This window comes from Cupressus sempervirens, chromosome 6 (genome assembly GCF_028749045.1).
Source record: "Cupressus sempervirens isolate cs-2001-9-10 chromosome 6, ASM2874904v1, whole genome shotgun sequence".
Lineage (NCBI taxonomy): Eukaryota > Viridiplantae > Streptophyta > Pinopsida > Cupressales > Cupressaceae > Cupressus > Cupressus sempervirens.
In genome coordinates, this window is record NC_143123.1 from 62596228 (window position 1) to 62740406 (window position 144179).

Genomic DNA, 144179 nt, shown 5'->3' on the forward strand with positions numbered 1-144179 from the left:
AGGGATTATTTCCTTGTTCATTTATGTGGCTATCGATTGACCCTATGCAATGTGCACAAGTGGGAGATTGTTGAGATAATGAGTGTTTCATGCATTTCATAGTATTGTTATATTATTTTATTTTATTTCATTATTTAATGTTGTACCTAGGAGAACCCAAATGGACATGCAACATGTAAATGTTCGCATGGAATATACTTGATGAGTTGTATTGTAACATTATGGTAATATTTTATGTAATTATTTAAATATTGGGGAAAAGAATTAAATACCCAATATAAAATGTGGGGTCAATGGGTTAGCTAGCACATGGTTTATGTAATACAACTTGGTGGTTTTGTGGAACTTTCTATAGTATAAGCAGCAACAAGGGTAGTTGTAGAGATAAGATAGAAGGGAAAAAGGCAAAAAGGAAAGTTGAACAAGACAAGGCTTGACATGTTAGACAAGGGAGCAAGTGTGAAGGTTGAAATCATGGCATGGGATGTGTGGATTCATGCTTGTTTACATGGATTTCTTAGTTATGGCTATGGCTTTGAAGGTTTCCATGGTTGTATTGCAATGGTATTTTTGTTGAATAATACATCGTGATGGATATTTTTGGAGGTTGAGTTTTTCTCTCAATGAGGGTTTCCTAGGATATATCTTCTATCACATTTTTGTGGGTATGTTGTCTATTTTTCACATATGGATTTCAATTACATATTTATTACAGATATATTATGGATTGTGGAAATGGTTATAGCTTTGTTACAAGTTTCCTTACAAAATAGGATCTTTGTACCTTTTCTCAGAAAAACAAAAAGGTGTGACATAGCTTCAGAACCTTTCATAACATAATTGACTAATTAACTAAAATATAATATTAAATTTATAAACCCTAAAAAATCTGAACATCTATTATGAAATTTACAAAATTTTCCTCTATAACAATAATTTTACTCAATAACCTCTAGAATGAGTCAATCTAGAAGTTCTATTCTTCTAATTTTTTGACCTTTCCTTCTTCATTCTTAATGGTAGGAAAATAGGGATAATAAAAAAAAACAATGACATTCAACTTATCTTCCAACTGATGAGGCTAATTATTGCCTCTTTTTTATGATAATTTTAACACTTTGTTTTAATACCACCAAGACATTTGTGAACTTATGTTTACCTTAATTGATGATTAAAGTCTAGAATAGAACAATTAATCTATGGGTAGATAGTATGTTATATTTTTCCAATATTATATATATAATGTAGTGTTTCATATAACCATCAGAATATGTGTTTTGATATTTGGATTTAATTTGATTATGCTTATTTGTAAATATCTCTACATTAACTAACTTGTTAGCAAGGAAGCTAAAGATGGTTGGAAGTATTCAAGGGGGAACATTGAAGGTGGCCACTACCAAGGAGGAGCTATGAAGAATTGCTATATTTTCTCTACATTTACTATTGTGTCAAATTAGTTGTCTAGACTTTATTACTCATGTCATGAATTGTTATCTTTCCTTCTTTTTCTCTGGTAGATTTTTAATCAATTTGTTTGCTCTCCTATTTTAGAATAAGTGTTGATCCTCTATTTATAGGGATCAAATCAATAATGTTAAGAGGTTAGAAGAAAGTTTATGAAAAGAAACTATTGACTCTTGCAGTGAGTCATTTTTACAATTTTATGTATCTTTCTCATGTAAGAAATTTTTGGAACATAATGAAATAGCTCTTGGTTTACATTATGTGTTAGTAGATTAGCAGAAGCCAACCAAGGGGGGCCACTTGGGAGGTGGATTAGATTAGAGTAGTGTAGATTTGTTTTTAGTATTTCTAGTATTGCAGGTAGAAGTTATAAGTTCCTTCCTATAGCATCATACTTTGTGAGTGTTCCTACAACATTTGTAAGAATAGTTATAGTAGATAAGTTGAGTTGGAATATAAGTTAGATGATTCTGGTTTTCTTGGCACCTATTGCATTCTAGCTTGCTTGGCATCAACTATGACTCAGTACCTACATATCACTCGACTCATATGGTTTTATTGGCACCTAAAGTTAGTTGGCACCTATATCATGCTCAACACATGAAGTCACTCGGCACCTATTGGAACTCTAGCTCGGCACATACTATAGCTCAGCATATATAGTATACTCAACTTCTATGTGAAAATTGGTTAAGTGTGTTGACACTCAATTGTCAAAACCATTCTGAGACCAACAATCTCCCCCTTTGACATGAGTTTCAAAAACACTTAACTAAGCATTATACTTGGTCTTATGAGTACATTATCCAATATGTTTGGCATATGTACAATATTTCAAAAACTTGTTCAAATTTTTTTAAAGAACAATATACCTCAAAATTATTATAACTCCCCTTGAGCTGATTGTACCATTTCCATTTACATAACCAAAATTCTTGTGCTGAATTTTTCTCATGCTGATGTATATAATACTCTTTGCCTTTGCCTTGTTTTCTCTCTATTTTTATTTCTTGTGTTCTATATCTGGGTTACCTTCCATTTTTATTTACGACTCCCCAAAACATTATATCTCCCCCACACTATGTCTTAACTCCCCATTTATTATATCTCCCATTTTATTATATCTCCCCCATTTTGACACTAATGTCAAAGGGTGCTAAGGATTAAGACCATATTTTGCCAAAAATGTACTATTTACCTCCATAATCATCTTAAGATCTACATCCCAATTCCCCAAAGCAATTTTTGATGACTTGTGTTGGATGGAAATCTTTGCAACAAGATGCACAACTCTAGCTGAAGTAGAAAGATTAGGATTTTTCTTTAAAACATTCTATACATGGGCTTGTTCTTTATGGAGTACTTCCAATGTGGGGTTATGGAAGATTGTATTTTCATCAATTTGGCCTTGATGTTGGCCTCTTCAGCTGTCAACATAGCTAATTCTTTTTGTGTATGAAGCATTTGAGCAAAATGCTTCTCACTCTAAACTGGATCTTTTGGCAGCTGAGTGCTAAAAATATTTAAATTTCTCTCCAAGCTCAAGATTCTTTGGCTTTTCTCTTGTGTGAAGTATGAAAAGTCACACAACTTTTTGTACAATGAGAATACATTCTCAAGTACCTTTTTCACTTTGTCAATCTTCTTTGCCAATTCAACCTGTGAAAGTGTTATTTCACTTGATATTTTCTCATTTACTTTCCCTTGGAATTTCTCCTTAGATCATTCCATAAGTTTTACATTAGTTTCCTAGTCTTCATTTGTCACCTGTTCTACAATTTCTGACAATTGCTCTATCATTAGCTTGGTCTCATCGGGTGACTGCAAGCTAAAGGCATCCAAAAAGATGTCCTTGATCTCATGTAATGCTTTCTTTTTTTTATACTCCTTCCTAAGTATCTCTTTCCTTTTTCTCCTATTCAAGGCTTCCTACATCTCAATAATTTGCTTAATGCTTCTTTTTTTTGAGTCATAACTAGTTATGACTATCTCCTCATCTAACTTAGGGTCTCCATAGTGAAGTACCCTTGTCACCTTGGTTGAGCTTGAGCCTAGTGCAAAAATTTGCAATGGCATTGCATCAGTGCTTGGCTTATGGAGAACTTTTTTAGGAGTGCCAATAGTTGGTAGTTCTACTAATGTCCGTATGGAAGCCTACTCCTCTTCCTTTGATGTGCCCTTATCTTCATCTAATCTCCCCCGATCGATTACTATTATTTAGGGTGTACCTTGTGTTTGTACTATAGGATCAAATGTAGCAATCTGTCCTATTTGCCCTATTGTTGTTTCTTTTTCTGCTTCTGCACCTAGCTTCTATTGCATGGTATCACTTGTTCCAAATGTGTCAACTATTGGAAATGGTGGTGAAAGCATTAGGAGTTGACCACTAGCAATTGTAGAGATGATAGAAGGTGGTTCTTGTGGATTCACCTTGTCTCTAATTGGATCTGCTACTACTTTCTATAACTCATCCACACTCACCAATACTATATTTGTGCATAATTGTGCTTGAATTGTTGATTGGTGAAGGATCTTCTTGAGACCCTCTACAATTAAAGGGTTGATGTTCTAAGTAGAAGTGTCAGGAATATCCTTTACAGTAACTATAACTGTAGATGTGGTGATGACATGAGGAGGGCTAGGAGGTGGCAATTATGTATTGCACACTCTGATCTATTTGTTGCTCATCAACTATTTCCATTTCATCTTGTTTCTTTGTCTCCTCCTCTTCTTCCTTCTTCTCTTCTTCTTCTTTCTTCTCTTCTTCTCCTTTCTCTTCTTCTTTCTTCTTTTCTTCTCCTTTCTCTTTTTGTTTCTTCTCTTCTTCTCCTTTTTTGTTTCCTCCTCCTCCTTTTGTTTCTCTTCCTTCTCCTTCTCACTAGCCTCAGCCTTATTTGCTTTTGCATCCTTCTCTTCTTCTCCATCCTTGTCATTTTTCAAGTTATATATTAACTTCCACAATCTTGTGCACTTATTGATAACTTCTTTAATTTTATTTTGTAAATTTCTAAGGCTCTATACTTTGGTGCAAACTTTCCCCCATGTTTCTTATTTGCCTCTGCAATTTGACCTCTAGTCGATTATGCCATCACCTATGCCAATTTGGATTCTCTTATTTCTTTTTCCATATTCAAGCAATAATGCCACTTATTTTCAATAATTTCATATAAATCCTTGGGCATAGTGTTATCTAATTCAAGAGGTGTGTTCTTGAATTCTACCATCATGGCATATACTAATTCTTCTACCTTATTCTGATCTTCTCTACTTAATTTATTGAAATCAATACTTTTTCAAATTAGAGAAGCCTACACTCTTAACATTTTCACAAATTTTATCAATATTTGACTTGGGAGGATGACTTACCACTCTAAATTGGTTGATTTTCTTTGATTTTGTTCTTTCCTTGTCATCATATCCTAGTTGTGCAATGTATTTTCTTCTTGGTTTCTTTTGCACTTGACTAGTCTACTTAGTAGCCTTCTTCTTGTCTTTGACTTGTTCTTTTTCCTTTTGAGTTGAGGCTCTTGTAGTGGCTCTTGTCACTAGTACAGTTGGCTTGGCTTGAGTTGGCTTTGTAACCTTCTTGTCTTTGGGCTGGGCTATAGGATGAGCTTTGGCCTTTATCTTCTTAGGCTCAACTTGAGCTAGTGCTTCCTCGGCTTCTTCTTCCTTTGCACCTTCTTCCTTTTCTTTATCCTCACCTAAGCCTTGTGTCAATTCTAGTTGGCCTTGCCCCTATTCATCTTCTTCACTCTCATCTTCTTCTTCTTCCTCAACTACCCCCTCAATTCCTTCACCAAATTTCTTCTTTATCTTCCTCACTAACTTATCCTTCCTCTTTATTATAAAAGCTATCTTGAGCTCCATTTCCACCTTGGTCTTTAGAACATCATATGTACCAAAGGGTTTGGGAATCTTATCAATTTCCTTTGCAAGCAATGTTGTGATTGCTACTAAAGCTTCATCAACATCTAGCTCATAACCTAATGGTCTTAGCCATCTAACCCTTGGAACTGCTACTTGGATGTAAGTATAATCAATGTCAACCAAGAAACAGATATCATTGATGTGTTGTTCCACTAGGGAAACTGGTATCTTCAGTCTTTTTTTCATGGATTTCTTGAAATCCTCAAAATAACTTGTCATTTGAGCTTCAAAGTTGTCACCCATTTGCTCCATGTCCTCATTGATTTTTGTAATGGTTGACTTGTTTGATTTCCAGTTCACTTTACCAATTGAGGGAAATTCTTCCAAAACATAGAAGAATATACAAATCAGAACTTATCGAAACTTACATTGAGCACCTTTAGATCTTCTGATTGCTCCTAGATTCTCCATGATTTGCAACAACAACAATTTTGCTAGATCATATGTATGATCTTTCTTGACAAGTTTATATGCCACATCCACAACAATGCATGGTACACTATTCACTATGCTTGACTCATAGAACTTGTGATAAATCACTCTCACTAAAAAATCCAAAAGCGGATCTATGATTGTGTCAATGGCCATGCCCCTCATGTTCCATTTTGCCCCAATGTTCTTTTCAATAGCTTCTTTTGAATCACTAAGTAGGGTCTTCTATCGATCTAGGGTTGGAAAACCTTTAAACCTATGCACTATCCTTTTTGTTGTCTTGATATGTTCTCCTTACAACCATAAAAAACCATTATGTATTCTACTTAGAAAAATTCTTATCCATTCAATTTTTAAAACTATGGGGAAAACTAGGTCATGGATTAAGCCCTTCATCTCAACTATTTGAAATTCTTCCTTAAGCACTTGATTTTCACATTGTTTATCATATGCTTGAAAATTTTCCAAGTCTCCTATAGCTACTACCTTGCAATTGTAACATTTCCTAATGTCTTGCACCATTACAAATTTGGGTGGAATCATGGATAATGCATCAATAGGGTCATTTTTATAAGCAACTTCTGGAATTGTCCTAAAATTTGGTTGTTTGACCTCATTGCTAACTACTAAACCTTGAAACCTTCTTTTTCCTTAGGGTTTTTAGAACTGGAATCCATTTTGAAAATCTAGGGTTTCAAAAGATATCAAACTTTATAACTATGCAACTTGACACTTGAAGAATACCTTAGTGATGGGAACACGACCCAAGCACAGAATGGACACAATAGGAAAGGGAAAAAATTTATTAACTATGTAAATATGCTAATACATTCAGTACAAAGAAAATAGACTTCAAAACATGCCCTAAGGTCTTACAATAGCATAAATCTGGGGATAAATTCTTCTCCCAATACCTTCTCTCAAACTCCACTCTGAACGGCCTTTTACAATGCCAAAAATGTGCTTAAATAGACCCTGAAGGGTTAAGTATTAGGAATACATTGTAGAAAGTGCTAGTTGGCATCCACCAACCAAATATAAGGCTCTAGAAGTTGCATTAGAAGTCAGCACAAAATTAGAAGAATCCAGAAACGGTAATCGAACTTCTGGGAAACCGTAGCTCCGATTGACAAACCATTTACATTTTTGAAAAGCTCTCAAAGAATTCTATAGCCATATGGACCAACTTTTCTTTTCCCCCATTTTCAGCCCTATTCAATGTCATTTAATGTCCCTAACTTGATTTTGAAGCATTCTTAGGAGGTCTCCAGAAATTGAAAAACTGTGATAACTTTCAAACCGTGGGGCCTTTTGACCTGATTCTTTTTCGTGAATGCTCTAAATTACAATTACAATCATTCGACCAATTTACACCTTCTAGTTCATCAAAATGATGTCTCAATTACATACTCCTTTTTTTGACATTTACACGTATCCCAAGGTGTTCAAATACTCTATCCTAGAACATTGATAGTGGAACTGTGAGAGTTGGAACCTTTATTTGAACCAAATGGGTATCTAGAAATGAAAACACATGAAATAGAAACTAAGTCTAAGTACATTTTTTTGGTTGACATAGGATTTCCCTTATACCTCTGGATGCTCCTGCATCAAACACCCAGGGTAGATTGAAAAGTGACCCTGTCACTTTACGAATGGTAGAGGAAATTCCAAATGGGAAACCTTAGCTGTTGAAATCCAAGTTGAGTCTTCTATCGATCGTCCTTTCCACTTGACCAAATACTCCTCATACTACCTATTTCTGGTACTCTTACCCACATGGCTATCCAAAATCTTCTCCATCTCCTCCTTTTTAGAAATAGGAATTGGACATGGCTCTAACATCATCTCCTCATCTGCACCATCATCATGATACTCGGTTAAGTCTGCAATGTTGAAAATAGGAGAAATGTGAATTCCATCTGGTAACTCTACTTCATATGCATTTCCTAAGTCATGTTTCTTCAAAATTTTGTAGGGGCCAAATTTCTTCATTTTTAGCTTGTTGTAAGTACTGGTGGGAAATCTTTCTTTTCGTAAGTGTAGCATGACTAGATCCCCTACTTAGAATTTCTTATGTCTTCTCCTTTGATCAACCCTAGCTTTATACTCTTGATTCATCTCGGTAATGTGTGCCTAAACCTCCCCATGTAGATGCTTGATATGTTTAGTAAATTCTTCAACTTTAGCACTTGTCCTCTCCCCTTGCTCTATCTTCCTCAATTCTAGTGCAGTCCTTGGGCTACTTCCATATACAATTTGGAATGGTGATCTACTAGTACTCCTATTTATAGAGTTATTGTAAGCAAACTCTACTTGTGGTAGAATCAAATCCCATCCCTTAGGCTTATCCCCAACTAAACATCTCAACAAATTGCCCAGACTTTTGTTTACCACTTATGTTTGGTCGTCAATCTGCGGGTGATGTGTGGAACTGAATTTCAAGTCTATTCTCAACTTTTTCCACAATGCTCTCTAGAAATACCCCACAAATTTAGTGTCTCTATTAGAAACTATACTCCTTGGGAGACCATGTAGTCTTACCACCTCTTTGAAAAACAAGTCTGCAATATGGACAGCATCATGAGTTTTGTGGCATGGAATGAAATTTGCCATTTTGGAGAACCTATCAACCACCACAAATACTAAGTCATTACCCCTTTGTGTCCTCGGAAATCCAAGAACAAAATCCATACTTATGTCCTCCCATCTCTTTGATGGAATAGGCAATGGCTGATATAGTCTAGTATTGTGACTAAATCCCTTGGCCACTTGACAAATCTGACAATTTTGTACAAACTTCTTCACATCCTGTGAAATTTGAGGCCAAAAATAATGTTCTCTAAGAATGGCAATGGTCTTATCTCAACCAAAATGTCCTAACATCCCTCTATTGTGTTTCTCTTTAATTAGATTTTCCCTCATGGAACTCCTTGGAATGCATAATTGACTGCCCTTGAATAACATACCATCCTGAATTAGATAGTCTAACCACTTAGTTATGTCTATAGCAACAGGTTCTTTACAAGCTTTCCATGCTTCAGCAAAATTAGGATCCTCGGGGTATAGATTCTTGAGTTCATCAAACCCAACTACTTCAACCTACATTACTGTAAGCAACAACTATCTCCTACTTAGTGCATCTACAACCCTATTAGATTTTCCACTTCTATGCTTCAACACAAATGTATAGCTCTACAAGAACTCTACCCACTTCATATGCCTCTGATTCAATTTATCATGGCTATTTAGGTACTGTAATGCCTGATGATCAGTATACAAAACAAATTCCTTTGGCAATAAATAATGCCTCCATTTCTTTAAGGCTTGAACTATTGCATAGAACTCTTGATCATAAACAGAATACTTCTTTTTTGCATCATTCAATTTTTCACTAAAATATGCAATAGGCTTACCTTCTTGGCTTAATATAGCCCCAATAGCACTCCCACTAGCATCACAATCCACCTGGAACACCTTTCTAAAATTTGGAAGTGCTAACACAGGTTGTTCTATCACCTTCTTCTTTATCAATTCAAAATTTGTCGCAGTTGCTACAGTCCATTTGAACTCTTTTCTATCCCCTCTTATTGTGTCTATTAGGGGTGCACATATGCCACTAAAATTCTTAATGAACTTTCTATAAAAACTAACCAAACCATGAAATGATCTTACCTCAATAGCAGACCTTGGAGTAGGCCATTCCAAGATGGCTTTTACCTTCTCTGGATCCATTTTGAGACCTTCAGGTGATATAACAAACCCCAAGTAGACTAACTCCCTTTTTGCAAAGATACACTTCTTCAGATTAATTAACAGTTTCTCTTCCCTTAACCTTTCAAGGACACTGCGAATATGCAATAAATGTTTTTCCAAAGTCTTGCTGAAAATTAAAATATCATCCAAATAGACAATAACAAATTTTCCCAAGAACTTCTTAAGTACCTCATTCATAAGCTGCATGAAGGTGCTTGGGGCATTTGTCAATCCAAAGGGCATGACTAACCACTCATAAAGACCCTCCTTGATCTTGAAGGCTATTTTCCACTTATCTCCTTCTTGAATCCATATCTGGTGATAACCACTCTTGAGATCTATCTTTGTGAAGTATTGAGCTCCACTCAAGCAGTCCATAAGATCATCCATTCTTGGCAAAGGAAATCGATACTTGATAGTTATCCTATTTATAGCTTGAGAGTCTGTACATATCCTCTACTCTCCATCTTTCTTTAGTGCTATACTGCAAGTACTACACATGGACTCAGGCTCTCCCGAATCAAGCCCTTCCTCAATAGCTCTTGTATATGTATGTTTAGCTCCTCAGTTTCAGTAGGAGTCATCCTGTGAGCAGCCTTGTTAGGAAAACTAGCTCCTGGGATTTAATCTACCTGATGACTAATTTGTCTTACTAGTGGCAATCCTTCTAGAACATTATCAAAGATAATATCTCCAAACTCACCTAGTAAATCTGAAACTTCAAGTGGTATTTCACTACTACCTTCTTTATCTTTCCTAGGAATCAAAGCATAGCACATACACTGATGTTTCATGCCATCTAAAAACTTCCTTCCATCAACAAGACAAATCCTAGCACTGCTACACACCTTTTCACCTTCCTTTTTCATGGGCTTCAGTTTGTGTTTTCATAGGTTTAGTGTTCTTACCTTTGTTACTCCTTTCTTCTACAGTCTTGGATGATTCTCCTTATCTAGTGCTCGTGTAACCAAGTCCTCAAGTATAATTGCTAACCCTTGGTGACTTCAATAGTGTTTCAAAGTGCTTGATGGCTTTACTTGATTTGTTGAAGCTTTCTGTTATCTCCTTCTCTCTTCTTAATTCATCCTACAATTGTTCATTTTGCATTTTTAGAGTAGAGATCTCAATGTCTTTGACATTTAGCTCATGATGAGCATTCATCATTTGGCTAAGGGTATCTAACTACATGTTTGAGATTCTTTCAAACTCAATTGTCTTTTCCTCTAGTCTATTGGTAAGATTTCTCTTGTCATCTTCTATCATGGCCTTTTCTTCAATGGCTCTCTTCTTTTGTTCAGTTACCTCACAAAGCATTATGGCTTGTGATTCTTGTTCAAGCTTGTGTATTCTAATTTCTTTTGCTTGAGCTCTATTCTTCTCCATCAATTTTTTTATTGTTGCATCAAAGTCTTTGGGATATCCATTGGGAAATACTTTTATGGTATCAATCCCCTTGTATTGTGTGTCATTCTCAGTTATGGCTATATCCTTCCTTCTTTTCAAGGATTTTCTCAATTCTTCTCTTGCTTCCTCCAAGTTGTGTAGAGTGAGGTGCACATCAATCACCTAATTCTTTATGATCTTCCCAAGTTTGAAGACTTCCATCTTCAAATCTCTTTCTCAAAGTTTTTAGGCTTCTCCTTGTGAGAACCTTGCTCTAATACCAATTGTTGGAATAATCAAATGGGAAGGATACTTATGAGAGAGGTGGGGTGAATCAAAGTATCACACTTTAACCTTAAAAAACTTTTAATTGAAAATAAACTTCATGCATGTAAACATATCAAACAACCATAAAGTAAACACATGCATCACAACACATAACACCAAATTTGGTAACCCAAAAACCCTCCAAAATGAGAAGGTAAAATTTGGCTGGGGATGATACCCACAAAATCACTACAACAATAATGTTTGACCACTTCTGATGGTCTGCCCTGTTAAAGGCTTTATATTGTATCAATAGTGACCTATCTAAAGGATTTACAAACACTTTACATGAAGTTTCACCCTGTTAAAGGATTTTATCACCTTGTTAAAGTTTCTACAACCTAGTTGTTAAGCTAACCTATCAACATAGGATTTTCTTTCTAATATAATTGCTAGAAAGTATTAGATTAATAAACTTGATAGCTTACAATCCTTGATTGCTGAATCTAGGCACTTGATCTGCTCTCTTTGATCTTGATCCTTTGAGATATGATATCTATTTGATGCCCTTGCTCTATTCTGATCAACTAAATATTGCAATGTAACTCTATTCCTCTAAGTCTTTTCACACTTCCCTCTGAATTTTTCTATAGTTTACCTATACATTTCTCTCTTCTATGCATACAATGGGGTTTCATCCTCCTTTTAAGGATTTCAAAGGCTTAGGGTTAGGTATGAATCTATGATCCATATTAAATCTTTAATTTCTACTCATTCCTTACACTTTTCTTATCGGTTGCATGCCTTCTCCATTTTTCTTATTGGTTGCATGCTCATTGCATAGGAAATGTAAAAGATTCAATCTTATCTTTTAATCCCTTCGTGATTCATCCAAAAATAGTTTACATCTGAGTTTATGAAGGCACAAACTTGTATGTTGATTCTGTGTTACTCAACACATACTAGAATACGAGTGCTTGGCACATATATGATTCTAGTTTTCTCAGTACTCATTACATTCTTCCTTGCTTGGCATCAACTATGACTCAGCACCTACATATCACTTGACTCATATGGTCCACTCAACACCTGAAGTCACTTGGCACCTATTGGAACTCTGGCTTGGAAAGTACTTGTAGGACCAGAAAATGGGTTAAATGCATAACATACTATGAGAAAATCACAAAACTCAATCAACATACATTAGCACCCACTAATCTAGCATGAAAGCCAAACTAATAAAGAAAGCAATAGAAACCTCCTCTTTCATTTGTAGCTCCCATGTCCTTCTTTCTTCTCCAAATGATGTAGCTCCAAAGTTGCCTATAGTGCACACAAAATTGAATCAAAAGCCTATGATATGGATAATGCCATGAGAATACTTGAAGTATGATTTTAGTGTGAGAGAAAGAATACAAAATGTAAAGAAGCTAGGGACTCAAGAATCAAGACCTAAGGATTTTCAAGACTCAAGCATTAAGACCAAAAATGAGAGAAAGAGTGCTCATTTTATAATCAACACTCAAGGTGAGAGGATTGGATTTTTCATCCATAGATATGTGATGTGGCAAGAGATTCCTTTGAGAATCAATGACGCATATGACAAAATATGCCAATTGTAAGATTCTATGACACATGGAAGTCAAACTTGGCTAAATGTGGAAGAGAATCTATGACATGTCATAAGACACCTCAACCCACTTAAAGCCAAGAATCCATGACAAATGAGCCAAATAAGGACATGCATAAGGAATAAGAATATTTGATTATGACATATCTCATCCAAGTGTCAAAGGAGAATCCATGAGGTGTCATATCCAAGTGTCACTATGATGCAATATTTGAATTAAAAATCCTTATATTCCACAAAATAAGAATTCATAGAAAATAGAATTAATGATGGAAAATGGAGCTTAGCAAATTAAGAATTTCCATGGTTTGCGAATGATAAACCAACTAATTAATAAAATTAATTAATTGAGAACGATAATTAGGAAGAATAATTAGAAACAATAATAGGATTAAATTGTCTTATTCAATCCTATAGAGAAAATTACTAGATGGTTGGCCAAAATGATTAATAAATGCGATAGTATCCTTTGATGAAAATGTGATGATGATATAGATCGAATGAGATGATGACAAATAGACCAAAGCCATGGTTAGATTGATTGATTGAAGTTGATAACACGCCAAGGATGCATGACATGAATTGATATTGCAAATGCTACAGGATCAAGGTTGATTGATAAGGTTGATCATAATAACATTGACGGACACTGTAAATATTATTAAAATGGTTGATGACGCCATGATCTGAAATTGAAAGCCTCAACAATGTCAAAGATTGAATGGCATGAATGATAGTTTTGTAGACACCTAAAAACTTTTAGAAAATAAAGTATTTTTATTTTCTGAAAAATTTCTGATGACATCATCATTTATTAATTAATTAATTATTTTATTTATTTATTTATTTTTATGCCATTAAATTCCTTTATCTTAATTAAAAATATTTAATTAAGGAATCCCTCCCAAAAATGTTTAAATCTTATTTAAACATTATTTCCTTATTTATTAATTATTTAATTAATAAATTGACCAAAAAACCCAAAATAAATAATAATAATAAAATTTTGCCCAAAACTTGGCCAATTTCCTTAAGACCACTAACCTCTTCCTAAATCTTCTAATCCTTCTTTAATTTTAATTAAAGGCTAATCCCATCATTTCCTACCCCTAATCCCAACTCAAAATATTTAATTAAGATTAAATATTAATCCTCATGTTTATTAAAAAAAGTTTTAATAAATATCTCCTCAACCCAAACCTTTGAAATAAATAAAACTTTATTTATTTCCTAAAAATCTAATTTATCCTCATCCTAAGAAGTTCTATACTCTTCTAGAAAGTCTTCATCCTCATCCTAGGAAATTCTAGACTATTCTAGAAAGTCTTTATCCTCATCCAAAGTCTAGACTCTTCTAGAAGATGTCTTTAAACCTAATCCTAATCCCCTCCTAACCTTGTCACATTCCCTAAAAATGGGTTAAGACTTACTAACCCAAGCCAAAGTTAACAAATATCTCCTCCTTCACCCACCCTCATTAAATGCCATCCACTTGCTTATCCCTAAGCTAATCCTAAACCATCCTAATCCATCCTTTAATCGTTTGCACAATCCTAAGCAAGCTTAAAATCCTCCTAATCAATCCCAAGTCGAAATTGCTCTCATCTCCCTCAAAATATCTCAACCATAAAACTTTATGAAGTCCACTAGGCCATAAATGACTCTTCCAAGCCCTTTTATTGCTCTTACAAGTCATTATGAGGGTCTTTATGAAGATTTTATCCCTTGAGCCTCCTTTGTTGACTCATCCTTCCCCTTTCCTCCATCCTCTCACCCTATGACATGTGTCACTCCCTGATTGGCTGTAAGGAAGCACAATCCATGTGCTCTCTTCTCATGCAATCTGAGCCCTCCATGAGCTTTTTTCCATCCTTGCATCTTAGCCCTCAATCCCTCAAGCCTCTTGCCTATAAATTGGATCCTTCCCCTTTGCAAAATAACACAATCCATGAAGTAAAGTCATAATGCCATTTTAAGAAGCCATTTTACATCAAAACCATACACTCACACCCAAATTCCAACTCCATTTGAAGCCCTTTTTGAAGCACAAAGCTTGAGCATACATCCTATCTATTTAGACAAAGCTACTCAACAAGAGAGCTTCTCATTGAGAGAGCCCATTAATGGCTCATATTCTCAATTGAGAGTTCATCTTAGTCTATCTTGAAGTTTATGATTTTTTTTTAGTTTGTAGAAGCTTTATTTAAATTTGGTTTCTATTAGCATACTAACATTGCTCATATACATTTTGGTACGCCCGGTGGGACCTCGCATGGGTCATCTTCATTAGCTTTTTTAGTCAAGTTTTGTATCTCATTTGCTAATTTTGGCTAATTTTTCTTTTTTTTGTGATTGGTAGGATTGTATGAATTGGTTTTGTAGGTCCACATGAGCATGAAGAAGACTAAGGAACTCATAGTCTATCTCATAGTGTTTGCAAAATTTTCAAGCTTATTGGTGGACAAAGCACTTGGAATTCTTCTTCCTCTTCTTGTCTATATTCTTCTTATTCCATCTACTTCTTCTTCTTCTTCTTGTGGGAGATCTTGGCCTTTTTTTTTTTAAGGAAGTAAAATCATACACACTTCTTTTTAGTACTTAAAATGAACCCCCAAATCATACTTAAATCCATTAAAAAATTAAAAATTTGCAAAAAAAAAAAATCTTTTAACAAGTGAAACTAAACCAATTCAATCATTTGCATCCTTGCAACATCAAGGTTTTAGATGCATTCATGCAAAGTTAGGAACACTTCATTTTTTGGAATTTAAAAAGAACTTCAAAGTTTCCATTTCAAAAGGTTCAAAATCAACATTAAGTGCACACTAAAATCTAAATCAAACTCAAATCATCAATCAAGAATAAAATGAACCTCATTTGCAAATATTTTAAAGTTCTTTTAAAAATCTCATGAAAACTAAGAGTCCTAAATGGTTGCCAAAACTTTTCCTAAAAGCTTTGTTATTTGTTCCAAACAAATGTCTTGTTGCAAAATCTTGAATGTTGCTTAGGTTTTTCATGCATCAAAACAACCTAGGAATATCATTTTTGGGCTTAAAACATGCAAACTAGAACACAAAATCTTGAATGAAAACCAAAGTCCAAAGAGTCATTTTCACTTTTGAATCCAAAAAAATCTTGAATGATCTAAGGTTAAAACAAAGCACTTCAAAGTTCTTAAAACAACACACAAAATCTCAATTTTGAATGCTCAAAGGAAAAAACTTTAATGTTTAATTACTTGTCTTTGAATGCATGTTGCTAAAATCACTCTTGAGTGCCATGGATTAAAATCAAGTTTGTTTTTTTTATGAATGCATGATTAAAACAAAAAATTAAATCTTGAATGCCATAGATCAAATAATCATCTTTTGGGGCATAAAAAGAATCCACATTTTTTAAATCTTCTAAGTTATAAAAACTAATAAAGATGCTTTGAGTACGTTTGTAATTGGACTCACCCTCTTTAATCACCCATCAATTTAACCATTGGTTGCAATCTCAGTGCCATCTATGGGGATGGGTCTACCTAAGAGGGTGTTAAGTGCTCCACAAAGATCAAACTCCACTCACTTGGGTCTTTAGTGGTTTTTCTAAGTTAGAAAATTCCTTGAATGCGCATTAATCTCGCTAACACTTCATTTGGGCATAAAAATTGAACAACTCTTGATGTGGAGGGCCTCCAGGCATGCGCTTAGCAATCGAGTTTCACACATCTTTGTTTTGGGCTTAAAAAAAAGTCACACTCAATCTTGAATGCCTAACAATCAATGAACATTGTATGGTTTGGACGCATTTTCAATGACGCTCACATTTCTTATGTTGATAATCTCTTGACTTTCATTATGCTGATGATGCTATCAAATTGGAATGAACATTGTATGCCATAATCACAAGTGTCTTCAATCATAGCTTACAAAATCTAAATCATCAATTGGAATAAACGCCTATTTTTTAAAGCCCAAGATCATGTATGTGGTCTTGTTTTACACTTTTTAGGAGGCCTGCTTGGGGATTTGAATCCAAAGACACCTCTCTTGGAATCAAGATTTTGTCACTCGGGCTAAGCCTCAATGAACTTTATACCCTTGAGAAGTGAAAGAGGAGAAGTGGGTTACCACTCCTCTCGGCTATGTGACATCCTTTTAGTTTCATCTATGGATTTGGGCCTCACGTACCTTGTGTATATCGAGGACTCCTTAGCTATAACAAATTTCATCCTTGTAGAAAGCTTCCTAGGATGTTGGTGTGTTTGACATGCTTGCTCCAAAATTTTGTCTGCTTGTTTGTTCATAGCTTTTGAATGAATGTTTGCCAACTTTGGTCAAAATCCCAAAAAAACAGAAATCTCCTAGCTCAAGGCATACTTAGCATAGTCACTGCCTCATCAGAAAATCATCCAAGCTCCCCTGCTGCAACCGAATCTATCTAGTTCCTTGCTTTAGAACAATCCCAAATCCAAAGTCTCTCCAAATCATCCCACCTAGCTAGCTAGCAACCCAATCCAAAATCACACCCAAGCCTTTAGAGAGTTGTTGTCATTCTGCTAGAATTTTCTATCTAATCAATCCGACCAATCCACCAGCCTCACCAAGGTTATCCCTTTGACAAAGCTTTGTCTAGGGTAATCTAGCTTTGTCACTTGTTATCCCTTATCACCTTGAGCTAAAGGTTGGGATCCACAAGTGGTCAATCTCATGTCATGCCCATAGGATCATTAGTCTATCCTCAAGTTGACATAGCCACCAGCAAATCCAGCACACAGGAAAGCAAAACTCTCACTTTTTGACAGCATGCCCTTGAAGTCTTCCATCCATAGGAAATCCAAAAATCTCCAACCAATCCTCCTTAGGTCTGTCATACAGCTTTGATTCTCCCTAGGAAATCCTTCATCAGCCAATCCAAAATCTACATTTAATCCAAATCCAACCATGAGCTTCCGTGTTCATCCATATGCAAGACCCCATCCCCATCTGACTCATCATCAAAACATGAAATCCCAAACCTATCATGATGTGTTCGGTCATATTGTCCTTGCTCCCACCACCTCCTATTCCAATGATGATGAAAATCTTGTTGACTATGACGGGTATATTGAAAGCCTTAGAGGCCTTCCACCAACCATCCCCCAAAATCCAAGAGTTATTCCAAACTATCTAGTCATGCCATCTAATATCCCAACTTCTCCTCCATCACCCAATCAACCCAGCTTCCAATCTTCCACCCTCATCACACCAGCTATTCCTATCAATCCACCACCTCCACCTCTGACACACGAGTCTCCAAGGAATCTCCTAGAGGAAATACAAGAAAAGCGACCTCCAATAGTCGATAAGCCATGTCATCTAATCCAACCATGTGAAGTAGTCAGTGATGAAGCTTCCCCATCTATAATATCACCCCCATCCCCCATAGCTATCATCCCCATACCATCCATCAAATTGCTTAAAATCCTTCCACTTCCCACAAGTGTCAAAATCCCACCACCCATCGAATCGCTCCAAATCCCATCCACATCTCCTCCTTCAAGCATAATCCAAATCCCATATAATGAGCCTCATGCATCCACTCCCATCCATTCCTGTCAAGATCTTGTTCAAAAGAATGTTGGAATATCCTCCGATAGAACAGAAGATCTCGCCATCCCACTTATTCCCCTACATGATCCACCTTTACCATCCCCTCCATATCTAAATCCTACCATCTTACTTACTCCATCTCAAGATCCCTTTCCCTCAGCCCACCCAACTCAAGATCCTATCCTCCCATCTCCTTTGCTTCATGATCATACATCTCCCATAATCCATGATGATAGATCCATCTAAGAAGAACTAATTATCATATCCGAAGCTCCAACTCCTTCAGCTAGTAATGGACTCACATCTTGTGTTCCAAATAATGAACATCATATTGAAAAAAGAAATGAAAATGTATTCCTAGATGTTGGTATCCCTGCTATTCCTACATGGTCCCAAGTCCTTCCATCTCCACCCCAAAGTTCCCATCCATCTTATTCTGCATCTATTTTGGGCCCTCATCCTACTCCTTATCTCCAACCCTCCATTTTGGGTCCATATATCCCTTATCTAAATCCCACCCCCTTTCCATCCATTTTGGGTCCTTACATACCTAATATGAATCCTTTATCCCCTCCATCTATTTTGGGACCTACACCTTTGCTGTTTCCATCTATTTTGGGCCCATATCCTTCCTTCCCTCCATCCTTTTTGGGAAATTATATCCATCCATATCCTATGTTCCAATCTATCCTTCCATCCCCTCAAATCCACCAGCTAGATCATCAAAGGCACTCACCATTGAATCCCTTCCAACCTTTAAACCCTATCACTCCATCAATTATCCCTCCATCTCCTCCATGCTCTTGTTTCCATCCCATGGCTAATAGAAGCATATTGGATGCCAAAATACAAAAGCATAAATCCAAAAATCCACAAAAATCCAAGTCTCAACATGTCCCTTCTAAAATACATGTTCAAAAATAGAAACATTTAATCCCAATCAAAGAAAAAGTCAAGAGGCCACAAAAGCCCAAGCTAAAAAAGTCAAAAATCATGTGGATACCCAAGATGCTCATAAAAGAAATGCATCTCAAAGAAAAATCTCAATTGGCATCCATTCATGCTACTCAAAAAGCCTCATCCATCCATCCTTCATCCAAATCCCCATATAAGCATCCTTCATCCCCCCAATCCACTTTTAGTCCATATGCTTCTTATCCTAAATTTCCCATCCTCCATCTTCCAACTCTAATTTTAGTCCTTATCTTTCTCTTCCTCTCTTTTCTCCCCAACCTTGCTCAAAACCATCTTTCCCACTACTTTATCACCTCTCAAGGTGTGTGCCAATGATGATCTTTCCATTTTCCTCATCCATTTACCCACAAGCCTTATGTCTTCACATCCATTATCTATCAAACTCCCACCCACCATTCCACTTGTTAAATCCAATCCTTTTTCATCCATCCTACCAACATCTATGAGCCAAAAATAGCTGAAGAAAGCCAAAATCATTTCAGCTAAGCCCAAAGTCAAAAAGTGAAAAAAAAAATAATAATAAAGAAAAATAATGTGTCCACTAGTGAAAACTTGGCAATTCAAGTGCCTTGGACAAGTACCATGATGAAAACTTGGAAAACAAGCATCATGCATAATCCCACCATCCCCAACTTAGCCTATCACCCTCATGCTTTTGGTCATCTCTTGACATCCAACTCCATCTTCCAATCTATCCACCTATCCTCCACCCTCCATCTTCCATCTCACACCATCCACTTATCTCCTGCAGCTTCAACCAACCATCTCGGTTATCATCCATCTCCCTAGCCCCTTCAGCTTTTTCCATCCTAGCTTCAATCTTATCACATCCATCATAAGACCTCCTTCCGCATGTTATCTTCTGATTGGGGGCACTATATTCCTTGGAGATCTTGTCTTGTCCATCCTCCCTTGTCATTGGTATCTAGCTCTAGGCTATCCTCATGCCAACCCAATGTCATCTCTTTATATCCATAATAATCCTAGCTATCTACCATCCTATCCAGCCATCTCATCCTGCTCCTCTAGCTATCCTTGGTCACAAAATCTCTCATCATCATTGGATGCATCCTGCCAAAATCCATATCTTTTGCTATCGCCCCACCCTTAGCTTTCACATCTTGCACAACATTGAATCATCCTGCTATCCTATCATCCTAAGCTTTTTCCTGCTTGTAACTATCTTGGTCAGCTTTAGCTTGTAAATATCTTGGTCTGTCAGCTTGTACATCCTCTTTAGCTTAGTACCATTGTATCTATCCAGATTTTTGTGTTAGTTCCTCCTTGATCAGCATCTTGCACACATCGCACATCTTGGTTAGCTATTCCAATGCATCCTTTAGCTAGATTTCTTGTCACCAAAGTGTTATCTTTCTTAGTTCAACTTGTCAGACGCATCACTCATCCAAATCCACTAGCTTAGGTGCTCTCCGATAGGTCCTTGTAGGATATAGCTTTCCTCATGTCTGATCTTGGTTCGTTAGTAACTCGTCCTACCCATCTTGTTGGCAAACGATTCTCTTTTGGATTTTCACTTTCTTTTGATTTGGACTCTTCTCTGTTGGGTCTTGAAATATCTTTTCTAAGAAATCTCCTTGTTGGTGCAGAGCACAAAGCTTGGTATTAGAGGAATGGATAAAAACTCCATCTTGTCTTCATTCTTTCTTCCTCATACCTCTTTGGATGTAATTAGAAGTTTTATGAAGTTTTATGCAAGGTTTGAATAAATATGAGCCCATTTGTGTAGGCACTTCATCTTATTTGGTGACCCTATAAACCAAGGATGTAAGTAGCCTATAGGGTATATATGTTTTAGGTGTTTAGGAGGGTTTCATATGGCCTAAATAGCCATGATGCTCAATAATATCACGTTTAGAATGTGTTTTGAAGTCTTCATATGAAAAGTTGCTCATATCGGCAGTTTTGAAAAAAAGTTGCTGACAACTTTTGCAAGAAAACTGTGCAACTTTTGCAAATCAGTTACATTCGACCTCTAACTGCCTTGGAGGTTGGTTTTTAGGTGTCATTAGGCTATAAATATATTGATCCTCTTCCCAAAAGAACAGAGGAACTTCATTTGTACGGATTTTTCATTGGATGAATAAAGAACTCCCTATTTTTCTGTTTAATTCGCTGTTTTCAGAGGTTGCACGTGTGGTACGGACGTGAGACTAGAAGTTTAATGGTGGATTTGTAGAGTTTTATGTCCCACTGACTCTTTGCATTTTATTTGGAGTGATTTGAAGGAGTTTGGACAAAGTTAGAGCAAATTGGGTGAAACCAGTCCCAAACCCTCCATAAAATCAGGGTTTTGTGCAAATGAGCCATTAGAGTGCACCTAATTGGCCTCAGGGGTACAAAACCCAATAATCTGAGAGAAGACATGTACCATTTTTTGATTCTAGAAGTAGGAGTAGTTTCCATGGTGGGAGTCCAAGTTTCAATGATGCCCTAGTTCAAGTTAGGCATAGAATTTGAACTCAGAATGCAGATTTGGAAGTAGAATTGTGAAGTTCGGTTGATTGGAGTGCAACCAAAGGTTGAATTGGAAGTCTTAGACCTTCCCTAACACCATCCAAGTCAGTATCTTTTTCTGTGTACCCATTTCCTTGCACTTGCTTAACAAACCAAGCCTAATTAGGCCTATTAGGACTGCGTGTTTTGCATAGGTTGGGATATGCTGGAGTGGAGTGAGATTTTAAGATTTGGAGGTCTTTAAGGGAAGTCAAAAGGGTATCTGAAACTCTATTTTATTTGCCAAGTCGTTTGGGGAAATCAAAAGATATGGCTGAAACTCAGGTTTTGCTGACCTACTAGGATTTACTAGGTAGGTATTGGTTGGGTGTATTACAAAAGTGTGGGAATCTGAAAAGTTGTTGATTCAGAGTACATTGGGATATGTGAAGGTGTGTTGACCATCAAATCAAGTGGTTGAGAGGCCTAAAGCATCAAATGGACCATGACAAGGTCTCCAACCTTGAACTGCAAATCCCTTCTTTTCTTGTTGGCATGTTCTCTGTACTTGTCTGCAGATTTAGACAGTCTGTCTTTCACTTGGTGTTGTACCTCCTTCATCACTTGTGCAAAGTCTTGAGCTTGGGCACTTCTCCTCTCCATCTGACTGACATCCCTTAACTCTAGTACTCCCCTTGGGTGTTCACCATAAACAATTTGGAATGGTGTCAAACCAGTACTTCTGTTTACTGAATCATTGTATGCATATTCAGCTTGTGGTAATATATTATCCCATTATCCACCATATTGTTGTGCCAAGCATCTTAGTAGGTTCCCTAGTGACCTATTTGTTACCTCAGTCTGCCCATCTGATTGAGGGTGATAGGCAGAAGAAAAATTAAGATTTGTTCCAAGTCTTTTCCAAAGAGTCCTCCAAAAATGTCCTAGGAACTTGGAGTCTCTGTCTGAAACAATAGACCTTGGTAAACCATGGAGTCTTACCACTTCTTTGAAGAATAGACCTGCAATGTTTGAAGCATCATGTGTAGTTTTGCAAGGGATAAAGTGAGACATTTTGGAAAATCTGTCAACAACCACAAACACACTATCATTTGCTGCCTTAGTTTTTGGTAATCCCAATACAAAATCCATGCTTATTGAATCCCATGGTCTGTCAGGGATAGGTAGAGGAGTATAAAGCCCTGCATTTGATGAGTGCCCTTTAGCCTTTTGACAAATTATACAAGATTCCACAAACTTTCTTACATCGGACTGCATTTTTGGCCAATGGTAGAATCTCCTAACTTGCTCAAGTGTTTTGTCTAATCCAAAATGACCAGACATGCCCCCACTATGTTTTTCTTTGATTATATTCTCTCTATATGATCCCCTAGGAATACATAATTGTCCCCCCTTAAACAATAAACCATCTTGAATTAAAAAATCAGAGAGCTCTGTGTGATACCTGCCTTCCATGCTTTGGCAAACTTTATAAATCTCTTTGAAATCTTCATCTTGGCTGTATAGATCCTTCATACCTTCTATGCCAACGGTTTCAAGTTCAATTGATTGAACTAGGAGGTTTCTTCTGCTTAGGGCATTAGCAACTTTGTTTGTGATCCCTTTCTTGTGCTTGATTGAGAAAGTATATGCTTGGATGAACTCCATCCACTTCATGTGCCTTTGATTCAATTTTTCCTGCCTGTTAAGAAAGCTCAAAGCCTGATTATCAGTAAAAACAATAAACTCCTTGGAAAGTAAATAATGCCTCCATCTTTTTAAGGATTGGACCATAGCATACAACTCTAGATCATATACTGAATATTTCTTCTTTGCTTCATTTAACTTCTCACTAAAGAAGGCTATTGGTCTGCCCTCTTGACTCAATACACCACCAATAGCTTTAGTGCTTGCATCACATTCTATGACAAACACTTTGTTGAAATCAGGGAACTTTAGGACTGGTTCTTGTGCTATCTTCTGCTTCAGCATTTGGAAAGATTCTTCTGCAGCATTAGTCCATACAAAATGACATTTCTTGCCCCCCTTAATGGTATCCACCATTGGAGCAGATATCCCACTAAAATTCCTTATGAATTTTCTATAAAAATTACATAAACCATGGAAACTTTTAACCTCACCAGCAGTGGTAGGAGATGGCCAATTTATTATAGCTTCTACTTTGGATGGATCCATTTTCAAAGAGTCCTTAGAAATAACGAAACCAAGAAATATCAGTTCATCCTTCACAAATATACACTTTTCCAAATTGGTCTTGAGATCTTCCTCATGCAATCTTTTTAGGACCAAATCTAGATGTTTGAAGTGTTCCTCTTCATCCTTGCTAAACACTAGTATGTCATCTAGGTATACCACAACAAACTTGTTAAGGAAAGGCTTAAGTACCTCATTCATCAATCTCATGAAGGTACTTGGGGCATTTGATAGCCCAAATGGCATCACAAGCCACTCATAAAGACCCTCAGTTGTTTTAAATGTTGTTTTCCACTCATCCCCTTTTCTGATCCTTATCTGATGGTATCCACTTTTTAAGTCTACTTTGGAGTAAATTTTAGCCCCTCCTAAACAATCCAACAAATCTTCCATTCTTGGCATGGGAAACCTATACCGGATGGTTATCTTGTTTATAGCCCTTGAGTCCGTACATAGCCTCCATGTTCCTTCCTTTTTTGGTGCAAGTACTGCAGGTATTGCACATGGACTCACACTCTTCCTAATCAGACCCTTAGACAGCAACTCTTCTATTTTTTTTGCTATCTCCTCATTCTGTTCTGGAGTCAACTTGTATGCAGCCTTATTTGGTAAAGTGGCCCCTGGTATGAGGTCTATACAATGACTCACCTCTCTCTCTGGTGGTAAAGCAGATGGTACACTCCCTGCCACAATCCCATGATACTTGTTCAGCAAATCCCTAACCTCCTTGGGTCCTACATCATCTTTTTTCAAATCTGCTCTAGGCTTGACTAGGTTCCTTGATTCTTGTTTTGGTCTTACCACTATTGCAAAGCAGGGTGTGTCCTTTTCTTTTATAGTTTTGAGGAATTCCTTCTCCCCTACTAAAGTCACACTACTAACTATATGGTCTGATTTGTTATCATCAGGCAATGGCCTCATTGTATACTTAACACCTCCCTTAGTTATTGTATAAATGTTGGTTTCTCCATCATGCCTTGATTTTACATCAAACTGACATGGCCTCCCTAATAAGAGGTGACATGCATCCATCTCAGTGACATCACATAAAACTTTATCAGAATACTCTCCTAATGTGAACTCCACCCAAACTTGTTCATTTACCAATGTTTGTTTGTCTTTTGTCAACCAAGAAGCTTTATAAGGGTATGGGTGTGGTATCCTAGGCAACTTTAATTTATCCACCATTTCTTTAGATGCTATATTGTCAGTTGACCCTGAATCCACAATTAACTTACATACCTTTCCTTTCACCTTGCAATGTGTCCTGAACAATGTTTTCCTCTGAGGTGGTTCAGCAGGTTGTGGTACCTTCAAAAGTGTCCTTTGCATCATGAGGCACTCTCCAGTTTCAGGATTAGCAAGTCTGGAGGTTGTGGTGTGATAGGATGAGATGCTTTGCCCATCCTCTTCTTCTTCTTGCAATAGATTAATTCTCCTATCTCCGGGTCTGCTGCTGCCTCCTCCTTTTTGGGGACATCTAAAGGATTGATGCCCTGTCTGATTGCAAATAAAACACCTACCAGTGAAGACCTGGCCTCCTCTGCTCCTGTTGCCATTCCTTCCTCTATTGCCATTATTGCCTCTGCCTCTAAAAGATCCTCTTTGACTGGTATCCATATTCTGATTCTGATTTTCATCTCTGAAACCAGAGCCTCTGCCTTGAAATCTGCCTCCTCTTCCTCTGAAATTATTGCTACCTCCTCTTTTGTTGGTGTTTGAATCACCTCTCCTCTTATGCTTCTCTTCAATCTTCAATGCAAGATTAAAACACTGGTGTATAGACTCCAAATTTACCAATGTCAATTCATCTTGAATAGAATACTTCAAGCCACTTACATATCTGGCTAGTTTTTGTTTATTTGTCTCATTGACCTTGGCTCTTAATGTCAAGTTATGGAACTCTTGTGTGTATGTGCTCACATCAAGATCCCTTTGTTTGAGGTTATGCAACCTTTGGTTCACAAGGATTTCATAATCCTCGGGCACAAACTGCCTCTTAATCTCTGCTCTCATTTTTTTCCAAGTAGTTATGGGCTCCTTGCCATCCTCATCCCTCTCATTCTGAACAAAATTCCACCAGCTTAGTGCTGCACCCTTCAACTTAGTCTTGGCAATCTTTACTTTTTGGCTTGGTGGAATATGGTCACATTCAAAGTGATTGTCCATGGCTTCAAGCCAATCAATGCATTCATCAGGATTGAGTTTTCCTTGAAATGTAGGGATCTCTCCACCCTTGACTCCCATCCTTTCTAGTGCTTGTAAGAGAGGCCTTTGATCAGGTGGTACTGCTGCTGCATTGTCATCTTGCTCCACCTCTTCATTTTCTGATTCATAGTTTTCTCCTCTCTTCAACTTACCCTTGAGTCTCTCCAACTCTCTCTTGACTGCTCTGTTCTCTTCTCTAAAGGCCCTACTTTCAGCCATTTGTTCTTGTACTATCTTGGCTAGTTTTGCATTTATGACCCTCAGAGGGAGAGCCCTCTCTGGTCCATCTTCTCCTTCAGACATGATGAAAACAGGTCTTAACCTGCTCTGATACCACCTTGATGCAGAGTTACACACCGGAAGTGTACTCTTGGTCTAGATTGCACTTAGACCCTTCAAACAAGCCAAACTTGCTTCTAGCCTTAAGAGATCCTTAAAGGACCTTCCACTCTTGGCAAATAACCTTCTCACAAGGTTTGACAACCTTCTCAATGCAAGGAACAGGTAAGCAAAGTCTGCTCCCAATTTGCTTTTAGAAATAGCATCCCACAACTAGGCCAAAACATGGATCTATGCTTTAGGCCTCTCAACCACTTGATTTGATGGTCAACACACCTTCACATATCCCAATGTACTCTGAATCAACAACTTTTCAGATTCCCACACTTTTGTAATACACCCAACCAATACCTACCTAGTAAATCCTAGTAGGTCAGCAAAACCTGAGTTTCAGCCATATCTTTTGATTTCCCCAAATGACTTGGCAAATAAAATAGAGTTTCAGATACCCTTTTGACTTCCCTTAAAGACCTCCAAATCTTAAAATCTCACTCCACTCTAGCATATCCCAACCTATGCAAAACACGCAGTCCTAATAGGCCTAATTAGGCTTGGTTTGTTAAGCAAGTGCAAGGAAATGGGTACACAGAAAAAGATACTAACTTGGATGGTGTTAGGGAAGGTCTAAGACTTCCAATTCAACCTTTGGTTGCACTCCAATCAACCGAACTTCACAATTCTACTTCCAAATCTGCATTCCGAGTTCAAATTCTATGCCTAACTTGAACTAGGGCATCATTGAAACTTGGAATCCCACCATGGAAACTACTCCTACTTCTAGAATCAACAAATGGTACATGTCTTCTCTCAGATTATTGGGTTTTGTACCCCTGAGGCCAATTAGGTGCACTCTAATGGCTCATTTGCACAAAACCCTGATTTTATGGAGGGTTTGGGACTGGTTTCACCCAATTTGCTCTAACTTTGTCCAAACTCCTTCAAATCACTCCAAATAAAATGCAAAGAGTCAGTGGGACATAAAACTCTGCAAATCCACCATTAAACTTCTAGTCTCACGTCCGTACCACACGTGCAACCTCTGAAAACAGCGAATTAAACAGAAAAATAGGGAGTTCTTTATTCATCCAATGAAAAATCCGTACAAATGAAGTTCCTCTGTTCTTTTGGGAAGAGGATCAATATATTTATAGCCTAATGACACCTAAAAACCGACCTCCAAGGCAGTTAGAGGTCGAATGTAACTGATTTGCAAAAGTTGCACAGTTTTCTTGCAAAAGTTGTCAGCAACTTTTTTTCAAAACTGCCGATATGAGCAACTTTTCATATGAAGACTTCAAAACACATTCTAAACATGATATTATTGAGCATCATGGCTATTTAGGCCATATGAAACCCTCCTAAACACCTAAAACATATATACCCTATAGGCTACTTACATCCTTGGTTTATAGGGTCACCAAATAAGATGAAGTGCCTACACAAATGGGCTCATATTTATTCAAACCTTGCATAAAACTTCATAAAACTTCTAATTACATCCAAAGAGGTATGAGGAAGGAAGAATGAAGACAAGATGGAGTTTTTATCCATTCCTCTAATACCAAGCTTTGTGCTCTGCACCACTTGTTCCCTCCTCAAGGTTGCCACGATCTTAGATATCATGATATACTGCAAATGGGGCAATCAGAGCGTAAGGTCTTGATCATGTCTTTTTCTTGCTTTCTTTTCTGCTTGTGGGTTACCCAGTGTCATTTCCACACTGCTTCCTTTGGGATTCATGTGTGATACTAGGGCAATCATTGCATGGTTTTTTTGAGTCAATTCGTCAGTCCTCTGGACAGTTGGTGAAAAGGCCTTGATGTTCTTGGTAACCTTGGCAATTAGCCAACAATCCTATAGCAAATCTAGTGCTCAACTACATGGTGGTACTTCTCTTTGAATTATCCCCCTGCTCAAAAAGCTTCAATGGTTTTCCTTCATATCCATTATCCCCCATCCATATCCAGCATCCGCCTCTCCTACCCTAGCTTATGCATCAGTATCTCTTTGAATCATTCCTCACCTTTAGCTTTAGGGATCCACAATCCTAGTCTTAGGGATCCACCAATCCAAATCAATCCACCAAGCCTCATCTTTTGAGATCCACAATCCTAGTGCTAGGGATCTCTAAAACCCATCTTCTGCCAATCTGACTCTTTGAAATCCTATTGCATCAGCTTTATAATCCCCTCATCCATCTCCCTATCCTGGATTCCTTTTTATAGCACTCTGCTCCTTCATCCTTTGCAATCCCTGAGATCTTAAGCTTGCTTCCTCTTGTTCCTCTGATTCTCCTTTATCATTCTCCCATAGTGAGAGTTTGAGTTAACTAGACCTCTTCTCTTAAGCCAATCTGAGTCTTCTTGCTCATCTCGAATTCTTGTACCTTTCAAGAAGTCATCGAGCCTCGCTTTCTCTCCCTGTCGCCTTCTTGAGGGGGCATCTTGCAGTCCATTCTCTCCTCTTCTGCTCTAGCCTTGGGCATCTTATTTTCTTATCTTTGATGCCATGCCACTTGCGGCATCACATCAAAGAGGGGCAAAATGTAGACACCTAAAAACTTTTAGAAAATAAAATATTTTTATTTTCTGAAAAATTCCTGATGACATCATCATTTGTTAATTAATTAATTATTTAATTTATTTATTTAATTTTATGCCATTAAATCCCTTTATCTTAATTAAAAATATTTAATTAAGGAATCCCTCCCAAAAATGTTTAAATCTTATTTAAACATTATTTCCTTATTTATTAATTATTTAACTAATAAATTGACCAAAAAACCCAAAATAAATAAATAAATTATTTTTTGCCCAAAACTTGGCCAATTTCCTTAAGACCACTAACCTCTTCCTAAAGCTTCTAATCCTTCTTTAATTTTAATTAAAGGCTAATCCCATCATTTCCTACCCCTAATCCCAACTCAAAATATTTAATTAAGATTAAATATTAATCCTCATGTTTATTAAAAAAAGTTTTAATAAATATCTCCTCAACCCAAACCTTTGAAATAAATAAAACTTTATTTATTTTCTAAAAATCTAATTTATCCTCATCCTAAGAAGTTCTAGACTCTTCTAGAAAGTCTTCATCCTCATCCTAGGAAATTCTAGACTATTCTAGAAAGTCTTTATCCTCATCCAAAGTCTAGACTCTTCTAGAAGATGTCTTTAAACCTAATCCTAATCCCCTCCTAACCTTGTCACATTCCCTAAAAATGGGTTAAGACTTACTAACCCAAGCCAAAGTTAACAAATATCTCCTCCTTCACCCACCCTCATTAAATTCCATCCACTTGCCTATCCCTAAGCTAATCCTAAACCATCCTAATCCATCCTCTAATCGTTTGCACAATCCTAAGCAAGCTTAAAACCCTCCTAATCAAGCCCAAGTCAAAATTTCTCTCATCTCCCTCAAAATATCTCAACCATAAAACTTTATGAAATCCACTAGGCCATAAATGACTCTTCCAAGCCCTTTTATTGCTCTTACAAGTCATTATGAGGGTCTTTATGAAGATTTTATCCCTTGAGCCTCCTTTGTTGACTCATCCTTCCCCTTTCCTTCATCCTCTCACCCTATGACATGTGTCACTCCCTGATTGGCTGTAAGGAAGCACAATCCATGTGCTCTCTTCTCATGCAATCTTTGCCCTCCATGAGCTTTTTCCCATCCTTGCATCTTAGTCCTCAATCCCTCAAGCCTCTTGCCTATAAATTGGATCCTTCCCCTTTACAAAATAACACAATCCATGAAGTAAAGTCATAATGCCATTTTAAGAAGCCATTTTACATCAAAACCATACACTCACACCCAAATTCCAACTCCATTTGAAGCCCTTTTTGAAGCACAAAGCTTGAGCATACATCCTATCTATTTAGACAAAGCTACTCAACAAGAGAGCTTCTCATTGAGAGAGCCCATTAATGGCTCATATTCTCAATTGAGAGTTCATCTTAGTCTATCTTGAAGTTTATGAATTTTGTTTAGTTTGTAGAAGCTTTATTTAAATTTGGTTTCTATTAGCATACTAACATTGCTCATATACAAGTTTGACCTAGCACTAAGAGCCACAATAGTACTAAGGTCAGATTGATAAGATTGATAAGTTGATATGTTTCCAAGGCACTAAAAGCCACAACAATACCTAGGATCAAATAAATGATGATTTATTTGGGATGATTGATTTGGGATGTTTGATATGTTTTGTGATGATTAGGACTGATTTTGAGTGATTTTGAGTTGATTTGGGGTGATTTCGAGTGATTTCGAGTTGATTTGGGGTGATTTTGAGTTGATATGAAATGGTTTTGAAATGATATGAAATTGATGTGAAGAAGGATATTGATGATATAGTATGATCAATTTTGGCCAAAAGATTAAAGTTAGTAGAATGAGAAAATGGGACAAATTAGTATGAAGAAGTGATGAAATCGTAGATGCAAACCATTTTTGAGTGTCTACACTACTATAGCTCAGTATATATAGTGTACTCGACTTCTATGTGAAAATTGGTTAAGTGTGTTGACACTCAATTTTCAAAACCATTCTAAGACCAACAAAAACTTTCTTCACCAGTGTGAAGATTTCAATTGGATGCATCGAAGAGGAAGATGATGAGATGACTATGGCAGATTTCTTCCATGGGAGTCTGTTAATTTGAATGAAGAAATTGAAGAAGAAGAAGTTGAGTTACCTTTTGAGGACACAAGCTCTTTTTTTCCTATAGAATCATCCTCAAGAGTAGAACCTATAGATACAAGGGGTCTTCAACCTTTTGCTAAAAATTTTTCCAATTTCCTTGATAGTACTACTCCCAATCTACCAATTGTTAACAATCTAGTACCCAATGTTTCTTTTCAGTAGCAACCTCATAATCTAATACCTCTAGTAATGGCACAACCTACTTTTCCATTTCCTCTTCCAAGCCTCATAAATAATACTAATCTTAGGAATATACCTATAGTTGCTCTTCTAAAGTCATATGGCCTTGCAACTAAAGACTTTGACACTTTCTTGTTTGAGTTTGACATAATTTTTCATAGCTTTGACTTTCTTTTTCATAGCTTTGACTATAACATTGATACCCATAAGCTCAAGTTGTTTCTAGAAACACTAAAAGAATTAGCTCTATGATGGTTCATGGGCTTAGGAGCCAATGCAATAGGAACTTGGGATGAAATGCAAACTTTGATTCTGGATAAATACAAAGAGTTTTTCCAAGCATCTAGTTCAAGAGGAGACAACATCTTCAAGATTGGAAGACTATGTTTCACATTTCTTGTATACATTGCAAAAGAACCCTCAGCATGTGTTGTCTGAGGATTCACAATAGCTATACTTTTTGAGAGGTGTGCATGATAATTGTCTAGAAAGCACTAGACCTGATGACTAGTGGTAATGTATATCAATCTTCCTATGATGACCTCAAGAAAATCTATCTAAACTATTCAAGGTCAACTATGAAGAAAGGCCAAGGACCTCATTCCACAATCACTAAAGGAATTAGTCAGAGTATTTCAAAGCTCAAGATATCTAACCTACTATCAAATTTCAAGCAGGACATCATAAATGATGTCACTACACATCTTGACATAATGACTACAAATAAGAAGCATGCAAAAGTTGAATCACGATTGGTCGAGTACCATCCTCATTATTGCAAATAGAAGCAAGATTTCACATGTAAACTAGTAGCCAACCTAGAGAACCAACATTTGTTGATTGAGTACATGAAGATAGATGGGGATAATGATCAAATTTTCTTCATTTATCAACATTGACTGTGGGCCTTGAGACAAGTTATGCCTCAAGATTCTCTACAATTTTCAAATTCTTATAATATTCAATGGCAAAACTGAAGCTATTAGAATCCCTCCCTGTACTCCCAACCTTCTTAGCTGAACTAGTACAATAACCAGTGGCAAACCCAACAAAATAATCAATGGAAAAATCAACATAACAGTTGGAAACCATAGTATGGAAATTGGTAGCCTAATAATCAATGGAGGGGGGCTTCATAATGGCCTAACCAAAATCTTGGTAACCCAGAACTATCGCCTCCAGTTCAACAACCTGTAATAATGCCACCGCCTACAAAAACTAATATTAACCCTAAGCCAACTCAGTTTCTTACTTAGCCTTAGCCAAATCCAAACAACAAGCAACCACAATAGCAAATATACACTATAGATACTCAACAATTCCCTACATATTCCTTAGAAGTATCTGATATACATTTAAGGCTGGGTAAAACTTTGCCTACACCAAAATATCCTATTATAATAGAAGTTGCATATATTCCTATAGCACCCCTTCTAGAAGTGATACTATGAGATATCAACCTACCAACTAATGTATCTAGCAAGACTACTGACCATACTATAGTGAATCCTCCTTTTCTACAAAAGCTAGATAAAGAGAAATCTATACCCCAAAAGGAAGAGACATTTGACATTATTGAGCGATTGAAAAACATGCATGTTCAAATTTCTTTATTTCAAGCTATCAAGGATGTCCCTCTTTATGGAAAGGCTATTAAGGAAGCATTTCTTAAGAAGTTAGGGTAGAAGCAGAAAGATCTTCAAATAGTTCATGTTGTCAAGCAACTAGCAGATATCATGTTAGGGAAAGTAGTAACACCAAAGTATTCAGACCCTGGTAGTCTTGTAGTTAACTTATTCATAAATGGATAGGCTATGAAAAATGCTTTAGTTGCTGTTGGAGTAGCAATTAATGTAATGAGCAAAGATACAATGCATAGGTTATGTATGGAGGGCTTAAGGACAACTCCTATAGTGTTACAACTTGCAGACAGTTAAATTGTCACTCCAGATGGTCTCATAGAAGATGTGATAGTGACTTTAGATTCATGGGAGTACCCTACTGATTTTATTATCCTATCACCCAAAGTCAAACTTGTTGGCTATCCTATCATATTAGGAATACCTTGGTTAACCACTACTGATACTAAAATTAGTTGTAGATTAGGCAGTATGACAATTTCAAATGGTCAAAACATAAGGAAGCTAGAGCTATATCTACTCGCCCAACCCCAACCAGATCTAGGAGAACCTATTTGGCTAATTTAGGAGATGAAGAGGAAGAACTAAATTTTGTAGCTCAGCTCATGATGTTGCATAAATAATCTTTTCTAAAAATATAGGAAGAAGATGATATAGTACAAAGCATTCTCACCAATGAGTGTATAGTGGCCAAAGATACTAATGAAAGTTATGTCTTACAGCTATGTACCTATGAAGACTATGTTTACCCAAAAACTCCTGAAATAATTAACTAGCTATTGCCAAGAGAAGTATCCATAAGACTAGTACCAAAAGTGTCAATGGTAGAATTAACAACTACGATGGAACTTTCCCTTGGTCATAATCTTCGTGTAAACAATAAGTTGTCCATATCCCAATTGGAACTATTAACCAAGCTCCTCGATCAACATGAAAAAGCCTTTTCTTGGGATTATAAGGATATTGTGGGATTAAGTCCTAAACTCTACACCCATAGGATATACATCAATGAAGAAAGCTTGCCAATCCAACAGCCTCAAAGGAGAATAAACCCAATCTTATGTGAAATAGTTAAGATAGAGTTGCAAAAATTATTGGATGTTGGATTTATTTATCCAATCTTTGATAGTAAATGGGTATCACCCTTAGTTATTGTACCTAAGAAAGGAGAGAAATGGAAAATCTATGTATACTATAGAGAATTAAATAATGCCACAAAGAAGAATCACTTTCCTTTACCTTTTATTGATCAATTTTTGGATACTTTTGCTAGAAAGAAATACTTTTCATTTCTAGATGGATATAGTGGATACAACCAAATAAGAATTACTCCTAAAGATTAGATGAAGACCACATTTACATGTCCTTGAAGTTATTATGCTTATTTTGTATTACCATTTGGTTTATGTAATGCACCAGCTACTTTCCAAAGAGCTCTAATCAGCATCTTCACTGATATATCACATGATTGCATGGAGATATACATGGATGACTTTAGTACATTTGGAGTCACATTTGAGGAAGCTCTGAAGAACTTGGAGAAGGTACTCATCCAATGTGAAGAGCACAACTTGTCTCTCAATAGTGAGAAATGCTTCCTGATGGTGCAAGAAGGAGTAGTATTGGGACATTTTATCTCTGAAGTTGGAATCCAAGTAGACCCTACAAAAGTAGAGGTAATTCTCACACTCCCCACTCCCACAAAAAAAAGTTAGATCTTTTTTAGGATATGCTAGTTATTATAAGAGATTCATTAAGGATTTAGTCAAATAGGTAGTCCTCTTTATACCCTGCTTACCAAAGAGGTTGAATTTACCCGGACAAAGGAATGTGACAACTCCTTTCAAAAGTTTAAATCATTGTTGACCACTACACCAATACTTAGGGGTCCTGGTTGGACTTTGCCTATTCACATACATATAGATGCTTTTTACTATGCCATAGGTGTAGTTCTAGGAAAAAAATCTCAACATCTTGAAAAAGAAATCTACTATATTAGCAAGAGCCTTCATGGACCAAAGTTAAACTACACAGTGATTGAAAAAGAATTATTAGCAATAGTTTGTGCTCTAAACAAATTTTTGCATTACATAACTAGATATCCCATATTTGTTCATACTAATCATGCAAAAATTAAATACCTCATGAACAAACCTACTATTACAGGTAGGTTAGCAAGATGGCTATTTTTGTTGTAGGAATTTGATATCACCGTCATTGATAAGCCTGGAAGAGCCAATTTGGTAGCTAGTTATCTATCAAGAATCCACCATGATGAGAATGACACTACTCTAATAGATGATGTATTTCTAGATGAGCATTTATTCCATATTATTGTCCAAACTCCATGGTATGCCAACACTGCTAACTACATTGCAGCTAATAAAATGCTAGCACATTTCTCTTATAAGGAAAAGAAGCTACTTGTAGAGAAAAGTTTCTATTTCTCTTGGATTGATAATATCTTATTTTATACTAGACCTAATCAAGTTATGAGGAGATGTGTGAGAGAGGATGAGACATATGACATGCTACATGCATGTCATAATGAACCAAGTGGAGGACACTTTGTAGCAAAAAGAATAGCATCAAAGATTTTAACAACTAGTTACTATTGGCCTACACTTTACAAATATGTAGCTAACTATACATAGAAGTGTGATAAATGTAAAAGGATGGGTAGACCAACAAGAACATATGAAATGTCTCTCAATCCACAATTGACATTAACACCATTTGACAAATTGGGCCTAGACTTCATTGGTCCAATTGATCCTCCATCCAATGGGAAATCATATATCCTTGTGTGCACTAACTACCTAACAAAATGGGTTGAATTCAAAGCCATGAAGCATGCTCGTAATCACAAAGTTGCAAGATTTTTGTATGAAAAAATATTTACTCGCTATGGTGTACCCAAAGAACTGGTCACTAACCAAGGTGCTCAGTTCACTTCTAATCTGATCATAAAACTTATGAAACAATATAATATCAGACACCAAAAATTAAGGCCCTATTACCCTTAAACTAATAGACAAGTAGAAGTCACAAATTGGGAGATAGAGGCCATCTTAACAAAAATGGTTCATTTGCACCGAAGGGATTGGAATAGTAGACTAATAGAAGCTATTTGGGCCTATAGAACAACATGGAAGACTACTACAGGGTTCACACCATTTGAGCTACTGTATGGGAAAGTAGCAATGCTCCCCATTTAATTTGAATGTAAAACTTTAAGAACAGCACTGGAGTTGAACATTGAACTTCCTGTAGCACAAAGAGAATCTCTTCTCCATCTTAATTCTTTGGATGAAATGCACAAGGCCACTCTAGAATGCACCTAAATTATATAGAAGTAAAGGAAAAAATGGCATGACTCCCACATTAAGAATAAAAAATTTTACATTAGTGACTAGGCATTGTTGTATGATTCCATATTTAAAGATATGCCAAGCAAGTTACAGACATGATGGTTGGGTCCCTATGAAATAAACCATGTATTTTTCAATGGAGCCATCTAGTTAACTACCATTGATCCAGTGCCTTTTAAGTTTTTAGTCAATGGCCATAGATTCAAGTTATATAAATGGCCCCAAACAAAATAGGACTTCCTACAACAATTTCAACTACTAGATTCAAATGCACACCAGGTAACCCTTCCTATAGCAGAAGGTGTTGACCTCTTACTTGTAGCTCTTCAATACTAATTTTTTCATGCATGCCCATAATAAAAACTTTATTTCCACATAAAGTTCAAAAATTCTCCATTCACTTTCTAATTTCTTCTTTTCCAACTCATCTCATTTCTTTACCTACCACCCACCCACCTTTCATGTCATCATTTTACAATGCTTTCAATAAACACTGCAAGTTTTCTGACATATGTTGTCACTACTGATGTATTTTCTACCACCTTTTGGTACATGCAATGATAAATTAATAGGTATAAGCTTTTCAAATCTTTATTCATTTATAGTATATAGATTTCATTGCTTATATCTAGTACTACATTATTTATATTATTGAGGCATTATGCCAATTCCATACCTCGTGCTAAGTCCAACAAGTTTGGACACTTGTCCATGTTTCGTAGGGGTAGGGAAGGTTACTAAAATCCAATGACATTCATGTTTATTCATTAATATTTTTCAAATCTTTATACTCTCTTTATTGATTAAAACTCAATTGCTATAAGTATGCAAGTGTCTAGGTGTCATACCCTTATTCTTGAATGATTCCTTACTATCAGGCTATGATGTGACCCAAATTTAATTTTCAAGTGTTCCAAATTCAATTCTTAGATGATTTTCACATATCTATAATTTACTCTCATTAAACTACATTATCGCTATTCATAACGAATTGTTATGACATTAATTAGCTAAAAAGAGTGTGAAATGTGAAAATAGGTCTATAAAAACAAAAGAAAGCCTAAATTCATAGGAGGGAAGAGGGATATAGTGCAAGCAAAGTAGAGAGTGAAATTGTCAAGAAGAAATGGGTGGACAATTGCAGTGACGAGAACTGGTGGAGTATATTGTTTTACTCTCAAACATAGAGGTAGTGAGAAGATTTAATGTGGGTGGCTTCTTAGGGTATTTCTTAAGTCTAACCACATTTGATGAAGAAGCAACCACAAAATTTAAAAGAACATTTAATGAGGGAGAAGCTACCATATGGGGATTGACAATTGTTTCTATAGAAGAGTGAATAGCAGAACTAATTGGGTTACCAATAGTAGGAAAACATTACCCTAATATGCATGATGCAAGATCAGCCAAGGCTTAGTTTATTACACCAACTGATCCTCAATTAGATATAACCAAGTAGGGTTGCAAAAGGATGTCTCTTCTATCACCATACAATGAGTTGGTTATGCACATTATCAGGTACCTTACCTATGAAGGAAGATTTTCATATTTACATGCACATCATTTTAAATTGCTCAGTTACATAAGGCACCATTATCTAGTAAATGTTCCCAATTATTTGTATAACATGTTATGCATTAGCGCTAAAGAAGCCCAAAAGGGAAAGGAAAAATCTGTCACCCATCATTCCCTAATCAAATTTCTCATAGAGAGATCACTTAGGGATTCCTCTCCCATGTCATGGGTAGAATTTGTCCAAGCTAAAACCCTACAACCCCAGGTTGTCCTTAATAAATAACTTAGTGAAGAAAATGTAGATCTCATTGATGAACCTACTGAGCAAAGTACTCAAGATGTTGAAGCTAGTAATGTACAACAAAAAAATGTGCCCTTACCTATTCAAGAGACTAAAATACCTACCTCTGCTTGAGCAAAGAGAAAATGGAAATTACAAGAAGAAACCTCAGCTCTAGTAGTAGAAAAATCAAACCCTATAGTCGCAAAGCAAAAGAAAACTAAGATGATTCCTATAGTAGTTACTCCTATAGCAGAGACACTAAAAGGAAGTAGCAGGAAGAAAGTTGTGATACCTGAGGAGATCCCTATAAGAAGAAGTCCTAGAATGAGGAGACAAACTTCTAAGGTGTCAGTAGAAGCTCAATCTACTTCATCCAAACCATCCACTAAAGAATCCCCAGTACAAATTGTTTTGGATGACTCTCCTCCTCACCTTGAAACTTCAAACATTCCTAAAAACCCTAATGAGGAATGTAGGGTTGAAATAAATGAAAATCAAAATGATTCCCCAATAGGCCAACAAGGTACTCCAAGCTATAAAGATGAAACAGTTCCCATAATGTATGAGTTAGTTTATTCAAACATCAACCTAGTTCCCTACAAGACAACATTGCTTACAAATTTATTAGAGCATTCATGGAGGGAACAGAGGAAAAAGAAAAATAACTGTGAAGAGGACAGTGGTTCCATTACCCTACAAAAACTTATTTTCTAGCTGTATGGAAAAAATATTCTTGCTACAGCCCTATGGGAAGAGGAGAGGAAGAAGAATCCCAAGGTGAGGAAATTATAGATTTAAAAGAGCAATTGACAAACCAAAAACAATGGACAAATCATGCTCTCAAATTGGTTTATCAAGCACTTGCTTACAGACCACCACCTTGGATATATGCGATGTGTTTAAAGAAACAATTCCTTTTATTCCAACTTATACTAACCCTCAAGAACTTAAATTTAGAATTAAAATCAGCTCAAGAATTCTATGGTTTATACCAGACTCTACCATCCTAGCAGAAAAACTTGCTCTATGAATTATATGTGCATAATTTTATCATCCTAGCAGAGACCCAATGGAATCCTTTACTCTACATAGGGGATATACATCTGAGTGCTTTGATGTCCTGGATGTATAATGAAGCTAATTATGATAGACAATTGAGTAATTATAGAGATGAGGAAAGAATAGAGCCCTATTATTGAGAGTTGAGAGTAGTAAACCAGAGGAAATTCTTACAGACTAATTTAGATTGACTTATCGGGATAAGCACAAGGAGATAAGGGACAGAATCTCCACTGCTAGAACTAAGGTCTAAGTAGAATATGATAACCTACCTTACTTTACCTTTCAAAGAGCCATGGTTGGTATTAAAAGTAGGTGGGGTAGATTACCTAAGACACTCAAAAGATTAGAGCCACACAGTCCTATGAATTTAGAGGCCACCCTTTGCTGAGCTCCAAAGTATATACAATTGGGGAAATAGGCTAGGCTAGAACTATGGTGCCCACTCACTATGCAACCTCCAATGCTCATGTGGCCCCAATATGATATTAATGCTAACAGACTTGACAAGATGTAGGAGGATAATAGAAGGGAAGTTTGGGAGAGAACACGAGGATTCTACTACACATTCAAAAGTAGTATTAGAGGGAGGACTGAAGTTGGAGAATTCAAATCACTAACCAGGAAATGCAATGCTTGAGGAAAAGAATCAATTTACAAGGGGGAAAATGATGAGGCTAATTATTGCCTCTATTTTATGATAATTTTAATAATCTATTTTAATACCACCAAGACATTTGTGAACTTATGTTTACCTGAACTAATGATTAAAGTCCAAAATAGAATCATTAACCTATGGGTAGATAGTATGTCATATCTTGCCAATATTATATATATAATGCAATATTTCATATAACCATCAAAATTTGTGTTGTAATATTTGGATTTAATTTGATTATTCTTATTTGCAAATATCTTTGCATTATAACTAACTTGTTAGCAAAGGAATTTGAAGATGGTCAAAAGTATTCAAGGGAGAATGTCAAAGATGGCCAACAGCATTCAAGTAGAAAATGTTAAGGTTTAGCTTCAGTGGAAGAAGTCATAATGATACCAAGAGATATGATTGCTACCAAGGAGGAGCTATGAAAATTATCTATATTTTCTCTGCATTTACTATTGTGTCAAATGGGTTGTCTAGACTTTATTACTTGTACTGTGAACTATTATCTTTCCTTCTTTTTCTCTAGTAGATTCGTAGTCAGATTTTTTTCTTTCTTGTTTTAGAATAAGTGTTGATCCTCTATTTATAGGGATCAGATCAATAGTGTTAAGAGGTTAGAAGAGACTTTATGAAAAGAAATTATCGACTCTTGCAGTGAGTTATTTTCACAGTTTTATATATCATTCTCATGTAAGGAATTTTTGGAACATAATGAAATAGCTCTTGGTTTACATTCTATGTTAGTAGAATAGAAAAATCCAACCAAGGGGACCCACTTGGGAGGCGGATTAGATTAGAGTAGTGTAGATTTGTTTTCAGTATTTCTAGTATTGTAGGTAGAAGTTATAAGTTCCTTCCTATAGCATTATACTTTGTGAGTGTTCCTACAACATTTGTAAGAATAGTTTTAGTAGATGAATTGAGTTGGAATATAAGTTAGTATTTAATTATATTTCTAGTATTTGTTTTAGTGAAGAGTTGAGTGTGCTAGTTTCCTACAGGACTAGTGTAGGTTCTTTCCTTGCATTTACTTTACTACAGCATAAGCATGATGACTCATTAAGAGACCTAGTGCACATATTGTGCTGACCATTTCAAGTATACATCCCTAGGTTGACAAATTAAATGCACCTCATGGTGGGAAAATATTCCTTATATTGAATATGCTATTCCTAATTACGGCCTTGGGCATGATTATTATACACCTATTGTGAGGCGGATCACCAACTTTGGGTGCTCTTGATTTATATAACTCTTTTTTTTTTTTGCAGTGTCAATGAAATCAATTGTGGCTTTAATTTGTGAAGGCGAATCCATATCCCTTTTAGTAAGTTCAAAGATTTTATTCAATTCATACATAGAGGGTCCCCATTTTCTTTCTAATTCAGAACGTATATCCTTTCCTTTTACAAAGAAATCTAAGATATTGCAAATGTTGTTGAATCCCTCGTGTACTGCATCACACTTATGTTGGAAATATATGAGGAGTAACTAAGAGGGGAGGGGTGAATCAGTTACTACCAAAAAAAATCCAAGTCCCTTAGGTGTTAATATAAACTTCTCACTAAGCCAAATCTTTGTAACACTCAGTTAGAACTAGATATACACTATAACTCAGTTAACAAAGCAGTCTTAAAATATTAATGTATCTTAACCTTTATTAACTTAGTTGTAGAAACATAAAGCATTAATAAAATAACATGAACACATGAGATGTCAAGATTTAATGTGGAAACCTAATTTGGGAAAACCACCAATGCAAGTAGTTATAACTTTTCACTCTTCTAAATTGAGCCCTATTAGGAGCCAACCCTATTAAAGGTTGAAAAATAAATGGTTAAGAGTGACCTATTAGAGGATTTGAATCACCCTATTAGGAGTGGCCTTGTTAGAGGTCTTTAGACACTTCAATCTAGAAATGTCACCTTGTTAGAATATTTACAAAATGACGGTTAAGACAATTCTGTTAAGTGATTTCTTCATTGCTACAACTATTAGAGGGTAACAATGATTGACTTGATTAATGAAGAAACTAAATTTGTAGATTCATATCATTGTTCTATTTTAACCTCTTGATCCTCCCTTATCAGAATATTATTTTCATCTCCTTGGATGTTTTGTCTTTAATTAGATATCCTTCTTATCTTGCATATTTCTTATTGTTCAATTACTTGATTCAATCCACAACTTGACCTTTGATATATATGAAACCCAATGTCAAGTCAGCTTGAATACCCTTTCAAACAAACATTTAACATCTAGTAAGTCAACTTGTATTAACCATTTGATTAAGAAAAGTAATTTGATGTCTCTCGGCTAACATTGGAATAAACACTTGGCTAATATAGAACTTTCTTTGTTAACTGACCAAACTTAGTTAATACTAACTTCCTTATTGACCAACTTAATTTAGTTTACATTAACTCTCTTCATTGACCAATCCAACTTGGTTTACATTGAAATATTCTTGGTTGATACTGGAGTCTTCTATAGTTCTCGACTGAGCTTAGTTAACACTATGTGTGCTTAGTTAGAATATGAAATTTGTGTAACATCAATGACAATATACAATTGAATAATTAATTTCAACAATCTCCTCTTTGGCACTGATGGCAATACAACATGTCATTATGCAAAGAAAACTTAGAGCAATAGAATGACAACTAAAAAATATATAATATCCTTAGTTGATTCTTCATCCATTAGAACTCCCTTTGAAATCTTATCTTCAAACTTTGTCTAAACTATGAGAACTCCCTCTTTCTCTTATACAATTTTTTTCCTCTGATTCTTTTCTTTGACATGACATCAATCTCTCCCTCTTTAACATCAAATGACAAAGACTTTATACAATGAATTTTCAATGTACCTAATGTACTAATTTATATTCAGTGTGCTCTAAAATCCTCACATCAACTTGATAGTTTGTCAATGAAGCTCTATTGATGTATCACTAATATGTACTCTAGTGAGCATCAGAAAGGGGAATTACCCCTACCTTACCTCTTTGATACAAAAATGCATCCTTAAGTAATGGCTTGGTGAATATGTCTACAACTTTCTCCTTGGTGTTCACATATTCCAATTTTACCTCTTTGTCTTAAACTAATTCTCTCATAGAATGATAATTGATTGCAATGTGTATTGTCTTAGTGTGCATCACTGGATTCTTGGATATATTTATTATACTTATTTTATCACAATAAATAACCATTGGGTCCTTGATTTCTTCCTGCAGTCCTAATAATAATTGCTTGATCAAAATTATGTTAGAACAATTAACTGCTACATCAACATATTATGCCTCTAATGTAGATTGAGATGTGCAATTTTTCTTCTTACTTATCCAAGAAATAATTCTCCTCTACTGGTGCTTTTCCTATCAGCAATGCTTCTAGCCTAATCTCCATCAATAAAGGATTTCAACTCAAAGTTTCCTCCTTTCTTGTACCATAAACCATACTCTTCAATGCCTTTTAGATATCTTAAAATTATTTTGATTGCCATCATATGATTTTCTTTAGGATTTGTAGAAAACCTTTCAAATACACCAACTACTAATGTAATGTTAGGCCTTGTGTCTACCACAAACTATACTTTCCCAAAAATGGATTTGTAGGTAGTCTGATTTACCTCCTTTGAATCATCATTGTTAGATAGTTTGTGTTCAATCGACATAGGTGTTGCAACTGGGTTGGAATCTTCCATTCCAAAGGTCTTAAATATTTCCTTGGTATACTTTGATTGATTAATGTAGATTCCATCCTTCATTTGATGAACTTGTGAACCAACAATAATTTTATCTCTCTAGACATTGACATTTCAAATTCCTTCCTCATTTCTTTAGAGAATGATTTACATAAGTCATCATGACTTGTAAATAAAATATCATCCACAAATATTTCTTCTAATAATACCTTATTGTGTTGTCCTTCTTTAATATATAGATTAATATTATCATTAGGTCTTTGAAAACCAATCTTTACCAAATATCCATATAGTCTTTCATACCATGCTCTATGAGCTTGTTTCAAACCATATAAATCTCTACCCAATTTGTAGACCATGTTTATTTTATTTGGATCAATGAAACCTTTAAGATAATCAATGTAGACTTCTTCCTCCAAAATTCTATTCAATAAAGTTTATTTTGCATCCATTTGATAGACGTTGAATCCTTTATGTACAACATAAGGAAGTAGTATTCTGAATTAGCAATAGGAGAAAATATTTCTCCATAGTCCATGCATTCTTATTGAGCATATCCTTTACACACTATCATTGTCATGTTCCTTGATACTTCACCATTTTCATTCAATTTATTTCTAAAAATCCACTTTGTACCAATTATATTTTTATCCTTGGGTCTAGGAGCAAGAGTCCAGGTATTGTTTCTTTCAATTGCTCTATTAGTGTTTTTAAATCTTATAGTTTCAAATTATCCCAATGAGAACAAGATACATCTAGGGGTAGCTACTTCCCATCTTCAACATACTCTTTCAGACACCAGGCCAACTATAAGGCTAGACCCTTCTTCTACTTCAAGCTTTGCAAAACCTAGGTGGGTGGACCTCAAATTCACTTATATGGTACCAATGCTAAAACATCCACTTGAATCTAAAAAAGTAGATAAAATTCTTAAATCTTCTAACACTTGTGCACAGATATCAGACATGGAAAAGCTAATAACATGGCAAAAGAAATTTCTAAGCTAAGTGAGGGCATCCTTTTCAATTCTTCAACATTAAAGGGAAAGATATTTGATTAAATTTTATTTCAAAAAAATCCCAAATATGCAATAGTAAGAACCAGTTGATCCTATATCAATCAATGTCTTATCTATTGGGCAGTTTCACAAATCACACACATACATCTGTGATACCAGTGACATATTCCATACATCAAGATATCAAATTTGTCCTATCACCTTATGAGTTAGACATCAATGTTCATAAAGACCTCATTCTCATGAAATATCTTTCTCAAAATAACCAGCAATCCTATCAAATACATCAAGCATTTATTTGGCCCTTTGCTCCAACAACAAAACATATCAAACATACAAATTTAAGGGGATGCAAATGGGTCTCTTTTCTTTGTCCCTAAACCACATTAGATAGTAGATTATAGATATAGGAGACAAGAATCAAAATGAAACTAAGGAGATTCCTTCTCATTTGTATTCATTTCTTTGAAACTATACATTCAGATGCATGTAAAAAAAGTCACAAAACCACTAAATAGATCAAAACTAGCTATATTATCTTCACTACTATTGTTCATACAAGAGAAATATAATAAAGAAAAATTGTATCACATTAGTGAAATGTGTTCAAAACTAGAACCCTTGGTCTCACAAATCTGAGAAAATTCAAGATTGGAACCTCTATAATGAATTGGAAAAAGAGAGATATAGGAGATGAATGAAGTCCTGAATTTGATCTGAAAGTGACATGTGTCCACTTGAATATTAATTCTTTGTAGTTGTAAAACATCTCTCCTCTTTCTACCCATGAAATCTAATATGATTTTCATTATTATTCTATAAAAAACTTGGAAATATCTCTTATGAATGATGAAAATCCTTATCACTCAAATATCTAAAATAAATCATGAAATGCTGATAACATCTTGATTCAATCAACTGGAGGTAAAAAAAAAAATTGCCCATAACTTCATTTTTACTACCTTTTACATATATTAAATTCATCATCCTACTAGAAATCAAAACTAAACTTTGATACCTGAATGTGGTTGCAAACTGAAAATATGGGACAAAACCTCATATAACCTAAGTAGATGGCTTCTTCTACAAAAAAACTCTAGAAATGGAAAGTTTGTTCTCTCCCAATTCTTGTGATATATAATATCGCTATGTTTGCTTACCAGAAACACCCAAAATCCCATTTTGAAAAATAGGCTCCTTGGCAAGGGTCTCTAGTCTACACTTGCCTCTTTAATATTTATGCAAAAATTTCATATTTCCTAGATATATCCATTTCAATTTTTAAAAAAATTGCACATGATTCTTTTTGAAAAACATTTAAAAAATCACTTTTTATTGTTTTGATTTTTTTCCCTCATTTATACATTTTGAGTCAAATAAGTTTGACCACCTATTTCATGTGGTAGTAACCATTGGTTGGCATCTACCATATCATCTTCCACCTAGATTCCATGTGGCACCCTCTAACAAGTTGATTGGTGATCACTACGTGTTAGCTTCTCACTGGCTCTTAGATTACCCAGTTAGTTCCTAACTATCGCCTGTCACCTCACCACTGAGCAAGGCCCACTACCACATATTAGCTAGGCACATTCCCACATTCAAAATCAAGAACTACTGACTATGCATGTAGGGATGCACCTTTGTGACATGTGTCCCATGTGCCACGTTAATACATTAGGATCTACACCAAATTAGAGGTATCTGCCACTTGTCATTTCATAACTCATTCTCAGGCCACTACATGTTACTCATCAGTTCATCCATCAAATCTTGTTAGTGTGATATCATTGAGCATGTTGCTCAAAATTTTATGCATGGTCACCTCCAACTCACCGTGGGAACCATGCGCTAGGACTTGCCTTCATAAGGAGTTGTCTTAAAGACATTCCACCTAGTGTGTGTTGAAGTTTATAAACACATGTAAGTTCCCACCCATGGACAATGTGGGAAAAATCATTTGAAATTTTTCTACCTTTTTATAACCAAATCAAACCTATTTACATGCTTGTAATTCATAAGCTTGTGTGGGAAAGGGCCAGTGAAGGTATTTGTGTGCAAATCTTCCATCATGAACTGGCATATGTAATTACTTCATAATAAAGCAATGCATGAAAAACCATTTGAACCAAGCCAAAGGAAATAGACCATTCCTTTTCTTTTGAAGTTGAACAACTGACCCTCTAGGAGCCTTCTATAATGAAGGTGAAAGCATCAGGCCCCTTACTGTTGGCTCTTATGCATGGAGGTATTATTATTTAATGAAGGAAAGTTCCCTGGGTTGGGTGCCACTTCACCAGGAAGTGGATGGTTGTTGCGTACACCTATTGGAATGGGCAAGCAAGATTCTAGTTAACAAAGTTTATGCTTTAGAATGCCCACTCAATCTCCTTCTCTTATTGGCTTCTTTTTCCATCTAATGTTTTATTCAAACATCAGCAACTAAGAGGATGAATTACATTGCCTCTGGTACTCATTTTCTCACAATAGACATCTACCACAAATGCCTCACCATTTCTAAGGACAATATTAACAAATTCTTCCATTTTTTTAAGGGATAGGTTGTTAATATCGACTACAACCTATTCTAATTTCAAATGCCAATTCATCCATTTACAAAGTCTAATATAGGGGTTACAGAGTGGAATCTTGAATAGTGAAGACCTGTGGTTGAAAATATGAGCCCATGCCTATATAGAAACATAGATCAAAGTTGGGGATGATGATTTGAGGAGTGTTATGCAAGGAAAAAGTGGGATGGATCACCATTTTCAAATGAACAGTGGTTGGTCCAAATAAGATATGTCTTTTTCCTAAGATCGATCACCTCCTTTGGATCATGTTGAGCACATGTTTGCACAAGAAACAAATGGATTTTTTCCAATGTCCTTAACCTTTTACAAATATAATTTTTGGGATGTGCAAAGATATTATATTGACTCCTATATTTTTCACTTGAAATTCTTGATTGCTTATTTACACAATCAACAGCATAACAAGAAGTTTTTGATCTTATTGACATTCTAATCCCTTAATCTGATCTTTCATTGATATTGTATGTTAACATTTGATTTCATCAATCCTTCTGAAACTTTAAAGAAAAATCAAAGCATGTTGTGCAAAAATACTTGGTGATAAGTGCATATTTTGATGAGATCATTCTGACCAAGAAGATTTCACCCCTTTTAATAATTTGATGAATTTAGTCAGGCCCCAAAATGGGTCCAGCTAAAAAAAAATTCATTTTTGAACATCTAATATTCCAAACTAATCCATTGAACCTATCATACTAATTAGAATCAAGTTTGACCCACTGAACAATCAATTAAAACTCATTTTATCATTAATCTACAAACTATCAATTTAGTGGCAGAAGGTCCTTTGACTGGCTTTAAAAACTAACAAAAGCACCTGACTAGGCTCTAAAATCAATCACATTGATCCTCTATTACACATTCTTGCATCATGTCAAATATCATCTCATGAAAAATTCTCAATCAAAGTATATTAACTATCAAAGTTGCCCTTTTAGAACTGCCTACAAGAAAATATGTTAGAAAACAATCAATTGTGTTGGGATTTAGCTTTCAAAATAGGTCAAACTAACACTTGGGGGAATGACAACTAGAGAATTGGTTCACTATCATAAGGAGTGTATAAATTTTAGATTAGGTCTCATGAATAATAACTAGGCACATTTGGTGAATGGTCAAAGTGGGCTACTTGAATTTGCAGAACTAGAAACACTAGTAGAAAAGTAATTTTTGCAAACAGAATGGACCTGGAAAAGTGTGCAGACAAATTTTTCAAGATTTGAAAATTGGCAACCTTAAAGTATTAGTAGAATGCAACAGTGCAATCCATTTGATCTCACCTATCACAAATTCAGAGATATGACATCATGAATAGGGGTACCAACTAATCTGCACTTTGTGACACTAGTAAAACATCATAAATTGCATTTGGAATTGTGTTCGAAAATTGATCAAATAGATATTTCATAAGCTCAAAATTGAAACACAGCAAGTCTTTGGCCTATAGAATTCAATGAAAAATGAATTTTTTCATTTTGGTTAATTGGGTCAAAGTTATAACAAGTCAAACAAGGCCTCCTAGAATTTTGTACAATTTATATCAACACAACAACAATAAACAACCAACTTTGAGGGATTAAAAACCTAGTAAAAACATATTGAAATGACTCCTAATACGAAACATATGGTCTCTATTATGGATAATAAACACTCATAAAGTGGTGAGTAATGAAACATTACTCAGTGTGAGATATTTGAAGGAAAACTAGGCCTCATGTCGATGTTTGACACTTTGGCAAAAATGTAGATTTAGACATTGCTCAAAATGAAACTTCACAACATGACTCGAAATGGAAATATATCTTCATGGGATGAGTGGATTTTTGAATGCAAGGTGTTAGAAACATTAAACACCTCTTAGGTCTCAAATAGATAGTTGGGTAAACATACAATAAAAAGTACTTATAGGGCTTAATTTTTTGAATGGTACTCAAAATTAGGGCTTCAATTTTGAGTCCCAAAATGCTCAATTTCTTCATTCATTGCCTCTACAAACTTTCATTGTTCAAAGAATCTTTTATAGTTCTAGGTTCAAATTCATTAAGAAAACATGTACCTTTTAGTTTTTTCCTTATCAATATGCCTCCTTTATGATCTCCAATTATTTGATCAAGTACATGATGCCTTCCAAAATATCTAGAAAGTATAGGTCCCTTCCTTCTAGATTTTGGAATTATTATACTTGGTTCACCATGTTCAATGATTATGTGATCTTTTGATCTTTGCTTAGTTTCCACTATTTGAAACTCAGTTCCCTTTGTCTATGACTAAGGTTCCTCTATCTAAGACTTAGTTTGAATTGTCTCTATCATGGGTTGCATTGGTTGCAACTTAGTTTGCACTATAGACTTGGGTGACTCAAGTGGTATAGTCTATTGTGGCTCAATCACATTTTCTTGTAACTTGGGTAAAGTCTCAGGCTCATAGTAAACAAAATTTATGTAATTTTCAAGTTCCTTGCTTCTTTTTTATTTACTCTTGTTAGAAATGCTTTAGAATAACTAAGAGGGGGGGATGAATCATTTATTCAAGGTCCAAATGTCCTGATAAAACTTTTTCACTACGTATAGTGAGCCCAATTAACTAATCATGCATCCAAGCTAAACATTATACTTAGAAAATTACTAAAAATCAACATGCAAGAATAAGACATGAAAGATCAACACATAACATAGTGATTTATGTGGAAACCCAACTTGGGAAAAACCACCAGTAACATGCTACTCAATTCTCACTCTTCTGAAGTGATGCCATGTGAAAGGCTTTCCCTATTAAAGGCTACAACACACTGTTAAATGTGACATGGTTAAAGGATTTAAACCACCCTATTAGAAGTGGGCCAAGTTAGAGGACTTTAGAACATTCACTTGGATTGCCACCTTGTTAAAGGATTTACAAATGGTTGTTAAACCAACCTAAGTCCATAGGATTTTTATCCTAATTGATACAATTGTTAGAGTAACAACAAGGGCTTTTGACCGGATACAACTCACAACTTAACTTGCAAATTTCATATCACAGTTTAGCTCTCAAATTTGCCTAGCTTTCTATCTCTATAGCTCTAACAGCTTATCCTCCTTTCAAGCTTCATCTCCTTGAGTCTACATGCTTAATGTACTAGTGTAATCTCCTATATGGCCACTTACCAAAGCAGAGTCTCTATACTCTATTCTTCCTTCTTGATGCCTTCTCCTTGACATCCAACCAACCACTCAGCAACAACTCTTGCTTCTTGACCTGTAACTCCTTAAATAGAAGTCTGATATACTTTTCCCACTCTAATCTTCCTGATTTTAATTTTAGTTCAAATAGATTAGGTAAGATTTAATGAATATACCCCTTATATTGTTTCCTTCTAGAAACATCATGAAGAATTCTCTCGTATTTTCCCAAAAATGGTTTACCTAAAATTTTGTGCCACCATCTCATCATCCTTATCCTACATCTAGCTCACAAAATTCAAGGTAACAAACTTGTCAACTCAAATCTAGAAAATCTTTGAATTTTCAAATAATGTAGTAGCTCGGTGTTGGTGTTTTAAAAGGACTAAAACTACTAAGCAACAAAATGCTTAATACCAAGATGATAGTACTCATGCAATCTAAAGGTTAGCCAATTCTTGTTAACAATTGCATTTGGACCCAACTTCAACAAAACCAAAGGTGGTTTTCTACTCTTCTAGCTCTACAATACCAGGGTGGGTATACCCAGGGATGATTCAAGACTGGGAAAACTGTATGAGGATTATTTTAGTTTCATTCCGATTCTCATCTCAAATCCTCAAACACATACATAATTCTTGATAGCTTGATAAACACATCCCATATAACAGATATGGCCAAAAATTCTTCTATAGATCTGCAGATGTTCTTAACAATAGTGGCTAACTAAAGCTAAAACATTCCATGCAGACAAGTACTAGCCAGCTTTGAAGATCTACAGGAAATAAAAGTAAAAGTTGATTTGATGCTACATTTTGACAACCATTTGTGACATACTTCTCCTTTAGCTGAATCAATTTGACTAGTGCCTAATCCATTGGGGTTCAAAGTCTATAGAAAATTCTTATATCTAACTTGTTGCCTTACAACAAATTCTATCAGCAATTCTTATCATAATTTATCATTCAAAACCCTTTCCACTACTAAAGAAACCTTATCACATTCACCAAAGCTTTTATTTAATCCATTGAATTAACAGTAGTGATAAATAGATATACAACCAAACTAGATTGCATTCAATTGCACAAGCCTTTACTTATACAATATCAAGATAACCAAGTAATTAAAAGGAGACAAGATTCAGAAAGAAATGATATGGGGATAGTTCACAATTTTTATTTGTTTTCTTTGAAAATTGTATACCATTTACAATAGACTCAGAATGACCTTCAGAAAGAAATGCAGCCCATTCTACATTCATGTATTCTCAGAGAATTGACAGAGAAAATACATCATAAACTTGCTTTCAAAAATTTGGACCAAAGACAGACTAAGCATATCACTTAGAAAAAATAGAATTCGGACCATTCTTTAGCTTTGGAATCTCACTTAAATAGTGTGAGATGCAACAAGCTTCAAGCTAAGAGAAAGTGACGGGTCTCTTTTACAAGAAACATTTGCATAAACTTATCACAAGATGCAAAAATGTAAGTAACAGAAAATTTTTTACATCAAACATTCCTTTTGTGGGCCCTTTCTATTACATCTTCTAGAATTGTCATAATGATTTGATTCTTTTATCTATCTAATTCCTTGGAATAAGTGACCATGAGGCTTGAAAGTGATGTGTCTCCTTCATTTATCTGTAAGTTTACTTTAACTTGGGGATTTTCTCTGTCTTTTTCATTGACTATTAAAGTAATAGTTACATCCGCATGATCTTTTTCCTCATCATCTTCTGACATCTTCTCTATAGACATGAATTTGTCCTTCCACTTATTATAGACAACATCATACGGCCAATCAAAACTCAGAACTTGTCTTTGTACAGTTAAAAGGGAATTTGCAATTGTCTCCATATTAACCAATTCTTTTCGGATAGAGTTGTAAAATATCTACACTTTAACCAACTCCTCATTTGTTATTGCCCACAACAGGTGGCCAGCTTCATTTATAACCCTATTTATTCTCTCACAAAAAGCTTCATCTAGCTCTTTCTTCCATTCTTCCTTTTCTTTTATTTTATCAACTGACTTTAGAGCACAAGGGAATAAATCAAATTTTTCTACAAAATACTTGGAAAGACAATTGGTTAATCTTCTATAGAAAGAATCTTGTTTATCATCAAAACCCTGCAACTTATTTAGTAAGTCAAAAATTCCTTCTATCTGATGATATGTTAAATGAATAACAGATATACACATAGTAGTGATATCTAACCCTCTCTCTGTCCACTTTTTTACAATGGGTCTGAATATAGCTTCATTTTGCTTTAATTCATCCCTGATTGCTGAAATTTTTGACAATTGATCAAAGAATGTGGGCCACTCTATTTTATCTATTAGGTACATAATACCTTGCCTCAGTTTTTCTTCATGCTAATTGTTAAGCTCTATATGCATGGCATACAACTTATTCTTCTCTTCTTCAAAATCATCTGCAGTATAGAACTAAGGTCTTTCTGGAGTATCAGGTACCTCAACTATTGGAGTAGACTTGAAGGGTTCAATAGGTGGCCTTGGGGGGTAGGCAATCCTAGGTTTGCTAGTTTCTCCCATTTTTCTTTTCCCCAATACCTTCTCCATTTGAGATACTTTGTTTTCCAATGATTGTATCTATATACCCCTTTCCTCATATGCTTTTAAAACTTCTTCAAGCCTAGCATTGAGTTGGGTAAATATATCTTCTTCCTGGCCAGATACAACACCACCAAATTTTAGCACTTCTAAGGCCATTCCCATTATTTGCTTACTACTTACCTCATCAACCCTATATACTATCAATGAACCAGTATTCTTTGCAGTGGGAAACTCATGCATCCTGGTATTTTCCCTCTTTTCCATGGACCATATAACAAGGGCTTGATGGTCATGACTAAATTTGACTCCTCTATGAGCCTATAAAATTTCTTTAGTAGTTGTTAGTTGAACATCTTTCTGCTTCCTTACTGAATCAAAAACAATAGCATTTGCTATATCCCATTATGGTAGAAGGAGGACTCTAGACTATCTAACTATTTTCCTCCCAGCTTTAGGAGTAAACTGGACAAAATCATTCAAAAAATTTGACTTCACCTCTCCCTTAATAACTGGGTCAAGTTTATCTGGTTGCTCAACCTTGATTTTCTCACAGGCTTTCTCAAAATTTCCCATATTTAATATCCACAAAAACTGAGCAAAAGCCCTAGATTTTACAAAATTTTCATCATTAATAAATCTTTCAAAAGCCTATGCAACTATTGGGTCAATTTCCTTACCTTGCTAATTAGCAATGGTTAGGTCCAAGGAAGGTGTAGGAGGTTCTTGTGGCTCTCCAACATGTAGGTCTATAGAAGTGACAATCGCATCCCCTTCTCCACCCATTTGTCTAAGATGTTCCCTTAGAGATACTTCATCATCTATATGGATTGGGGATTGGCTTGGGGACTATTGTTCCTTTTCAGAAGAAGAAGACCCTTGCTCTAATTTTTGCCTTTTTGGAGAGCTGGCTGCAGATAGACTTCTTGACCTTGGCTTTCGATGAGAGGGTGCTTGTTGCACATTTTGAATCATGACATAACCTACCCTCTTTTGCAATGTATATTGGCTAAGAGCTACCACATTTCTACTGCTTATTCTTCTTTGTACTTCTATAGCCTTTTCTGGATGTGTCTCAACATACATAGCTTTCTTTTCATTCATGGTTTGAATTATTATGGAAAATTATTCATTAATGCTTGTATTTTAGCTCCCCAGTATTTCTTATCTTTCAATGGGTCATACTGGGGGTCAAAAGCATTAATAAATTCTAGGGTCTTACTGAAAACTATCCATTTTTCTTTCCTCAATTCTTGTTCCTGCAATGTGAAGATATTTCTAATTATATCTTCTAGATAGTAAAATTGATGTACCATATGAGAAGCTCTCACCCTTTCTTTTAAAAGGTCATAGAATCCTTTAGGGTCAATGAATCTGGCATGAGACTTTTCCATGTTATATCTATCCAAAAACAAATTCAAGTGCTTCCACCCTTTTTTGACAAAGACAAAATGATGCACTACAGTAACAATTGGAAAGAAAGTGCCCTTCTTAATCAATTCCCTCTCATCTATAGTGACTATCTACCATAAGAGCTTAGCAATCCCTATCTTCAAAGGCATATGAAAAGGAAACACATGTGGATTTCCTACAAAACCATATACCCTTATCATAGTTGAAACATTATAAGGGATTATATCACCCCAAATATGACTAACCAACAATCCTTGTGCATGATCTCCAGGTCTAACCAATTCCAACAATGCTTGTGGAATTCTAGGGCTATCCCCTCTCAAAATAAATCTTAGCCTAGATGCGAAATATTTTTCAAACCTTACATAACTAGCATTTGTGGCTTCTGAAGGCATATCCACACTCCACAACTACGCTGGATTCCTTTCTCCATCCTTGGTTGTTTCCAACTCCATACCCTTGGAGAAGAAAGTGTATCCCTTGTATAAGCATACATGCATCAGTAATGAATACCAACAGAATGGTTTGTTTACTTTTCCCCTTGCTATTCCAACCAAACCATTGTGAATCTCTTTTGCTATAAAAGTGGCAAAATCCAAAATGGTACTCATTCCAAATTGAAGGGCTTAAGCCATTATTGTTAGGATAAACCACGGATAGAAATAAAAACTACATGCAAATATAACCAATAATAGAAAATAATAGATCACACAGAAATGAACACAAGGCACCAAGATTTAACGTGGTTCACCCAATCCCTGGGCTACATCCACCAAATAGCAAGTCTGATCTTATTACAATCCAGTGATTACAACTTGATTACAATCCATAATCCCTTACAGCTCAATACCGCAACAAGAACCAATTTTGCATCACAACATAATGAAAAATACCTAACCCTAAACCCTTTTATACAAGTATTTTTTTCATTTTAGGGTTACAACATGTCAGCCATATGTTAGCCATAATATATCGGCTACTATTTATGAAGTATTTACAATACTTCCCTGATCAGTCACCATAATCTAACAATCTCCCACTTGGGGACTGATCAGGCTCCACATGAAACAACAATCTCCCACTTGGAGACTGATCCTGTACCAATACCACTACCACATGGGGCTCCCACTAGATCAAACCACCCTCGACTCTTCTATTCTTTTATTCATGGTTAGTCTAAAAGACCAACCGAAGCTGAAGAGGAGTTCAGCTTCTCCCTTGTTACAACCTTTGTCAACATATCTGTTGGATTGTCATTGGTATGTATCTTCTCCAGCTTTAACTGTCCATCCTCCAAAACCAATAGAATTAAATGGTACCGCAACTGTATGTGTTTGATCTTAGAATGTAGAGCTAAATTCTTGGCAAGATGAATGGCACTTTGACTATCTATGAACAAATAATTATCCTTCTGAGGATCTCCCAATTCTTCAAAGAAGAACTAAAGCCATATCATCTCCTTGGTTGCCTCTGTAGCAGCAACATACTCTACCTCTTTAGTGGATAGAGCATTAATCTTTTGTAACCTAGAAACCCAGCTCACAGCTACCCCACCAACAATAAAGACATAACCTGTAGTACTCTGCCTAGTATCAATATCCTCTACCATATTAGAGTCAACATAGCCTTGTAAATCAATAGTAGAGCCCCCAAAGTGTAAACACTTATTGGATGTTCCTCTCAAATATCCAAGAATCCACTTAACAGCATTCCAATGCTCAAATCTTGGATGACTCATATACGTGCTAACGACTCCCACTGCATGTGCAATATCTGGCCTAATGCATACCATAGCATACATCAAGCTTCCTACAGCTGAAGCATAGGGTACCTTAGACATCTTATCCTCCTCTTCCTATGTCTTGGGACACATCTCCTTAGTCAATTTCAAATGACTAGGTAAAAGTGTACTGACAGCTTTAGCATTCTCCATAGAGAAATGTTGCAACACCTTCTCAACATAATCAGCCTGAGATAGCATCAAGGTTTTGTTCTTCCTATCTTTGCATATCTTCATACCAAGGATTTATTTTGCTGCCCCCAAATCCTTCATAGCAAATGTATGTGCTAAGTGGCATTTTAGCCCCTTAATATGATCCATGTTAGACCCAGCTACAAGCATCTCATCAACATATAAACATAAAATAATGTAGCTATCATCATCCAACCTCTTAAAATAAACACAGTAATCTAAATGACACCTGTTATATCCATGCTCATGCATAAAACTGTCAAATTTTAGATACCATTGCTAAGGTGCTTGCTTCAAGCCATATAAACTTTTCTTCAATTTGTACACTAATTTCTCCTTACCTTTGACCTCAAAACCCTGTGGTTGGGCCATATATATTTCTTCATCCAAATCACCATGAAGAAAGGTTGTTTTAACATCCAACTGCTCTAAATGCAAATCTTCAGTAGCCACAAGACTTAAAATAGTACAGATAGAAGTCATTTTAACAACAGGAGAAAATATCTCATCAAAATCAATTCCCTTTTTCTATGAAAATCCTTTTACAACTAACCTGGCCTTAAATCTTTTCTTACCTCCTTCCTCTTCTTTCAACTTGTAAACCCACTTATTCTATAAAGCCTTTTTACCTATAGGCGACTTGCACAAATCCCATGTCTTATTTTTCAGAAAAGAGTCCATTTCATCTTTCATTGCAAACTCCCACTGAATCTTAGAATCCACCTATAGAACTTCATCATAACTTTTAGCTTCACCAGCATCACTAAGTAAAATAGAATACAAAGAGGGAGAAAACCTTTGTGGAGGTCTAATTTTCCTCATTGACCATCTAACATTTACTGTTGTGTGTGGTATATGTTGTTGCAGTTGTTGCACATCATGAGGAATGGCTAGAACATCAACTTTTGGAGTATCATCCAGCACTACATAATCATCTTCTTTCTTCTCATGTTGCTGGAATAGATCTTTGTACAACACTTTCTCATTGAATATAACATCCTGACTTCTAAAATTTTAAAATTTTCAAAATTTCAAAGCCTATAACCAAATTCATTAATGCCATATCAAACAAAGACACATTTCTTTGATTTAGCTTCTAGCTTGGTTCTCTTTTCAGAGTCTATATGAGCAAAAGCTTCACAACTGAAGGTCTTGAGAAAAGAATAACTCACCTTCTTACCAATCCATGCTTTCTCTGGAATACCACAGCCCAAAGGAGTAGAGGGACCTCTATTAATCAAATATACTACAGTATTGATAGCCTATGCCCACATGTGTAAGGGCAACCCAGCATGAAACCTCATGCTCCTTGCGCTCCATTATAGTCCTGTTCATGCATTCAACCACTCCATTTTCTTGTGGAGTCCTTGGAATAGTTTTCTATCTACGAATACCATTAGTGGAGCAATAATCTTCAAATTCATGACTATAATACTCACCACCATTATCAGATCTGAGACATTTTAATTTCTTACTAGTCTCATTTTCAACCAAGCATTTCCATTTCTTAAAAGTTTGAAATACATCAAATTTTTGTCTAAGGAAATAAACCCATACTTTTCTAGTTGTGTCATCAATAAATGTAACATAATAATGAGAGCCACCAAGGGAAAATACCTGAGCTGGTCCCCATACATCTGTATGAAGAAGCTCTAATTTCTCCTTTTTGTTTTCCTTCCCTGTCTTTACAAAACTCACTCTCTTTTGTTTTCCATACACACAACTTTCATAGAAATCCATATTCACACATTTTAGACCTGGTAAAACTTTCTTTGAATGAAGTAATTTCATACCTTTCTCACTCATGTGCCCAAGTCTATTGTGCCACAGTGTTGTATCAGAATCCACAGCAGCTATTTGTTCTCCCTACTTAACTGCAGCAATTTTCATTTTTCTCTGAAACAATCAAAGTAGAAGGAACAATATGACCTATACAAAGATATAAGGTTCCTACTTTCACACCTTTTTCTACTACAAGGGAACCTTTTGAAACCTTCCAATTTTTATCATTAAAAGTAACTACACAACCCTCATCACCGAGTTGCCTGGCTGAAATTAAATTTCTACTCAGCCTTGGAACATGTCTTACCTCATGTAGTAGTCAATGATTCCCATTTTTCAACTTAATCTTAATTTTTCCCTTTCCAACAATCTGACAGGGTTCATTATCCCCCAAATAAACAAGCCCAAAATCCCCTTGGACATAATCAATGAAATAACCTCTATGAGGTGTAGCATGAAATGAAGCACCAGAATCTAAAACCCATGAATCATCAACACTCTCTAAAGATAGAAGCAAAGCATCCTCTTTGGATTTGTTACTTACCACATTTGCCTCCTTGTCTCCATCTGATTTATCTCCTTCATTTTTCTTTTGATTCCAGCAATCTTTCTTTTTGTGCCTTGGTTTCCCACAGTACCAGCAATCATTTGGTCCTCTCAATTGAGACCTCCTCCCCTTTGACTTTCCTCTTGATTTCTCACAATTTTTAGAGTTATTTCCTCTCTTAGTTGTTCTGCCCCTGCTTTGTGCATTCAAAGCACTTCCTAATGTAGATCCACTTGAGGATTTTCTACGAGTTTCCTCACTTAAAATAACACTGATCACATCATCATATTTTAGGGTACTAGATCCAGGAACAGAATTACTCACCACCATTACCAAGCCATTCCAGCTTTCAGGCAAAGAACACAAAATCAAGAGAGCCCTAATTTCTTCATCAAAATTGATACCCACAGAAGATAATTGACTAGTAATAGTATTAAACTCATTTAAATAATCTGCAACAGCTCCACCTTCTGCCATTTTCATATTAAATAAATGCTTCATGAGAAATACCTTGTTTGAAGTAGAGGGCTTTTCATACAATGTCGCTAGGGTTTTCATCAAATCTTCTATCATCTTTGCTTTTGTAATATTAAATGCCACTAATGGTGCCAAGCATAACTGAATGCTTCTGAGTACCTTTCTGTCCAAAAGATCCCATTCAGCCTCTAACATAGTTCCCTAATTTTTGGTTTTGCCTTCCAACGCTTCCATAAATCCTTCTAATATAGATATTCTTCCATTTGCATCTTTTATAACTGGAAGTTCTACCCATTAAACCTGTCAACCCTTATCTTACCCTCATCTACCATCACTCCCACTCAATCGTGAGACTTTCCTACAGAGGATAACTGAAAGACAACCTCACTCTAATACCACTTGTTAGGATAAACCACGAACAGAAATAAAAACTACATGCAAATATAACTAATAACAGAAAATAATAGATCACACAGAAATGAACACAAGGCACCAAGATTTAACGTGGTTCACCCAATCCCTGGGCTACATCCACCAAATAGCAAGTTCGATCTTATTACAATCCAGTGATTACAACCTGATTACAATTCGTAATCCCTTACAGCTCAATACCACTGCAAGAACCAATTTTGTATCACAACATAATGAAAAATACCTAACCCTAAACCCTTTTATACAAGTATTTTATTCATTTTAGGGTTACAACATGTCGGCCATATGTCAGCCATAATATATCGGCTACTATTTATGAAGTATGTACAGTACTTCCCTGATCAGTCACCATAATCTAACAATTATAAGGACAATAGAACTTGGAATTTGATCACCTTCATCTATCCCAAAAATCTTGCAAAGAGAAAAATATAGTGCTTGAGCTCTCAAGTTGAAATGTCTTCTCAACAATGGCTCTGGGGTACTGGTTGTAATCACAGGCAAATTACCAACCTTGGCAGCATGCTCCTATAGTGGCCCTATTCTTAGGTAAATTTGTTGTGCATCATATCTGGCTTGTAAATCATCCATATTAATGATTTCATGCATAGCGTGGTTAGGGTTAAGGTTGAAAAACTCACTGAACAGCTCAGGGAAAACCCTAAAATGATTGACTCCAGAATGATTCTTTACCCATCCCGTAATAGGATCATATTTCTTTGCCAGGTCCATCAATAAATCACTATCAAAGAAAATAGTGGGGACTATTAATTTACCAATATCAAACTCCCAAACATTGCTCATAGGAGTGTCCAATTTTTGCTCTGAAAACCATTTCTTAAACAACTCTAGACCTCCCATGGAAACCTGGGCATCTCTTACCCAATTAGCTTTGTCATAAAAACCTTCTGCTACAACTATTCTGGGATGTTTCAGGATGAGTTCCCTCCCCTTAGTTATTTCATGCACTGATAAGGGGAATTTTTCAAGAAAGTCATCATGCACAGAACGTTTCAAATAATCTGTTTGCCTAGTAAACTCTTTTTGGGGAGCCATTTTGAATGAACCCTAGAAATGTCACAACAGCAGATACTTTAAATTTACTTAGAAAGTCACAGAGTACTTACCCGCCAAAATTTGCACTTCTGCACTATGTGATATCTTCTACAATTTTACTGGATTGTTAACCAAGAATTTTCATGCCCTAGCTCTAAAAATTTTGAATGCCCTGATATTCTCTCGATGCTTTAGTGGTTCATTAATGGTGAAATCTTGGGCTCTTATCATACAATAAAATTGCACGCATAAGGTCTGAATCATATTTACTCTCAGTAACCATTGCCCACAATTTGCATCCAAGTTTGAATCCTATCCATAGATTTTCATCGGATCAGACGGTTCTGATTTAAAAGGTAACAAGCTTTACGGCTTCTAAAACAATGCTACATGTCACAATTTTGCTTCCCTACATTATTTAAAATCCTTGCATCTTAGAATTGTGGGGAAGCATCATTCGTTGATCAAGAGAAGATCGACGATCAGACTAATCCACTTTCTAATAAAAACCAATCAACTGTACTAACCAATAAGAAATCACCATATGAGCTCATGTTGTCTAACCACATTCCATGCCAGTAGATCCCATATCTTCTTCTAGGAAAGCACGTACTTGGCATCATTCAGTCCATGTGTCATGCTGGCACATTCTCACTTTCCTTATCTAACGAGCATCTTCAAATTGCAAGCTTGCGCTAGTCATCGATCTTTGAAAGATCAACGGTGATACTGATTTTACCCTGCAAGGCATCTAAGAAAAAACTTTTGATTTCACCACAGACAAGTGTATGTAGGGTGCATTCCTGCTTTGTTTAAACTTTTCTCAAATTCAAAATGTAGGGAAGTGCCTTTCGTTGATCAAGATAAGGATCAATGATCAGAAACAACTCTTCATTTTATGCTCACATTATCCACTTGGGCCAATGACATGACTACTTTTAACTAGCGTGTTTTGACTACTGTGTTTATTTCTAACACCTTTCTAGCCCACATCATAAGTAGCTCCAGCTAAACACATTTGGCAGATCCTATGGCATGACTTCTGCATTTTTCATAGTCTAGTCCCACTATGACACATGTCGCAAAGGCGCATTCCTGCTTTTCTTATCTGACTTGTAGCTTCATAATGTGGGATTGCGCTAACCATAGATCTTCGAAAGATCTATGGTTGATAAGACTTCATTTCCATTTAGTAGTCAAAATCCTTTAGTGGCACATCTGGCAGTACGCGTCATCAATCATTTATAGTGTGGCATACTGCATTACAAATACCTGACCCCACCTTGCCACATGTCAAAAATCTACTTGCCTGCATTACTTATTTCCTGTGTCGTTTCAAATTATGGGCATGCACTGGCCTTTGATCTCTGATAGATGAATGGTTATATAAACTTCACCATTTAAGTAGAATATTTGCTAATAGTGACAAATGATGTCCATCCACCTATTCCAAATCATCTGACACACACCACAGAGACATCTCATCATTATTACTTTTTAGTCTTGAGAATAGCGGGCCCATCTCGTCAAACCATGCCACTTGTCCAACTTTCACTTCCCCACATTATTTATCTGACAAACATCTCCTTCTTGTGGGAAAGTGTTGGCCATTGATCAAGATGAAATCAACGGCTGACATTTCTTGGTGATAAAATGCATATCTCTGCTAATGAATCCACCAATGATATCGTAGGAAAATTAGGACGTGTGCAAAAGTATTGAAAAACCTACAAAATTTCCTGACAATTTATGATTCATTGGGATTTAGGAATGTAAAGGCTACGTGTCACCAAGTCGCATGCCTGCATTATTTATATACCTTGCATCTTGAAATTGCGGGCATGCGATACTCGTTGATCTGAATAGGATCAATGATTAGAAAGACTTTGCATCATCAGAGGTAATTGTTAATAGAATAATTAAGCAATTTATATGCTAATCATAGTCACGTAGGATTAAACAAGATTATAATGACCTCATGCTTATGCAAGCCCTCCCTTAGGGAAAAATATATCATTGAAAACATTTTTCCAAAAATAATTGTGAGGGTATTCAAAAACTAGGGCAATCTAATGATTTTAAAAACACAAGGAACAAAACCCTAACTTTCAAAATTTCAAGACTTAAAAGATTTTTCAGAAGATTTTCCCTTAACCTCTGCATAGTGAAAATCATACCAACACTCGGTACTATTAAAATTCTGATGCTCAACTAATATTTTGCTACTTAGTACCTACTACATTTTACTAATGCTCGGCACTTATTTCCTTCTTGGCACCTGAAGTTTCTCAACTCCTTCTATTCCACTCAACACCCACTAGATTTTGCATTTTCTCAGAATTTACTGAAAATCTTTTGTGCATGAACTAGCTTGCTCGGCACCCACTAATGAACTTAGTCAAGCTTTGTTGATAGTTTTATTATAATTTGTTCTTCAATAGTTTCTAAGTGTAGCCAACATCTATATCTTCAAGTATATTATCAATACATCATTTTATCATTGTCTTAACTTATCCTCGTACTTCATTACAAAATCATAACTCAACCTTTCCCTTAGGTGCTTTTGTTACATCTTATTGATTAAATCCTCTTCATCAATCAACTAAGTGATATTACTTGGCTCTTATAATAAATTTTCATTCCAAAAAATAGCAAGTTTGACATCAATGAAAAAACAATGATTGAAAACATTCTTTATCAGCAATCTCCCTCTTGCAAACAATCTATTTTCTTCAATATTGATCTTTTTAATTAGATGTCAAAAATCTCCCTCTTTGGCATTGATGGCAAACCAAACTAATCAAGCAAGTTATCAAAATGCTAACTAGGTTAAAACAATAAATCAAATGCCAAAAAGAAAACTTTATCAAGAAATGTTCATTCTATCAGCAACACAAACTAGCTTGTGACTCCCTCTAAATTTTATAAGTAACTCCCTCTTTCAAGGTATTATGGATTTTCTATTTTGATGACACATTGTCTTCTCCTCTTTGTTCTACTCTTTCTCTAATTGATTCTTGTTGGCACTATTTTCTCCCTCTGAGTTATTGTTTCCTTTTTCTGCTATTTCTCCCTCTACATGTCTGATTAGTTTCTATATAACTCCCTCTTTTCTATAGCTTTCCTTTTTTATCAATTGTACTCTTTCTCTTAACTATTGTTTCTCCCTCTTATATTTTTTTCCTTTTAAATTTTCTATTTCTTCCTCTGCATATTATTTCTCCCTTTGCATGCATTGATCAATTTTTGTTATTTCTCCCTCTTTGACAATAATGCCAAAGACACATTATTTCAGCATCTTATCATGCAAATATAACATTTGTAGGAACTTCAATGTCTCCCTCTATTACCTTTCTTATGACTCATTTATAATTTTTGTACTTTAATTACTTTAGCCAAGACCTAAAGTAAGTATCCTCTACATACATTAATATCACTTTAGCAATCAATTCATTTGATGTAGGACAATCTCACTATTACTCAAGTAGCCTTGGATAGGGGTATCAACCCTAACTTACCTCTAAGATATTCAAATGCATCTTTAGGTAATGGTTTTTTGAAGATTTCAGTAATGTGTTCCTTTGAGTTGACATATTCCATCTTCACTTGCTTGTCTTCCACCAATTCTCTTACATAGTGATACTTAATTGCAATGCGCTTTGTTTTGGCATGCATCATAGGATTCTTTGATATGTTGATGGCACTTGTGTTATCATAATAGAGTATCATAGGTTTAGTTACCTCTTCTTTCATACCTCTCAATAGGTGCTTCATCCATACAATATTGGTGCAATTGATAGCAGTAGCAACATACTCAGCTTTTGTTATGGATTGTGCGGTACAACTTTGCTTTTTGCTAGTCCAAGTAACCAATATTTTACCTAAGAAAAGTGCTCCTCCACTGTGATTTTTTTGTCATCAATATTGCCTCCCCAATCTGCATTAATGTAGGATTTCAATTCAAACTTCTCATTCATATTGTAATATAATCCAAAGTCATCAATTCCTTTTAGGTACCTCATTATTATTTTTACTACCATAAGTTGATTTTCTCTTTGATTTGTAGAAAATCTTGTGATTATTCAAGAGTTAATCCAATGTTTGGTCTAATATGCACAACATCCTTAACTTTCCAATCATTGATCTATACATGGTCTGATTTACTTTAGCTAACTCATCATTCTTGGATAACTTATGTCCTGTTACCATTGGTGTAGTCACTAGTTTTGAATCTTCTAAACCAAATGTTTTGAGTATCTCCTTGATATATTTCGATTGGGTCACAAATATGAAATGTTTCAATTGATGTACTTGTAATTCAACAAAGAATTTGATTTCTCCAAACATTGACATCTCAAACTCATGTATCATTTGATCAGCAAAATCTTTGCATAGGGCATCTTTTCCTCCAAATATTATATCATCAACAAAGATTTTAGATATCAAAATGTCTTTACCTTTTTCTTCCTTGATATACAAATTTTTTTTGTCTTTTATTCTTTCAAAACCTATCTTTACAAGATATTTGTGTAGTCTCTCATACCATGCTCTAGGTGCTTGTTTCAAACCATAGAGTGTTTTATGCAGTTTCCAAACCATATCTTTGTGTTTTACATCAGAAAATCCCTCTAGTTGTTCTATGTAGACTTCTTCTTCTAGTACACCATTCAGAAAAGTAGACTTTACATCCATTTGGTAGACTTTAAAACCTTTGTAGGTAGCATATGCAAGTAGTGTTCTTACTTCTTCCATCCTTGCAATAGAGGTGAATGTTTCCCCATAGTTTAGTCCTTATTCTTATGCATAACCTTTGCAGACTAGTCTGGCCTTATTTCTTGTGATCTCACCATTCTCATCAAGCTTGTTCCTAAATAACCCCTTGGTACCAATCACATTCTTATTAGTTGACCTTGGAACTAAAGTCCAGGTATTGTTCTTCTCTATCTACTCAATCTCTTCTTCCATAGCTTTGCACCAACTATCATCTTGTAGTGGGTTTAATCTTGCTCAGCAAATATGATTTATTCTTTAGTATATTCCTTGTCATTGGTCTAGCTTCCTTGTCTCCAATGATTTATTCTATAGGGTGATGTCTTCTCACATACTTGGATAACCTTGGTTCTTTTCTCATTTCCAAATTTGGCTTTTTAGTTTCGAAGTCATTGTGCACATCTCTTTCTGGTATTTCATCATCTCTTTCATGTGTACTAATTTTAGAATTAGAATGTGCATTATCTTCATTCTACAACTTGACTTCTGAATGCAACTCGGCATTCACTAGTTGTGAGATACTAAAACTTGTTGTTGATTCCCAACTTGATTGGTAGCTTCTTCTTCGGTAAGCATTCCTTCATAGAAGTATATAAAGGATATGTACTCTTCTAATTTCTTGATGGGTTCATTATCTTGAACTTTTGCATGCTCATCAAAATTTACATTTGCACTCTCCACAATCTTGTTAGTGTTAGTATTCAAACATGTATATGCGTTACTTCTAGTGGAGTATCCAAGGAATATGCCTTCATCACTCTTTGCATCAAATGTGTCATTTCTAGTATCTTTAAGAATATAGTAGCTATAACCAAATAATTTGAAATGTTTTTTATTGTGTGAGTGACCATACCATAATTCAAAAGGTGTTGCATTTGTACCTTTCTTGACTTGTACTCAATTCAAGGTGTAGATAGTTGTACTTATAGCTTCTCTACAATACTTTAGAGCAACATTTTTCTCCATCATTAATGTTCTAGCATAGTCTATGAGTGATCTATTCCTTCTTTCTACAATGTCCTTCTATGGGGGAGTTCTTGATGCTAACATTTGTCTTTTAATTCCTTTGTCATTGCAAAATGTCTCAAACTCTTTTGATGTGAACTCTCCTCCTCTGTATGATCTTAGACAATTAGACTTTTTCTTACTTCCTTCTCAACCCTAGCCAAATACCACTTAAACATTTGAAATGCATTAGATTTCTGCTTTAAGAATATGGTAGTCATCATCCTAGAATAGTCATCTACAAACAACATTATATATCTATCTCCTTTGTAGCTTTGCACTTCTATTGGGCCACATAAATTTGTATGGACTAACTCTAATACTTCTTTGGAAGTGTAGATTTTTCTTTTGAAACTTGACTTGGTCATATTTCCTAGCTAGCACTATTTGCACATTGTATTTTTAGGCTTATTTAGTTTAGGAAAACCTCTAACTTTCTTCATTTTTCTTATGCTAATCAGATTATCAAAGTTGACATGACATAGCCTTTTATACTATAGCCACACATCATCAAATCTAACAACAATATAGGATGCATCTTCCATATCTAGTTAAAATATATTACTCCTAGTTTGTTCTCCTCTTCCTGTTAGATTTCCATTAGTATCATAGATTTTGGTAGATTTGTTTCCAAATTCTACTTTGCAACCTACATTGCCTAATTGTGACACACTTAGTAGGTTGTAGTTCAATCCTTCAACATAGTATGCATTATCACATGAAATTTTCTCTGTAAGCTTAATAGAACCTTTTCCTTTGATTAGACATGGAGCATCATTTTCAAATCTAACACTATTTCCATCATACTGAGTAAAGGTAACAAACTTACTTTTGTCTCCCGTCATGTGATATGAGCATCCACTATCTATGATCCATTTGTCATTATTTTTTCACATAGGTTACTAGTGTTATTGCCTCATCTTCATCTGATTCATCCTTCATGGCTGCATAGACTACCTCATCATCATTTTCATTAGAATCCTCTTCTTCAACAATATAAAACTTTTTTCCTTTGTCTTTGTAATCTTTGCTATCATCTTTTCTTCTATTCTTGTTCTTATTTCCTTCTCTATAATTCTTCTTCTATGTGCATCTTGCAACCATATGTCCTACTTCATTTCAATTAAAACATATGATAGGTAGCTTGAATTTGAATTTACCTTTGCCTCTATGAAATCTTCTAGCCAACAATGCTTCTAATTGTTCCACATGTTCTTTATCTGTGCTACTATCACTGGATGCATATTTTTTCCTTTTTCTTCTTCTTCTTTAGTTTTACTTCTTTAATGTCTTTCAACAATAGGTTGGCCTTGAAAGAAGATTCAAGATTCTCAAGTTTGTAGTTATCAAAGTTGGACAACTCAAATGTAGTGAGTCTTCTCACTATACCTTCAAGAGTTAGCATGTTTCCTGGTACACATCTTAATTCTTGTATGGCTGAAACTCTAATAGCATACATGGGGAGCAAGGTTCTTAAGAATTTTTTATTAATAGTGTCATCATCTAAATGACCACCCAAACTTCTTATTGCACTTACTACTTCCTTTATTCTAGAGGCATATTGAGCATTGTTCTCACCTTCCTCCATTCTCATGTCATCAAACTTTCCTCTAAGGCTTTTTCTTTTTTCTCTTTGAAAATTCTAATCTCCTCCATAAATATTAGTCAAGGATATCCACATCTTGAATGCAGAGTCATAACCCTTGATGTCATCAAATTTAGCACAATTGAGGGCAGAGGCAATCTCTAGCATTGCATGATTGTGCTCCTTCTTTTTCTTCATATCTTCAGCAGTGGGAACAGCAGGATCAACATGTTCCACTTCAATTGAGGTTTGTGCATGGTCACTTATTGATCCAAGGTGTAGCTTCATTAAACTTTGACATGTAGCGAATTTTTCTCTGTTGAGCTTGGGAACTTCTCTCTTGGACATCTTAATCTTCCTACTTCTAATACCTCTAAACCAAATATGGCAAATAGCTCTAATACCAATTGTTAGAAATGTTTTAGAATAACTGAGAGGGGGGGTGAATCAATTATTCAAGGCCCAAATGTCCTGACAAAAAATTTTTCACTAGGTATAGTGAGTCCAATTAACTAATCATACATCCAAGCTAAACATTCTACTTAGCAAATTACTAAAAATCAACATGCAGGAATAAGACATGAAAGATCAACACATAACATAGTGATTTACGTGGAAACCCAATTTTCAAAAAACCACTAGTAACATGCTACTCAATTCTCACTCTTGTGAAGTGATGCCCTATGAAAAGCTTGCCCTATTAAAGGCTACAACACACTATTAAATGTGACTTGGTTAAAGGATTTCAACCACCCTGTTTGAAGTGGGCCTAGTTAGAGGACTTTAGAACATTCACTTAGAATGCCACCCTATTAAAATATTTACAAATGGTTTTTTAAACCAACCTAAGTCCATAGTATTTTTATCCTAATTGATACAATTGTTAGAGAGAACAAAAAGGGCTTTTGAGTTGATACAACTCACAACTTAACTTATAGATTTCAGATCATAGTTCAACACTCAAATTTTCTTGGCTTTCTCTCTCTACAACTCTGATATCTTGTCCTCCTTTCAAGCTTCATCTCCTTGAGTCTCCATGCTCAATATACTAGTGCAATCTCCTATATGGCCACTTATCAAAGTAGAGTCCTTGTACTTTGTTCTTCCTTCTTGATGCCTTCTGCTTGACATCCAACCAACCACTCAGCAACAACTCTTTCTTTTTGACCTATATCTCCTTAAATAGAAGTTTGGAATCCTTTTCCCACTCTAATCTTCCTACTTTTAATTTTAGTTTGAATGGATTAGGTAAGATTTAATGAATCTACCCCTTATCTTGTTTCCTTCTAGAAACATCATGAAAAATCCTCCTATATTCACCCAAAAAAGGTTTACCTAAAATTATGTGCCACCAGCTCATCATCCTTATCCTAGATCTAGTTCACAAAATTCAAGGAAACAAACTTATTGACTAAGATCTGGCGAATCTTTGACTTTTCAAATAATGCAATAGCTCGGCACTATTGAAATTTTGATGCTTGGAACATATTGTGTTACTCAGCACTACTGTGTTTTACTGATGCTTGGTACTTATTACCTACTCAGCACCTAAATTTTCTTAGCTCCTTCTATTTTACTTAGCACACACTAGATTTTGCATTTGCTTAGAACTTACTAAAAATATATTGTGTGTAAACGAACTTGCTTGGCACCCACTAATGAACTTAGCCAAGCTTTGTAGATAGCTTTTTTATAATTTATTCTTCTAGAGTTTCTAAGTGTAGCCAACATCTATATCTTCAAGTATATTATCAATACATCATTTTATCATTTTCTTAACTTTACCTTGTACTTCATTAAAAAACCATAACTCAACCTTTCCCTTAGGTTCTTTTTTTTACATCTTATTGATTAAATCCTCTTCATCAATCAACTAAGTGATAGTACTTGGATCTTATAAGCAATTGTCACTCCAGCAAATTGTAGGTTTGATATCATTGAAAACATTCTTTATCAACAATCTCCCTCTTTTCAAACAATCTCACTTCTTCAATACTGATCTTTTTAATCAGATGTCAATATCTCTTTTCTAGAAACTCATCAATTTTCAATTATATACTTTCTACAACCTTGTGAGTAGCAATATTCAAATATTTGTATGCTTTGCTTTTGTTGGAGTAGCCTAGGAATATGCCTTTATCACTTTTTGTATCAAACTTTCCTTTCTTTGACTCTTTCAAGATATAACATTGGCTTTCAAATACTTTGAAATAATAGATATTAGGTTTGTGACCATACCATAATACATATAATTAAAAAGGAAAGAGAAAAAGAATTTTGATGATGAAAACCATATTTGATAGCATTGGAGCCTAAAATATTAAAACTAAAGATGCATATAAGGGTGAAAACATCTTTGGGGTACCAGAAGGTGGGATATTTGATGCACTTCCAAATCATTTCTAAGAAAAGTCCTCCATACCAATTGAACCAACACAATCTTCAAATTTGGGCACCAAGAAAACTTCACAGACCATACATTTTGCACAATCACTATCAGCTGAAGAGAAAGAATGATTCACTAATTTTTTTCTAGGAAAATAAAATAAACCTTTCATGGATATACTCTAATATGATGGGTCTAGACCTTGATGTCATAATGTGCCATCTGTCCATTACACTAGGTGTGAAACATATAAAATAGAAACTTCTAAAGATGCATGTGGCACTACTGATCAAAGATGAATTAAAGAAACTACTAAAATATGGATTAATCTAAGTCATTGACTATGTTGAATGGATCTCTAACATTCTGATGTTTTCTAAGAAGAAAAAATCTATGAGGGTATACACTAATAGCTAGGACTTAAACAAAGTATGTTCAAAGGATGACTTTCCACTACCCAACACTGACATGATAGCATATATGATAACATGATATGAAATGTACTAATTTATGGATAGATTCTTCATATATAATTATATTAAAATTTCCTTAGAAGATCAATAGAAAATAGCTTTCACATGAGCTTGTGGTACCTTGTGCTAGAATGTAATGCCATTTGGCTTGAAGAATGTTGGAGCTACATACTAATAGGCTATAAAAACAATCTTCCATGACATGATGCATAAAAAAATAGAATATTACATTGATGACACCCTAGCTAAGATTATATAGAGAAGCACTCATATCAAAGATTTGAGCCCAATCTTGGACCACATTGAAAGATTGAGGCTTAGACTAGACCCTAAGAAATGCAGTTTAGAGTCACATCGATAAAACTGACGAGGTAAATTGATTTGATTAAAGGTATCAAGGTGGATCCTCAGAAGGTCTATGCTATCATGTAAATGCCTTCAACTCATAATATCAACCAAGTGAGAGGATTATAGAGAAGACTCTAGTCCATTCATCAATTCATCTCACATCTTACAAATAAATAATAACCATTTCCCAATATTTGCATATAGGTGTAACATATGAATGGAGTGAGAGATGTGATAGAAGATTGAATCAAATAAAACACTACCTTTCTAACCCACCTATACTGATGCCTCATAATCAAGGGAAGCCTCTCAACTTGTCAATCTCAATGAAAGACACATCTCTAGGCATCTTGCTAGCTCAAGAATATCAAAACAAGAAAGAAAGAGAAATCTATTATATCAATTGGGTATTGATATCCTACAAAATGAAAAAAAGAAGTATCATTGAGAAGTCCTTCTGGTTAGTTGTATTTTCTTCCCAAAATCTTAGGCACTACATGCTTACTAACTCTGCAAAACTAGTTACAAAGATTGACCCATTAAAATACTTTTTGAGTAAAGAGACTCTTATAGGAAGGCTAGTAAAATGGGTTACAATACTAAGAGAGTTCTACACCAAATACATTGATAGGAAAGCTTATTAGCATGAATGTTGATGGTATTCCTTTGGGGGATTATCCTAAGCATTAGAGATCATGTGGCAGTATTGATGTGTTGTATTCATGACTATGTTTGTCATTGATGTCGACGTAGTAGTAGTTCTATGAAGATTGGTAGGATAGCAGACAGAGATCGTGATCACACAGACAAATTTTTGATGTTCTAGTGACACGTGGTTAAGGAAACTTTCTACTCTATATCTTGAGGGTGAGGTTAAGTGTGTGTAACATAAGTCAAAGAGATATAGAAGATATATGTGATTTACAAAGAGAAGTGTAGAAATAGAGTACCTAAGAAGCAGTTTCTGACAATTATATTTTATCTCTTAACATATATATAATTAGGGTATGTGAAGTTATACAATAATAGAGGATAGTTTGATGATGATGTTAGCAAGTGTGAAATTCATGAAGTTACACGTGTGAGAATTTGTATAGACTGTGAGCTGACAATGCTATGTGATTATGAAATAATTAATTATCTTATTGTGGTCCTATTATAATTAATTGGGAGATCCACAAGGTCGACTCAAGGAATTGTTTTGAGGACTTGGTATAAAGGAAATTATTTTCCTTGATTGTAGAGTGTGATTTGGATGTGAAGTGTTCAAGGAAGTTTGAAAAGGAGCATAGTGTTTGGTAAAATGTGTGTAAGTTATCCAAGGGATTATTAGATGTGAACTTTATGATCTGGTATCAAGATTAAAAATAGTAGAAGTCCAAGACAAAGAAAGAGGAAGGAAAAAAAAATTTCATTTCTATTAGTTTGTAATGAATAATAAAGATATCATTTGGACAATGGGTTCCTTGGTCTTGCCCTAAATTTTTTTTGACAGTGTGTCCATATACCTTCTACAACTCCTAATAGGGTTGGCACAACTCGCAATAGGGTTGGAATCTCCTAATAGGGATTCAAAGTTTCCTAAAAAGGCCTGATATACCTAAATATTTTTATAGACTCCTAATAGGTTCCATCCTCTAACAAGGAATATTTATATTAGTACATCATCTTGTGGGTACCATCCCTAGTAGGGTTTGCCTACTTAACATATTTGGTGTTATTGTGCATGAGTATCTTGTTGTGATTTTTTATTATATTTCTCATATGGTTTAGATTTAGGAATGTTTATAATTGGATAACTAATTCAAGCACCCCCACCCCACCCCCACCCCCCCCCCCCCCCCCTCCTAGTTATATTGGTGGACTATATATTCTAACATTTGGTATTGGAGCCTCAAGTCCTTGAAGGGAAATATTAATAGCTTTGGGAGATCAATGGTGAGTCACTTCAAAAAGGATTGTCCTAAGTTTGATGGAGTTAACTATGATAGCTGAAAAGAGAAGATGAAGACGCATATGCTATGTATGGGTATAGGATATTGGCTACTAACAAAGGATGAAAAAATAATGGGGAAAGAAGAAATACTTGAAGAATGTAGTGAAGCAAAAATAGATCTATTCATGTGAAATATGAGAGCTAGAGAAGCCTTACTATCAGCTCTTCCTAAGAGTGAATATAGCTAGGTAAAGTCACTACAAAAATCTCATGAGATTTGGAAATCTCTATAATCTACTTTTGAAGGGGATACACATACAAAAAGGATAAGATTAAAAAATTGGATATGCTTGTTTCAAGATGCTAAAATGGTGGAAGATGAACCTATAAGAAGTTATGTTGGTAGGATATTTGATATTTTTGTAGGAATCAAGTCATATGGTGGATCCAAGGAAGAAGATGAGATTGTATGGAAGATCTTAAAAATTTTGACACCACCATTCAAGAAAGTAGCACAGATGATTGAATTGTTAATAGTCTGTACTAAGAAGTTCAGTAGGGAAACTTTACTTAGAAGACTGGAAGTAGCAAAAGCTAGTTTGAGGTAGTTTGGAGAATTGACAAGATTGGAGATAGCTTTTACTGCCTTTAATGTTCATCCATGCTTATCTAGGAGTGCAAGCACTCATGGAGATTATGCTAGCAGCAGTGGAACTAGATCTAAAGAAGATAGAATGATTGAAGAAGGTATAGACCTACTTGTAAGAAGAGAACCAGATGGTAAGAAAACATTTAAATGTTGTATTTGTATTGAATTTGGTTATTATGCATCTAAGTGTCCTAAAAGAGTGTTGCCCGGTTATAAAATTCTTTCAATTTTATAAGCCGTTGTTAATTTTTAAAACTTGCCAAGTTTTAAGCCTTAAATGGATCATTCCATTTGTGAAATTTGTGAGTCTTTAAGCCTCCACATCTTCGGCTCGTTCCCAGCTCCGCGCAGCATTTGAAATTTTTAAAATCCAACTTCTGAGCCTCCAGATATAAAAGGTTAATGATTGCTGCCTAAACACGTATTTCTTAACCTTTAACTTCTTGAAAGGTTAATGTTAACCACCAAAAACGTGTTTTTCTTAACCTCCAAATAAAAGATTAATGTTAACCACCAAAAATACATTTTTCTTAACCTCTCTAATAGGTTAATGATAATGTCCAAAAACACGTTTTTCTTAACCTCTTCGACGTGGGTGCCCAGATAGAAGACATATTGAAGGTTACAGAAGAAAAGTAACATGCTGATGGATTTTGGAAATCTGTTTACCAACAAGCCCAGGCATTTGATGATAGTATAAAGGTTTTGATTCTGCCAAGTCCATAGATGCAAAACATGGAATGATATTACCTTTCCAAGATATCTAGTATTTTGTTGACATGCCTATGGAAATGAAATGAGAGGGGGTGACAGAGAAAAGGCTTCAACGGCTGAGAGATGTGATAAGAATTTTCAAGCTAGGAGTTTTAACAGCTTTGATGGGTGTCAGTAGAGCTGGAAAGATAACACTAATGGATGTTCTTGCGGGAAGAAAGATCAGAGGTTGTATTGAGGGAGATATACGAATCTCTAGATTCTCGAAAGCACAAGAAACATTTACCCGAATATCAGGCTACTGTGAGTAGAATGATATCCACTCTCCACAAGTTAGTGTTCATGATGTCACTGCTTTATTCAGTTTGGTTATGCTTTGCACCTGAAATAGATTCTAAGTCAAAGAAGCATTTTGTATTGGAATTCATGCAACTAGTTGAATTAGATGATTTGAAGGATGCTCTTGTAGGAGTTCCTGGTGTTACTGGCTTATCTACCGAGCAACGATGGCCTGCCGACTATTGCTGTGGCAACAAGAAAGTTGAATCTAGAATCAGTTGTAATGATATTGCGGAGGAGAACATGAGAAAGGTGTTAAGTTGAAGGTATTGACAGGGGTGACTTGTGGTTGGTCATCAAGTTTATGGACTAAGACGGTGACGCCAAAAAAAGAATAGGTGGATCAGTTAAAAATATGTCAAATCCGCAATAAAAAGTTTGATTGTTTGTTGTGTGCAAGTAATGAAAACTTGGAGCTATAGTCATTGACCCACGACCACTTGAAGAGGACTATGCTTTGTTCATACACGAATACATTAAACAAATTCGCGCAGTCACCAGTGGAGGAACCATGTAATGATGCCCGTGGATTTCTAATTAGGGAAAACATGAGTGCCAAAGGTATAAATGGGAACCCGATATGCAAAGAAGAGCATATGATGCACAAGTTTAGCTCAACAGGATGTTTCTGCTTACACCAAAGAAAAAAAAACATGATGGGATGATCTAATGCCCGAGCTTGAGTTTCACAGCTGCCCAATGTAAAAGAAAGTCCTGTGGCCAGCGAAGGAAATTTCCTTATGAAGGTATGAGTGGAATGAGTCAGCCCTCAAAGTCCACCGCATATGATACAACCATCAGCATCTGGTTTTACCTTCAAAAATCAAAACAAAGGATACGTATAGGTAGCCTGATTACTGTAATATGAAACACAATATTATATGTGTAGGGTGTGTGTGGGAAGTCGCCCAAAAATTAAGAAGCAATGGGAATTATCTTGACCCAAGATTCGCAAACTGTTTGACTAAATGCTCAATCCACATGAACATTGTCTTAGCACATCTTTGACAAAGATATCTGAGTGGTGAAAAGAAAACAGGACTTTGTCAGTTTAAGAGCATGCGGTTTCTTAAGTATATCTCATGATCAATGTCATTGTGATCTTCAAACCCGATGGAGAGATATGAATAAATTATGGAGCCTCATGATGAGATGCAACTGGCTTACACACGTAATGCCTCTTTTCAACCTCATCAGTATATTACAAAAATCCATGGCAGAAAACATCTGGTTAATCTATTGATTCTTGAAATGGACATTTGGCGCCTTGGGAAGACAACTGAGAGGAAGCACTTTCTTAGGATCAGATAGTGTTCAAGTTCAAGACACTGGAAATGGCTACCATGAATTTCCTTGACGACAACAAGGTTGAGGAGACTCCAAAAGCCTATGGATAACTAATAAGTGATCCATTGTTAACGCGCGAAGCCTAATTAGAGAAGGAAACTGTAGTGGAGAGTTTAACTACACAACTCTAGTTGCATTCTTACCAAAGTGTGCTGCAATTCAGGAAAATAAACTTTTAGCTGATGTAGGGAAGTATTTTGAAGATGCCACGAAAGCGTGTTGGAAAATGACAGCAGTTTGCTTTATTAAAATGATTATTCAGCTCTCCCTGGGTTGTTTCAGTTCAGATTGCTCTCATGTTTCTCATCAATTTCCTCCCAAGATGTGTGTGATTCTGTGGAAGACATACACTCAAGCATGAGAGATTCTAGATTTTGCTGATGCTGAGAATAATGCCAGAATTCTAAGCAAGGCCACTGATACATTCTTCCTTGAACTCTGAAAAAAGTGGAGACCAAGAGCCCTGTGCCCACGAGAATTATTCATTCCACCGATCATAACCGCATAAGTAGAACAATGAATGAAGTTGCAAATGAGGGTTTGCAGAAAGAAATCAAGCCCAAAGGTTCGTACATTGGGGATGGTGTGTTTGGTGACCCTAGACTAGGAGTTAGTGAAAAGAAGACAAACTGAAACATTGATAATGTTCCAAAGCATAGGAACGACAGCTCATCATTGCAGCAGTTCTACAAGGACACTGTGATGACCATTTGGCATTATCATGGAGGCTATCAAGTTTAGCGTGTGGTGGATCAAAATTACCATGTATTGGGAGTGGATGCTCTCAGGTGGATGCTCTCAGAGTCATTGATGGTTCCACCTTTTAATGCTTCATCAGGCACCAATCCTCAAGCCACTGTTATGACGCTTGGCAGGTCCATGGGTGTCAAGATATTGGAGGAAAGGGGGATGTATAAGAGGTTAAGGGAGATGAATAAACAAAGTAAAGGTTGAAGTGGACTAGATCAGTCATTGTTTATGTCATTTTCAGAGGGATCAATAAGGATCAATTATTCAATTCCCCACCCCCTCAAAATATCTAAAATCCAAGATTCAGATCATATAGGTTAATTTTGTAGAGGTTAATTAACCTCACCCAAATCACGTATTTGGGAGGTGGTTATTAACCACGAAGAGGTAGTTATTAACCTCTATGTCTATATAAGGGCTCTTTTGGGCTTTGTAAAGGGGGACTTTTTGGTTAGAAAAATAAGGGAACACTATGCTGAAATTTTGATCCAGGGATAAAATTTGGAAAGTATGTACACTTCTTATTTTCTAAATTGAAAAATCTCTATTGCTTTCTTGGTGCAAGAAAATAATGGAATGTGCAGTTTGAGTTCTCTATTTTTGAATCTAAATTGTTTCAAATGTTGATTCTCTTTGTAGTGAGCATTCTCACGGTATGGTGTAGATGCTTATGAATCTGTGGATCAGCATTGTGCTAGTAATAGTTTTTCAAGCGTAGATCTTGATCATTGTTATTAGCAATTTTAAGTTAGTAGTTTGAGAAAGCTTTGAAGTCATGTGGTGCATTCGTCATCATGAGCTTTCTCCCCTTTCAATTTTAATTTTATATCTATTTGAAAAGCTTCAAAATTATATCATACAAGGGAGCTGCCCCTCTAAACGCAGAGGAAGGCCACATACCAAGGGCCTATCCAACTGTTGTGAATGGTTTGCCACACACTCCGTTGGGCCAATTCTACTGTGACAAATCTGTTTACCAACAAAGAGATAAAAAATATAAAGAGACTCTTAAGTCTAGAAGACCTAGAAATTGTTTGTATGCAAATGAAGATGAGGAAATTGTGGAAAGAGTTTAGAGTGAAAGTGAAGATGAGATAGGATTTGTAGCCATAAAAAAATATGAGCTTGATAAAGAAATTAGAGAAGAAAAGGCTCTAGTTTCACAAATTGAAAAGAAACCTAATTGGATAATAGATAGTGTATGTTCACATCACATAACTAGTGATATGAACAAGTTTTTTTAAATTTAAGAATCATGATAGGGGTATTGATAGAGGTGGAAATAATGTGGCCTATCAGAGCATAGGGATAGGATCTATTACTCTTGATGAAAAGACTAACACTAGTGATGTTTACTTTGTTTATGGTTTAAAGCATAACTTGTTGAGTATTGGATATTTGGTGGATAAAGCTTATTAGTTGCAATTCACAAAAAAGACTTGCATTATCAAAGATAAAGATGGTAATTTTATTAGGATAGGTACAAGATTTAGAGGTAATGTATTTTAGTTGAATCCAACTGAGATGACATGTTTGGTTGTAAAAGTGGATAACAATTGGTTATGATATAGAAGATTTTGTCAAATAAAATTTGATAACATTGTGAAGGTTAGTAACACATTTGTAGTTAGATATTTTCCTAAGATAACGAAGCCTACTAATGTTGTTTGCAAAGAATATATCATGGCTAAGTGGTAGAGGGTATCATTTCCCAACAAGAACTTTACAACTATAGAGAAACTGGAGATTGTTCATACATATTTAAGTTGCCCTACCTGGATAAGAGGATTCTATGGAGAAAGGTATTTTATGATTTTTGTTGATGATTTTACTAGAATGATGTGGGTAGAATTTCTTAAAGAAAAATATAAAGCATTTGAGAAGTTTAAGATATTTAAGAACAGAGTTGAGAATGAATCAGGTATTAGGATTAAATATTGGAGATCAGATAGAGGAGGAGAACTTAAATCTAGAGAGTTTAACATGTTTTATAAAGAGAATGGAATTAAGAGACAGTTATCTTCACCTAAGACCCCCGAGTAGAATGGAATAGTAGAAAAGAGAAATAGGTCAATATCAGAGGTAGAAAGAGAAATGTTGTTTGAGAATGATGTATCTAAGATATTTTGGAGAGAAGTAGTTAATACAATAGTGAACACCATGAATAGAGTACAGATTAGAAAAGGTGTGAATAATTAAACCCTAGAATTGTGGTTTGGTCATACACCTTTAGTAAAGTATTTTAGAATCTTTGGAAGCAAGTATTACATAAAGAGAGATGATGATATTGATAAGCTTGATCCAAGAAATGATGAAGGTATTTTTCTTGGGTACTAATTGAAAAGCAAAGCTTGCAGATGTTTTTATCATATAACCAAGACAATAGTTTAATGTGAAAATGTAAAAGTTGATGAAAGTTTTGGAATTAAGGAAAAGATGATGGATTAAAACTATGATGAAGAAGAACGAAATACTAGAATTGTTAGAGAGAATGTGTAAGTTTTCCTTAAGACTAACACTGACCTGCAGAATGATGTGCAAATCATTGAGCAAAGAGGAGAATAGAGATCTAAACCAAGAAAAGAGATAAGAGTTGAGTTAGCAACTCCTACCTCTAACAAGAACTTAACAAATAATCACCCTCCAAAGAAGATAATTGGAAGAAAAGGAAAAGGAGTGATGACAAGAAATGGAGTGAATGAGGAACTATGTTTGATTTCTCAAGTTGAACCTAAGAGTCAGATGAGGCATGCAAAGATGATAATTGGATTCAAGAAATGAAGGAAGAATTAGATTAGAATGTGAAGAATAAAAGATGGGAATCAGTTCCTAGGCTTAAAGACAAAAATGTTATAGAAACCAAATAGGTATTTAGAAATAAGATGAATGAACAAGGTGAAGTTGTAAGAAACATGGCTATATTGGCATGCAAAGGATATTTGTAAAAAATTTCCTAAGGGAAAAATTCACCCAAGAACTAAGAACTCAAACACAAGCACAATTGAAGACCAAAAATGGAGAGAGTATGATCAAAATAAAAATGTATTCAGTAACTTGATGCATGAGAGTACACTAGGAGTGCCTGAATATAAAGGCCTCAGGAGAGCTTCTAGAATGCATAGAAGTTAGCACCATGATGTGTCATACAACCAAGCACATGTCCACCAGATATGGATTATCCTCCATTAAGCATGGAAGTAAGTGAAATGATGAGAGGATAATCCTAGAAGGGTGGGACACGCAATACAATGTTGTGGACACCATGTGCTCAAATATAGGTGCGTAATCCTGTGTTGTCAACATGACAACTCACAAGGTTGTGAAAAACTCCTAAGTGTAACATAAATAAAAATAATTAAATAATTCAATATAATTAAATAATGCATTAACCTAAGTAAACTTAAGTAAGTGTAAATAGTAAAGTACTTATTTACACCAACGCCCCCCCTTAAGTGCAACTTAGGGGAATGCCCTTAAGCTTACAAACAAGGATGAAGATGCATAATGGGTCTCGACTACTAGGCCATATTAGGTACCCATGTACATAGTGAAAATGCAAATCTCCCATAAAGTAGGGAAAGAGGGAAAACCTCATGGGAAAAACCCTCCCCCAAAAAGAGAGATAGAGGAGGATGTAGCGATGGGTGGAGTAATCAAGACCCCCCCAGTATATACATAAGAGAATGAAAGAAGGAAGAGAGACAAAATAGGCTCCCCCCCCAATAGAAGAATGCCAACAAGTGAAAGCTGCTCCAATGAAGAAGCTAGTCCAAGAATGTAGAATGGTGTTCCTCTCTTTAGGAAGAAACAAGGCCCAAGGTATAGTCCTGAAGATGTGTGCTAGCCCAAAAACCTGCTCAAGTATCCCTGTACTGATGCCGAAGTTCACCCTCTCCAATTGTGCTGAAAAGAATGAATACAGATTGAGCAAGGATGTCTGTTGAACCTGTTCCACTGAACCATCTGTCTCCTCTACTAACAAAGAGATGTCCACTAATTATTGTTCATAAGGATCCACAATCACACCAAATTGTGCAAATTGATCATGTAGAGAATGGACATGAGGGTCAGAGTGAGCCCTCGCAACAACTATAGAAGTATCATCATCAATGAGAAGATGTAAGTCCTCAAGTTTGTCTCCCAAGTCAAATGAAGCTGGAGTTGGAAGATGAGATGTGCCATGTTGTGTTGGACCTTTCACTGTGGTAATGTAAGCATGTGGACTAGACCGATGTGACCTCTCACTGTAATTGTTGTCAAAACCCCACATATCCGAACCTGTTGAAGCACTATCGGTGGTGTCAGTATCAGTTTCCAGTGTGTATGATGTGCGGAGAGGAGTAGAGGACAAGCTAGGAGGACTTTCCTCAAAGTGAACATCCTTCTCCACAAAAATCTCATGAGTCTCTAGATCCATTAGTCTATAAGCCTTCACATTGTCTTCATAACCAATAAAGGTACAAGGCCTAGGTGTTGGTGCCTTGCAACTCCTAGAAGATAGGTTTGCCCATGCTAGACAACCAAAGACTCTAAGGTGACTCACAACTACCTTTCTGCCACACCATGCCTCAAAAGGAGTCTTGCCATCTAAGGTTGGGTGAGGAGATATGTTAAGTATGTGAGTAGCACTGCTAATGGCTTCAACTTCTAATGTGGGATCAAGAGACTTGGCCTTAATCATGCAAATTTCCATGGTCTTGAGAGTCCTAATCCTCATAGCTGCAACATCTTTCTTGTGTGGACTGAATGTTGTTGACTTCTGAAGATCAATCCCCTCAATTTTGCAAAAGTTCTTAAGTCTTCTATCAACATATCTATTCTCATTATCCACTCTTAATACTTTGATGGCTTTCCTTGACTTGTTTTCAACATGAGCCTTGAATTCTTGAAGTTTGTGAACTACTTCATTCTTGTGATGAAGGAAGAAGACCCAAGTGAATCTTTAAAAGTCATCAACAAATGTGAGTATGTAGTAGCCTTGGCTGACTGAAGTCACTACAAATGGTCCTGCTAATACCATGTGAACTAGCTGAAGAACAACTAGAGCTCGAGAAGACTTCCCTTTATCATACTTCTCCTTGAGATTCATATCTACTGAACAAGATGAACACTCTCCCTTAAAAGAGTTGATATTAGGTAGACCTTTGACCATGTGTTTTGAGAAAATTTACTGAAGAGACCGGGAGTCAAGGTGACCAAACCGCTCATGCCATAAATTGTTGTTTGAAGTGAAGTGAGTTAACAAGGCTTGAGAAGAACTCTTAGGCACAAAATGGGAGAAGGAATATAACCTCTTTTCATCATTAACTTTCCCAACTGCTACCAATGAATCATCTTTGAGACTTCACACCATCACTGAATCAAGAAGGAACTCAACCTGATGACCATCTCCAAGGTAAGTGATTTGGTAAACTGATAGGAAATTAGAGCTTAGATTTGGAACATAAAGAACATCTTTTAACTCCCCATCTTCCATTTCAACATGTCCTTTCCCTTCAACTTCCATCTTAGCATCATCTCCCACGAAGATGTGTGGTACCTTTGACGGCTTCAATGAAGAAAAGTCTTCCCTTGAAGAACCCATGTGGTAAGAGGCACCTGAGTCAAGTATCCATTCTGAAGAAGAACTTGTGTTGGCCATAAGTGCTTGACCTTTACCCTTTGAAGAGTTAGGAGTTGAATCCTTGGAAGTACCTGGCAATTGAATTTTTTTCTTCTTGAGTAGATTTTCTAACTCATCGATTCTTTTTGTTTTGCAATGATGCTCATCATGATTTGGCTTTTTAAAGTATGCACAAAAGAGTTTGTCCTTCTTTTCATTACTTCCCTTCTTGTTTGAAGAAGAACCACCTTGTTGAGAGGAGTCATGTTGTGTCTCAGATTGTGTTTTCTACTTCCACTGCTTCTTCTTCTTGTTTCTTTTTCCCCCTTGACTAGATTTCTAACCATCACTAGCCACTAAGGCTTTGGTCTTAGATAACTTGAGAAGTCCAAAATCCACCAAGTGAGATTGTTCAACAATCAACATGTCTGCAAATCCATCAAAGGAAGGCTTCTGGTAAGCAGATCCCATGGTCAACTTGTGAGTATTAAAACTCAAAACAAAGTTGGCATACTCAGTAGGTAGCTTTTTCAGGATGTGATGTATCAACCTTTCATCCTTCATGGGATTTCCACAATCATTTAGAAGTGCCCTATACTCATTGACTTTGATGATATAATCCTGACTTGTGTCCTAATTTTTAGGATCTAGGAGAAGTAGATCATCCTCAATCTGAAATCCCTTTTCTTCATCCACTTTACCATATAACTATTCAAGTTTGTCCCAAGCTTCCTTAGATTCTGAACAATTTTTAATGTGAAAGAGAAGATCCTCATGTACACAACTCCTGATAACACCTAAAGCTTGTCAGTCTAGATTAGTCCAATCAATGAGTTCTTTAGCATCAGTAGGTTTGATAATTGTACCATCAACATACAAACTGTATCCTTTTTCCATTAATCTACTCCATGCAATATCTTTCCATGTAGAATAGTTGCGTGAAGTTAAAGGAGGACATTTAAAACCCATGATGCAAAAATGAAAGAGAAAAAAATAGAGACACAAGAACACAGTACACAGCCCCCCTCCCCCCCCCTTTTCACTCAATCAAAAGATCCCCAAAAAAAGATATTGTTGGCACTTTATAAGTAGTGTGTTTACAATGGGCCACTTGTCAAAATGAGCAAAGTGGACTTTCTGATTTGGCTTTTACAACTGCCTTATGAGGCTTAAATCTGTCACTTAAGCACTGTAGCTTAGTTTTACAACAATTTTGAAAAAGAACAAAGCTTTATAATGCCAAAGAAGGCCTAATTCTAAAAGTGAGAAATTTGTCTAGACAACCCTAGAATTTGACTTCAGATCTAGAAAGTAGATGAAAAAATACACATTTTCAAAATAAATAGAACCTAAAAAAGTGACCAGATGTGCCCATATGAAGCTTCTAAAGTTGCAAAAGGCAAGATTATGCAAGTACAGTCACCAAAAAATGAAAATTATGCAAAATTTTTAGACCAAAAATAGAAAACAACACCACCACTAAAAAATTCAAGAAATTCTACCTGATTTCAAAAAAAATTGCACCTGAATTGGAGTTCGGATGTCCAAGTTACAAGCTCGCAAATTCAGGCTGCCAAATTGAAAAGCAATATGGAGAGGGGTCTAGAGGAGAAATTGTGAAGTTAAATTTGATGGTCAAATGGTAGTCAACATTATTTAAAAATGCCTTGGAATGACGTCCAGACAAGTATCAAATTTAGTCTCTTAGAATGATGACATCAGCAAAAAAGCCCACTAGATGATGGGGCACTAACTTAGATTTTTGTACCGTATGGATGGTACAAAAAAATCTGACGTGGCCCTATGATGTGGACCGCTGCATTGTCGGGTGACTGGGACAACCTGGCGAATGATTGGGCACTGCGTGGCTTAGGCTGGGCGAATCTGATAGCATCACGTGGCAGGGCGGTGTGTCTGCGTGGCGTGGTCTGCAGGCATGTTGAAAACAACAGACAGGCCAGATTTTAAATAGCAGTTGTCGACGATTATAAACTATTACCTATTTTCAAAAATTTAATCCCATATCAGTGGGTTCAATGGCATCTGCGATGTTTAAAACAAACACTACAGAGTCATAAATGTAAATAGCAAGCTTGTCAAGGAAAGGTTGGGTGCCGGTTCACTGTGCTGGTTGTTATTTACCTAAAAATGACGGGCCACCACTTTGGTTGGGGCTGGGCCAGAAATACTTGATTAATGCCAGCAGATTTATAATATGCCCTGTGCTAATTAAAATGCATCCACCAAAAATGTGCAGTACGGGATCTAACAGCCCATACTGCATTAAAAAATTTCTCTGACGGACTAAATATATTTTGACAATTTCACAAATAAAATTGATGAAAAATATAGAGAAAAAATGATAGATCCAAAAATGAATTAACAAGATCTAAAAAAGACCATAACCATACCACAAATCAGGGCCTCCGCGTTCTGATTTGCAAAAAAAAATTGTCTCACAATCAACTATGGGCCAAGGTAGGCGTGCTTATAGTCAATTTTCACTGGTTCAACGTTCCAAACGCAATGGAGAGGTCAAATCTAGTGCTAGACACTCCCAATTTCTACAGCACTCTAGATGCAGGCTAAGGTGATGAAGTGAGCAAGTGGTCTCAAAAGGCTATGTGATGAGAAAGTCTCCACACTCTGATACCATGTAAGAATTTGCCTAAAGGAAAAATTCACCCAAGAACTAAGAACTCAAACACAAGCACAACTGAAGACAAAAAATGGAGAGAGTATGATCAGAATAACAATGTATTCAATAAATTGATGCATGAGAGTACACTAGGAGTGCCTGAATATAAAGGCCTCGGGAGAGCTTCTAGAATGTATAGAAGTTAGCACCATGATGTGTCATACAACCAAGCACATGTCCACCAGATATGGATTATCCTCCATTAAGCACCGAAGTAAGTGCGATGATGAGAGGATAAGCCTAGAAGGGTGGGACACGCAAAACAATGTTGTAAACACCATGTGCCCAAATAGAGGTGCATACTCTTGTGTTGTCAACATGACAACTCACAAGGTTGCACAAACTCCTAAGTGTCTCATAAATAAAAATAATAAAATAATGCAATATAATTAAATAATGCATTAACCTAAGTAAACTTAAGTAAGTGTAAATAGTAAAGTACTTATTTACACCAACAATATTAATAGCAAGAAAGAATAGATTATGAGGAAACATATTCTCTTGTAGCTAGAATGGAAGTAGTGAGAATGTTCTTGGCTTATGTAACAAATAAAAATTTCAAAGTGTATCAGATGGATGTCAAATCAGCCTTCCTAAATGGAGAACTTGAAGTAGAAGTACTTTGAGCAACCTAAAGGTTTCCCTTTGACAGAAGAAAAAGATATAGTATGCAAATTGAAGAAAGCTTTATATGGTCTAAAGCAAGCACCTAGAACTTAGTATGCAAGGTTGGACAAGTACTTGGCAAAGCTTGGATTTTCTAAAGGTATGACAAATTGTAACTTGTATATGAAAGAAATTGAGAATGGTTTGCTAATAATAGTGATATTTTTTTGATGATATAATTTTTGGAGGCAATGATGAAGCAAGTGATAAGTTTGCTAAAGAAATGAAGAATGATTTTGAAATTAGTATGATAGAAGAGATGACATTATTTCTAGGTTTACAGATTGTGTAAAAATAGTGATGACATTTTCATTTCATAAGCTAAGCATTTGAAAGACTTATTGAAAAGATTTTGCTTAGAAATTGTAAGCATGTCGGTACACAAATGCTAATTGGTGATAAGTTATTTTGTAAAGATGAAACACCTTCTATTGAGAAAAAGAAGTACATATCCATGATTAGAGGTTTGTAATATCTGACTCACATTATACCATATATATCAAATGTAGTTGGGATTGTTTATAAATTTCAAGCTAATCCTAAGAAGTATCATTATGAAGCAGTAAAGAGGATATTTAAATATTTGAAGGGAACATCTTATTATGGGATATGGTATGATAGATCAAGTGATTTCACTCTATGTGCTTATACTAATGTGGATTGGGCAGGTAGTATGGATGATAGAAAAATCACTAGAGGTGGAAAATTCTTTCTTAGAGGAAAATTAGTTTCTTGGCTAAGCAAGAAACAAGATTGTATTCACAGAGAACAACTAAGGTAGAGTATGTGGCAAGAGAAAATAATTGATCAGGTAATGTGGATGAAACAAATGTTGAAATATATTGGGATGGAATTTTCACAACCTCTTATCATATATTGTGATAACACAAGTACAGTAAGTATGTCTAAGAATCTTGTATTGCACTCTAAGACTAAGCATATGTCTATTAAGTATCATGTTTTGAGAGAGAAAGTAGTAAAGAAAAAAATAATATTGGAGTATGTAAGTACTAAAGATCATATTGCAAATATATTTACAAATCCCTTGCCTAAAGATACATTTGAGTACTTGAGAGGTATGCTTGGGGTTATGCCCCTACCTACTTCAAATCGGGTGATATAGAGATTGCATCAGTTAAGGGGTATAAAGAACCATTATTTGATTGGACTGAATGTTGATGCTTCCTATTTGGGGAAGTATCTATGATTAGTAGAGTCACTAAGGACTCTTAGTAACTAATCTTAAATAGTATTTTTGGACACTTGAGTTGGTTAAAGACTTGGAGTAGATGATTGACATAATAAGGCCTTTGTTATTGATGCTAATGAAGGGAGAGAAGGCATGAAAATAATTTCCTAAGTATGAATGTAGGAGAATAGAAGTGTGCATGGAAATCTCTACTTTATTAAGGAGATTTATAAAGATTCACGTAAGGAGAAGGAATACCTCTATGGGGGAGATATACAGCATAAAGAGCTAAGAGTTATTTAGAATGTGAACTATTGATGCCAATCCTAAAAGATGCAAAACATAGCAGTATTCTAGAGGATTTCAAATTTGATTGATGAAGAGGATTTGATAAGATGAGAAAAATAGTAGCAGTAGAGTGTTGTTTGGTATTCTTGGAACCTAGATGTTTTTCATCTATGTTTCCATCAATGTCAAAGGGGGAAATTATTAGCATGAATGCTAATAATATTCCTTTGGGGGAGTATTTTAAGTATTGGAGAGCATGTGGCAATATTGGCATGTTTCATTCATGACTATGTTTGTCATTGATGTCAACATAGCAATAGTTCTGTGAAGAAAGGCAGAATAGCGGATAGGGATCATGATCATACAAATACAGTTTTGATGTTCTAGTGACACATAGTAAAGGACATGTTCTAAAATATGTCGTGATGATGAGCTTAAGTGCACATGACATAAGTCAAAGAGATACGAAAGATATACATAATTTATAAAGAGCGGTGTAGAAATAGAGTACCTAAGAAGCAGTTTATGATGATTTTATTTTATCTCTTAACACATATATAATGAGGGTACAAAAATTTATATAGTGATAGAGGATAGTCTAATGATGATTTCCACAAGTGCCCAAGTCCTAAAGTCACACATGTGAGAATTTGTATAGATTGTGAGCCGAAGGTACAATGTGATTGTGAAATAATTAATTGGAAAAGCCACAAGGCCAACTCAAGGAATTTTTTTGAGGACTTTGTATAAAGGAAAGTATTTGCCTTGATTATAAAGTGTGATTTGGGTGTGAAGTGTTCAAGGAAGTACGAAGAAGAGTAGAGTATCTGGTAAAATGTGTGTAAGTGATCCAAGGGATTATTAGATGTAAAGTTTGTGATCTAGTATCAAGATCAGAAGTAGTAGAAGTTTGTTTGAAAGGACAAAGCAAAAGGAGGAAAAAATTTGTTTATTTCTTTTTATTTTGCAAGGGATAATACATAGATCATTTGGATAGTGGGTTCATTGGTCTAGCTTCCTTCTACAACTCCTAACAAGGTTGGCACAACTCCTAATAGAGTTGGAATCTCCTAATAGGGATTCAAAGCCTTCTTATAGTGACTGATATGTACTAGATTTTTTTATATACTCCTAACAAGGTCCATCCTCTAGCAAGGAATATTTATATTAGTACATTGTCTTATGGGTACCATCCCCATCGGTGTTTTCCCTCTGATCAAGGGTTTCCCTAGTTAACATATCTTGTGTTATTGTGCATGAGTATCTTGTTGTACTTCTGACTATATATGGTTAAGATTTAATAAGGTTGATAATTGTGATAATAATTAGATAATTGATTCACTCCCCCCCCCTTAGTTATATTGGTTGACTATATATTCTAACAAAGCTATCAATGCAAAAGCTATTGTTGATTAGTTGTTAGAGGCACCATTTCAAGCTCAACACCCTATGAACATAAAATTTATTTATGAGTCTATATTACTACTGACACAATAAACATTGAAAATTTTCTTCAATGGTTTATTCACACAATAGAGATATGCTATTGGAACACTATTCATCACACCTCATGAGTATTTTTTTACTCAAGGCATACAAGCTTCTATTTTAGTATTCAAACAATATTATTGAATATGAAGCCTTAATCAACAAGATGAAAATTATCATTGAATAGAGGATAGATGAACTAAATATCTTTGTAGACTCACAACTAGTGATTAATCAAGTCAATATTGTCTACTAGAAACTGCTACCCTACAATAAAATGGTAGATTACTCAAAGACGTTGTTGGAATTACAATAGGAAAAGATAAATTTTGAGAGGGAGGTGAATCAGTGCTTCAAACTTTAACCCATAAAAATATTCACCACACATCCATCTCACAACTTAAGAAGTAAACTTAAATACCATGTAAAGCATATACATCTAAAGTATGTAAACAAGTAAGAATTCACACATATATGACACAAGATATGATTATGTAAACAAGTAAGAATTCACACATATATGACACAAGATATGATTACCCAAATGAGAAGGTAAAACTGGGGTAGGGATGACACCCATAAATAGGGATAACTTTAAGAAACCCTTCCCAAAAAAAAAACCTACAATGCTGGCGAGTCCAACATCTTGGGGGCAAGAAAATTTTAATATCGAGGGTGATTTTTTTGTTCCATATAGGGAAATAAAATATTATATGTTGGCGATTTGTTTCTTGCCCAAGCAAAAATCATTTTAAATGTGGCGAATTAATTTATTTTTTCACTGACGGATATATAAATGATGGCTATTTTTCCCTTGCCAAAAATGAATTAATAATGTCAGAGGAAAATTACTTGTTTTGTAGGAAAATGAATAATAATGGTCTTGGCTAATCTTCAGTGGTAAACTGAAAAATTGTTTAATCTGAAAGCAAAATGTGCACATGTATTAGTTAGTGAGTGTACTGACTGTTGAGTAGTCACTTTCAAGTTTCAACTTGTGTAATGTGTTAGGTGTGTTATTAATAATGTCGTAACATAGTTACGTCAATGTCACAATTACCAAGTCAACGATCATCACTTTTGTTACGTTAATAGTAAATATAATAGTTGTATTGATTGTTGATTAGTTAGAGATCAATGATAGTAGATGCATCTCAGGGCCACTTGCTTGAAAAGACTTGGAGTCGCACGTAATTTTCCAGAATGGAGACACGTGAAAAAGTTTACATGGAAATCATTAATCATGTCAGGCACTATTGACTATCTGATATTAATGTTAACACATTTTGGCATTTCATAGACTTGAAAATTAATAGGAATACAAAAAGATAAGATATGGAAGATCGCTAATGCCAAAGAATTAGATTCCTCTTTCAATATTATTTCTCATATTCTAATTTATTCAATCTGAATTTGGTTTGTAGTTGCACTTTGCAGAGTTTTCAGTTTCTTGAATCGTAGTCATGGATAGGCCAATTCGCCCGAAATGCACTAATATGGCTCTGCAAAAGCCCTTTCTGGGAAAAATTCTTGATGATGTTTTTGCCATGGTTTACAAGGTAGATGGTTGAAGTCCTTTTATCTGCCATGCTATATGCATGGTACTCGGCCATGAATTCTTGAGAAATGATAAGAGGTACCGTGTGTCCATGGATATTACCTCCCGCTTCCTCGCATCTCTTCTCGACCTTGGAGGTAGGAAAATAGACATGCTAATGCTTCTACGTAATATTTTAAGGAAACATTTTTAGAAGATGATGTCAAAATTATTGTATTGTTCAAGCAGGTACCGAGGCTAAGTATTGGCATCCCTTTTGTAGATGTAGCAGACAAGTGTTGGGAGGAAGGCATAAGGTGCATTATACATAAGCATCCTTTCTTGCTCGGCATGAATGAATGGCAATTGACTTGCCATCAGAAGTGGGCGCAGCTCGAAAGGGATTTTCTGTGGAAATGGTTGTTGTTGGATGATGACATCAGCGAGACGAACTTCACATGGCTGGATGAGTTTAGTGACATCATCTTCTCCAATAGATTCCTCACAGACGGAATTGAAGACCTTTCTTATTAAATGCTTCAATCCCTCAGCCCCTCAGCCTGCTCATGCTTCCAGCCTCCCTGGTTCCCTGTTCCCTTGGCCCTTTAGGGCAAAAAAATGTTTTGATTAGGGCAAAAGTTTGCCAAAAAAATATTTTCAAGATATCTATATTTTTTTTTGGATTGGGCCCTGCCCTTTTTTGTAAATTACGAAATAGTAAAACTAGGCTGATTAGTGATTTAATCAGCTATTTTGAATATGTAAGCTATGAATTAGTATTATGTACATTGTATAGTCTAAAATATTATCAATGAAAAAAAAAATTGGCTTCTCAAATCGTTGTTCTTCTTAGTCTACGACTTTGTAAGTTTGTTTCATATTTATGTGTCAAATTTTTATAATTTATGTGTCAAATTTTTATTTCATACCTTTCTCGTCACCTATTCCTAACTTTTTTTTCATTATGAAATCTTTTAAATGATGAAGAATAGTTTATAAACAATTATCAAAATTTTCAATATATATTAAATTTTAATAATTTATAGATATTATAACTATATTATATTTTAATTTTGAAACTAAATAATAAATATGAATAAAAATAAAGCATTTGCAATTATATTTTTAAATTGTAATTATAACCATATCATATACATATAATATAATTAATTATATTGTACTATAATATAATATAATATAATTATAATTTATAACCATATAATATTTATATAATATAATAATAATAATGAGTATGACCATCTCAGATAATCGTGGATTCCATGACATGTGTCACGATTCTGGATGAATCTGGTCAGATGAAAAAAGATTCCCCAAATCGATCCAAAATTCATCTCGGGTCGTCGATCTATTAGATTGAGTCTACTGTCTGAGATGGTCATTATATATTTTATTAAATTTATTATTATTATATTATATTATTATATTACATGGTTATATTTATATTTTATTATATGGTTAAGATTATATCATATGGCTATAATTATATTATATTATAGTATATTATAAATAATTATAGTATATGTTCTATTATATAATAAATAATTATAACATATAATATTTATATAATATAATAATAATAATAATGACTCGATGGTTCTTATTATTATTATCATTAATATTTATATAATATAATAATAATATTTATATAATAATAATATTTATTATTATTATTATATTATACCATATAATATTTATATAATGTAATAATAATAATAATAATTACTCGAGTCATTGATGGAATTATTATTATTATTATTATTTTATTAATATTTATATAATATTATGTGGAATTATTATTATTATTATTATTTATATAATATTAATATTATTATTATTTATATAATATTAATATTATTATTATTATTTATATAATATTATGTGGACATAATATTATATAAATATTAATAATAATAATTGCATTAATGACTCGAATCATTATTATTATTATTATGTTATATAAATATTATATGATATATTATTATTATTATTATAAATATTATTATTATATTATATAAATAATAATAATAAGAAGAAGAAGAACCATCGAGTCATCGACAGCCCAGGAGGAATTTTGGGCCGATTTGGGGAATCTTTTTCCCATCTGCCTAGATTCATCCGCAATCGTGACACCCATCCGCATGATTGCAGATGAATCTAGGCAGATGGGAAAAGATTTCTCGAATCGGCCCGAAATCCCTCCTGGGCTGTTGATGACTTGAGTCAATAATTATTATATAAATATTAATAATAATTCCATCGATGACTCGAGTCATTATTATTATTATTATTATTATGTTATTATATTATATAAATATTATATGGTATAATATTATTATAATAATAATAATAATTCTAGAGTCATCGATGGCCCAGGATGAATCTCGATCTATCAGATTGAGATGGTCATTATTATTATCATTATATTATATTATTTAATATAATATAAATAATATTATATATAATATTATATTAAATAATATAATATAATAACAATAATAAATTTAATAACCATTTGATAGTCTATAGATCGACGACCCGAGATGAATTTCAGGCCAATTTGGGGAATGCTTTCCCATCTACCAAGATGCATCTGGAATCATGACATGTGTAACTTATGTACATGACTACATTATTTAATATTGATTTTGAGTCTTGACAATTTATTACAGTTAGATGTACAGTGTACATAAAAGTTAAAACCATTAATTTCTTATTACTTTCATTTTAACTATTAAACGTCAAGTATTACCTTTTTAGAGTATGAAGTTGAGAGTTCTAGAACTGTAAGACGAGAGTCTGACAGAATAGCCATAGGGTTTTCAAATTTTAAATTTTTAAAGACTGGCAAAATTCCATTTTGTGTTCTGATTTCTGAAGACTGAAAGTGTGAAACTTGGGTATCAGATGACAACACCAATTATCCAATCTCAATTCCAGGTATTTAATTTTTTTCAAAAAAATTCCATCGCAATTTGCAGCAATAGAAATCTTGATTTTAATTGTCTTAGGTTTACACTTTACAATTATTTTGAATAGGGTCTGAAGTCTAATAACTAGTAGTAGCCAGGCATGGGCAAAACAAAGTCAAAAACCTCCCAAATGAGTGCACCCATAAAGGAAAAGAACACCATTATACAACTCAGACAAGTGCTACAAACCCTAGGTTTCACTGATGAATGTCATGATATTTTTGATCCTGTTATCCATGGAGATTCTAGAATCATGGCAATTAGACATTCATTGTTTAGTAAGTGGAAAGATCGCCAAAAGGGGAGAATTTATTACAAATATAACAGCAGTATTGGTGAATATGCAAATAAACTAGTTGCTCTAGTTACTGGATTAGAAAACCTCACTATACCCGAAGTATTCCCTTGCCCTAAAATTCTAATGCTATGTGCTTAGAATTATGATGAAAATAGAAAGGCAATTGTAAACCAAAACACTTAGGAGGAAATTTTATCAATAACTGAGAGTGAATTTTTCACTCTGTTAGACCTAGGGTTAGGGTTTAGAACAGAAAACTCTAATGAGCACATTGACTTGGATAAACAAGCTCAGGCTGATGAAAAGCTAGAAAGAAGTTTTCAAGATTCATATATTAAGGGTTTAATACCCTCAGAATCCACTAGTAGTGTTACTGTTACACTGGACAAAGACCATAAGCCTCCTTATCAGTATGATATTTTTGTGCCATTGGTTCAGAATACTATTTCTTTGTTATCATTTTTTTTGGGATTGGACAGTAACAAGGAAGTGGGGGCTAGTGTTCTTGAAATTATTTATAATATCCATTGTCAAGGTCAGTCAGTTGACAATGTAGCAGTAAGATATGATTTTGTTCAATACATTGTTGAATCTATGCAACAACAATTACTAGTGATTAAACAAAGTATAGCTACAGGAAAGATGAAGATATTTAGGTTCACAAGTTACCTGTGTTACCTTCTTTTAGCAAAGCATCGCCCAATATTTGAGACAAAGAACAAAAGGCTTGATATTGAGTTCTATAAGTTTGATGAGAAAACCCAAAAGAAATCAGAGACACTAAGTCTAGTATATGAGTGGACACATAAGATGAGGATGATTGCTAACAATAAAAACTACAACCATTTTGTAGACTTCTTTTTGGCACCTATTTACCAAAAAATCACAAGCACTACAATGCCTAGATTTCCTGTGTCTTGTAAAGATTGCATTCAATTGGGAAGTCAGATTCAATTGGCTAACTAGTTCTTCATGGAAGAGTACACTATCTTAAGGTTTTATGGTTCAGCAAATGAACCCTGCAAACTTCCAATGCATGTTATAGAAAGGATTTTGCACTAGAATATGTAAGGCAGATGGAGAGCACAGATGAACTTTTTAGTGGACAACAAAAGAAAATGATATTTCCTTCCTTGCCTTTCGCAATTGGAGGCCTCACATTTGAGAGAAAGGCTTTCAAAGTGGCAAATGAATTGGTAACTTTTTTTGGCTTTCATTTTGTTAGTCACTAGAATTATGATCCACTAAACATAATAAAAATAAGACTTATTGCCAATGGGAACTCTGTGAGCAAATATCAACACCAGGAGATGCCATTGATAGAAAAGTCAAAAACAAGGATTTGTGGGATGAGGTTAAGAAAGAGATGAAGAAAGATGCAGCAAAGAATAATATTTCAATGCAACAACTATCATCCCAAATTACAACATTGCACATATCAGCATCACACAAATTAGGGCCTCTGACATACTTAAATTTCTACAAGAAAGCATCTGAACTTTCTAAAAAGTCTATGTTGAAAGAAATTAAAGAGGCATGCATATCTGAAATGTGGTGTCAAACCAAGATAACTGAGTTTTGGAAAATGAGGCAAAATTTGGGTGAACCAAAGACATCAACAAATTTTGAGGAAATTGATGAGGATGACCTTTTCAACACTTATTGGGATAAAGAGCATCCAACTGTACTATATCAACTTGAGAGTTGCAGTGACAATGATATTCAAAGACAAGAGGACCTCCAGTCTAATGCTAACATTCAAGGTATTGAGGATTTTGGGTCAACTAGGGGCAGAGATATTAGTAAACTTCAAATGAGTGATTCTACTAAACAAACATATGGTAAAGGAGCAACTAGGATACAAAAAATGGGTTATGCAAGTATAGGGTCCATTGGTGCAAGTGGTGATGGGATTTGGAATCCAATTCCAATACCAGACCCACCCAAAAGAGGAAGTAAACCAATCATTGGAAGCTCTAAGATTGAAGATGATTCATCTAAAAAGGGAAAAAAAACATTATACTTCTACTTTTGAAGTTCATCCCAACACATTATGTGTTAAATCTTCAAATCTAGTTGTAGTTGATCCCACTGGCACTGGCACTGGCACTAGCATGGATGAACCTTGTGAAAAAAATAAAAAACTTATGACAATTACACCACAAGAAATGTCAGTTGTTACTTCAGCAATGTTTGCACCAATGGCTTCTGTACAAAACCCTGAAAATAGTCCTAAAATGCTAGGATTTGGAATGGGCCATCTTCAGTATGTTGGAAATCTCAAAATATAGTTGTAGGTGAAGTAAGTTTAGTTGGAGATGGAGGAGCATCAGCATTCAACGATACAGTTGATAATTCACCTTTCAAACACTCAATTGTGTCAGAAAACCCAAATTTTAGTTTGAATGAGTTTACATCAAAGTTTGAATAGACAAGCGAAAGAAATAGGCAAATTATGAAGACTTTGAAAAGTGATGCAGTTGCCGAATGTCAAGAATCCACTAACAGAATATTTCTAACATATGATCCAAACAATGAAATGATGAACTTCATGGTTGTTATGCCCTTGGGTAGAGATAATAATCCACCACAAAATGTAATAAATCATAACGATATACAAGTTACCAGTCTTCAAATGGATTTGTCAAAAGTGAAAAATATTGACAAAATCAATATATCAAAAGAGAGCAACAAAATGGTCTACTCTACACTTCTGAAAGCAAAGAGGGAAAACAAAAGGCTTACAAAGCAAATAGAAAAGTTACAGGCGGACCTTGATAATGTGAAGGTGAAGGAGAAAGCAGCAGACAATAGGTTCAAAGAATTGCAAAATAGGATAAAGAAATCTTCTCCTATAGAGGAAACTGTCCAGCAAGAAAAGATGAATGAACAAGTACAACATTTGAATAAAGAATTGGATGAGTGCCAAAAAAGATTTAAGAATGAACAAGCATCTACTGCACAGTTGTTCAAGTCTATAGAGAGTAGTGCATAGGTCATCAATCAATTGAAAATTGAGTTGGAATCTACTGCCAAGGAAAATAAAATTTTGAAGGATGAATGGGAGAAGGAAAAGAAAAAATTGGAGTCTAGGGAAAGTATGATTTTTAATTTGCAAAAAGAATTGGGGAATGAGAAGAAAAAAGAGGAGTCTACTGCAGACACAATCCACAATTTGAATAACCAATTGGAGAATATGAAAAAAAAGAGTTGTCAACTGCAGAAACTATTAGTGATTTGAAGGAGGAATTGGAGGATGCAAAGAGAACGAAGTCTAGTGTTATTGCAAGCACTAACACAATCCACAAATTGAGGGGGGAATTGGAGAATGCAAAGAAAAAAGAGGAGTCAGCTGCAAAGAAAAATCTCAATTTGAGAAAGGAATTGGAGAACATGAAGAAAGAGGAGTCTACTCAAAGTCACCATGATTTGAAGAAGGAATTGGACAATGTGAAGAAAAAGGAGGAGTCCACTTCAAAGATAATCCATGATTTGAAAAGTGAACTCGAGGAAAAGAAGAAGAAAGAGGTAAATACTGCAAATAAAATCTAAGATTTGAAGAAGAAATTGGAGGATGAGAGGAAGAGAGCAACTGATTGCCAAAGGCAACTAGAGGAAATGTAGAAAAAGAGTGAAAAAGAGATGTCTGAAATGAAGAAAAAGGTGGAGAATGTAATTGCAGAAAATAGAATGACCTCTTCCAAAGACCATCATGTGAAGGATACTATAATAAACATAGTTAAGCTTATCAAACAAGAAATTTGGGACAAAATAATGATGATCAGTGATGGTTTGGTTGAATGGCTTGATTTAAATAGAAATCTCAGAGTTGTCTTTGAAAATGTAAAAATTGATTTTCAGGCTAAAAGAAAAATCTTCACCAGTTCCTTAAAAGATCTTTTTGACCAAGTTCTTAATAAATTAAAGAGATCCAGTGACAGGGATTTGGCAAACCATGGAATAAACAACTACTTGGATTCTTTTTTAATGGCCATTAATGTCTCTCAACATTGTGAAGAAGTAATGCGAATTGGTGAATCGCTCAATTCTGCTTCCAAAGAGTTGATGAAGATGAATAACACTATAGTGAACTTACTGAATGTTAGATTACCAAATCTAGCTAACTCAGAAAACAAATTCATTGGAAATGAAAATTACATGAAAAATTTGTAGGGCAAGATGAATTTTGATTTAGGGGAATTGCCTGGGGAATTCACTCTGGAGGGAATTGCAAGTTGCATCAAACCACTGTCAACAATGAGTGATGTTATAGATAGATTCCTCCTATCATATGATTCTATCTCTGAGAAGTATTTTTTTTTTATGAGACTACAACTAATTAGCTACAACCTCAAAAAAAGGGCTTCCAAATGATACAGAATGGAGTGCCCTAAAGAAATTCAATGAAGTTGGGTCATCTTCTCGAACTGTTACTATTGCTATCAGTGGCAGTCATAGCTGATAGCACTAAGTAGTAACACTATAACAACTTAGTAAGTGATAGAACTATAATCATTTTGTTACTTGTTTCTCTTTAATTTCAAATTTTGGATTTAATTTCAACTTTGTTTAATGTTAATTGTTACAGGAATCAAGAGCCAGCATATCAAGATAGTTAGGTAGCCAGGCACTAGCATACTATGGCATATCAGGAATCAAGACTCAAGAGCCAGCATATCTGATCATATATAAAATTACAAATTGACCTATAGCTATTGTTGCTCCCTTGTATCTGCAAAAGGGAATTCACAATCATTGCAATTTGACCTTGAGTCATTTGCAAAGGGTTGTAATTGTTTGTAATTGAATCGTTAAATGTATTATGTTACAGGATGATTTGTAATTATAAATTATAATACAATTTTTTTTAAATAGAGCTTATTCTATTAAATGCATTATGTTACAATTTCTTAAAGAAACTAGAATCAATGAAAATCTTAACATGTTAAAAAAATACAATCAATGAAAATCTCCACATGTAAGTACTAAGTTTGTAATATCAACATGCTCAAAAAACAATTTTAAAAATTAAGCATCTATAAAGGGATAGTGAATGAAGGCTATAAATTAACTTCTACAAACATGTTACATAATTAATTAGTAGGTAGAGTCTTAGATTAGAGCTACTAGCCTACTACTTGACTCATGCAGAAGTTTGAGAAGCTACTATAGTTGCCATTCTGCCTAGACCAACTAAGAATCACTATCATCAGAATCCTCCTCATTTATTGCAGATAACATTTCATTATTTATTGTTTTTTCTTCAGATTCACTATCAGCATCAGACTCGCTATGCATGCAAAATTCAACATCTTCTTCATTGCTTTGATGTTCAATATCACGATATGAACCACTGCCACCACCACTTGTGTTTGAAATGTTGGCAATCCCTCTTCTTTGACATCACTTTCTCCAAATGCTGACAGCCCTGTCATAAGGGAAACTTTCTACCTCATACCTAGAATTATAGAGCCTCAGACAATTATCCAAATTTTTGTCTAATTTGTTTCTAACCTTTGACTTAAGGAAGCCCAAAGTACTAAAAACTCTCTCATCCTCCACTGAACCCAATATCATTGTCAAACATAAATTGGTAAGCTTGAAATATTTTGGTATTGCTTCTCTCAACTGATTGCTCTCACCAAGGTTTTTCCAAAGCTTTTTTACTGCTCCCTCTTCATTTGGGTTCTCCATAATAGCATATTGTTCCCTCATTATGTTTGCAAAAGAGTATGATTGATCTCTCAGTCAAGTTTCATCTAAAATTTCATTTATGGTGACTCCATTGATTACTTTAGGTGTGCAAAAATGTTGAATCAGATTCGTCATCCTTCTTCAAAAATTAGTTGGACTGTTTAGAGACCAATATTGTGGAAAAACAATTGACATTGCTTCTAGTAGTTCCTCTGGAGAGAATCTAAATCTGATTTTTTATGATAGATTGTAGCAAACTCACTTGACAGAGTCAAGCATAGAGTCTTTGATCTTCTTGAAGGTTCACTTGTAACACATGAAAGTGCCTTCTCTGGTTATGATTCAACTTCGCTTCTTACTTCATTGGGGTTGGAGTTGGGGTTGACGCGAGCATAGTACTGCATTGGTATGTCAACTCCATGTACCCTAGTATATACCTCATTTTTTGCACCAATATGTAAAAAGTTCTCAAGATTGTTCAAATCTGAGATTTCTAACCACTTTGCAAACTTTTTTTCATCTAATGGTAATAATTAGTACAGGGTATCCAGGATACTACATGTCATTTTACGTAGCTTATTATATTTTGCAATGTACATAGCTCTTTTTTGAACCTTATTTATAATATTTCTCATGTCCTGTAGCATGGGGAGAATAGCTGCTAAAGTTAAGAGTACCTTAACATTAGTTAGGCTTGAATATAGTTGAGGGAATCTTTCTTGCACAGAGTGGATTAGTCCAAGCAATGACGGGTATTCAAACATTACTCGATGCGCTGGTCCATCCAAAGAGATCCATCTGGTATCATTGTCTTTAAGAAGCTTCTTCCCATCAGTAAGTCCTGCAACAAAGTGTTGAAATTCTTGGACTCATTTCAGACTTCGACAGAAGTATCGGTAAATCTCTTTGATCAGAGATTCCACTTTACTTACACAACCAAAATTGCTAACAATTTCAAAAGCTAGATTCATTCAATGGGCCATGCAATGAATGGGAATAGCATAGGGTGCCAAATCATTCTTGATCTTTTTTCAAAGACTGCCTTTATGACCTTGCATAACCGAAGCACCATCCACTCCAACACACACCAACTTTTTTTCAATCTCCATGCTATCCAAACCTCTAGATTCAATTAAAGTAGTCTTTAATAATTCATATAAGTTTTCAGCTGTCGCACTACGATTCAATTTAGCAATAGATAGTAGAAATGGTTGACAACAAAGATTGTTTACATTATAAATATGCATGCACACCCAGGAAGTATTATCAATTGTTGTAACTTCATCTAGAGACAATGCAATGAAATCTTATTTTTTTATAGATTCTTTCATATCTTCTATTCAACTTGTGCAAGACATTTAGCCCATTCCCACCTGTTGTTTACTGACCAGTGACTGTTAGGATAGTTTCGAGTATTCAAAAAATGCAATAACACAACCATTGTAGGCTAGTCCGTCATAGGGTGTCCTCTACTCAATATATAAAAGACCACACCTAATTGAACTATTTTTCCCATATTTTTCACTTATGTTGTTTTCCCAATGAAATCTTCAATGGAACCTTTTACTGCAGAACACTTCTCCCATATTTGCTAGTGTAACTCGTATATTTTAGCATTCTTAATATGTAGATAGTTCCCCTTTGTTTTCCAAGTTAGCATGGATTTTTTGACTCCATCTATAATTTCCTTCTTGTAAACTTTACCGACATGCTTTTCTATGGTATCAATTTTAAGTTCCAGGCTCTTCTCCTTCTTTGTTATCTTTGTGCAAATCTTACATCTACATTCTATAGGAGGCTCACCATCATTTGGATTGGGCACTGGTTCAATGAACCAGTACTTTTCCACCCATTCTAACTAAAAACTCCTTTTGGACAGATCTCAGCGAGATTGATCTTTCTTTGATTCTAGTTTTCTTTTCCCCTTTCGTGCATGAACCTGATGTATGGAATCAATTTTGGTTTTCTCAACCGACTGGTCTGGGACTAACTCCAACTCTATAATCTTAGTTTTTGACTCCCTACTCAGGGGAAGTTCCTCTAGATCTTGTTCAATTTCATCCTCAACTGAGATATTAGGTTCACCAACTTGAACTTCAATACTATCTAAGGGTCCAACTTGTGATGAATCTCCTTTTTCAGTAACCACTGGAGATCTAACTTGTGAATCTTGTAGGTTGCCAACATTTTAACCACCAAAATATGCCACTATGGTTTTGTGTTTTGGTAATCATGGCCTCTCTTGGATTTTAGGGATCAGACCCCTCTTGTTTGAGATGGCAAACTGATAAAGGCTGCAAAAAAAATCAACTTAGTTGTTGAAAAAAAGACTTAACTACTTAGACTACATATAATAACAATAATATGATTCATTCTCAAAAAAAGGGTAGTACTACTATAGTACTACAATCTACAGTACTACCCAATATAATTTGTAAACCTAATACCTATAGGCTATCTTAGCACGTGAGATGTCCAATCACCAGTGGACACTGGACTGTGAAACTAAAAAAATAACCAATACCACTTACAAAATAATTTAAAAATCACTTTCCTTTCACAAAAACCAAGGTCCACGAGTCAATGGCCAATGCACTCAGCACTCTGAAAGTTTGGCAGCAATAAGAAATGCCAGTCTCCAGACCAGAAAATAGTGAATTGTGTAGAATAGTAATTTCTTACAGTCTAATCTAGGTTGGCAAATTAGGCAGGATTAACAAGCGGGAATGTCAAATGCAGGAAAAATGCACCTTTCATTTCAAGCGTATAGTAGGAAACAGTTGGCTAAATGGGGTGGGTGATCGACATACGTCGATAAAATGGTTGGTGACACCCAACCTAAGGGAAAATTTATATGGTTGTAGTAATGGTGAAATAACATCGGCCAATAAGAAACAACATGCAAAGGTTGGCAATATGTTTAAAATAAATGTATCCAAACTGTATATCGCATTGGTGATTGCACCAATATTTTTAACCAATCATGTGATAACTAATGGGTGACCACCTTAGGCGTTGGACCCAAATATGATAAATATTTGCCAAATGATGATTGACCCATCAGACGGGATCGCCAAAAGGTGAAGATTCATCGTTAAAGTAATCCCTACCCACAAATCTTCACTACTATAGTAATAAAGTGTATCAAATGAAGGTTACAATTTTTTATCATGAAACATGATCTACCCTATGAAAGGTCTACCCTGTCAAAGGCTTACAAAGACTGTTAGGTCTTACCCTTTTAAAGGATTTCAACACCCTATTAGAAGTGTGCATGGTTAAAGGACTTTAACTCATAGTTAAGTAAGCACCTTGTTAGAAAATTTCAATATAGCTTGATAGGACTACTCTATTAAGAGAATTGACTAATTCACCTATTAAAATGTCTCAGCAATAATCTTGTGATTAACACTCTATTGTTTGATATCAGATCACCTCTATACTGATGTATTATTGATCCTTCTTGATCGGATGTCTCTTTGTTGTTCACTATTTCCTTCCTTTGTTCTCTTTTAATTAATTCTACAATGTATCTCAAATAATAATACCTTGGTCACCATGAATGTCTTTTTTGCTCATGCAAACTCTCGTTCTTACTCATACCCTACGCTCATTAAACATTTAAGGTATTTTCCTCCTCAAGAAGACTTAGGTGACTAAGGATTAGGTATGAATCAATGGTTGTGATTCATCCATATTGCCACTTAAGCCTTCCCTTTTTAATTGGATGCATTTGACACATGAGGATTTGCATATAAGATTCATCCTTATCAATAAAAATGTCATAATTCAATCCTTAAGTTGGCCCAAAAATAGTTTACATAGTAGTTTGTGCCAATACAAAGAACTATGTCAAACGTGTGTTACTTGACATCTGAAGTCCCTAATGCTAGGCACTAATTGTGACTTCAATACTATCACTCAGTACCTAAATGACTCAGCATGCACTACCTACTCAGCACTTGAATCACTTAGCCCATACTATCTTCTCCTCACTTGAATGACTCAAAACTCATAGTTTACTCAGCATGCCCTATTTTTTATATTGTGTTTGGCATATGTTACTTCTCTAGCATGAACTAAGTAAATGACTTAAGTGTATAGACACTCACTTGTCAAAACCAATCTAAGATTAACAATCTCCCCCTTTGACATGAGTGTCAAAAATACTTGGTCATACATTGATAATCTTATTCCTATGAGTATAACATAGATATCTATTTAATTTCTATACAAAATTTTGCAACATGACTTATACCTCCAAATTTCATAACTCCACCTAAGTTGTTGATTTGGTTTTGTATTATATTTTGTATCAACAAATACTCTTTGTTTTTTCCTTACTGAACTGATTTTTGCATTTTTTTTGTTCTCTTACACTTATATTTGTTTCTTGCTCCCCCCTTGGTATAGATATCTCATTTTTCTATTCATTTTCTCTCCCCCATTTTGCTCATTTATCTTATTTCTCTTACTCCCCCTTTTTGACACTGATGTCAATGTGTTATACACTTATACTGTATTTGTCCAAAAAAGATTTATGGACCTCAAGTATAATCTTAAGAGTTGCATCCTAGTTATCACAAGCTACCTCCAAAGAATTAATTTGGATGGCCAACTTGGGTAAAAGGTGTAATAAGCCATCTAATGTAGAAAGATTGGGGTCTTTCTTCATAAGTGTTTCTGCATAGCCTAGCTCCTTATGTAAAATCTCCATATGAGGAGTCAATGTAGACTAGATGCTAATCAGTTTAGCCCTGATGTTGGCTTCATCTACTTATAATGTTGTTAACTAACTTTGGGATTGCATGAGGGTCCTAAAATGTTTCTCACTTTGACCTAGAGACTTGGGAAATAGAGCACTGGATGACTACATTTGGCTCTCCAAACTTAGGATGTGATTACTTATTTCTCGTGTGAAGAGTGCAGGATTATACAGTTTGGTGTACAAAGAGAAAATTTTCTCTAGTACCTTCTTCACACTCTCTATCTTGGTTGCTAGCTCGACCTTTTTTATTTTAATACCACTAGATATCTTTTCATTTAACTTCTTTTGAAACTTCTTTTCAAACCATTCTAATAGTTTGACATTAGTTTACAAGTCTATGTCACTAACCCTTTCCACTATACTGGTCAATTATTCAATTATGGTCTTTGTTTCATCAGTAGTAGATAGACTAAATGCATCCAAGAAAATGTATGTGATGTCAATCAATGCTTTCTTCTACCTATGATCCCTTTTGAGTATTTCTTGATGTTTCTTCTTTGCTAGGGCCTCTTATAGTATACCCATCTGCTCAATTGTGATTGATGCATAATCAAATTTTGGTAATATAATCTATTCATCTAGGCTAATATTTCATAGGTAATTACCACTTACACCTAAGATGAGCTAGGACTCAACACTAAGTATTACAATGGTGTAGCATCTATGCTTAACCTCTAAAGAGTTTGACTGGTGGGAGTGCTAGATTCTGGTAATGTCACTAGTGCTTGAATTGCTAGTAGCTCCTTAGGCTTGGGTGTCAAGCTAGTCTCTTTAGGCTTGTCCTTTTCTATCACACTTTGGTTTTAATTGCACCTTGATCTTGTGTTGGAGGTGTAGGTACATCTACCTGACCTATTTGGCCTGGAGTCCCATCATTACCTAGTGTTTTAACCTTGTCTGCTCCAACTGTCTCAACCTTGTCTTTTTTAGCTTCTTGTGTATTTTCTAAAATTGGAGTGTCTTGCATTGGTGTAATAATAGTTAAACTTGTTTTCTCCTTCCTTTGATAAACAACTATGGGTTGTAAAGGTTGTACAATTATGATTAGAGGAGTGATTATAAATGTTTCTTGTGTTTTCATCTCCTCCCCTGCAGTTTTAGATTCTATTTTCAATATTTCATCAGCACTTACTAATTCAAGTTGATGCAGGAGAATCCAGAGGTATAAGGGCAATCCTCTTTCACCCAAAAAAATATACTTAGACTTAGTTTCTATTTCATGTGTTTTCATTTTTGGATACCCATTTGGGTCAAATAAAGGTTCCAACTCTCACAGTTCCACTCTCCGTGAGCTAGAAAATCTTGAAAAAATAGGAGCATGTAATTGGGCCATCATTTTGGTAAACTAGAAGGTGTGAATTGGCCAAATGAATGTAATTATGATTTAGAGCATTCCAAAAAAAGAATCAGGTCAAAAGGCCCCACGGTTTGAAAGTTATTGCAGTTTTTTGAGTTTTGGAGACCTCCTAAGAATGCTTCAAAGTCAGGTTAGGGGCATTAAATGACCTCAAAGAGGGCTGAAAAATGGGGGATGAGTGAAGCTGGTCAATAGGGCTATAGAGTGCTTCAAGAGCTTTCTAAAAATGTAAACAGTTCATCAATCGGAGCTACGATTCAAAAGTTATTCCTCCCGAAAGTTTGATTACCGTTTTTGGATTCTTATAGATTTGCACCGACTTCTAACATAGCTTCTGGAACCTTCTATTTGGTCAATGGATGCCTAATAGAATTTTCTAGAATTTACTCCTAGTCCTTAACCCTTCAGGGTCTATTTAAGGAGACTCATGGCATTGTAAGAGGCAGTTCGGAGTGGAGTTTGAGAGGAGGTACTGAAAGGAGAAATTATCTCCGGATTTATGCTATTGTAAGCCCTTAGGGAAAGTTTTGAAGTTGATTTTCTTTGTACTATTTGCACTAGCTTATTTTCTCAGTTAATATAATTTCCCCTTTTTTGTTGTGTCCATTCTATTCTTGGGTTGTGTCCCCATCAAGTGGTATCAAAGCTGGTTTTCCTGAGTGGGTAGACAGAACGCCGACTGTGAGGCAGTTTTCACTAAGACTGTGTGGTTGTGGGTTTGAGTTAGAAGATGCCTCCATGAAGAGAGCATGGCAGAAGGGCCAGAGCTATTAATCCTGAGGAGGTTAGAGCCCTCCAAAGGCAGGTACAGGCATTGCAAGAGGAGCTCCGTAGAGGAGCAAATGTTGTCGCAGGTGACAACAGTGAGGATGACAATGAAGAAGAAGTAATGGAACCAGAAGGGGAATTTGACAAGGAAGTTCTGAATCATGTAGAGGAAAGGCTTTTTAGGGCCATTACTAAGTTTGGGAAAAGACCCACAATTGAAGTGGGTGTATTTTTAAGAAATCTGAAACCAGATGAGTTGATCGATTGGATAAATGAACTGGAAGAATACTTTGAGTATGAGGATATCAGGGACCCAGATAGGGTTAAGTTTGCAAAGGCCAAACTGAAAGGCCATGCCAAAATCTGGTGGCAAGAGGTTCAATTGGAAAGAAACAGAAGAGGAAAGGAGAGGATCACAAGATGGGATCACATGGTGGACAAATTGAAGAAGCAGTTCATTCCTGTGGACTATGAGCTTGATTTTTTTAAGAAGATGCATGGGTTAAAGCAAGCAGGAAGATCAGTCCAAGAATATACAGAGGAATTTTACCGACTCTTGATTAGATCAAGACATGTAGAAGCAAATAAGGAGAAGGTTGCTCATTATATTAGTGGGTTGCAACCTAGCATCCAGGAGGAATTAAGTTTGGTAAGAATGACCAGCGTTGAAGAGGCATACCAATTTGCCCTACGAGTTGAAGAGAAGTTGAATAAAAGGTTTGAAGGAAGACAAAGAGGGTGTGGTCAAGGAGGAAGGGGAAGTGGTAGATCATCTAGAGGCCACAATGAAACCCAAAAGAAAAATGAAGATGTGGGTACTAGCAGGAACCAGAGGAATGAGGGTTTCAACCGTTCCCATGATCAAAACTTTGGAAATCAAAGAGGAAGAGGTAGAGGACGTGGACAAGGAAGAGGAGGCTTTTGTGGTACCTATTTCCATTGCAATGAAGAAGGTCATCGTGCCTTTGAATGCCCTCAATGACAAGGAAGGACAAATAGGAGAGCTGAGGGCCAAGCTAGGGTTGCTTATGTGGATGAGGATGCACAATCATCACATTCAGAGGATGCAGAAAGAGGAGAGACCTTAGTAAATGAAAGAGTCCTACTAAGTGGTGAGATTGAACCAGGACAACAGAGGATTTTTTTTCGTACCAGATGCAAGTGTGAGGATAAATGTTGTGACGTGATCATTGATGGTGGTAGCACTGATAACTTGGTATCAGAAGAGATGGTCTCTAAGCTGAAGCTCAAGAGGGAGAAACATCCCCAACCCTATTGGATTGCTTGGGTAAAAGATGATCCTAAGGTTCTAGTAAGTGAACAATGTTTAGTGAAATTCAAAATTGGGAGTTACCATGATGAAGTTCTCTGTGATGTTATTTTGATGGATGTTTGCCATCTATTGTTGGGTAGACCATGGCAGTTTGATAGACATGTAGTACATGATGGACATGCAAACACATACTCTCTGACAAAGGATGGAATTCGCCACAAATTGAAGCCCATGAAAAAGGAAGGGGAAAAGGTATGTAGCAGTGCTAGGATTTGTCTTGTTGATGAAAGGAAGTTTTTAGATGGCATGAAACATCAGCATATGTGCTATGCTTTGATTCCTAGGAAAGATAAAGAAGGTAGTAGTGAAATACCAATTGAAGTTTCAGATTTACTAGGGGAGTTTGGAGATATTATCTCTGATAATGTTCCAGATGGATTTCCACCAGTAAGGCAAATTAGTCATCAGATAGATCTGATTCTAGGAGCTAGTTTGCATAACAAGGCTACTCACAGGATGACTCCTGCTGAAATAGAGGAGCTAAATAGATAGGTTCAGGAGTTCTTGAGGAAGGGCTTGATTTGAGAGAGCCTGATTCCATGTGCAATACCTGCAGTACTCACACCAAAGAAGGATGGAGATTGGAGGATGTGTAGAGATTCTTGAGCTATAAATAGGATCACCATCAAGTACCAGTTTCCTTTGCCAAGGATGGATGATATTATGGACTACTTGAGTGGAGCTCAGTACTTCACAAAGATAGATCTGAAGAGTGGTTATCACCAGATACGGAGTCGAGAAGGAGATGAGTGGAAAATAGCCTTCAAGACCAAGGAGGGTCTTTATGAATGGTTATTCATGCCCTTTGGATTGACGAATGCCCCAAGCACCTCCATGCGGCTCATGAATGAAGTACTTAAGAAGTTCTTGGGAAAATTTGTTATTGTCTATTTGGATGATATCTTTATTTTTAGCAAGACTTTGGAAGAACATTTACTACATATTCATAGTGTCCTTGAAAGGCTAAGGGAAGAGAAACTATTAATTAATCTAAAGAAGTGTACCTTTGCAAAAAGGGAGTTAGTCTATTTGGGGTTTTTTATATCACTCAAAGGTCTCAAAATGGATTCGGAGAAGGTAAAAGCCATCTTGGAATGGCCTACTCCAAGGTTTGCTACTAAGGTAAGATCATTTCATGGTCTAGTTAGTTTCTACAGAAAGTTTATTAAGAATTTCAGTGGCATATGTGCACCCCTAACTGATACAATAAGAGGGGATAGAAAAGAGTTCAAATGGACTGCAGCAGCTGCGAGAAGTTTTGAATTGTTGAAGAAGAAGGTGACAGAACAGCCTGTGTTGGCACTTCCAAATTTTAGAAAAGTGTTCCAAGTGGATTTTAATGCTAGTGGCAGTGCTATTGGGGCTGTATTAAGCCAAGAAGGTAATCCTATTGCATATTTTAGTGAAAAATTGAATGATGCAAAGAAGAAGTATTCTGTTTATGATCAAGAGTTCTATGCAATAGTTCAGGCCTTAAAGAAATGGAGGCATTATTTATTGCCAAAGGAATTTGTCTTGTATATTGATCATCAGGCATTATAGTACCTAAATAGCCAAGGTAAATTGAATCAGAGGCATATGAAGTGGGTAGTGTTCTTGCAGAGTTATACATTTGTGTTGAAGCATACAAGTAGAAAATCTAACAGGGTTGCAGATGCACTAAGTAGGAGACAGTTGTTGCTTACAGTAATTCAGGTTGAAGTAGTTGGGTTTGATGAACTCAAGAATTTGTACCCTGAGGATCCTGATTTTGCTGAAGCCTGGAAAGCTTGAAAAGAACCTGTTGCTATAGATAGAACCAAGTGGTTAGACTATTTGGTTCAGGATAGTATTTTGTTCAAAGGTAGTCAATTGTGCATTCCAAGGAGTTCCATGAGGGAAAATCTAATTAAGGAGAAACACAGTGGAGGGATGGTAGGACATTTTGGTCGAGATAAGACCATTGCCATTCTTAGAGAACATTATTTTTGGCCTCAAATTTCACAAGATGTGAAGAAGTTTGTACAGAGTTGCCAGGTTTGTCAAGTTGCCAAGGGGTTTAGTCACAATCAAAGGAGAAGACATAAGGAATTCCAAGTAGGGGATCTAGTCATGGTGCACTTACGAAAAGAAAGATTTCCAGCCGGTACTTACAACAAGCTAAAAATGAAGAAATTTGGACCCTGCAAAATTTTGAACAAACATGACTAATGAAATGCATATGAGGTGGAGCTTCCAGTGGTATTCACATTTCTCCCATTTTCAACATTGCAGATTTAATAGAGTATCATGATGATGGTGCAGATGAGGAGCTGGTGTTAGAGCCATGTCCAATTCCTGTTTCTAAGAAGGAGGAGATAGAAGACATTCTAGATCATCATGTGGGTAGGAGTACCAGAAACAGGCAGTATGAAGAGTATTTGGTCAAATGGAAAGGATGACCAATCGAGGACTCAACTTGGATTTCAGTAGCTGAGGTTTCCCATTTGGGATTTCCTCTACCATTCATAAAGTGATAGGGTCACTTTTCAATCTACCCTGGGTGTCTGATGCAGGAGCATCCAAAGGTATAAGGGAAATCCTGTGTCACCCAAAAAAATATACTTAGACTTAGTTTTTGTTTCATGTGTTTTCATTTTTGGATACCCATTTGGGTCAAATAAAGGTTCCAACTCTCACAGGTCCACTATCCGTGAGCTAGAAAATCTTGAAAAAATAGGAGCGTGTAATTGGGCCATCATTTTGGTAAACTAGAAGGTGTGAATTGGTCAGATGAATGTAATTATGATTTAGAGAATTCCAGAAAAAGAATCAGGTCAAAAGGCCCCATGGTTTGAAAGTTATTGCAATTTTTTGGGTTTTAGAAACCTCTTAAGAATGCTTCAAAGTTAGGTTAGGGGCATTAAATGACCTCAAAAAGGCTTTAAAAATGGGGGACACGCAAAGCTGGTCCATAGGGCTATAGAGTGATTTGAGAGCTTTCCAAAAATGTAAATGGTTCATCAATCGGAGCTACGATTCAAAAGTTATGCCTCCCGGAAGTTTGGTTACCTTTTCTGGATTCTTCTAGATTTGCACCAACTTCTAACATAGCTTTTGAAACCTTCTATTTAGTCGGTGGATGCCTACTAGCACTTTCTAGAATGTACTCCTAGTCCTTAACCCTCCGGGGTCTATTTAAGGAGACTCTTGGCATTGTAAAAAGCAGTTCAGAGTGGAGTTTGAGAGGAGGTACTGAAAGGAGAAATTATCTCCAGATTTATGCTATTGTAAGCCCTTAGGGCATGTTTTGAAGTTAATTTTCTCTGTACTGTTTGTACTAGCTTATTTTCTTAGTTAATATAATTTCCCCTTTTTTGTTGTGTCCATTCGATTCTTGGGTTGTGTCCCCATCACAAGTTTGTCACATAATTCAACCTAGAGAGTGGATTGCACAAGTATCCTTTTCAAATCTTCCTCTATAACTAGATTGATGTTTTGAGAAATAGTGTCAGAAACATCCTTGACTTTAACAATTTTAGTTATTACACTTGTCACCTATGGAGGTCTAGCACTTAGCATTAGTGTATCTTGTACACTCTATTCTTGTTGGTGCTCTATCTTAGCTAGTGCCTGATTGTCAATATTTATATCAATGTCTCCCTATGTTATGCCTTGATCATTGTCATCTTCTTCATCTTCTCCTATCTCAATAGGTTCTTGTTCATTTTCTTTGGTTGTGGCTAATCCATATGTAATCTTCCACATTTGTTTGGAATTTTGTACAACATCCTCTATGTTGTGTTATAATATGTTAAATGCCCTATAGTTTGGCACAAATATGATAGCATATTTCTTCATGGCTTTAGACATTTCTACCTTGCCAAGTTATGGCATAACTTCTAATTTGCTTCTTTGTTTCAAAACAATAGTGTCATTTCTACTCAACTCTATCATATAGGCTTTTAGGAATGAATTTAGAAAGCTCTAGAGGAGTCTTTTTAAATGTATCCATCATGTCATATACTACTTCCTCTACTTGATTCTTCTCAATCTTTCCAAAGTTATCAAACTCAATGTGAGAGAAACTTGATAAGTTAGCATTGTTTCTAATGTTCTCATATAGATTATCTAAGTCTAAGGAGGGATTGTGACTCACCACTTGAAATTGTCTTTTTTCATCATATTCATCTTGAGCAACATACTTTCTTCTTGGTCTTTTTAGTGCTCCACCTTCCTACTCTTTAGGCTTGGATACCTCTTTAGCCTTATATGCAATGACTCTTGTACTAGCCGTTGTAGTAAGTACTTTAGGTTTGGGCTGATTAGGTTTTCCAACCTTCTTTGGTTTTTTCATTGCCTAAGTCTTTGCCTTTCTTTTCTTCTTCTCAATAGTTATAGGTACTTCCTTGACTTCTTCTTCCTTCGCACCTTCTACAGTTTCTACTTCCTCCTCATGCTAATCCTCTCCCTAACCTTATGTCAGTGTTAATGGCACTTGAGCCTATGTGTCTTCTTCTTCCTCCTCATCTTCCTCTTCTTGTTCTTCCTCAGCTCCTTCACCAAATTTTTCTCATAGTTTCTTTACCAATTTATTCTTCTTCCTGATTATACAGGGAGTCTTCAATTCCATGGTGATCTTTGATTTGGCCAAGTCATAATTACCAAATACTTTGACTTCCTTGTCCACTTATTTTGCAAGTAATGTTGTGATTGTTGTAGAGGCCTCATCAACATTGATCTCATATCGTAATGGCATTATCCATCTTACCCTGGGAATTGTTGCTTGTACATAAGTGAAATTAGTATCAACTAGGAAGCAAACATCATAAAAATCTTCCTCCACTAGTGAGACTAGTATCCTTAATGTCTTCTTCATATATTGCTTAAAATATTCAAAATAACTAGTCATCACTAACTCAAAGTTATCACCTAATTGTTTAATGAACTCTCTTATTTGTACTGCAATTAATCTATTCACCTTCCATGCAACTTTACCAAATGTAGGAAATTTATTTTGTACATAGAAGAAAATACATACTAGAATAGATCCAAATTTACACTATGCACTCTCAATTTTCCTTATAGCTCCTAGATTCTCAATCAATTGTTTTAACTACAACTCGGCAAGATCATAAGTATGATCCTTCTTACAATATTGTAGCCCATATTCATTGCAATGCAAGGTGCACTATTTAGTTTGCTAGAATGATAAAATTTGTGTGCTATTACCCTTACTACAAAAGCTATCAAGTGATTTTTGATAATATCAATAATCATTCCCCTCTTATTCCATATAGCCCCTGTGTTCTTTTAATAATCTCCTTTGACTCAATTCTCATGTTCTTTGGTTGATCTAGGGTTAGATACCTTGTTACTCTATGAATTATCTTCTTTTTTATTTTAACTGGCCCATTCTCTAACCATATTGAGATATCATGAATTTTTCTTAAGACAATCTTAATCCACTCAATTTTGAAGATGTTGGAGAGGGCATGAGTTAACCCTATCTTCTCTACAATTTTGAATTCTTTCTTCAATGGTTCATTTTTGCATATCTTTCCATATGCTTCTCTTATGTCAATGTCTACTATGCTTCCTATCGTACATATGTAACAATTCCTAACATCTTGAATCATCATGACTTGTAGTGGTGTTATAGACAATGCACTAGAGGGATCTTGCTTATACACTATATTTGGAATTGCCTTAAAAATAGGTTGTTTGATCTCATTACTAATTAACTAAAAATTCAAAACTTATATTCCCTTTACACCTTTCTCTTTCGAAGAACTAGACACCATTACATATATCTATGGTTTGCAAAATTTGAAACTACATAGCTTGGCACTAAATAAATACCTTATAAATTATGCTTGAACAATGTCTTTAAATCTCTTATAAACACTTCAGATCAAATTCTCTAGTTTTTCTTTACCTCTCCATGCACTTCATCAAATTCAAATGATCTCAAATGAACAAGAAATCGATTGAATAGCCCTTAAAATAGTGCATTTAATGCTAAGTGCTTGCACAGCTATGTAGACACTCAAAAATGGTTCACATCTATGGTTTCATCACTTCTTCATACTAATTTGTCCCATTTTCTCATTCTACTAACTTCAATATTTTGGCCAAAATTGATCATAGTTTATCATTTGTATCCTCTTTCACATCAATTTCATATCATTTCAAAACCATTTCATATCAACTCAAAATCACACCAAACTAACTCAGAATCACCCCAAATCAACTCAGAATCCCTCAAAATCAGTCCTAATCAACCCGAAACATATCAAACATCCCAAATCAATCATCATTTATTCAATCCTAGGCATTTTTGTGGCTTTCAGTGTCTTGGAAACCTATCGACCTATCAATCTTATCAATCTGACCTTAGTACTATCGCGGCTCTCAGTGCTAGGTCAAACTATCATTTATGTCATTTGATCTTTGACATTTTTGAGGATTTCAATGCCAAATCATGGCATTATCAACCATCTTAATAATATTGATAATGTTTGTCAATGCTATTATGATCAATCTTATCAATCAACCTCGATCATGTAGCATTTGCAATGTTAGTAAAATGTTACATATCAATCAATTCATGTCATTTGTCCTTGCCATGTTATCAACTTTAATCAATCAATTTGACCATGGCTTTGGTCTATCTATCATCATCATATTCAATCTCCATCATCGTCACATTTTCATCAAAGGATACAATCGCATTTATTTAATCAATTTGGCCAATCATTTACTAATTTTCTATATAGGATTAAATAACCCATAATTTAATTCTATTATGCTTACTAATTATTCTTCCTAATTCTTGTCCTCAATTAATTAATTTTATTAGTTAATTTATTCATTATCTACAAACCATGGAAATTTAAAATTTCCTAAGTTCAATTTTCCATCATTAATTCCATTTTCTACTAATTCTTATTTTGTGGAATAAAAGGATTTTTAATTCAAATATTCCATAAAATATTGCATCATAGTGACACTTGGATATGACACCTCATTGATTCTCCTTTGAAACTTGGATGAGATTTGTCATAATCAAATATTCTTATTCTCTTACACATGTTCTTATTTGGCTTATTTGTCATATATTCTTGGCTTTAAGTGGGTTGAGGTGTCTTATGACGCGTCATAGATTCTCTTCCGCATTTAGCCAAGTTTGACTTTCATGCATCATAGAATCTCACAATTGGCATATTTTGTCATATGCATCATGGATTCTCAAAGGAATCTCTTGCCACATTGCATATCTATGGTTGAAAAATCCAAGGCTCTCATCCTCCATGCCAATTATAAAATGAGCACTCTTTCTCTCATTTCTAGTCTTGAAAGTCCTTGGGTCTTGATTCTTAATGCTCAAAAGTCCTTAGGTCTAAATGCTTGAGTCTTGAAAGTCCTTAGGTCTGAATTCTTGAGTCCCTAGCTTCTTTTCATTTTTCATTCTTTATCTCAAGATAAAATTAGACTTCAAGTATTCTCATCGCATTATCCATATCATAGACTTTTGCTTCAATATTGTGTGCACTATAGGCAAGTTGGAGCTACAATCATTTGGAGAAGAAAGAAGGACATGGGAGCTACAAATGAAAGAGGGGGTTTCTAACTTTTTGTTTTCTCCTTTTGATTATTTTTGTTTTCATGGTAGACTAGTGGGTGCTAACGTATGTTGATTGAGTTTTGTGATCTGGTCATAGTATGTTATGCATTTAGCCTATTTTCTAGTTCCTACAAGTTGTAATCATGGCATCAATTGGATTTATGGCTCACTAGGCATCTACATGTATTTCCATATGCTTGGCAACCATTAAGAGCTTGGCATCAACTAAAATTTCACTCGACACCCACATGAAACTCTTCATGTTCAGCAATAACATGAAAAACTGATAAAACTTAAAGATTTTTCCTCAATTTCTAACACCACTTTGCATCTTTATTCATGCATATGTAATATTTTTGAAACTAAAATATTTGGAATTGATTATATGGTAAATCTTTTAAATATCAATCCCACATACCTCTTGATTCCTTAGTTTGATGAGGTGTGATCACCTGACCTAGTGGGTGAAGTGATCCCATCTACACTTGATGTATTGCAATCCTCATTTATCTTCCATGTCTTGTTCATCTCATTTCTGAAATTTTCAATATCTATCTTGCCTTTTCCTTTTTTGAACTCACAACTTGGTGTCTCTGACCTTGTTGGATAGTATATGCTGATGTCACTAGTCTTCAAATAACTAAAACATGTAGTTTGACTCAACCACCTTTTGTAATCACTTCTGAAATGTGTTTTAATATAATTCTCAAGAACATGTCCATATTCTTGATATTAGTGACAACTAAACCTTGTATTATAATCCCAATTATAAAAAATTTCATTATTTTTTACCTTTGTATGCTTGTTTGATGACTAGTTAGATTTGGATATGTACTCAAAAGCTCTATGTCCATACTTCTAACAGTTATAACAGTGTCCTTCAAATCTTTGAGTGTGCATGGTCTTGGTCCTACATTCATGTGCCTAATGACCTTGTCTATTGTACTTGTGGTAGTGACCCATGTTCTTTTTCTTAACATTCTGATTTACAGTCTTGCTCCTATACACATTAGCATTATGTCCTAACTTACCACAATTATGAAAAGTAGGTTTTGAGTTCTTACCTTTGTTACTTCTTCATTCAGCACTTTTGGATGATTCTCCTTCTTTAGTACTAGTGTATCCCAAACTAGATGTATGATTGTTAGATCTATGGGATCTCATCAATTGTTCAAAGTACTTGATGGCATCACTAGGTTTATTGAAGCTTTCAACAAACTCATTTTCCATTTTCAAATCATTGCTCAACTATTCATTTGGAAACTTCAATGTTGTGATCTCAATATCCTTTGTATTTAGTTCATGATTTGCAATCATCATTTGGCCCAAAGTTTCCAATTGTATGTTTGAAATCCTAGTTAATTTTGATGATCTCTTTTTCAATCTTCTGGTCAAAATTCTTTTCTCATTTTCAATCATAACTTTTTCTTCCATAACTTTATGTTTCTGTTTGGTCACCTCACATAGCAATATGGCTTGTGATTCTTGCTCTAACTTAAGATTTATTATCTCTTTAGCAAGGATTCTATTATTTTTGATTAGATATATAACTGCTACATCAAATTCATTGGATTCTCTATCTACAAATAGTATAGCAATGTCCATCTCTTGGTATTGTGTGTCATTCTCCTCAATAGAAATTCCCTTCCTTATTTTCAATGATTTCTTTAGATCTTCTCTAGCTTCATCAACTGATGTAGAATGAGTTGTATTTCCATTTCCTATTTCTTAATAACTTTTCCCAACTTATAGACTTCAATTTTTAAGATCTTTCCTCAAAGCTGCAAATCTTTACTTTCAAAGAACTAGGCTCTAATACTAATTGTTAGAATTACTATAGGAAAACATAAACTTCGGGGGGGGGGGTGAATTAGTGCTTCAAAATTTAAACCATAAAAATATTCACCACACATCCATCTCATAATTTAATAAGTAAACTTAAATACCATGTAAAGCATATACATATAAAGTATGTAAACAAGTAAGCATTCACACATATATATGACACAAGATATAATTACCTAGAAACCCTCCAATGAGAAGATAAAACTAGGTTGGGGATGACACCCACAAATCTTCACTACTGTAGTAATAATGTGCATCTAATGAAGGTTACAATGTTTAATCATGAAACATAATCTACCCTGTGAAAGGTCTGTCTTGTTAAAGGTTTACAAAGATTGTTCAGTCTTACCCTATTAGAAGTGTTCTTGGTTAAAGGACTTTAGCTTACAATTAAGTAAGCACCTTGTTAGAGGATTTCAATACAGCCTATTAGGACTACTCTATTAAGAGACTTTAGTGATTCACCTATTAAAATGTCTCAGCAATGATCCTACAATTAGCACTTTGTTGCTTGATGTCAGATCACCTTTGTACTGATGTATTCTTCATCCTTCTTGATCACATATCTCTTCGTTGTTCACTATTTCCTTCCTTTGTTCTCCTTTAACTAATTCTACAATATATCTCAAATCATAATTCCTTTCTTTCCATGAATGTTTTGTTTGCACATGTAAACTGTCTTTCTTACTCATACTCTACACTCATTAAATATTTAGGTTTTTGTCCTCCTTAAGAAGACTTAGGTGACTCAAGATTAATCAACAGTTGTGATTCATCCATATTTCCAACTAAACCTTCCTTTTTATCTAATTGGATGCATGCAATACATAGGAATTTTCATATAAGACTCATCTTTATCAACAAAATATCATAATTCAATTATTAAGTCGGTCCAAAAATGGTTTAGATAGTAGTTAGTGTCAATACAAACAACTATGTCAAAATTGTGTTACTCAACATCTAAAGTCCCTGATGCTCGGCACTAACTATGACTTCAATGCTATCACTCGACATTCAAAGACAAGTGATTAAACATTCAAGTTTTTTACCTTTGAGCATTCAAGATTGAGATTTTGTGTGTTGTTTTAAGAACTTTGAAGTGCTTTGTTTTAACCTTAGATCATTCAAGATTGTTTTGGACTCAAAAGTGAAAATGACTCTTTGGACTTTGGTTTTCATTCAAGATTTTGTGTTCTAGTTTGCATATTTTAAGCCCAAAAATGATATTCCTAGATTGTTTTGATGCATGAAAAACCTAAGAAACATTCAAAATTTTGCAACAAGATATTTGTTTGGAACAAATAACAAAGCTTTTAGGAAAATATTTGGCAACCATTTAGGATTCTTAGTTTTCATGAGATTTTTAAAAGAACTTTAAAATATTTGCAAATGAGGTTCATTTTACCCTTGATTGATGCTTTGACTTTGATTTAGATTTTAGTGTGCACTTAGTGTTGATTTTGAACCTTTTGAAATGGAAACTTGAAGTTCTTTTTAAATTTCCAAAAATGAAGTGTTCCTAACTTTACATGAATGCATCTAAAACCTTGATGTTGCAAGGATTCAAATGATTGAATTGGTTTAGTTTCACTTGTTAAAAGGCTTTTTTTTTTTTTTGCAAATTTTTAGTTTTTAATGGATTTAAGTATGATTTAGGGGTTCATTTTAAGCACTAAAAAGAAGTGTGTATGATTTTACTTCCTTCAAAAAAAATGGCCAAGATCTCTCACAAGAAGAAGACAAAGAAGTAGATGGAATAAGAAGAATATAGACAAGAAGAGGAAGAAGAATTCCAAGTGCTTTGTCCACCTATAAGCTTGAAAAATCTGCAAGCACTATGAGATAGATTATGAGGTCCTTTATCTTTTTCATGCTCATGTGGACCTACAAAACCAATTTATGCAATCCTACCAATCACAAAAACAAACAAAATTAGCCAAAATTGGCAAATGACATACAAAACTTCACTTAAAAAGCTAATGAAGATGACCCATGCGGGGTCCCACCAGGCGTGCCAAAATGTATATGAGCAATGTTAGTATGCTAATAGAAACCAAATTTAAATAAAGCTTCTACAAACTAAACAAAATTTATAAACTTCAAGATAGACTAAGATGAGCTCTCAATTAAGAATATGAGCCATTAATGGGCTCTCTCAATAAGAAGCTCTCTTGTTGAGTGGCTTTGTCTAAATAGATAGGATGTATGCTCAAGCTTATGCTTCAAAAAGGGCTTCAAATGGAGTTGGAATTTGAGTGTGAGTGTATGGTTTTGATGTAAAATGGCTTCTTAAAATGGCATTATGACTTTACTTCATGGATTGTGTTATTTTGCAAAGAGGAAGGATCCAATTTATAGGCAAGAGGCTTGAGGGATTGAGGGCTAAGATGCAAGGATGGGAAAAATCTTATGGAGGGCTCAGATTGCATGAGAGGAGAGCACATGGATTGTGCTTCCTTACAGCCAATCAGGGAGTGACACATGTCACAGGGTGAGAGGATGGAGGAAAGAGGAAGGATGAGTCAACAAAGGAGGCTCAAGGGATAAAATCTTCATAAAGACCCTCATAATGGCTTGTAAGAGCAATAAAAGGGCTTGGAAGAGTCATTTATGGCCTAGTGGGCTTCATAAAGTTTTATGGTTGAGATATTTTGAGGGAGATGAGAGAAATTTTGATTTGGGCTTGATTAGGAGGGTTTTAAGCTTGCTTAGGATTGTGCAAATGATTAGAGGATGGATTAGGATGGTTTAGGATTAGCTTAGGGATAGGCAAGTGGATGGTATTTAATGAGGGTGGGTGAAGGAGGAGATATTTGTTAACTTTGGCTTGGGTTAGTAAGTCTTAACCCATGTTTAGAGAATGTGACAAGGTTAGGAGGGGATTAGGATTAGGTTTTAAAGACATCTTCTAGAAGAGTCTAGACTTTGGATGAGGATAAAGGCTTTCTAGAATAGTCTAGAACTTCCTAGGATGAGGATGAAGACTTTCTAGAAGAGTCTAGAACTTCTTAGGATGAGGATAAATTAGATTTTTAGAAATTAAATAAAGTTTTATTTATTTCAAGGGTTTGGGTTGAGGAGATATTTATTTAAAAAAATTTAATAAACATGAGAATTAATATTTAATCTTAATTAAATATTTTGAGTTGGGATTAGGGGTAGGAAATGATGGGATTAGCCTTTAATCAAAATTAAAGAAGGATTAGAAGATTTTGGAAGAGGTTAGTGGTCTTAAGGAAATTGGCCAAGTTTTGGGCAAAAAATAAATTTTTTATTTATTTTGGGTTTTTTGGTCAATTTATTAATTAAATAATTAATAAATAAGGAAATAATGTTTAAATGAGATTTAAACATTTTTGGGAGGGATTCCTTAATTAAATATTTTTAATTAAGATAAAGGGATTTAATGGCATAAAAATAAATTAATTAATTAATTAATTAATGATGATGTCATCAGGAATTTTTTAAAAAATAAAAATACTTTATTTTCTAAAGGTTTTTAGGTGTCTACATTTTGTCCCTCTTTGATGTGATGCCGCAAGTGGCATGGCATCAAAGATAAGAAAATAAGATGCCCAAGGCTAGAGCAGAAGAGGAGAGAATGGACTTCAAGATGCCCCCTCAAGAAGGCGACAGGGAGAGAAAGTGAGGCTCGACGACTTCTTGAAAAGTACAAAAATCCGAGATGAGCAAGAAGACTCAGATTGGCTTAAGAGAATAGATTTAGTTAGCTCAAACTCTCACTACAGGAGAATGATAAAGGGAGAATCAGAGGCACAAGAGTAAGCAAGCTTAAGATCTCAGGGATTGCAGAGCATCAAGGAGCGGAGCACTATAAAAGGAATCCAGGATGGGAAGATGGATGAGGGGATTAAAAAGCTGATGCAACAGGATTTCAAAGAGTCAGATTGGTGGAAGATGGGTTTCGGAGATCCCTAGGACTAGGATTGTGGATCTCGAAAGATGAGGCTTGGTGGATTGATTTGGATTGGTGGATCCCTAAGACTAGGATTGTGGATCCCTAAAGCTAAAGGTGAGGAGTGATTCAAAGAGATACTGATGCATAAGCTGGGGTAGGAGAGACGGATGCTAGATATGGATGGGGGATAATGGAGATGAAGGGAAACCATTGAAGCTTTTTTGAGCAGGGGGATACTTCAAAGAGAAGTACCACCATGTAGTTGAGCACTAGATTTTCTATAGGACTATTGGTTAATTTCCAAGGTTACCAAGAACATCAAGGCCATGTCACCAACCATCTAGAGGACTAACAGACTGACTCGAAACAAACACACAAGGATTGCCCCAACATCACACATGAAGCCCAGAGGAAACAGTGTGGAACTGACACTGGGTAACCCACAAGCAAAAAAGAAACAAACAAAAGACTTGATCAAAACCATATGCTCAGAGTGCCTCATTCATAGCATACCATGATATGGAAGATCATGGCAACCTTGAGGAAGGAACAAAAATATTGCTTGGAAAAGATACTTCAAGACCCAAAAGGGAAGATTCCAAATCAAAAGAAAGTGAAAATCCAAAAGAGAACCGTTTGCCAACGAGATGGGTAGGATGAGGTACTAATAGATGAAGATCAGACATGAGGCACAAGAGGAAGCAAGCTTAAGATCTCAGGGATTGAAGAGGATGAAGGAGCGGAGCGCTATAAAAGGAATCCAAGATGGGGAGATGGATGAGGGGATTAAAAAGCTGATGCAACAGGATTTCAAAGAGTCAGATTGGTGGAAGATGGGTTTCAGAGATCCCTAGGACTAGTATTGTGAATCTCGAAAGATGAGGCTTGGTGGATTGATTTGGATTGGTGGATCCCTAAAGCTAAGAGTGATGATTGATTTTGAGAGATACAGTTGCAGAAGTTGGGGTAGGAGAGACAGATGCTAGATATGGATGGGGGATAATGGAGATGAAAGAAACCATTGAAGCTTTTTTGAGCAGGGGGATACTTCGAAGAGAAGTACCACCATGTAGTTGAGCACTAGATTTGCTATAGGACTGTTGGTTAATTGCTAAGGTTACCAAGAACATCAAGGCCTTTTCACCAACTATCTAGAGGACTGATGAATTGACTCAAAAAAAACACGCAAGGATTGCCCCAGTATCACACATGAATCCCAGAGGAAGTAGTGTAGAACCGACACTGGGTAACCCACAAGCAAAAAAGAAAAACAAACAAAAGACTTGATCAAGACCTTACACCCAAATTGCCCCATTCATAGTATACCATGATATGGAAGATCGTGGCAACTTTGAGGAGGGAACAAAAAGATTGTTTGGAAAAGATACTTCAAGACCCAAAAGGGAAGATTCCAAATCAAAAGAAAGTGAAAATCCAAAAGAGAAACATTTTCCAATGAGATGGGTAGGACGAGGTACTAATGGACCAAGATCAGATATGAGGAAAGCTATATCCTACAAGGATCTATCAGAGAGCACCTAAGCTAATGGATCTGGGTGAGTGATGTGTCTGGCAAGCTGAACTAAGAAGGATAACACTTTGGTGACAGGAGATCTAGCTAAAGGATGCATTGGAATAGCTAACCAAGATGTGCGATGGGACAAGGATGCATTGGAGATCTTAACCCATGTTTAGAGAATGTGACAAGGTTAGGAGGGGATTAGGATTAGGTTTTAAAGACATCTTCTAGAAGAGTCTAGACTTTGGATGAGGATAAAGACTTTCTAGAACAGTCTAGAACTTCCTAGGATGAGGATGAAGACTTTCTAGAAGAGTCTAGAACTTCTTAGGATGAGGATAAATTAGATTTTTAGGAAATAAATAAAGTTTTATTTATTTCAAGGGTTTGGGTTGAGGAGATATTTATTAAAACTTTTTTAATAAACATGAGGATTAATATTTAATCTTAATTAAATATTTTGAGTTGGGATTAGGGGTAGGAAATGATGGGATTAGCCTTTAATCAAAATTAAAGAAGGATTAGAAGATTTTGGAAGAGGTTAGTGGTCTTAAGGAAATTGGCCAAGTTTTGGGCAAAAAATAAATTTTTTATTTATTTTGGGTTTTTTGGTCAATTTATTAATTAAATAATTAATAAATAAGGAAATAATGTTTAAATGAGATTTAAACATTTTTGGGAGGGATTCCTTAATTAAATATTTTTAGTTAAGATAAAGGGATTTAATGGCATAAAAATAAATTAATTAGTTAAATAATTAATTAATTAATTAATGATGATGTCATCAGGAATTCTTCAGAAAATAAAAATACTTTATTTTCTAAAGGTTTTTAGGTGTCTACACACGATACATCATCATAGATAATAACTTATATATAAGGGATCTAGACAGTACCCTCCTTAGGTATCTAGAAGCCAACAAGTTCAAGTATGCATTAGCTAAGATATATGAAAGCATTTGTGGATCATAGTCAAATGGCATGACGTTATCTTGGAAACTTATTAGAGTTGGTCACCAATGGCTAAAATTTTAGAAAAAAACTATTCAGTATGTTGAATCTTGCAAATATGCTAGCTTCATGATAATCTGATCCACACTCCAGTTAGGGAGATATTTCCATTCATCACACTATCGTCATTCCAACAATGGGTCTTTGATATAGTAGGCTAGATTCACCCTTCTTCAAATAGACATAAATTTATTAATATAGCTACAAACTATTTTACAAAATGGGTAGAGGCAATACCTCTTACTGAAGCCACTAGAAAAACTATAGCTATGTTTATTTTGAATTAAATGGTCTCTAGATATGGTGTACCCTCCTCAATAATCGGTAATAATAGAGGATAATTCAACACAAGAATCTAAAATAGATCTATGCCAAATTTAAAATCACACAACATTGATCTTCCATCTACTACTCCTAGGGTAATAGATGAGTGGAAGCATCAAAAAAAAATATCTTAAAAATACTACATTGCATAGTAAACAGATTTGGAAGGGACTAACACATTCAAATCAATCTAGCTCTATGGACTTACTGCAATGGCATTAGAATACCTACTGTAGCTACATCCTTTTCTTTGGTATATGAAATAGATGTTGTGCTTCATATTAAGGCAATGGGTTTCTCTACAAGGCATCATTTTTTATGATGATTATTGTATATCTCATCTATAAGAGCTAAAAAATTGGTTGAATGTTGATGAGTGGAATTTAATCACTTAAGAGCTTACCAAAAGAGGATGTCTAAGAGATACAACAAGAAAATAAAACCACATGACTTCCAAGTGAGTGATCTTGTCCTGAGGGAGAACTCAAAGAATTAACAATACTAGGTAAAAAGGGGTAAGTTTGAACCTGACTAGCTTGGTCCATAAATCATCACTATAGTATTTGGATCATGCATGTATTGATTCTCTACTACTAAAGAATAAATACTTTAGGAGTCAATCAACACCCTTCACCTGAAAAGATTCTATAGTTGATATCATATTAAAGCTCTTTGTACATAGTTAAATGTCTTGAAAAAAGTACTAAAAATTGGAAAATTTCCTTAAAAAATTAGTATCATATTGAATACCTAGCAATAGGCACCTTGATAATACTAAAAGAAATTGAAAAATACAAAATACTAAAAAAAAAAAAAATTGAAAAAGAAGAAAAGTGTCATTGATGAAGACCTAGCAAATATATTTCATTGCAGAAAAAATAGAATCTCTTCCAAGATGGTGAAAACCTATTAAATAAGCACCTCATTCAAACTTCTCCATCTATTAGCGCACCTCCTAGCTCTTGTGTAGTTTTTCTTTTCTTTTGATTTCCTTCTTTGAGTTCTTTCCTTTTTACAATTTCCTTCTTTTATTTTGTGCTCCCACTTGTGTATAAGCTCTAAATCACTTTGAGATACTACTCCTACCTTCATGGATTAAAATTTATTATATCTCTAAGGGAAACCATTATATACTAGGGGGAAATGTCCTATACTTTCAGAGAGTCTCTTTTTCATCAGCCACTAGTTGTCCTAGCTGAGTGTGTTCCATTATCACCCTACTACTAAAGAGATTGCTTACACACACTTTGAACTCCAAACTTGGTATCAATCCATTGAAATTACAACTAAAAACTAAAACTATTTAAGCTATGCTAAGCTTTTTCTTGTGCACTTTCCTTTTTTTCTTTTTCATTCCCCTTTGAGCAGTTCCAATCCATCTATCTCAACTAGAGCATCAAGGACCAGGGGTATGACCTTTTATTTGTTTTCTATTTTTTGATTTAGTTCCAATGATTTGAAAGTTCCAAATAAAAGGGATGTCCACTATAAGATCCTCTATCTTGTGTTGGATGGCCATGTGTATTTCTACTCATTTTATATGGACACTTCTGTGAGGTTGGATCTTTTTCTTGCCTATTTTAGTGAGCTCTCTATGATATTGTAAAAAGGGATACCCATCCTATGAAGTGGATGCAAGGGTCACTATAGGTACATTGAGAAAAAGAAATCCCTAGGTCATGAATGATATAGGGTCATTGCAGACATAATTCTTATTATTATTTAGCATTAGAGTGAACTCTCATGTGTCTAGTTGTGCTTGTATGTAGGAAACATTATCATCATCCTGGTTCTTATGCTTGATTCTTCTATTTTCTTGTTGAATTAATAGAAAAATATTTTCTATTCATTATGTCTTTTCGTGCCCTAATGATTACATCTAATTTTGGAAAAATTCTTACTAATGTCATATTCACATCCCCATGGTAGTGGTATTAGTGAGGGTTGAATAACATCTTGTGGCCTGTTCACATTTGAAAAAATGAGTAGCAAGAAAGCTCCCTATATGTGTCACATATTCATATCGACTACACAAGTAATTGATTTCACACCCTATATTTAGGAACATGATTTGGAATTTTTCATGAATAACAAATAAACACTTGTACAGTTCGTTGTAAACTTTCATTTTTCATATTCATCCAAATATATAGACATATGCATAAAGAAATGTGTGAATATACATCTCAATCTTGCATCATACATGTACATATAAAAATAAAAATATTTCAACATTCATGCATCTCATATACACAAAATAAAAAATCATACATCTCTATCTTATCTAATGTGTACATATACATCTTAAGTCATATAAGCTAAAAGCCCATACATTCATCACATAGGAAAGTAAATATAGCATCAATGATACATCTCATGTAAATATCATGGACACATGGATAAAAGTACAAAGACATCAAAATATGAGGTTATATATAACCATAAGGGTTGATATTGAAGAAGAAGATGAATGGATGAGGAATATCTAATTACTCAGTATTAAGGAATACATTCTCAAAGTGTTAAATTCCATGAGGATCTGTTGCAAAAGTAATAGCATTGCCATTTAATTTTGGTATGTATGTTCTAAATGCAACAACCTCTTAGATTTATATTTTAAGAATAGATAATGAATACACATATCCCCTCATGGGACATGTCAATTTGATAATTAGATAATTAATATAATAATAAACATTAATCAAAGTTATATTCACAATAAACTTAATATTTCTTATAAGATCAACACATAGATATAAAAGATTAATACATTCAAATTGACTAAAACTTTAACACTTCCTCTTATTCAAGAAGGATAAATACATTTTGATAATCAAAGGTAAAGGATGATCATTATTTTGAATAACCCAAAGATGAACAACAATTATCATCTAAGCTCTTAGTTATTAAAATACCTAGTATGCATTTATACAAACAACCCAAAGATAATCAACATGGTGACATCTAAGATCTTAGTTGTTAGTCTCACAAAATGCATACTTCCTTCATACCTAATATGCATTTATACAAAAAAACTCAAAGACAGTCAATTTAATTAATGACATCTAGGCACTCAGTTGTAAGTCTCACAAGATGCATATTCTCATGATTTAAGTACAACACTTACTCAAAATGTATAATGTGGAGTAGCCAACTAAAGATGTCACACATCAACACTCCCTCTTAGCTAGGAAGGCTAAACACAAGACATATGTTATGCCATTGGTAATATTAGGAAGGATCTCTTTGATCAAAAGATATCCATCATTTTGATATCACATTTGATATCATGAGTATTGGTCTTCAAGAATATCAACATATGATATTCATCAATTACTCAAATAGGATTTTGATATCACATCTAATATCAAGAGTATTGGTCTCCTAGAATATCAACATCTGATGTTCACCAAGTACTCAAATTTAAGATGTGATATCACATAATACACATTATTGTAATGTCATCACCCTACAGTAACTTCTGCAAATACAAGTGACATCATTTTGAATTCGTCACTCACTTATGATGTACACAAGGGGTAGACCCATTAAATCACATAGTCATAAGATATATTCATGAATTATAGTTCTCTTAATTGCTCCAATTTACTAACCACTTGGAGAATCCATCTCATCATGGTTTACTCCCTCTTAATCAATATGATCAAGATAACCAAAGGTTAACTAAATCATATCCTCTATCTCACTCCCTCATGAAAATGTGTTAGACTCCCTCTAAATATGAAACATGTCCTCTATTTGATCTCTCTCCTTGATCAAGGTTGCCTCTAATAAACTGTTATGCTCCTTGGTTCAACAAGTATCCATCTATCTAGGATTTTTAAGGTCTAGATATCCTTGGTTCACATGGAACTTCATTCCATGAATCATAGTCCCTTTCATTGTGATAATCTTTTGATTAGTAAAGATACCATTTCAAAATAGTCTACTCCTTTTAAATCAATATGACTGAGATCACCGAAGATTGACTTAAGCATATTCTCTATCTCCCTCTCTTTTAGAGTTGTCTAAAATTTAGCTCTAACATTATTGTCATCACCTTCATATATGGTCTTTAATTTTTACCACACCTTCTTTGTAGTATTTAAATATTTTAGGTCATCAAATTTGACATAACTTAGGGCTGAGGAAATCTCCAACATTTCTTGATTGTGTTCTAACTTCTATCTCAATTCATCAGCAGTCAAAAGAGAAGTTGTTACTTCTACATATTCAGTGTCCAGAAGTTTGATAGTAGCATCACTGGTACTAGATATGTGCAGCTTCATTAGGTCTATCATGCGAGAAAGTTCTCCTTGTTCAACTTGGGTACATCTCTCTTGTTCATCATGATCTTCAGCATTAAGTATTAGAAACAATAGTCCACCAAGATAATTGAGAGGGGGTGGGGGGGGGGGGGGGGGGGGGGGGGGGGGGGGGGGTGGGGGTGGGGGGTGAATCAGTTATCCAACAATTAATACATTTATCTTCTTTAAACAAACTTAACCATTCAACCAAAGTAAAAAACAACCATAATAAGATGCACATAGACATTTACACCAGATATATTAATGAGGGAAACCCTTGATTAGAGGGAAAACCCTGGTGGGAATGATGCCCATAAGATGATGTACTAATATAAATATTCCTTGTTAGAGGATGGACTCCGTTAGGAGTTTATTACAATATTTAGTACATAAAGTCCCTATTAGGAGACTTTGAATCCCTGTTAGGAGATTCCAACCCTGTTAGGATTTTTTCTAAGCTTGTTAGGAGTTGTAGTATAATGTATGTAAGGTAAGCCCGCTACCCAAACATGCAATTTCAACTACAAGAAGAGCTCACTACTCAAACAAGTAATTTATTGTTATGTTCTTCTTTCCTTTTTTCTATCAACCAAACCAATCACTATCAGAACTTGTAGACCAAGTCACAAACCTCAGATCCAAATATGAAACCTCAAATCACTTAGCAAAACCTTGGCATTGAGGTTTCCTTCACTTCTATACTACTCTGCTCAACTTCACATTTTTCTCTTACTATTTCTTAGCATCAATCAAAACCATGCCATGTGATAAAGGAAAATGTCCTTCCTTTATACTGAGTCCATAACACAATTCCCTGAGTCAACTATTAGACCTTCTCAATTAATCATTATAAGACCACATTAAGAACACGCTACACTTAGCAATAACATTAATATTCCACCTTGTAACTTGAATAAATTTTTGTACATGCAATATTATGACAAGTGATCTTAGCCACATCATCACCAACATGTCTTCTTCATATCCTCAACCTTGATTCTCATAATAAAAACTTTACTAAGAGATATAACAAGTTTACTAGAACATGCCTCTGTAAACTCTATCTCAAAACAAACATCACTAAAACTTACATAACTTCTTCCAAACTTATCATTTCTTCTTTTAACATTAACTACATATACCAAATACTCAAAAGTATCTCTCATTACCTCAGATAGTTAGAATACTCATCTAGTCATCTGTACCAACTTGATCTTTTTGTTGTTCTTCTGTTAGATACCATAGAAAATTGCTATGTTGAAATCACTGACAAACTCAGTCATGAATGTAGCATACCATCATAGTAACATATCTACAATACTCCCCCATAGGAATATCATCAACATTCATGCTTTCCAAAATCTTGCAACATTAACTACCTTCAAATTTTTATCTATAAGTACTGTGCTCTGATACCAATTGTTATAAATGTTTAGAATAACTGGGAGGGGGGTGAATCAGTTATGCAAGGTCTATATGTACCACTTAAACAAATAAACATTAAATACTTTCACTATTTTGCTTATCATGTTGTTGCCCGGTCTCTACTATAAAACTATCACAAACTTAAGTTGCATTTCACAATGAAAATATTACCAAATGTAAACATCCATAAAATATTCATCATAGTTTGACACTAGGATTTTATGTGGAAGAAAAATTTGGGAAAACCCACCAACAACATGTCACTCTTTTTCAATCTTTTGAAGTGAGCTTTTTTAGGAGCCAACCTTGTTAAAGGTCATAATGCATATTATTAAATGTGACCTAGTTAGAGGATTTAATCATTCTATTAAGAGGACTTTGATCATTCCATTTAGAAAGTCATCCAATTAAAGGATTTGCATAGACTGTTAAGTCTTTAAATAACTGTTAGGTTAATCTTTGTTAATAAAAGGATTTCAATACAAACTGTTTACAATCATAAGAAAGAAAGTATTAAGTTTGATTTATGTAATTACAACTCACTTTTTTTGGTTCAAAGGTTTGTTCAGTCCTTATGTTGGTTCACTAATAAACCTTCCATTGTCATCTCTGATCTTGATCTACTTAGTCACCCTTCAAGAAACCAGTCCACTGTTCTCATCAACACTTAAGCCTTCTGCTCTAATTTGATTATCAACATCATATCTGCATTAACTTCATATACACACTCTTGTGTGTTTTTTATCAACCTTGCTCTATATACAAACTCATTCATACACACTAGCTAGGCTTAGCTAGGCTTGATTGGACATGACACCAAAATTTTGGTTTAGTATCTCTTTAAATATGAAATTTTTTCTTTACCATTTTCTACATCCGCTATAGATCTTAGGGTTTACAATCAAATTCAACTCAATTCAATGCATGTTCATCTTCTTGATCATCCTCTAGAAACTTCTCTAGAATCTGTATGTTAGGTATTTACCTAATCACCTCTTTGAATTTGATGATCCAACTCATCAATCTTATCTTAAACACATTTTACATCTTCCAAGAAATCAACTAAGTTGGCTTGATCTTAAGATTTCTTTGAATTTGTTCTTTTACTATCATTCAGCAATCTTTAAAATTATGATACTTGGTCGATACTAAAAATACTCATTCGTTATAAAGATTTGTGGCTTGGTATCAACTAACTTGCTTAGTCAATGCTAATTCTCTATCAACACTAGATTTTCTTAGCACTAAGTGTAGCTTAGTTGACACTAGAATTACTTGGTACTCCTTAGTATTTTACTCTTTTGTTCAACTTAGCTTAGCTTTCTTGACATAAACAATTACTTTGCCTTATAAAAGTCTATCCAATCAAATGTCTATTGTAACTTCCTTTTCATAACTTCAACCTTTCCTCTATGTTAGAGAAAAAGGTTAATTTCATTTCATTTATTAAATTACATTTTGTCCCTTCTTAAGATTTCACTTTATGCACTTACACATTCACATTTAATAATTAATTAGTAATTATTAAATGGCTTTTCCCTTTTGGGTTACCCTTTTTTCAAGTTTCAATATCCTTCTATAAGGATTCATCTTTTTTAATTATCTCTTATCTTTTTCATTTCTAAGAACAATTTGCATATTTTCAGAGAAAACCCTTACCTCTTCTTGTCTTTTTTTCCTTTGTGATAGGTTTTAAATGCAAGTATTCTTCAAGATTTATGGATTTGTATTGCGTATTGCTCAAATCCTTCATGGTATTAGAGCAAAATTTGTTGTAGCTTGTTCAATATTTGGAGAAAAAAGAGAATGAGGGTTTGATAGAATAGATCTGGTGTTTTTCAAATATTTTTTGTGAAAATAAGGGGGTCTCTGATTTTTAGAGCACTTTGAGGCTAAACAGACCCCATAGTTGGATTCAAAAGGCATCAAAACCCCCATTTTCATAATAAGTTTGTATATTTTGGACAATGTTGATCTGGGAGGCAAAAAAAATTACCTAGCAGGGTCATACGAACTCTTGCATGCATTATGAGGTGATTTTTTTATAAATAAAATAAAAAATAAAAAATGGTTGTAGTGGCATTTTTCAACACCACTACCATTTTTTTGGCACCACTGGGAGTATTTTAGTCACTACAAAGGAAAACCAGCACTGCAACAACCCTTCTAGCATTAATGAATCTAGCATCACAACAAAATTTCCCAACACTGCATTAACAAATCTAGCATCGCATTCCAATTTTTAGTGTTGCTGTTGTATATGAGCAATGTTAGTATGCTAATAGAAACCAAATTTAAATAAAGCTTCTACAAACTAAACAAAATTCATAAACTTCAAGATAGACTAAGATGAACTCTCAATTGAGAATATGAGCCATTAATGGGCTCTCTCAATGAGAAGCTCTCTTGTTGAGTGGCTTTGTCTAAATAGATAGGATGTATGCTCAAGCTTATGCTTCAAAAAAAGAGCTTCAAATGGAGTTGGAATTTGGGTGTGAGTGTATGGTTTTGATGTAAAATGGCTTCTTAAAATGGCATTATGACTTTATTTCATGGATTGTGTTCTTTTGCAAAGGGGAAGCATCCAATTTATAGGCAAGAGGCTTGAGGGATTGAGGGCTAAGATGCAAGGATGGGAAGAAGCTCATGGAGGGCTCAGATTGCATGAGAGGAGAGCACATGGATTGTGCCTCTTTACATCTAATTAGGAAGTGACACATGTCACAGGGTGAGAGGATGGAGGAAAGGGGAACGACAAGTCAACAAAGGAGGCTCAAGGGATAAAATCTTCATAAAGACCCTCATAATGGTTTGTAAGAGCAATGAAAGGGCTTTGGAAGAGTCATTTATGGCCTAGTGGGCTTCATAAAGTTTTATGGTTGGGATATTTTGAGGGAGATGAGAGGAATTTTGACTTGGGCTTGATTAGGAAGGTTTTAAGCTTGCTTAGGATTGTGCAAATGATTAGAAGATGGATTAGGATGGTTTAGGATTAGCTTAGGGATAGGCAAGTGGATGGCATTTAATAAGGGTGGGTGAAGGAGGAGATATTTGTTAACTTTGGCTTGGGTTAGTAAGTCTTAACCCATGTTTAGGGAATGTGACAAGGTTAGGAGGCGATTAAGATTAGGTTTAAAGACATCTTCTAGAAGAGTCTAGACTTTGGATGAGGATAAAGACTTTCTAGAATAGTCTAGAACTTCCTAGGATAAGGATGAAGACTTTCTAGAAGAGTCTAGAACTTCTTAGGATGAGGATAAATTAGATTTTTAGGAAATAAATAAAGTTTTATTTATATCAAGGGTTTGGGTTGAGGAGATATTTATTAAAACTTTTTTAATAAACATGAGAATTAATATTTAATCTTAATTAAATATTTTGAGTTGGGATTAGGGGTAGGAAATGATGGGATTAGCCTTTAATCAAAATTAAAGAAGGATTAGAAGATTTTGGAAGAGGTTAGTGGTCTTAAGGAAATTGGCCAAGTTTTGGGCAAAAAATAAATTTTTTATTTATTTTGGGTTTTTTGGTCAATTTATTAATTAAATAATTAATAAATAAGGAAATAATGTTTAAATAAGATTTAAACATTTTTGGGAGGGATTCCTTAATTAAGTATTTTTAATTAAGATAAAGGGATTTAATGGCATAAAAATAAATTAATTAATTAATGATGATTTCATCAGGAATTTTTCCAAAAAATAAAAATACTTTATTTTCTAAAGGATTTAGGTGTCTACAGCTGCCACCGTTCCTCCCACTAGCCATGCTCTATCTTTTAAGGGACATAACTTCTTTGTTATAAATACATTTTTTGATATGAAAAAAGTATGAAAAAGCTCTTCTTGAGCACTTTTTAGATTCTCTGACATTTTACCAATGTTTTATACTAGGTATTTGTGATTCATTTTTGAAGCTTTTTTCCTCTTCTCTCATTTACGCATTCCTTCTATTCAAAAAAAATTCAACACCTTCTAAAACAATGGTCGAGACCTCTTCTTGTCTAGAAGTTCTAACCCCTTGTAACTATCACACATGGAAGACTTTGATGACTGTTGGATACAATTTTTCAAATTGTGTGTTGTCTTTGATGTCACACAAATGTCATATCAGTCATTAGATAGTGTCTACCAAGCTCAGAAGGTCAGCAAGGCAAAGGACAATATCTATCAAGCTCAAAAGGTCAGCAAGGCAAAGGATAGTGTCTACCGAGCTTAGAAGGTTAGCAAGGCAAAGGAAATGTGACTAAAGCAGTTCTTACCAAGCTCACTTGATCATCAAAGGAGATGTGACTAATGCAGTTCTTACTGAGCTCACTCGGTCATCAAAAGAAATGTGGCAAAAGAAGTTCTTACCAAGCTCTCATAAAGGAATTCAGTTCTTATCAAGTAAACTTGGCAACCAAAGGATTCTACAAATATTGCAATGTTAACCGAGTCAAGAAGGTTAACTCAGGTAATTTCTAGAAGCAGTATTTACCGAGCAAGGTCAGCCAGTAAAGGATTTCACTATTTTATCAAATAATGTTTTTCTTTTAGAGTAATATCTGTAGCCGACTAATGTATGGTTTATTGGTAAATGTGACATCTAAATGGGCCGACTTGACCATCTGAATGGTATAAGTAAGAGGTCAAGTCATGAATTCTAAGAGTATGGAAGTGGAATTAATGAAAAATGAAGATTGATTATTATGGAAGCAAATTTGAAGGATGATCAGAGATCATTGAGGAGGAGCAGAGCCATATTTGATAAAGGAGGATCTAATGATGTTGAATAGAGACCTGTAACCAGCAAATTCAGCTGCATCTTGTTCAGGTCAATTCATTGTTGCTTTCTAACCATTGTAGTAGTGATTTCAAATCTCTTAATAGAGTTGATTTAACAACCATTTTTTAAATCCTCTAACAAGGTGATAGTTCAATTGAATTGTTCTAAAGACCTCTAGCAAGGCCACTCCTAACAGGGTGATTAAAATCCTGTAATAGGGTCACACCTAACAGTGTGTATTGTAACCTTTAATAGGGTTGGCTCCTAATAGGGCTCACTTCAAAAGAGTGAAAAATTGGTGACTAGTTACTTGGTGGTTTTTCCCATATTGGGTTTCCACATTAAATCTGGTGTCTCTTGTGTTTATTTTGTTTTCAGTTACATGCATGAATACCTGAAAAATAAGTAATAGTTTAATTTACCAAGTTACAGCATTTGTTTACTAAGTATTAGCAGTAACTAGATCTTTAAGACATCTAAGGGATCTGCGGATTAATTTTTGTAAGTAATGGATTCACACCCCCCTCTCAATTACCCTATCATTATTCCAACAGATGACATGGCTTCTCTGGTCAAAAGGGTTGTGGTCTTATTTACATGTAGTGCAACTAGTTTTATAGAGGCCTTTTAAGGTCATGCAGCACAAGAACAAGATGGATGAGGCAATAGGATTGATTTCTTTATAGGTCTTTAATAGTATACAGTTTCATCTTGATGGGTGCAATACCCCTCTAGCTATGTGGACCAAGCTTGAAGGTTTGTTTGGTACAATGAATGAGTTTAGGGCACTTTAGATTGAGGTAGAACTTATCTCTCTTGTATCAAATTCTTTTCCTTCCATTGAGGATTTCTTAATTAAGTTCAATCAATAGAGATCTTTATTACAGGGTTGTGGGAGGACCAAGACTGATACTGAGTGCATCTACCTAATTCTTTCTAAGCTTCATGGAAACTTTCAGATTTTTACTTCCACCTTCTATTACACCAAAGATGCTTTGGGTAATATATTTACCATGCCATCCTTTGAGGTTTTTTGTGATCATTTCACTCAAGATCAAGCTAAGCTCTCTGAGTTGGATTCTCTCGTAAGCTTATAGACTTATGCATTGGTAGCTTGGTCGTCTTTAGGGATGAAGGAGAAGAAACATAAATCTCATTCTATAGAGCCTCAGATTGATTCTAGCACTCATAGTTCATTAGAGCCACCTCCTCCTAAGGGGGGTAAATCAAAGCTAGAAAGACTAAAGTGTACTTGTTGTAATAAGCCTAATCATGATGAGTCACATTACTATAAGAAGAAGTTAGATGGCTATGCTAAACAAGTTTTAGATTTGATAGATCTCCTTTAGAAGAGAAACGTTGATATTCCTTCTACTTCTCACAAATCTTCTTCATAATCATCATTTCAATCAGATGGTAAAGATATAAGAAAGGGTCATGCACTATGTGCAACTACTATTCCTCATTCTTCTAGATGGTTACTGGATTTAGGTGCTTCACACCTTATGGCATCTTCTCAAGATTTGTTCTCTTCTTTTGAAGCTTCTCCTACTCCATACATTTTGATGTGAAACAACACTATTTTGAATGCATGTGGGAAAGGTTATATTGACATTAGTTATGGTACATTTCATGATGTACTTTGTGTTCTACCTTTTTCCTCTAACCTTCTCTCTATTGATTAGATTACACACAGTGGGATAGGGAAGATAGTTGAGTTTGCACAAGATTTAATGCACATCAGAGATAGTGAGATAGGCAATATTATTGCTACAGGGACTATTGATCATGTTTTTTCCCTATATTCCTTCTCACATTTTGGTCCACCATCTCCACTATCATAGACTCACTCTCTTTTTTCATGAGAATCTACTAAGGTGAAGTCATGTCACTTAAACTTTTGTGTTGTCCCTGAGACTAGTTTTGTGACTTCTACACATCCACCTCCTATTTAGATTCCATCACTTGCATAGGATTACTCTTTAGCATTGCCTACTATTGCAGCTCTAGTCATTGAGCCACCAACTATAGTTCTTGAGAATATATCAAAAGAAACAGATCTCCTCTTAGATGACATATTCAACACACTTGTTATCCCACCTTCATTGGAGATTCCATTTTAGGATTCTCATGCTTTCTCCTTTGAGCATCAAATAAGACTTCTAGCTACACCTTACATACATGGGTATAATCATCCTTGTCCACTGCCTTTGTTTCCTTAGATTAGACTCACATTGGTATGTTCATTGACACAATAATTCTATCATTTTAAGGGGGGTATGAAGTCTCAAGCTTCTATCATGGAAGCTTTCATTGTACTTATGATCTTGAGAGATTCTCTTGAGATGTTTCATTTGCGCATCCTTTTCTATATCTTTTTGGGGTAGGGTTTTTTCATTAGGTTTTCTACATTTCTCTATTTCATAGAGATTTTATTGTGATTGGGTACCTCATCAAGCCTTGTTGTCAGGACCCAAGTTTTCTTTTTGTATTTCATTGTAGTTTTCTTGCTCTTTCTACATTGTTTGTAGTTGCATTGTTGCTCATCTTAAGGGGGTGTTAGAGAAAAAGGTTAATTTCATTTCATTTATTAAATTACCTTTTCCTCCCTTCTTAAGTTTTCACTTTATGCACTTATGCATTCACATTTAATAATTAATTAGTAATTATTAGATGGCTTTTCTCTTTTAGGTTACCTTTTTTTGGGTTTCAATCTCCTTGTATAAGGATTGATATTTTATAGTTATATCTTGTCTTTTTCATTTCTAAGAATACAATTTGCATATTTTCATAGCACACCCTTGCCTCTTCTTTTCTTTATCTTCTTTGTGACAGGTTTTTACATGCAAGTATTTGTGTGCTAGAAGTGACCTGTTGGGAGCATGAATAAATAAGAAAACATTAGTTGAAATCAAAACATGCAACAAGTACTCATCCAAGTGAAAGAAAACCTTAACTAATTATTGCTTGAGTTTTGCAACTCAAAGCAGCCAACAAATCAAGCCCTCAAGACACCTCTACAGCTCAACAAAGGCACCCATGAGAGGCCTTGTTGGTGTGTAAGGATGTGAGGTATGTTTGGTGTGCTCTCCCAAATACAATAATGTAGTGAATCTCTAGAGTGTGGATGTGCAAATGTGAGTGATGAAGAAATATGAACCTAAGCTACATGAGATTAAGAACACCTCAAGAAATGGCTATGGGGAAAGCCATACTTGAGGCATTCAATAATGAAAATGAAATGCAACAAAGAGAAGGTAACTAAGTATGCAAGCTACACTAACATGTAAATGCAATGGAAATGTGAATGCATAAGTAAACTAGATGAACAATGCAAATGCAAAGCTAAACTAGCTACCAAATGGTTAGTATGCACCTACAAAATCACCATGCAAGCTCTAAACTCAAACTACTATGAAAGCTCAAATCTCAAACCAATATGATAACAATGCAATAATGGGAGATGAAAATACTTGAGACAAGGTCTCTATTTATAGGCTTGAGGGAGGGCATAGTCAGGTGGAATCCATGTAGGTACCACATAAGGTGACATGCAAGTCATGCAAGTGGTCAAATATTCAAAGTTTTCTCACACATGTGTGAGAAAACTTGAGAGGAAGAGTGCAAGAGGAGTGATCTCACACATGTGTGAGCACACACTTAGGCTAATCAAGGAGATTAGAAAAGGTGATTAGGATGATTAAGTGAGATTAAATGAGGAAGTAGGTTTAAGAGGATGAAAATGATGGGGGTAGGCTAGATTTTAAGCTAGGCTTAAGATTAAATTAAATAGGATTTAATTTAATCATAGGTCTAAAAGAACTAATGAGATGTGAGGATTTAAATAAATAATATTTATTTAAAAAGGGGATTATGGAGAATCATGTGTTAAAAAAATTTAACACATTAAGGCTAGAAGTATTTAAATTAAATTTAAATACTTTAGGCAAATGTACCTACTTAATTAAATAAATTTAATTAAATAGGTAGATGAATATGACAGATATAATTAATTAATTATAATGTCAAGAAAAATATTAAATAAATTAATATAGTCTTTAAGACAATTTTAAGTGTCTACAATATTCTTCGGGCTTTGTGGATTTGTGTTGTGTAATGCTCAAATCCTTCACTCTAGGTGCTATGTATTGAATAACTTCTCAAATCATCTTCATCAATCAAATAGATATGACATTTAGATTGGGTAGAAATGTGTCTCATGCATAGATTTGACATCAATTACAAAATAACAATTGTTCCAATTGTAAGTTTCCAACGCAATGTATTTGATTTCCTTTGAAAGCTTAGGAATTGGGATTGTAATGATCATTTTTATCATGTTCTATAATATTTTAAAATCATGAGGAATACGTATGAAGGGATAAGAGGACACTATGGGGTTTTGGGATGGGTTTTTGATAGATAATGGGAGGTTCCAAGTCTACATAGTGCCTATAGCTAGGTTTCCACAAAGGCACCTATCTAAGGTGGTTGAATTTCCAAGTTTTCACTGTTGGATTTTTGTTTCTCTTTACTATTTTTTTTGAAATTTTGATTTATATTTATCACTAGGTCCCTACATTATCAATTTTTCACCTTGATGGTGATTTTTAAAGGACTTTTTACAATATTTTTGTAGTTATCTTCAAGACTAGTGGGACACACTGAGTGACTTTGGTATAAATTATTTTGAGGTAAATGATGTTTGTAGGATCATTAACAGGTTACCCTTCAAGATTTTATAGCTAATAATATCCTAAGCCAAAGCATGTTATGATCACATATGGACCTAGCCAAGCAGGCTCAAACTTTCCCTTCTTTTCTCTATTAGATTATACCTTTGTGTTTTATTTTAAGATCACGTATATGAATTTGAACTAGTGGGGATGAATCTTTTTTTTGAATTTTATCTCGACCCTTTTCTAATAAACAACCAAATGATAATATATTTATTTCATTTTCTCATCTAAAAAATCCAACTAGGCAAGTTAGGCCATGTGATAATCATCTTTTGTGATTTCATCTCTTAATGATATGTGTAATGAGGGGATTTCAACCTAAATTGGTAGGACAACTTATATATCATAGAATAGGGAGTATGGGGTGGTTCTTTTGGAAGTATAATTAGAGGTGCAATATGCCCAAAGGGTGGGATTAATTTTTGGGTACCAATCATGACCAAAAATTTTGACAAATATTTTTAGGATATTAAGAAGAGTTTCTTTGGTTGCCTTAGCTTGGTCATTACCTTGTGGAAGTATGAGTTAGAGAAATGGTGATGGATGTGGAGGGTGTTTCACAAATCTTTCATGTTTTTATTCTCAATTTTTCCTTCATGTTATATTAAAATAGTTGCAGGGATACTGGAGTGGCAGATAATATGGTGAAGGATAAATCTTGAGATTTGAAATCTAGTGGCATTAATGAGTGGAACAACTTCAACCCATTTGGTCAAAAAATTAGTTGTTGTGATGATCTATTTCCCTCTCATGAAGAGGAGGGGGTGACCACATGTATGAGTTCCAAAAACCAACATGAAAAAGGATATGATGATTTAATAGGATGAAGATCTTCTGTTAGATTATGTACCAAATTTTCAAATTATTGATAAGGTTAACACCTTTTGAAAAAGATGTAACCATCATGTTCTAATGTGGGCCAATATTACCCATCTCTTTCCTATTACCATGCTTCTCATATGGTAATTGTAAAGTCTAACATGAACTTCCTATAAAGCCATAGAAGCCTCATTTTCATCTAAGCACATAAAGAGGGTTTGACAACAACCTCAATGATATAGGGTATCAGCTATAAGTGTGTAGAAAGAAGCTCTACAAATAAGGTTCTGGTGTTGGCTTCTTGTGAGGTGGGGTGATATCATATCAAATTTTAGGTAAGCATGAACCTTATGGTACCATATGTTGGAATTGCAAGTAGGAAAGGTAAATTTTGTGGGGGGAGGGTCAATCAGAAGTTAAAACATAAACTCATAAAAGTTTTCACCACTCATCCATCTCATGCATTTAATAGATAAATTGAAAAAACATGTAAAGCATATACATCTAAATCATGTAAACATATAATAAATCACACATTTGACACTTGATATAATTACCTAGAAACCCTCCAAAGAGAAGGTAAAACTAGGGTGGGGATGACACCCACAATTCTTCACTACTACAGCAATAAAGTGTAGCCAATTAAGGTTACAATGGTTTGACTATGAAACATGATCTACCTTATGAAAGGCCTGCCTTGTTAAAGGCTTACAAGGACTGTCAAGTCCCACCTTATTAGAGGATTTCAACACCCTATTAGAAGTGTGCCTAGGTAAAGGACTTCAAAATATCCACTTGGAATGTCATCCTGTTAAAGGATTTACAATAGTCTATTAAGACTACTCCACCTAGGAGATTTAACTAAAATCACCTGTTAGGATGTTTTAGCATAAATCTTATGATTGGCTCTGGTTTCTCCATTAAAGATCAAATCTATATAGTGTCCTTCTTGATACTCTCTGATCTAATGTGTCAATGTTGTATCCTTTTATTCCTATTCTCCTCTAACTAATTCTACAATTCACTCTCTATAACTTCTAAGTCTCGATGAATGATCTATTTTCACATGCAAACTTCTCTACTCTTCTCCTTCAATTCCTTACATGCTCATATGAAGTTTATGGTTTTGTCTTCCTTAAGAAAACTAGAATACTTAGGGTTAGGTATGAATCTATAGTTGATATTCATCTTTTGTGTTGGTTTAAAGAATAATTTTGATAGCTGAGTGTCAATACACTTAACCATTTTTCACTATACATGCCAAGCAAAGAGTAGGAGCCGAGTCACAGTCATGTGACGAGCAATCCAATTTCATCAAGTGCTGAGTGATATCAAGTGCCGAGTGATATCAGTTATCGAGTGATATCAAGTGCCAAGTGATACAATTTTGTTTAGGTGTCGAGCTATCTAGGAAACAGCATGTGCCGAGCATCAGTAATGCTTCATGAGCCAAGTAACTCAGAATATCAGCATAAGAATTTCTATTGCACAAATTATGATGTAAACCATTATTGTAGCTGACACAAGGTAAATCTCGAAAGATCTAGAGATAAGACAGAATCTTTCACATTTCCTATGCAATCTGCATGCAGCCAATTGGAGAATTGGAAAGACATGCAACCAATCAGCAAAAGGCAAGTATTGAGTGAGAAATTGAGATTCAATGTGGATCATAGATCCATATCTAACCCTAAGTCTTTGAAGTCTTTTTAAGGAAGACAAAAGTTTCACTGTAACATGGATGAGAGAAGTAGAATAGTGTTAAGGGGAAAACATAGTGGAATTTAGTGAAAGGAGATATAGAGGGTAAGAGAAGCAATTCAATATTCAGTTGATCAGAACAAAGCAAAGGAGATGAATAGATATCAGATCTTAGAGGATCAAAATTAGAGAGAGAACTAGAACAAGTGCCTTCATTCAGCAATCAAGGATTGCAAACTATCAGGTTTATAATACCTAATACTCTTTTACCATTGTATTGGAAAGGAAACCCTATGTAGATAGGTTGGCTTAATAGCTATTTGTAGATCCTTATCAAAAGGTGATTAAATCCTTTAATAGGGTAACACTTCATGCAAAGTGTTTGAAAATCCTTTAACCAAGTCACTATTGACACAGTGTAAAGCCTTTAACAGGGCAGGCCTTTAACAGGGCAGACCATCAGAAGTGGTTGAACAATATTGCTACAGTAATTTTGTGGGTATCATCCCCACCCCAATTTCACCTTCTTATTTCTGGAAGGTTTCTAGGTTACCAAATTCTAGTGTTATGTGTTGTTGATGCATATATTAGTTTTATGTTTATTTGATGTGTTTACATGCATGCAATTTACTTTCAGTTAAAAGTTGTATTGGTTAAAGTGTGATACTTCTGATTCACCATGCCCCCCCCCCCTGCCCCCCCCTCTCATAAGTATTCTTTCCATATTTGAATATTCCAACAGTTGGTATCAAAGCTATTAGGGTTCTCACAAGAAAAAGCCTAACAGCTTGGAGGAAAAGATCTAAGGATGGAAGTCTTTAGACTTGGAAAGATCATTGAAAACCAAGTGATAGATGTGCAACTTGCTCTACATAGCTTGGAGGAAGCTAGAGATAAATTGAGAAATTCCTTGAAAAGAAGGAAGGATTTAGCCATAGCTGAAAATGAGATAAACTACAAGGAGATTGATACCACAAATATATTTTTCAATGGAGATCCCAAAGAGTTTGATGCAACAATTGCAGAACTGATGGAGAAAAACAAAGTTCAAGTAGATGAGATAAGATCTCTCAAGATGGAACATGAATCACAAGCCATAATGTTATGTGAAATCACTGAACAAAAGAAAAGAGCAGTTGAAGATAAAGTCATGATGGAAAATTACAAAAGAAATCTTGCAAACAGACTTGAAGAAAAATGTACTGAACTGACAAGGATCTCAAACATGCAGATGGATACACTTGCCCAAATGATGAACCTTCATCATAAACTCAATATGAAAGACATTGAGATCTCTACTTTGAAAATGTAGAATGAAAAATTGTAGAATGACTTGAGAAGAGAAAAGGAAATTTTAGAGAGCTTCAAAAAACCCAATGAAACCATCAAGTATTTTGAGCAATTGCTGAAATCCCCAAGATCAACCCATGATACATCAAGACTTGGATACAATAGCACTAAAGTTGGAGAATCATCAAAGAGTGCTGAAAAAAGAAGTGACAAAGGTAAGGATTCAAAACCCACTTGTCATTATTTTAATAAGAAGGGGCATACTACTAATGTTTGCGGAGTAGGAGAATCAATCAGCCAAACACACATAAAAGCAAGAGTTACTGTCATAAGTGCAAAATGCAAGGACATATGACACAAGATTGCAGATCCAATGTCACAAGGACACAAAGATTTGATGGACATTGTCATAATTGCAAGAAATATGGACATAGGGCATTTGAATGCAGATCAAAGCCTATGTGGACATCAAATCAGCCAACAAAAACAAAAGGGAATGAAAGTCATTATCATTGGGATTACAACACCAAGTATAGTTGTCACTATTGTCAAGAATATGGATACATACCCTAGAATTTCATAAGAACACATTTTAGGGGGAACTATAAAAGATGGTTGAGTCAAACCATGTGTTTTAGTTGCTTGAAAATTGGTCATATCAACAGGAATTGCCCAACAAGGTCAAAGGCACCAAGTTCTGAGTTCAACAATGGAAAGGCAAAGACAAATGTTGAACACATCAAAAGTGAGATAAATAAGACATGGAAGAAGAAAGATGAGTGTAGCACATCAAGTGTAGAGATTACTTCACCTAATGGTTCAAGTGATCACACTTCATCTAATTAAGCAAGAATGGGTGTTTGGGACTGATATACTAAGTTATATCATACATCAGTCCCAAGACATAGAAGAACTGCAAAGAAGAAATTAGCATAAGAAAAGATGCTAAGTCAAAATTGAGAGTCTTGTAAAATCTGTCGAAGATTGTCTTTAGGTACCGAGCTGTGAAATATCAATGGGAGTAGAGCGAAGTGAAACACAATGGGTGCTGAGTCATGTTGAAATCCTTTAGGTGCCGAGTAGATAGTTGTCAACACACTAAGCATTAATTGCTCTATTTTGAAGGGTACATAGGTCAATTTTTGATCATTTCTCACCATTCAAA